This window comes from Lampris incognitus, chromosome 1 (genome assembly GCF_029633865.1).
Source record: "Lampris incognitus isolate fLamInc1 chromosome 1, fLamInc1.hap2, whole genome shotgun sequence".
Classification (NCBI taxonomy): domain Eukaryota; kingdom Metazoa; phylum Chordata; class Actinopteri; order Lampriformes; family Lampridae; genus Lampris; species Lampris incognitus.
In genome coordinates this window covers 2,144,967-2,289,145 of record NC_079211.1, presented here as the reverse complement: position 1 = coordinate 2,289,145, position 144,179 = coordinate 2,144,967, and the positions used below count along the sequence as shown (strand labels likewise).

General features: G+C 43.7%; 4 protein-coding genes across 6 annotated transcripts in view; 1 reads left to right on the top strand and 3 right to left on the bottom strand.

Annotated features, from left to right (window-relative positions):
* gpm6aa (glycoprotein M6Aa) overlaps positions 1-14,121 on the bottom strand; it is a 72,232-nt gene extending 58,111 nt beyond the window's left edge. The window contains exons 1-2 of the mRNA XM_056296700.1: positions 14,066-14,121; positions 13,113-13,360 (exon numbers count right to left, since the gene is read on the bottom strand). Coding sequence (XP_056152675.1) covers positions 13,113-13,360; positions 14,066-14,121 — 304 coding nt within the window. The remainder of the gene's footprint in view (positions 1-13,112; positions 13,361-14,065) is intronic.
* Positions 14,122-60,499: 46,378 nt separating this feature from the next.
* Positions 60,500-97,444, bottom strand: asb5a (ankyrin repeat and SOCS box containing 5a). Of its 3 annotated transcripts, XM_056290101.1 has the most exons (8): positions 97,435-97,444; positions 90,122-90,417; positions 76,848-76,927; positions 72,655-72,762; positions 67,206-67,356; positions 61,490-61,624; positions 61,102-61,293; positions 60,500-60,922 (listed from the first exon to the last, which is right to left on the bottom strand). In XM_056290101.1, exons 2-8 carry the CDS (start codon positions 90,321-90,323, stop codon positions 60,795-60,797), a joined length of 996 nt encoding a protein of 331 aa, XP_056146076.1. In that variant the 5' UTR covers positions 90,324-90,417; positions 97,435-97,444; the 3' UTR covers positions 60,500-60,794. The 3 variants fall into 3 exon arrangements, with proteins under 3 accessions (XP_056146076.1, XP_056146083.1, XP_056146089.1); XM_056290108.1 differs by lacking the exon at positions 72,655-72,762; XM_056290114.1 differs by lacking the exons at positions 90,122-90,417; positions 97,435-97,444 and adding an exon at positions 89,113-89,198.
* On the top strand, positions 95,611-114,046 carry ctso (cathepsin O). Its single transcript, XM_056296667.1, has 7 exons — positions 95,611-95,729; positions 95,926-96,113; positions 98,156-98,226; positions 106,277-106,440; positions 110,248-110,411; positions 110,885-110,946; positions 113,996-114,046. Exons 1-7 carry the CDS (start codon positions 95,611-95,613, stop codon positions 114,044-114,046), a joined length of 819 nt encoding a protein of 272 aa, XP_056152642.1.
* Positions 114,047-120,758: 6,712 nt separating this feature from the next.
* tdo2a (tryptophan 2,3-dioxygenase a) lies at positions 120,759-130,280 on the bottom strand. The gene is made up of 12 exons (XM_056290091.1): positions 130,200-130,280; positions 129,903-130,008; positions 129,650-129,740; positions 126,530-126,600; positions 125,761-125,888; positions 125,409-125,595; positions 124,214-124,321; positions 123,998-124,109; positions 123,704-123,761; positions 123,233-123,312; positions 122,737-122,827; positions 120,759-121,700 (listed from the first exon to the last, which is right to left on the bottom strand). Exons 1-12 carry the CDS (start codon positions 130,232-130,234, stop codon positions 121,547-121,549), a joined length of 1,221 nt encoding a protein of 406 aa, XP_056146066.1. The 5' UTR covers positions 130,235-130,280; the 3' UTR covers positions 120,759-121,546.
* Between the last annotated feature and the right edge of the window lie 13,899 nt (positions 130,281-144,179).

Genomic DNA, 144,179 nt, shown 5'->3' with positions numbered 1-144,179 from the left:
TTGGCCCGCGGGCCCACTTTGGGCAGCGCAGTTACAACCTGGGTTCTCCTAGTTCTGTTTTTTTTTCATCATACACGTCAGTTATGATTTCATTTTTTGCTGCATCCTGAACGTTGCACAGGTGAGCGACATACCTGGTTTAGATAACTGGGTTAAACTGGACTTGTTGGAACCTGTCTGTCAGTTGTCCCATAAGACACCGCTGTAAAGCTGAGTCCAGCGGTGGTCCCGCCCGGGTCCAGAGTCTACTGAATGAAGCTGGTGAGTAACGCGAGGTCATAACTGATATGTATGATGGGAAAAATAAGACGCCGGTTGTAAAACACCAGCGGCACGGTGGCCCAGTGGTCAGCACTTGTCTCACAACACCAAGGTCCTGGGTTCGAACCCCCGGCCGTCCCAGGCCCTTCCTGTGTGGAGTTTGCATGTTCTCCCCATGTCTGTGTGGGTTTCCTCTGGGTGCTCCAGTTTCCTCCCACCATCAAAAAGACTCACATGTTAGGGTTAATACTCCTGCCTGTGCCCCTGAGCAAGGCAGTGGGAAGAAGAGGTGGAGTTGGTCCGCGGGTGCTGCAGCTGCCCACTGCTGCTGCTGTTCAATATGATCAGATGCAGAGAACTGTATTTACCCCAGAGGGGCAGTTCAGTCCCACAAGCCACCCACACCACACTCACACACAGCTGACAGACAGGCGGCAGTCGTCAGTACCGCATGGCAGAGACAACAGACAGGTGGGATGGCAAGAGGATGGCTTCCATGCAGAGAACACATTCATTGTCACCATAAGGTGGCGCCATTAGGTGGCGTTCTTCCTCTTGCTGTAACTACCAGAGTTGTATTGTGTGAGACGTCTTCCTCACTGCTGGACAACAGACGCAGTTCACCTTTTATTCAGCTTTTCATTTACACTTCACCAGCATCTGTCTGTCCACCAGCAGCTACCGCTTCTTACTTTGGATCTATCTGTCTGTCCGTTTGTCTGTCTGTCTGGGCCTGGCTGTCCATCTGTGTCTGTCCATCTGTATCTGTCTGTCTGTCTGTCTGTCCATCTGTCCATCTGTGTGTCTGTCCGTTTGTGTGTCCGTCTGTGTGTCTGTCCATCCATGTCTGTCTGTCTGTCCATCTGTGTCTGGGTCTGTCTGTTCATCTGTCCATCTGTCCGTCGGGCTGTATCTGTCTGTCTGTCTGTCTGTGTCTGTCCATCTGTCCATCTGTGTCTGTCCGTCTGTGTCTTTCCGTCTGTGTCTTTCCGTTTGTCTGGGCCTGGCTGTCCATCTGTGTCTGTCCATCTGTATCTGTCTGTCTGTCTGTCTGTCTGTCCATCTATCTGTCCATCTGTGTGTCCATCTGTGTGTCTGTCCGCCTGGCTGTCTGTCCGTTTGTGTGTCCGTCTGTGTCTGTGTGTCTGTCCATCCATGTCTGTCTGTCTGTCCATCTGTGTCTGGGTCTGTCTGTTCATCTGTCTGTCTGTCCGTCCATCTGTCCGTCAGTCTGTATCTGTCTGTCTGTGTCTGTCTGTCTTTCTGTCTCTGTCTGTCCGTCTGTCCATCTATGTCTGTCCATCTGTGTCTTTCCGTCTGTGTCTGTCCGTCTGTCTGTCTGTATCTGTCCGTCTGTCTTTCTGTCTCTGTCTGTCCATCTGTCTGTGTTGGTCTGTCCATCTGTCTTTCCATCTCTGTCTGTCTGTCCATCTGTGTCTGTCTGTCTTTCCGTCTGTGTCTGGCCGTCTGTCCGTCTGTGTTTGTCCATCTGTGTCTTTCCGTCTGTGTCTGGCTGTCTGTCCGTCTGTGTTTGTCCATCTGTGTCTTTCCATCTGTGTCTGTCCGTCTGTGTCTGTCCGTCTGTCTGTCTGTATCTGTCCGTCTGTCTTTATGTCTCTCTCTGTCCATCTGTCTGTGTTGGTCTGTCCATCTGTCTTTCCGTCTGTGTCTGTCTGTCCATCTGTGTCTGTATTTGTCTGTCTGTCTGTCTTTCCGTCTCTGTCTGTCCGTTTGTCCGTCTGTCCATCTGTGTCTGTCTTTGTCTGTCTGTCCATTGGTCTGTGTCTGTCTGTCTAAACGCCTGTGTCTGTCCATCTGTCTGTGTGTGTTCATGTGTCTGTCTGTCTGTGTCTGTCTGTCTGCCCACCTGTGTCTGTCCATCTGTCTGTGTGTGTTCATGTGTCCATCTGTCTGTGTCTGTCTGTCTGCCCGCCTGTGTCTGTCCATCTGTCTGTGTCTGTGTAAGTGAATGAATGTTGTGTAGGATTCTAAGTTGTCCGTCCTTCGTAGCTCATCAGTTACATAAGTGACACAGAAACATTCACATCATCTGTGAAGTGAGAAGACGTCATCCTTTCTCTTCCACCACTGAGGTGATTGTTACCCCTGGCATCCTCCTCCTGCCCCGGTAGAGGCTGCCTTCACCCCTGTTCATACCCCACACACCGCCATATACCCCCACCACACACACCTCCATATACCCCCACCACACACACCTCCATATACCCCCACCACACACACCTCCATATACCCCCACCACACACACCTCCATATGCCCCCACCACACACACCTCCATATACCCCCACCACGCACACATCCATGTACCCCCACCACACACACCTCCATATACCCCCACCACACACCTCCATATACCCCCACCACACACACCTCCATATACCCCCACCACACACACATCCATGTACCCCCACCGCACACACATCCATGTACCCCCACCACACACCTCCATATACCCCCACCAAACACACCTCCATATACCCCCACCACACACACATCCATGTACCCCCACCACACACACATCCATATACCCCCACCATACACACACATCCATGTACCCCCACCACACACCTTCATGTACCCCCACCACACACACCTCCATATACCCCCACCACACACCTCCATATACCCCCACCACACACACATCCATGTACCCCCACCACACACACCTCTATATACCCCCACCACACCTCCATGTACCCCCACCACACACACCTCCATATACCCCCACCAAACACACATCCATGTACCCCCACCACACACACCTCCATATACCCCCACCAAACACACATCCATGTACCCCCACCACACACACCTCCATATACCCCCACCATACACATCTCCATATACCCCACCACACACCTCCTTGTACCCCCACCACACCTCCATGTATCCCCACCACACACACCTCCATGTTCCCCCACCAGACACACATCCATGTACCCCCACCACACACCTCCATGTACCCCCACCACACACTTCCATATACCCCCACCACACACTTCCATGTACCCCCACCACACAACTCCATGTACCCCCACCACACACCTCCATATACCCCCACCACACACCTCCATGTACCCCCATAACATACCTCCATATACCCCCACCACACACTTCCATGTACCCCCACCACCACACACTTCCGTGTACCCCCACCACCACACATCTCCATGTACCCCCACCACACACCTCCATGTACCCCCACCACACACTTCCATATACCCCTACCACACACTTCCATGTACCCCCACCACACAACTCCATGTACCCCCACCACACACCTCCATATACCCCCACCACACACCTCCATGTACCCCCATCACATACCTCCATATACCCCCACCACACACTTCCATGTACCCCCACCACCACACACTTCCGTGTACCCCCACCACCACACATCTCCATGTACCCCCACCACACACCTCCATGTACCCCCACCACACACTTCCATGTACTGAGTGTACACCTAGTAATGATACTGAGTACACACCTAGTAATGGTACTGAGTGCACACCTAGTAATGGTACTGAGTACACACCTAGTAATGGTACTGAGTGCACACCTAGTAATGGTACTGAATGCACACCTAGTAATGGTACTGAGTACACACCTAGTAATGGTACTGAGTACACACCTAGTAATGGTACTGAATGCACACCTAGTAATGGTACTGAGTACACACCTAGTAATGATACTGAGTACACACCTAGTAATGGTACTGAGTACACACCTAGTAATGGTACTGAGTACACACCTAGTAATGGTACTGAATGCACACCTAGTAATGGTACTGAGTACATACCTAGTAATGATACTGAGTACACACCTAGTAATGGTACTGAATGCACACCTAGTAATGGTACTGAGTACACACCTAGTAATGGTACTGAATGCACACCTAGTAATGGTACTGAGTACACACCTAGTAATGGTACTGAATGCACACCTAGTAATGGTACTGAGTACACACCTAGTAATGGTACTGAGTACAGACCTAGTAATGGTACTGAGTACACACCTAGTAATGGTACTGAGTGCACACCTAGTAATGGTACTGAGTACACACCTAGTAATGGTACTGAATGCACACCTAGTAATGGTACTGAGTACACACCTAGTAATGGTACTGAGTACACACCTAGTAATGGTACTGAATGCACACCTAGTAATGGTACTGAGTACACACCTAGTAATGGTACTGAGTACACACCTAGTAATGGTACTGAGTACACACCTAGTAATGGCGACCTGGAGGAACTTGCTCACGGCAGTCACAGGTTGTTTACTGGGGTCACACACCACGTCGTTCATTTCCCCAGGGACACCTCTGTCTTTCAGTCACACCCCCGTCTCTCACCTGCTCAGTTGTCCTGGTGCCATATGGAGAGAAGATTTGTCTGTGTCTCTGCACCTGTCTTTTGTCCATGTGTTCATATAGTCCCGTTTCTTTAGTCTCTCTCTCATCTCAGCCTCTCTTAGTGTCTGTCTCTCTGTCCCTCGTAGCACGTTACACCACACGTCTCCGTCTCTCTGTCCCTCATAGCACGTTATACCACACGTCTGTCTGTCTATGTCCCTCATAGCACGTTATACCCACACATGTCTGTCCGTCTCTCTGTCCCTCGTAGCACGTTATACCCACGCATGTCTGTTCGTCACTCTGTCCCTCGGAGCACGTTATACCACACGTCTGTCCATCTCCCTGTCCCTAGTAGCACGTTATACAACACATGTCTATCTGTTCCTCGTAGCACGTTATACCCATATGTCTGCCCGTCTCTGTGTCCCTCATAGCACGTTATACCCACACATGTCTGTCCGTCTCTCTGTCCCTCGTAGCATGTTATACCACACGTCTGTCTGTCTATGTCCCTCATAGCACGTTATACCCACACATGTCTGTCCATCTTTCTGTCTCTCATAGCATAGCACATTATACCACATGTCTGTCCGTCTCTCTGTCCCTCGTAGCACGTTATACCACACATGTCTGTCCGTCTCTCTGTCCCTCATAGAACGCTATACCCACACATGTCTGTCCGTCTCTCTGTCCCTCGTAGCACGTTATACCCACACATGTCTGTCCGTCTCTCTGTCCCTCGTAGCACGTTATACCACACTTGTCTGTTCGTCACTCTGTCCCTCGGAGCACATTATACCACACGTCTGTCCATCTCCCTGTCCCTAGTAACACGTTATACCACACATGTCTATCTGTCCCTCGTAGCACGTTATACCCACATGTCTGCCCATCTCTCTGTCCCTTATAGCACGTTATACCACACGTCTCTCCATCTCTCTGTCCCTCATAGCACGTTATACCCACACATGTCTGTCCGTCTTTCTGTCTCTCATAGCATAGCACATTATACCCACACATGTCTGCCCGTCTCTCTGTCCCTCGTAGCACGTTATACCACACATGTCTGTCTGTCTCTCTGTCCCTCGTAGCACGTTATACCCACACATGTCTGCCCTTCTCCCTGTCTCTAGTAGCATGTTATACCCACACATGTCTGCCCGTCTCTCTGTCCCTAGTAGCATGTTATACCACACATGTCTGTCTGTCTCTCTGTCCCTCATAGCACATTATACCACATGTCTGTCCGTCTCTCTGTCCCTCGTAGCACGTTATACCACACATGTCTGTCCGTCTCTCTGTCCCTCATAGCACGTTATACCCACACATGTCTGTCCGTCTCTCTGTCCCTCGTAGCACGTTATACCCACACATGTCTGTCTGTCTCTCTGTCCCTAGTAGCACGTTATACCACACTTGTCTGTCTGTCTCTCTGTCCCTCATAGCACATTATACCACATGTCTGTCCGTCTCTCTGTCCCTCGTAGCACGTTATACCACACATGTCTGTCCGTCTCTCTGTCCCTCATAGCACGTTATACCTACACATGTCTGTCCGTCTCTCTGTCCCTCGTAGCACGTTATACCACACTTGTCTGTTTGTCACTCTGTCCCTCGGAGCACATTATACCACACGTCTGTCCATCTCCCTGTCCCTAGTAGCACGTTATACCACACATGTCTATCTGTCCCTCGTAGCACGTTATACCCACATGTCTGCCCATCTCTCTGTCCCTCATAGCACGTTATACCACACATGTCTCTCTGTCCCTCACAGCACGTTATACCAACACATGTCTGTCCGTCTTTCTGTCTCTCATAGCATAGCACATTATACCACATGTCTGTCCGTCTCTCTGTCCCTCGTAGCACATTATACCACACATGTCTGTCTGTCTCTCTGTCCCTCGTAGCACGTTATACCCACACATGTCTGCCCTTCTCCCTGTCTCTAGTAGCATGTTATACCCACACATGTCTGCCTGTCTCTCTGTCCCTAGTAGCACGTTATACCACACATGTCTGTTCGTCACTCTGTCCCTCGGAGCACATTATACCACACGTCTGTCCATCTCCCTGTCTCTAGTAGCACGTTATACCACACATGTCTGCCCATCTCTCTGTCCCTCATAGCACGTTATACCACACATGTCTCTCCGTCTCTCTGTCCCTCATAGCACGTTATACCCACACATGTCTGTCCGTCTTTCTGTCTCTCATAGCATAGCACATTATACCACATGTCTGTCCGTCTCTCTGTCACTCGTAGCACGTTATATCACACATGTCTGTCTGTCTCTCTGTCCCTCGTAGCACGTTATACCCACACATGTCTGCCCTTCTCCCTGTCTCTAGTAGCACGTTATACCCACACATGTCTGCCCTTCTCCCTGTCTCTAGTAGCACGTTATACCCACACATGTCTGCCCTTCTCCCTGTCCCTAGTAGCATGTTATACCCACACATGTCTGCCCTTCTCCCTGTCCCTAGTAGCATGTTATACCCACACATGTCTGTCCGTCTTTCTGTCTCTCATAGCATAGCACATTATACCACATGTCTGTCCTTCTCCCTGTCCCTAGTAGCACGTTATACCCACACATGTCTGCCCTTCTCCCTGTCCCTAGTAGCACGTTATACCACACATGTCTGCCCTTCTCCCTGTCCCTAGTAGCATGTTATACCCACACATGTCTGCCCTTCTCCCTGTCCCTAGTAGCATGTTATACCCACACATGTCTGTCCGTCTTTCTGTCTCTCATAGCATAGCACATTATACCACATGTCTGCCCTTCTCCCTGTCTCTAGTAGCACGTTATACCCACACATGTCTGCCCGTCTCTCTGTCCCTAGTAGCACGTTATACCCACACATGTCTGTCTGTCTCTCTGTCCCTCGTAGCACGTTATACCCACACATGTCTGTCTGTCTCTCTGTCCCTCGTAGCACGTTATACCCACACATGTCTGTCTGTCTCTCTGTCCCTAGTAGCACGTTATACCACACATGTCTGCCCGTCTCTCTGTCTCTAGTAGCACGTTATACCCACACATGTCTGCCCGTCTCTCTGTCTCTAGTAGCACGTTATACCCACACATGTCTGCCCGTCTCTCTGTCCCTAGTAGCACGTTATACCCACACGTCTGCCCTTCTCCCTGTCTCTAGTAGCACGTTATACCACACATGTCTGTCTGTCTTTCTGTCTCTCATAGCATAGCACGTTATACCACACATGTCTGTCCTTCTCCCTGTCCCTAGTAGCACGTTATACCACACATGTCTGCCCGTCTCTCTTTCTCTAGTAGCACGTTATACCACACATGTCTGTCCGTCTTTCTGTCTCTCATAGCATAGCACGTTATACCACACATGTCTGTCCTTCTCCCTGTCCCTAGTAGCACGTTATACCACACATGTCTGCCCTTCTCCCTGTCTCTAGTAGCACGTTATACCCACACGTCTGCCCGTCTCCCTGTCTCTAGTAGCACGTTATACCACACATGTCTGTCTGTCTCTCTGTCCCTCGTAGCACGTTATACCCACACATGTCTGTCTGTCTCTCTGTCCCTAGTAGCACGTTATACCCACACATGTCTGTCTGTCTCTCTGTCTCTAGTAGCACGTTATACCCACACATGTCTGTCTGTCTCTCTGTCTCTAGTAGCACGTTATACCCACACATGTCTGTCTGTCTCTCTGTCCCTAGTAGCACGTTATACCCACACATGTCTGCCCGTCTCTCTGTCTCTAGTAGCACGTTATACCCACACATGTCTGCCCTTCTCCCTGTCTCTAGTAGCACGTTATACCCACACATGTCTGTCTGTCTCTCTGTCCCTAGTAGCACGTTATACCACACATGTCTGCCCGTCTCTCTGTCTCTAGTAGCACGTTATACCCACACATGTCTGTCTGTCTCTCTGTCCCTAGTAGCACGTTATACCACACGTCTGCCCTTCTCCCTGTCTCTAGTAGCACGTTATACCACACACGTCTGCCCTTCTCCCTGTCTCTAGTAGCACGTTATACCACACATGTCTGTCTGTCTCTCTGTCCCTCGTAGCACGTTATACCACACATGTCTGTCTGTCTTCCTGTCTCTAGTAGCACGTTATACCACACACGTCTGCCCGTCTCTCTGTCTCTAGTAGCACGTTATACCACACATGTCTGTCTGTCTCTCTGTCCCTAGTAGCACGTTATACCACACATGTCTGTCTGTCTCCCTGTCTCTAGTAGCACGTTATACCACACATGTCTGTCTGTCTCTCTGTCCCTAGTAGCACGTTATACCACACATGTCTGCCCGTCTCTCTGTCTCTAGTAGCACGTTATACCACACATGTCTGTCTGTCTCTCTGTCCCTAGTAGCACGTTATACCACACATGTCTGTCTGTCTCTCTGTCCCTCGTAGCACGTTATACCCACACATCCCCAGCTGAGGGGCAAACAGAGAGAATAGATGGCCGTGTTCAGCTCCATGGTGACTGCTGGCGCTCTGCCTCCTTCACAACAAGCCCTTCTCATCCCTCCACATCAACACTTCATGAGGAAGACGAGGATAGATCCCACGTAGAAATACACGGCAGTTTCTCACCGTGAAGCATGGCTTTATTTTGCCACCGTTTTTAAAATCTTGTAGACACTACATTCACACACAGCTCTCAGCCACACATTATTATAAACAGCCTTCTCGTTTTGCTCTGAGCAGAGGGTAATACTGCATGTATGGACTGAAGAAGCCCCCCCCCCCCCCGCGCATCAGATCTCATGAGACAAAGCCTGGATGCAGATAAACGCTGTGGGAATGTGGGTGGACAGACAGCTGAGGAATGAATGAGTGCCGAGGCTCGATCTCCTTCCCAGCCACGCAGACAGACAAGCACCAAAATCCTAATAAAGGGAACAAAGACAGACCAGCATGCACACAACCCGTTCACACCCCGCACAGCGCGCGGTGCTCTCCGGGGTGCACCCAAACTCACTGGACAAAGGAATTACCACCAACAACACAGGGAAATGGTTCCACAAGTCCAGCAAGCAGACTGCCTGGTGAGAATGCACCCCGATTCAGACTGAAACCATCTCGCTCACCTTTCTGGGTTTGCCCCTCATCCATGTCTTCTTCCATTCTGCTAATGTGGGCTTTCGGACAGGATATGTGGAAAAAAGCCTTCTGAGGTTGATGGTTTAAAGCCGTATTTCTGTTGCCGGTACCAGCTGATGGATAATCCACAAAGTGCTCCTTCCTTTATGTCCTTCTCCTCTTTCTGAGGGGGTTCTTTCTCGCCGTTCACTGCATCTCCGTCCTGCTCTCCATCTCTGCCGCTCAGAGAAGCACTGAAGCCCTCCCAACTGAGGAGGGGGGGCAGTTGTAGTGCAGGGGGGAGGGGTGGTGGTGGGGGGTAGGAGGGGTAGAGGAGGAGGAGGAGTTATCTGGGTGGGGGGGGTCTCTGATACCCCTCAGTTGTCAGACAGAATAGTGGAGTCTGTCAGTGGTGGTTCTGCTGCATTAACATCTCATTTAAACATGTCCTAATGTGATTACTCACACACATGAAGTGATAGCATCACAAAAGAGGTGTCAGCACATTCTTATCATGGAAGTGAGGAGAAAGAAAAGAAAGTTGAATATTTAATGCTAACAGTGTTACTGGTTTATATAGACAACTGCTGTACTCTTCAAAAGGAATCCCGCCCTGAAATAATAATAGAATAACACGATTAAAAAAGAAGTTCTTGAGTTGTGTATCCATCATCTTTATGAAGGAGAGGATACTGCTGGTTTATAAGGCCACACATCATCACCCCCCCCCCATTGTACTTGGCCAATTACCCCACTCTTCCGAGCTGTCCCGGTCTCTGCTCCACCCCCTCTGCTGATGCGGGGAGGGCTGCAGACTACCACATGTCTCCTCCCATACATGTGGAGTCACCAGCCGCTTCTTTTCACCTGACAGTGAGGAGTTTCACCAGGGGGACATAGCGCGTGGGAGGATCACGCTAGTCCCCCCAGTTCCCCCTCCACCCTGAACAGGTGCCCCAACCGACCAGAGAAGGCGCTAGTGCAGCGACCAGGACACATACCCACATTTGGCTTCCCACTCACAGATACGGCCAATTTTGTCTGTAGGGACGCCCGACCAAGCTGGAGGTAACACGGGGATTCGAACCGCCTTCCCCGTATTGGTAGGCAACAGAAAAGACCGCTACGCTACCCAGGCGCCCTAGATTAGATATTCCTCTACAATAAGAGGAACTGTGGGTGAAAAGTCGGGCAGTACGGTGGCACAGTGGTTAGCATTGTCGCCTCACAGCAAGAAGGTCCTGGGTTCCAACCCTGGGGTTGTCCCAACCTTGGGTCACCCCAGGTCATTTCTGTGTGGAGTTTGCATGTTCCCGTGACTGGGGTGGGTTTTCTCCGGGTTCTCCGTTTTCCCCAACATCAAAAAGACATGCATGTTAGGGTTAATACTCTTGTCTGTGTCCCTGACCGTGGCAGGGCAAGACGAACTGGAGTTGGTCCCCGGGTCCTGCACGGTGGCTGCCCACTGCTCCTAGCTACACAGCTAGCATAGGTTAAAATCAGAGGAAGACTTTCCCCACGGGGATCAATAAAGTAGTAAAAAAAAGTCATCTGTCTGGTAGCTCACATCTCATGCTACCACTGGCACATAGGCGGCACTATGCTCCCAATAAACTTTTGTGTCACGTTATATAATAATTTGTAAAAGTTGAGTAGCGTCACGTTTACAGGCGCTGCTATTTTCTTTTTAAGCCGTGTCCACCTGGTTTTGGGTAAATGTTCAACAGCAGAGTGAAAAAAGCAACCCTTTCTGACAAATTATGTTTCTAATTCCAATGGAAAACTAGTCCACGTTTGCGTTACCTAGTATTAGCAAACTGTTAGCTAGCTAATAGCGCATCCTTTCATCTGTAGTGTTGGCCAAATAGCTAGCTAGCTAGCTAGCTCTACCTATGGCTTGGCATTTCATTGCCATTATAAAATATTGTGGCAAACTGGCGTGAAAGAAGGAGGCAGAAGGCAGAGATCTCGATTTTAATGGCAGCTCCCATGTCCCATACATAACACCACCCCAGGAGAGCTCTTTTATTGTGTCCCCAAAATGGTTGCCGATTAACAGCTTTCCACCTGACGTCACTATTAAAAACATCAGTCTTAGTCACGGTCCTACAGTCAGTCAGGAAAATTGTCGTCTACCCAGTCAGTGGCGGCTGGTGCTAACAGTTTTGGGGGTTTTTTTTTGGGGGGGGCACAATTTACCTTGGCGCAGCACACCTGACAGCTGCTTTAATGTCCACACAGTCACAGAAGAAGGACAATAGGCTACATTGTCCTTCTTAATAACTCTGACTGGATATTAAAGCAGCTGTCAGGTGTGCTGTGCCAAGGTAAATTGTGCCCCCCCCCAAAAAAAATGTATTAGCACCAGCCGCCACTGATTTTAACTTGAACGTTAACAGTCCCATAAGCCCCTGCACTCCCCCAGCACAGAGACAGTCAGAGCGGCCGCCTGAATGATGATTTATGTGGAACATGTAAACAAGCAGGATATAACATACAGATAAGCCACTGCCAGTAATGTGAAGTGATCAACAAATCCACACATCAAGCTCAGTGAACACATCTCCATACACACCAGATTATTTGTTACATGTTGGAAAAGCAGTAGGAGGAAGTATACACTTATTTTCCCTACCTCTTCTCACCTTCTCTTAAGTTAATTCAGCTATTGTACATTACAAACAGGAAAATAAAACATAAAACAACCCAGATATCCATTCGGTGTCATATAAAGCAAAATGAAAACATGTAACTAGGAATGTTTGGAGATAAGTAAAACTTAGACAGTTAACACAACTCTTCATCATCCCTATATCTCTTGATAATCAGACCTTTGTACTTCTTCTTGAACTGTGTAATGTTTGTACTGTGTTTGAGTTCCATGCTCACACTGTTCCACAATTTTACCCCACAGATTGAAATGCCCATGCTCTTCAAAGCTGCACCAACACTTCATTTCTTGAAGCTTAATTTCCCTCTCAAACTATATTCCCCTTTTCTATCTGAGAGTATTTTTTGTATATTACTTAGTAGTAGATTGTTTGGTAGTATGATAGTAGATTGTGGCATCCAGCGCTTTACTTGTGCCCCCATCCATAGGGTTAGTGGTTGTTTCAGGAAGGGCATCTGACGGAAAATTTTGCCAGTCAGTATGCGGATTGACAAGACCATATCAGATCGGTCAAGGCCGCAGTTGGCAACAGCCGCCATTGGTGCTGTGCCCTCACAGGGTACCGATGGAAACAATACAATCCACTGTGGTGACCCCTGAGAAACAGGGAACAAGCCGAAATAAGAAGGAATGTTCTGCGACGGCTCAGCTTGGTGATAGCATAATCCTAGGGCATAGTCCTAATTCACACCAATGATCTTCAGTGCCTACTTTTGGGTGTATCTAGCTGCGTAAGAGTGGTTTGTGAGGCATTCATCCAGGCATGGAAGGAGGACTCCATGATGCTCCTGACCTGTGTTGAGTACACGTTGGCTCTGCCTCTGGGATCACGCTTGTTGGCCAACTTCCGCAGTGCTCCAGCACGTTTGCAGATGTCAGACAGATGGCTTGTCCACTGGAGTTTCCTGTCAATGAACAGTCCTAGAACTTCCATCTGCACATTGAGCTTGATTTTAGTGCTCCCAAAGAAGAGATCAGGACGAGATGGATTTCTCTTTCTGGACAGGATCTTTGCTTTTTAAACTTGCATGTAGGTAACCTTGCAGGCATCATCCCACTTCCTGGTGTTTTCCAGGGCTTTGTTAGGCTTGCTGCTGCCTCAGACCAATTTGATGGTGTTATGGGTTTATAGATTTACCAGCAGCGTGAAGCAGGAGGTTTCGTGTTAACTTTCACACACCTTTTGCGTTTACATGCACTTGTATGCACTAGGGATGGGAAGATTAACCTATTTGTATTGATACAAGAACACGCGCGGGCAAGATGCGAGTGCATCGGTAGAGCAGCTGTGAATCGATGCAATTTTGGAAAGAAATCGGGATGCATCGGTTGTTAAATGTTTGCATCAGTAAAATCCGATCTATTAGATTATTAGATGTTTTATTCTTTTGTTTAGAAATGTGACCGACCCAGTAATTTGATATTTTGATACTTTTATTCCTCCTAATTAGACCTATGTTACCTTAACATGCGTCGCGGATGTATACTATTGTGTGTGCCGCGGAGGCTGAGAAGATATACTCCCTGTGAACTGCAAATCGAGCGTTTGGGAACACTCGGGGTTTTATGAGAGAGACGGGAAAATTGACAAGTCTGATGCGATTTGCAAAATGTGCCGTGCTGCTGTTAAGTATACAGGCAGTACAAATGACCGTATAGCTCACCTGAAGCGACCACCTGGTGTGACCGTGGAGGCGTCTGTCAGTAGGTCTACCGGCATCCCCCGCCTCGGGTTCGGATTCATTAACGGCTACTAGCCCCAAGAGTGGTGACGGTGGGCAAAGTATTGCAAGTTTTTTCCATGCCCCACTGGCTAACAGCCCCACTCATTCAAAGACAGTAACTGACGCTATGGCCTTCTTTATTTGTAAAGAGATCCAGCCTTACCCTGCGTTGAGTCCCACTGTGTTGCGTTCCACTGTGTTGAGTCCCACTCCGTTGAGTCACACTGCATTGAATCGTAAAGCGTTGAATCACACTACGTTGAGTCACACTGCGTTGAGTCACACTGCGTTGAGGCACACTACCTTGAATCACACTGCGTTGAGTCACACTACGTTGAGTCACACTGCGTTGAATCACACTGCATTGAGGCGCACTACGTTGAATCATACTGCGTTGAGGCACACCACGTTGAGTCACACTGCGTGGAGGCACATTACGGTGAATCATACTGCGTTGAGGCACACTAAGTTGAGTCACACTGCGTTGAGGCACACTGTGTTGAGGCACACTACGTTGAGTCACACTGCGTTGAGTCACACTGCATTGAGGCACACTACGTTGAGTCACACTGGGTTGAGGCACACTACGTTGAGTCACACTGCATTGAGGCACACTACGTTGAGTCACACTGCATTGAGTCACACTGCGTTGAATCACACTATGTTGAGTCACACTTCGTTGGGTCACACTGCGTTGAGGCACACTACATTGAGTTACACTGCGTTGAGGCACACTACATTGAGTCACACTGCGTTGAATCACACTACGTTGAATCACACTGCGTTGAGTCACACTACGTTGAATCACACTACATCGAATCACACAGCGTTGAGTGACACTGCGTTGATTCACACTGTGTTGAGTCCCACTACGTTGCGTCACACTGCGTTGAATCACACTATGTTGAGTCACACTGCGTTGAATCACACTGCGTTGAATTACACTGCGTTGAATCACACTGCGTTGAATCACACTGTATCGAGTCCCTCTGCATTGAGTAACACTGCGTTGAATCACACTGCGTTGAGTCCCACTGCGTTGCGTCACACTGTGTTGAATCACACTACGTTGAGTCACACTGCATTGAATCACACTGCGTTGAATCACACTGTATCGAGTCCCTCTGCATTGAGTAACACTGCGTTGAATCACACTGCGTTGAGTCCCACTGCGTTGCGTCGCACTGCGTTGAATCACACTACGTTGAGTCACACTGCGTTGAATCACACTGCGTTGAATCACACTGCATCGAGTAACACGGCGTTGAATCGCACTGCGTTGAGTCACACTGTGTTGAATCGCACTACGTTGAGTCAGACTGTGTTGAATTACACTGCATCGAGTCCCTCTGCGTTGAGTCACACTGCATTGAGTAACACGGCGTTGAATCGCACTGCGTTTAGTCACACTGCGTTGAATCACACTGCGTTGAATCACACTGCATCGAGTAACACGGCGTTGAATCGCACTGCGTTGAGTCACACTGTGTTGAATCGCACTACGTTGAGTCAGACTGTGTTGAATTACACTGCATCGAGTCCCTCTGCGTTGAGTCACACTGCATTGAGTAACACGGCGTTGAATCGCACTGCGTTTAGTCACACTGCGTTGAATCGCACTACGTTGAATCGCGCTGTGTTGAGTCACACTGCGTTGAATCGCACTGCGTTGGAGTAACACTGCGTTGATTCACACTACGTTGAGTCGCGCTGTGTTGAGTAACACTGCGTTCAATCACTCTACGTTGAGTCACACTGCATCGTGATTCGGGTGTGAATCGTATCGTACCGCATCGGTAGTTGCTGCATACATGTCTTTAATGCATCGGAACGTTGACAGTGTATCGAGATATGTATGGTATCGGCCTCACACCAGAGAGGCTCAACCCTAGTATGCACACACCCACATGCCCACAAAGCACCCCACCCCACCCTTCATAACATGGCGGCACGTTATCTTACCAGGGTTTCATTGTTTGGAGGGAAATAATTGCTGTTGAGGAACTGGGGGAGGTAAGAGGCGGTAACCCCCCCCCCCCCACACACACACACACACACACCTCTCAATTCAATTCAATTCAGTTCAATTTTATTGTCATTAAAAACAATGTGCAGGCACATGTTAAAAATGAAATGAGGGCTGTGGCTTCACCAAACAGTGCAAGACAGACACAGACAAACACAGCAAACACAGTAGAAGATATACACACATGAAGACCAAAAGCTAAGATAAGGTAAAAAAGAGCTGGGGTACAAAATATTTAAAAATATCTACAGACATTCAGTGGGTGGCCAGGTTCAGGTGGGCAACAGCTTGTGGAAAAAAGCTGTTTTTGAGCCTGGTACTGCGGGCTCTGAGGCTCCTGTAGCACCTCCCAGAGTGCAGGGGGGAGAACAGTCCATGGTTGGGTTCGGGTGGGATCTCTGCTGACGCTCAGACCCCTTCCAAGGCAGCGTTTGTGATAAATGTCTTTTATGGCTGGGAGCTGGGTACCGGTGATATGCTGGGCCACCTTGACGACCCGCTGCAGAGCTTTCTGGTCTACTGAGGTGCAGTTGCCGTACCACACTGAGATGCAGATGGTCAGGATGCTCTCTGTGGTGCAGTGGTAGAAGTTGGTGAGAATTTTGGGGGGTAGATGGGCGCTCCTCAGCCTCCTCAGGAAATGCAGGCATTGTTGGGCCTTTTTCACCAGCGCCTGGGTGTTTAATGTCCAGGAAAGGTCCTCGCTGATGTGGACTCCAAGGAATTTAAAGCTGGAAACATGCTCCACTTCCACCCCATTGATGTGTATGGGGGAGTGGCTTCAGCTTCTAGACATCCTGAAGTCCACAATCAGCTCCTTTGTCTTCTGCACATTAAGGACAAGATTGTTGGTAGTACACCATGATGTGAGGTGCTCAATCTCGTCCCTGTAGGCTGTCTTGTCATTGTTGGTGATACGGCCAATGACTGTGGTGTCATCTGCAAACTTAACTATAACATTTGAAGGGTGAGTTGGCAGGCAGTCGTGGGTAAAGAGGGAGAAAAGGAGGAGGCTCAGAACACAGCCTTGAGGGGCACCTGTGCTGAGGGTCAGGGTGGAGGAGGAGTGGTCACCTAACCTAACAGACTGAGGTCTGTTAGGTTAGGTGGGTCCCTGTGATAGAATGGTGAAAGAAGAAATAAAACAAATACAGTCTTTATGCACGCTCAATAATGCAGGTAAGAAATTCAAAGAAAGTTGAAAAAGCCACTTTATTGTGTCATTGTGTTGTTAAAATTAATGTGTTCTCTGCATTTAATCCATCCTATTGTGTAGGAGCGGTGGGCAGCTGCAGCGCCCGGGGACCAACTCAGAATCAGAATCACATTTACTGGCCATGTAGGTTTGCAATACATGGAATGTGACTCTGGTTTTGTGGCTCTCTCAGTGTACTTAACGTTGAATAACAACACTACAACACAACAATCTTCACATACTATATATACACAAGGACTGACTGACACAGGTGAAATAAGAGGTGATAAGGTGCAGTGGTGCAGAGAATATATCAGAGATGCTGAAATACATGTTAGCAGCTTACTGACATACATGCCTGAGGTAGATGGACATGACAGAGCGTACCAGTATACATACAATGTACAGTACAGTACATACAACGTGCAGTACAGTATATACAACGTGTACAGTACAGTATATACAACATGGATGGATTTATTTGACAGTGTTAAGTGTTCATTTGAATGACAGCCCACAGAAAGAAACTCTTTTTTATATCTGGTTGTTTTGGGGTACAGTGCTCTGTAGCGCCTACCAGAGGGGAGGATTAGGAACTGGGTGTGACCAGGGTGTGATGGGTCTGCAGTGATGTTGCCTGTCCATTTCCTGAGTCTGGAGGTGTGTAAGTCCTGAATGGAGGGAAGCTTGGCACCAATGATCTTCTCTGTAGACTTAACTGTCTGTTGTAGTCTGTCCCTGTCCTGTTTGGTGGTCCATCCAAACAGGACAGGGGTGGACGTGCAGAGGACAGACTGGACTATTGCAGTGTAGAACTGAATCAACAGTTCCTGAGGCAGGCTGAACTTCCTGAGCTGGCGGAGAGAGTACATCTTCTGCTGGGCCTTCTTGATGATTGTGTCTATGTTGGATGCCCAACATAGACTCCAGAAGTCCAGTTCTTCTTTCCATTTCCTTGTCCAGGAGCACAGACAGGAGTGTTAACCCTACAGCGAAAGGAAAAGAAACGGAACAGAAAAGCGACAGATGGTCAAATGCGCTTAAAGATCTACTGTCAGTCAACACGAAGCACCACCTGTCCCAGACAAGGTGTGAAAGTGTTTTTGCTGTTCTTTCAGAGCTGGTAGTTGTTCGGACATGACTAAATGCTGTGTGGAGCTTGTCACCGTTTGTGCACATATGCTCGTGTTGCAGTGTGTTTGTGTGAATGTTCGGGTGTTCGTATGCATGTGCAGCGTGGATGGAGTCCAATAGCCAGCGCCGGCACTCACGGCCAAAAGAAGGAGCCAAAGAAGCTCACTGTAAGCTTATTAATGTCTCTGGTCGCTCTCCAGTCGGGGCTCGCTAGTTGCTATGGCAACCATTCCCTCAAAATACCGTTCAGTAGGAAGAGCGTGTAGACACGCAATAAATACAAACACAGTAACCTCAAACACTTCTTTTTATAACCCAAGTCTGTTTTCGTATCAGCCTGCGGGTGAAGTCATGCAGGAATGGTCGTTCCCGTCAGATGCTGCTGGGCGCAGAAAGGAAACATGTCAGGCCTGAGAAGTCATTCCTCTTCTTCCTTTATCCTTTCTTTGTAGATATGGCGTATCTTTGCATGCACAAAGCCCAGTTTGATGCTGGTCATGTGGGGGCGGTGAGCTTCGGTTTCGGTGCTGATGTGCCTTCGCGTCCAGTCAGACAGAAATCAGAAGCTCTGGCAGAGTAAGGAGGTCAGGTTTTGAGGAGCTTCACCGACGTTCTCCTTCCATGGCAACAAGACGGGCTGCTTCTGACTAAAGCTGCCATTAAATAGAAACGTATCACTCATCCCTATCGTACAGAAGCACTGCTGCTGGTATTACTGGCTCTGGACATGAAGGAAGAGGTTTATGTGAAGCCTTCCACTCCTTGATCTGCGTACAGTTCACTGCACACAAATCCACACAAATTATTCTTTTAAAAGAGGAGACGGCAGCTAAGTCATGGCTAATAACAGCTGAGAAGTTTGCAACAGCTTTATGTCTATTACAAAAAGGCAATGAATCAATCAAACAAGGCATCAGTCATTTTACAGCTGGTGTTTCTGCGGTCTTTTGTCGTCTCAACATCTGAACACGGTACACGTATCGATGACTAGACCTTAACAGAGTACCAGACACTTCAGGTAGTCTGATAGAAGCATGTTAAATGCGAGCTATTTTAGAGGACACACCACTTGCGGTGTGGGAAGATGGTGGCGTGAATTCACGTTCGTGGCGGCCTCACCCAGTACCCTCCGTGCAGTGTCTTTGTCCACGTCTGCGTCTCAGTTTTTGTCTTCGTTTGTTGGCTGGGAGAGCTGGCGCTGGATCGGCTGGGAGGGCTGGCGCTGGATCGGCTGGGAGAGCTGGCGCTGGATCGGCTGGGAGAGCTTGGTCTGCTGCGCTCTGGGTCCAGGGACCACGGCCTTGCCCGGCGCTGCACCTGAGGAGGAAACATGGAGGGCGGTCTGACAGGACATGGAAGCAGGGCAGGCTAAGTTAACTGTTAGCCCATGCAGACCAGCGGTTCCGGCAGTCCTCCTGGCTGGAGTTTGTTCCCTTGGACAGTGATTCTTTTTTTAATTTTGTGTGTGTTTAGTTTGGATATATGTGTTACTGTGTGTTCAAGAGCTACAAGTGTTCTTGTAGCTCTTGAATGTGTTTTTGTGTGTATGTTGTACTGCTGTGGGCTGTGTGTTGTACTGCTGTGGGCTGTGTGTTGTACTGTTATTAGCTGTGTGTTGTACTGTTGTGGGCTGTGTGGTGTGCTGTTATTAGCTGTGTGTTGTACTGTTGTGGGCTGTGCGTTGTACTGCTGTGGGCTGTGTGTTGTACTGCTGTGGGCTGTGTGTTGTACTGTTGTGGGCTGTGTGTTGTACTGTTGTGGGCTGTGTGTTGTACTGTTGTGGGCTGTGTGTTGTACTGTTGTGGGTTGTGTGTTGTACTGCTGTGGGCTGTGTGTTGTACTGCTGTGGGTTGTGTGTTGTACTGCTGTGGGCTGTGTGTTGTACTGTTGTGGGCTGTGTGTTGTACTGTTGTGGGCTGTGTGTTGTACTGCTGTGGGCTGTGTGTTGTACTGTTATTAGCTGTGTGTTGTACTGTTGTGGGCTGTGCGTTGTACTGCTGTGGGCTGTGTGTTGTACTGCTGTGGGCTGTGTGTTGTACTGTTGTGGGCTGTGTGTTGTGCTGTTGTGGGCTGTGTGTTGTACTGTTGTGGGCTGTGTGTTGTACTGTTGTGGGTTGTGTGTTGTACTGCTGTGGGCTGTGTGTTGTACTGCTGTGGGTTGTGTGTTGTACTGCTGTGGGCTGTGTGTTGTACTGTTGTGGGCTGTGTGTTGTACTGTTGTGGGCTGTGTGTTGTACTGCTGTGGGCTGTGTGTTGTACTGTTATTAGCTGTGTGTTGTACTGTTGTGGGCTGTGTGTTGTACTGCTGTGGTCTGTGTGTTGTACTGCTGTGGGCTGTGTGTTGTACTGTTGTGGGCTGTGTGTTGTGCTGTTGTTGGCTGTGTGTTGTACTGCTGTGGGCTGTGTGTTGTACTGTTATTAGCTGTGTGTTGTACTGTTGTGGGCTGTGTGGTGTGCTGTTGTGGGCTGTGTGTTGTACTGTTGTGGGCTGTGTGTTGTACTGTTGTGGGCTGTGTGTTGTACTGTTGTGGGCTGTGTGTTGTACTGCTGTGGGCTGTGTGTTGTACTGTTGTGGGCGGTGTGTTGTACTGTTATTAGCTGTGTGTTGTACTGCTGTGGTCTGTGTGTTGTACTGTTGTGGGCTGTGTGTTGTACTGTTGTGGGCTGTGTGTTGTACTGCTATGGGCTGTGTGTTGTACTGCTGTGGGTTGTGTGTTGTACTGCTGTGGGTTGTGTGTTGTACTGTTGTGGGCTGTGTGTTGTACTGTTATTAGCTGTGTGTTGTACTGTTGTGGGCTGTGTGTTGTACTGCTGTGGGCTGTGTGTTGTACTGTTGTGGGCTGTGTGTTGTACTGTTATTAGCTGTGTGTTGTACTGTTATGGGCTGTGTGTTGTACTGTTGTGGGCTGTGTGTTGTACTGTTATCGGCTGTGTGTTGTACTGTTGTGGGCTGTGTGTTGTACTGTTATGGGCTGTGTGTTGTACTGTTGTGGGCTGTGTGTTGTACTGCTGTGGGCTGTGTGTTGTACTGTTGTGGGCTGTGTGTTGTACTGCTGTGGGCTGTGTGTTGTACTGCTGTGGGCTGTGTGTTGTACTGTTATTAGCTGTGTGTTGTACTGTTATGGGCTGTGTGTTGTACTGTTGTGGGCTGTGTGTTGCACTTCTGTGGGCTTTGTGTTGTACTGCTGTGGGTTGTGTGTTGTACTGCTGTGGGTTGTGTGTTGTACTGCTGTGGGCTGTGTGTTGTACTGCTGTGGGTTGTGTGTTGTACTGCTGTGGGTTGTGTGTTGTACTGCTGTGGGCTGTGTGTTGTACTGCTGTGGGCTGTGTGTTGTACTGTTGTGGGCTGTGTGTTGTACTGCTGTGGGCTGTGTGTTGTACTGTTGTGGGCGGTGTGTTGTACTGCTGTGGGTTGTGTGTTGTACTGCTGTGGGTTGTGTGTTGTACTGCTGTGGGCTGTGTGTTGTACTGTTGTGGGCTGTGTGTTGTACTGTTGTGGGCTGTGTGTTGTACTGTTATTAGCTGTGTGTTGTACTGTTGTGGGCTGTGTGTTGTACTGTTATTAGCTGTGTGTTGTACTGCTGTGGTCTGTGTGTTGTACTGTTGTGGGCTGTGTGTTGTACTGCTGTGGGTTGTGTGTTGTACTGTTGTGGGCTGTGTGTTGTACTGTTATTAGCTGTGTGTTGTACTGTTGTGGGCTGTGTGTTGTACTGCTGTGGGCTGTGTGTTGTACTGTTGTGGGCTGTGTGTTGTACTGTTATTAGCTGTGTGTTGTACTGTTGTGGGCTGTGTGTTGTACTGCTGTGGGCTGTGTGTTGTACTGTTGTGGGCTGTGTGTTGTACTGTTATTAGCTGTGTGTTGTACTGTTATGGGCTGTGTGTTGTACTGTTGTGGGCTGTGTGTTTTACTGTTATCGGCTGTGTGTTGTACTGTTGTGGGCTGTGTGTTGTACTGTTATGGGCTGTGTGTTGTACTGTTGTGGGCTGTGTGTTGTACTGCTGTGGGCTGTGTGTTGTACTGCTGTGGGCTGTGTGTTGTACTGCTGTGGGCTGTGTGTTGTACTGTTATTAGCTGTGTGTTGTACTGTTATGGGCTGTGTGTTGTACTGTTGTGGGCTGTGTGTTGCACTTCTGTGGGCTTTGTGTTGTACTGCTGTGGGTTGTGTGTTGTACTGCTGTGGGTTGTGTGTTGTACTGCTGTGGGCTGTGTGTTGTACTGCTGTGGGTTGTGTGTTGTACTGCTGTGGGTTGTGTGTTGTACTGCTGTGGGCTGTGTGTTGTACTGCTGTGGGCTGTGTGTTGTACTGTTGTGGGCTGTGTGTTGTACTGCTGTGGGCTGTGTGTTGTACTGTTGTGGGCGGTGTGTTGTACTGTTATTAGCTGTGTGTTGTACTGCTGTGGTCTGTGTGTTGTACTGTTGTGGGCTGTGTGTTGTACTGCTATGGGCTGTGTGTTGTACTGCTGTGGGCTGTGTGTTGTACTGTTGTGGGCTGTGTGTTGTACTGTTGTGGGCTGTGTGTTGTACTGTTGTGGGCTGTGTGTTGTACTGCTATGGGCTGTGTGTTGTACTGCTGTGGGCTGTGTGTTGTACTGTTGTGGGCTGTGTGTTGTACTGTTGTGGGCTGTGTGTTGTACTGCTGTGGGTTGTGTGTTGTACTGCTGTGGGTTGTGTGTTGTACTGTTGTGGGCTGTGTGTTGTACTGTTATTAGCTGTGTTTTGTACTGTTGTGGGCTGTGTGTTGTACTGCTGTGGGCTGTGTGTTGTACTGCTGTGGGCTGTGTGTTGTACTGTTATTAGCTGTGTGTTGTACTGTTATGGGCTGTGTGTTGTACTGTTGTGGGCTGTGTGTTGCACTTCTGTGGGCTTTGTGTTGTACTGCTGTGGGTTGTGTGTTGTACTGCTGTGGGTTGTGTGTTGTACTGCTGCGGGCTGTGTGTTGTACTGCTGTGGGTTGTGTGTTGTACTGCTGTGGGTTGTGTGTTGTACTGCTGTGGGCTGTGTGTTGTACTGCTGTGGGTTGTGTGTTGTACTGCTGTGGGCTGTGTGTTGTACTGTTGTGGGCTGTGTGTTGTACTGTTGTGGGCTGTGTGTTGTACTGCTGTGGGTTGTGTGTTGGACTGCTGTGGGTTGTGTGTTGTACTGTTGTGGGCTGTGTGTTGTACTGTTATTAGCTGTGTGTTTTACTGTTATTAGCTGTGTGTTGTACTGTTATGGGCTGTGTGTTGTACTGTTGTGGGCTGTGTGTTGCACTTCTGTGGGCTTTGTGTTGTACTGTTGTGGGCTGTGTGTTGCACTTCTGTGGGCTTTGTGTTGTACTGTTGTAGGCTGTGTTTTGTACTGTTGTAGGCTGTGTGTTGTACTGTTGTAGGCTGTGTGTTGTACTGTTGTAGGCTGTGTGTTGTACTGTTGTGGGCTGTGTGTTGCACTTCTGTGGGCTTTGTGTTGTACTGTTGTAGGCTGTGTTTCGTACTGTTGTGGGCTGTGTGTTGTACTGTTGTGGGTTGTGTGTTGTACTGTTGTGGGCTGTGTGTTGTACTGTTATTAGCTGTGTGTTGTACTGTTATGGGCTGTGTGTTGTACTGATGTGGGCTGTGTGTTGTACTGTTGTGGTCTGTGTGTTGTACTGCTGTGGGCTGTGTGTTGTACTGCTGTGGGCTGTGTGTTGTACTGCTGTGGGCTGTGTGTTGTACTGTTATTAGCTGTGTGTTGTACTGTTATGGGCTGTGTGTTGTGGGCTGTTGTGTTGTGCTGTTGTGGGCTGTGTGTTGTACTGCTGTGGGTTGTATGTTGTACTGTTGTGGGCTGTGTGTTGTACTGTTATGGGCTGCGTGTTGTACTGTTGTGGGCTGTGTGTTGTACTGCTGTGGGCTGTGTGTTGTACTGTTATTAGCTGTGTGTTGTACTGTTATGGGCTGTGTGTTGTACTGATGTGGGCTGTGTGTTGTACTGTTGTGGGCTGCGTGTTGTACTGCTGTGGGCTGTGTGTTGTACTGTTGTGGGCTGTGTGTTGTACTGCTGTGGGCTGTGTGTTGTACTGATGTGGGCTGTGTGTTGTACTGTTATGGGCTGCGTGTTGTACTGTTGTGGGCTGTGTGTTGTACTGCTGTGGGCTGTGTGTTGTACTGTTGTGGGCTGTGTGTTGTACTGCTGTGGGCTGTGTTGTACTGCTGTGGGCTGTGTGTTGTACTGCTGTGGGCTGTGTGTTGTACTGCTGTGGGCTGTGTGTTGTACTGTTGTGGGCTGTGTGTTAAAAAATTTTCTTCTACACGTAAAGTCTTAAAATGTGTTCTTCTACATTTAAAGTTAAAATGTTTTCTTCTACATGTAAAGTTAAAATGTTTTCTTCCACATTTAAAGTTAAAATGTTTTCTTCTACATGTCAAGTTAAAATGTTTTCTTCTATATGTAAAGTCTTGAAATGTTTTCTTCTACATGTAAAGTCTTAAAATGTTTTCTTCTACACATAAAGTTAAAATGTTTTCTTCATGTAAAGTTAAAATGTTTTCTTCATGTAGTCTTAAAATGTTTTCTTCTACACGTAAAGTTAAAATGTTTTCTTCTACATGTAAAGTTAAAACATTTTCTTCTACATGTAAAGTTAAAATGTTTTTTTCTACATGTAAAGTTAAAATATTTTCTTCTACATGTAAAGTTAAAATGTTTTCTTCTACATGTAAAGTTAAAATGTTTTCTTTTACATGTAAAGTCTTAAAATGTTTTCTTCTACATGTAAAGTCTTAAAATATTTTCTTCTACATGTAAAGTCTTAAAATGTTTTCTTCTACATGTAAAGTCTTAAAATATTTTCTTCTACATGTAAAGTCTTAAAATGTTTTCTTCTGCATTTAAAGTTAAAATGTTTTCTTCTACATGTAAAGTTAAAATGTTTTCTTCTACATGTAAAGTCTTAAACTGTTTTCTTCTACATGTAAAGTTAAAATGTTTTCTTCTATATGTAAAGTCTTGAAATGTTTTCTTCTACATGTAAAGTCTTAAAATGTTTTCTTCTACACATAAAGTTAAAATGTTTTCTTCATGTAAAGTTAAAATGTTTTCTTCATGCAAAGTCTTAAAATGTTTTCTTCTACATTTAAAGTTAAAATGTTTTCTTCTACATGTAAAGTTAAAATGTTTTCTTCTACATTTAAAGTCTTAAACTGTTTTCTTCTGCATGTAAAGTTAAAATGTTTTCTTCTACATGTAAAGCCTTAAGATATTTTCTTCTACATTTAAAGTTAAAATGTTTTCTTCTACATGTAAAGTTAAAATGTTTTCTTCTACATGTAAACTTAAAATGTTGTCTTCTATATGTAAAGTCTTGAAATGTTTTCTTCTACATGTAAAGTTAAAATGTTTTCTTCTACATTTAAAGTTAAAATGTTTTCTTCTACATGTAAAGTTAAAATGTTTTCTTCTACATGTAAAGTCTTGAAATGTTTTCTTCTACATGTAAAGTTAAAATGTTGTCTTCTATATGTAAAATCTTAAAATATTTTCTTCTACACGTAAAGTTAAAATGTTTTCTTCTACGTTTAAAGTCTTAAAATGTTTTCTTCTACATGTAAAGTCTTAAAACGTTTTCTTCTACATGTAAAGTTAAAATGTTTTCTTCTACACGTAAAGTTAAAATGTTTTCTTCTACATGTAAAGATAAACTGTTTTCTTCTACATGTAAAGTTAAAATATTTTCTTCTACATGTAAATTTAAAATGTTTTCTTCTACGTGTAAAGTTAAAATATTTTCTTCTACATGTAAAGTTAAAATATTTTCTTCTGCATGTAAAGTCTTAAAATATTTTCTTCTACATGTAAAGTTAAAATATTTTCTTCTACATGTAAAGTTAAAATGTTTTCTTCTACATGTAAAGTTAAAATGTTTTCTTCTACATTTAAAGTTAAAATGTTTTCTACATGTCAAGTTAAAATGTTTTCTTCTATATGTAAAGTCTTGAAATGTTTTCTTCTACATGTAAAGTCTTAAAATGTTTTCTTCTACACATAAAGTTAAAATGTTTTCTTCATGTAAAGTTAAAATGTTTTCTTCATGCAAAGTCTTAAAATGTTTTCTTCTACATTTAAAGTTAAAATGTTTTCTTCTACATTTAAAGTCTTAAACTGTTTTCTTCTGCATGTAAAGTTAAAATGTTTTCTTCTACATGTAAAGCCTTAAGATATTTTCTTCCACATTTAAAGTTAAAATGTTTTCTTCTACATGTAAAGTTAAAATGTTTTCTTCTACATGTAAAGTTAAAATGTTTTCTTCTACATGTAAAGTTAAAATGTTTTCTTCTACATGTAAAATCTTAAAATATTTTCTTCTACATGTAAAGTTTTAAAATGTTTTCTTTTACATGTAAAGTCTTAAAATGTTTTCTTCTATATGTAAAGTCTTAAAATATTTTCTTCTACATGTAAAGTCTTAAAATGTTTTCTTCTACATGTAAAGTCTTAAAATATTTTCTTCCACATTTAAAGTTAAAATGTTTTCTTCTACATGTAAAGTTAAAATGTTTTCTTCTACATGTAAAGTTAAAATGTTTTCTTCTACATGTAAAGTTAAAATGTTTTCTTCTACATGTAAAATCTTAAAATATTTTCTTCTACATGTAAAGTTTTAAAATGTTTTCTTTTACATGTAAAGTCTTAAAATGTTTTCTTCTATATGTAAAGTCTTAAAATATTTTCTTCTACATGTAAAGTCTTAAAATGTTTTCTTCTACATGTAAAGTCTTAAAATATTTTCTTCTACATGTAAAGTCTTAAAATGTTTTCTTCTACATTTAAAGTTAAAATGTTTTCTTCTACATGCAAAGTCTTAAAATGTTTTCTTCTACATGTAAAGTTAAAATGTTTTCTTCTACATGTAAAGTTAAAATGTTTTCTTCTACATTTAAAGTCTTAAACTGTTTTCTTCTGCATGTACAGTTAAAATGTTTTCTTCATGTAAAGTTAAAATGTTTTCTTCTACATGTAAAGTCTTAAAATATTTTCTTCTACATGTAAAGTCTTAAAATGTTTTCTTCTACATTTAAAGTTAAAATGTTTTCTTCTACATGCAAAGTCTTAAAATGTTTTGTTCTACATTTAAAGTTAAAATGTTTTCTTCTACATGTAAAGTTAAAATGTTTTCTTCTACATGTAAAATCTTAAAATATTTTCTTCTACATGTAAAGTTTTAAAATGTTTTCTTTTACATGTAAAGTCTTAAAATGTTTTCTTCTATATGTAAAGTCTTAAAATATTTTCTTCTACATGTAAAGTCTTAAAATGTTTTCTTCTACATGTAAAGTCTTAAAATATTTTCTTCTACATGTAAAGTCTTAAAATGTTTTCTTCTACATTTAAAGTTAAAATGTTTTCTTCTACATGCAAAGTCTTAAAATGTTTTCTTCTACATGTAAAGTTAAAATGTTTTCTTCTACATGTAAAGTTAAAATGTTTTCTTCTACATTTAAAGTCTTAAACTGTTTTCTTCTGCATGTAAAGTTAAAATGTTTTCTTCTACATGTACAGTTAAAATGTTTTCTTCATGTAAAGTTAAAATGTTTTCTTCTACATGTAAAGTCTTAAAATATTTTCTTCTACATTTAAAGTTAAAATGTTTTCTTCTACATGTAAAGTTAAAATGTTTTCTTCTACATTTAAAGTCTTAAACTGTTTTCTTCTGCATGTAAAGTTAAAATGTTTTCTTCCAGATGTAAAGCCTTAAAATATTTTCTTCTACATGTAAAGTTAAAATGTTTTCTTTTACATGTAAAGTCTTAAAATGTTTTCTTCTACATGTAAAGTCTTAAACTGTTTTCTTCTACATGTAAAGTTAAAATGTTTTCTTCTATATGTAAAGTTTTGAAATGTTTTCTTCTACATGTAAAGTCTTAAAATGTTTTCTTCTACACATAAAGTTAAAATGTTTTCGTCATGTAAAGTTAAAATGTTTTCTTCATGTAAAGTCTTAAAATGTTTTCTTCTACACGTAAAGTTAAAATGTTTTCTTCTACATGTAAAGTTAAAACATTTTCTTCTACATGTAAAGTTAAAATGTTTTCTTCTACATGTAAAGTTAAAATGTTTTCTTCATGTAAAGTCTTAAAATGTTTTCTTCTACATGTAAAGTCTTAAAATATTTTCTTCTACATGTAAAGTCTTAAAATGTTTTCTTCTACATGTAAACTTAAAATGTTGTCTTCTATATGTAAAGTCTTGAAATGTTTTCTTCTACATGTAAAGTTAAAATGTTTTCTTCTACATTTAAAGTTAAAATGTTTTCTTCTACATGTAAAGTTAAAATGTTTTCTTCTACAATGTAAAGTCTTGAAATGTTTTCTTCTACATGTAAAGTTAAAATGTTGTCTTCTATATGTAAAATCTTAAAATATTTTCTTCTACACGTAAAGTTAAAATGTTTTCTTCTACGTTTAAAGTCTTAAAATGTTTTCTTCTACATGTAAAGTTAAAATGTTTTCTTCTATATGTAAAGTCTTGAAATGTTTTCTTCTACATGTAAAGTCTTAAAATGTTTTCTTCTACACAAAGTTAAAATGTTTTCTTCATGTAAAGTTAAAATGTTTTCTTCATGTAAAGTCTTAAAATGTTTTCTTCTACACGTAAAGTTAAAATGTTTTCTTCTACATATAAAGTTAAAACATTTTCTTCTTCATGTAAAGATAAAATGTTTTCTTCTACATGTAAAGTCTTAAACTGTTTTCTTCTACATGTAAAGCCTTAAGATATTTTCTTCTACATTTAAAGTTAAAATGTTTTCTTCTACATGTAAAGTTAAAATGTTTTCTTCTACATGTAAAGTTAAAATGTTTTCTTCTACATGTAAAGTTAAAATGTTTCTTCTACATGTAAAATCTTAAAATATTTTCTTCTACATGTAAAGTTTTAAAATGTTTTCTTTTACATGTAAAGTCTTAAAATGTTTTCTTCTATATGTAAAGTCTTAAAATATTTTCTTCTACATGTAAAGTCTTAAAATGTTTTCTTCTACATGTAAAGTCTTAAAATATTTTCTTCTACATGTAAAGTCTTAAAATGTTTTCTTCTACATTTAAAGTTAAAATGTTTTCTTCTACATGCAAAGTCTTAAAATGTTTTCTTCTACATGTAAAGTCTTAAAATGTTTTCTTCTACACGTAAAGTTAAAATGTTTTCTTCTACATATAAAGTTAAAACATTTTCTTCTTCATGTAAAGATAAAATGTTTTCTTCTACATGTAAAGTCTTAAACTGTTTTCTTCTACATGTAAAGCCTTAAGATATTTTCTTCTACATTTAAAGTTAAAATGTTTTCTTCTACATGTAAAGTTAAAATGTTTTCTTCTACATGTAAAGTTAAAATGTTTTCTTCTACATGTAAAGTTAAAATGTTTCTTCTACATGTAAAATCTTAAAATATTTTCTTCTACATGTAAAATCTTAAAATGTTTTCTTTTACATGTAAAGTCTTAAAATGTTTTCTTCTACATGTAAAGTCTTAAAATATTTTCTTCTACATGTAAAGTCTTAAAATGTTTTCTTCTACATGTAAAGTCTTAAAATATTTTCTTCTACATGTAAAGTCTTAAAATGTTTTCTTCTGCATTTAAAGTTAAAATGTTTTCTTCTACATGTAAAGTTAAAATGTTTTCTTCTACATGTAAAGTCTTAAACTGTTTTCTTCTACATGTAAAGTTAAAATGTTTTCTTCTATATGTAAAGTCTTGAAATGTTTTCTTCTACATGTAAAGTCTTAAAATGTTTTCTTCTACACATAAAGTTAAAATGTTTTCTTCATGTAAAGTTAAAATGTTTTCTTCATGCAAAGTCTTAAAATGTTTTCTTCTACATTTAAAGTTAAAATGTTTTCTTCTACATGTAAAGTTAAAATGTTTTCTTCTACATTTAAAGTCTTAAACTGTTTTCTTCTGCATGTAAAGTTAAAATGTTTTCTTCTACATGTAAAGCCTTAAGATATTTTCTTCTACATTTAAAGTTAAAATGTTTTCTTCTACATGTAAAGTTAAAATGTTTTCTTCTACATGTAAACTTAAAATGTTGTCTTCTATATGTAAAGTCTTGAAATGTTTTCTTCTACATGTAAAGTTAAAATGTTTTCTTCTACATTTAAAGTTAAAATGTTTTCTTCTACATGTAAAGTTAAAATGTTTTCTTCTACATGTAAAGTCTTGAAATGTTTTCTTCTACATGTAAAGTTAAAATGTTGTCTTCTATATGTAAAATCTTAAAATATTTTCTTCTACACGTAAAGTTAAAATGTTTTCTTCTACGTTTAAAGTCTTAAAATGTTTTCTTCTACATGTAAAGTCTTAAAACGTTTTCTTCTACATGTAAAGTTAAAATGTTTTCTTCTACACGTAAAGTTAAAATGTTTTCTTCTACATGTAAAGATAAACTGTTTTCTTCTACATGTAAAGTTAAAATATTTTCTTCTACATGTAAATTTAAAATGTTTTCTTCTACGTGTAAAGTTAAAATATTTTCTTCTACATGTAAAGTTAAAATATTTTCTTCTGCATGTAAAGTCTTAAAATATTTTCTTCTACATGTAAAGTTAAAATATTTTCTTCTACATGTAAAGTTAAAATGTTTTCTTCTACATGTAAAGTTAAAATGTTTTCTTCTACATTTAAAGTTAAAATGTTTTCTACATGTCAAGTTAAAATGTTTTCTTCTATATGTAAAGTCTTGAAATGTTTTCTTCTACATGTAAAGTCTTAAAATGTTTTCTTCTACACATAAAGTTAAAATGTTTTCTTCATGTAAAGTTAAAATGTTTTCTTCATGCAAAGTCTTAAAATGTTTTCTTCTACATTTAAAGTTAAAATGTTTTCTTCTACATTTAAAGTCTTAAACTGTTTTCTTCTGCATGTAAAGTTAAAATGTTTTCTTCTACATGTAAAGCCTTAAGATATTTTCTTCCACATTTAAAGTTAAAATGTTTTCTTCTACATGTAAAGTTAAAATGTTTTCTTCTACATGTAAAGTTAAAATGTTTTCTTCTACATGTAAAGTTAAAATGTTTTCTTCTACATGTAAAATCTTAAAATATTTTCTTCTACATGTAAAGTTTTAAAATGTTTTCTTTTACATGTAAAGTCTTAAAATGTTTTCTTCTATATGTAAAGTCTTAAAATATTTTCTTCTACATGTAAAGTCTTAAAATGTTTTCTTCTACATGTAAAGTCTTAAAATATTTTCTTCCACATTTAAAGTTAAAATGTTTTCTTCTACATGTAAAGTTAAAATGTTTTCTTCTACATGTAAAGTTAAAATGTTTTCTTCTACATGTAAAGTTAAAATGTTTTCTTCTACATGTAAAATCTTAAAATATTTTCTTCTACATGTAAAGTTTTAAAATGTTTTCTTTTACATGTAAAGTCTTAAAATGTTTTCTTCTATATGTAAAGTCTTAAAATATTTTCTTCTACATGTAAAGTCTTAAAATGTTTTCTTCTACATGTAAAGTCTTAAAATATTTTCTTCTACATGTAAAGTCTTAAAATGTTTTCTTCTACATTTAAAGTTAAAATGTTTTCTTCTACATGCAAAGTCTTAAAATGTTTTCTTCTACATGTAAAGTTAAAATGTTTTCTTCTACATGTAAAGTTAAAATGTTTTCTTCTACATTTAAAGTCTTAAACTGTTTTCTTCTGCATGTACAGTTAAAATGTTTTCTTCATGTAAAGTTAAAATGTTTTCTTCTACATGTAAAGTCTTAAAATATTTTCTTCTACATGTAAAGTCTTAAAATGTTTTCTTCTACATTTAAAGTTAAAATGTTTTCTTCTACATGCAAAGTCTTAAAATGTTTTGTTCTACATTTAAAGTTAAAATGTTTTCTTCTACATGTAAAGTTAAAATGTTTTCTTCTACATGTAAAATCTTAAAATATTTTCTTCTACATGTAAAGTTTTAAAATGTTTTCTTTTACATGTAAAGTCTTAAAATGTTTTCTTCTATATGTAAAGTCTTAAAATATTTTCTTCTACATGTAAAGTCTTAAAATGTTTTCTTCTACATGTAAAGTCTTAAAATATTTTCTTCTACATGTAAAGTCTTAAAATGTTTTCTTCTACATTTAAAGTTAAAATGTTTTCTTCTACATGCAAAGTCTTAAAATGTTTTCTTCTACATGTAAAGTTAAAATGTTTTCTTCTACATGTAAAGTTAAAATGTTTTCTTCTACATTTAAAGTCTTAAACTGTTTTCTTCTGCATGTAAAGTTAAAATGTTTTCTTCTACATGTACAGTTAAAATGTTTTCTTCATGTAAAGTTAAAATGTTTTCTTCTACATGTAAAGTCTTAAAATATTTTCTTCTACATTTAAAGTTAAAATGTTTTCTTCTACATGTAAAGTTAAAATGTTTTCTTCTACATTTAAAGTCTTAAACTGTTTTCTTCTGCATGTAAAGTTAAAATGTTTTCTTCCAGATGTAAAGCCTTAAAATATTTTCTTCTACATGTAAAGTTAAAATGTTTTCTTTTACATGTAAAGTCTTAAAATGTTTTCTTCTACATGTAAAGTCTTAAACTGTTTTCTTCTACATGTAAAGTTAAAATGTTTTCTTCTATATGTAAAGTTTTGAAATGTTTTCTTCTACATGTAAAGTCTTAAAATGTTTTCTTCTACACATAAAGTTAAAATGTTTTCGTCATGTAAAGTTAAAATGTTTTCTTCATGTAAAGTCTTAAAATGTTTTCTTCTACACGTAAAGTTAAAATGTTTTCTTCTACATGTAAAGTTAAAACATTTTCTTCTACATGTAAAGTTAAAATGTTTTCTTCTACATGTAAAGTTAAAATGTTTTCTTCATGTAAAGTCTTAAAATGTTTTCTTCTACATGTAAAGTCTTAAAATATTTTCTTCTACATGTAAAGTCTTAAAATGTTTTCTTCTACATGTAAACTTAAAATGTTGTCTTCTATATGTAAAGTCTTGAAATGTTTTCTTCTACATGTAAAGTTAAAATGTTTTCTTCTACATTTAAAGTTAAAATGTTTTCTTCTACATGTAAAGTTAAAATGTTTTCTTCTACAATGTAAAGTCTTGAAATGTTTTCTTCTACATGTAAAGTTAAAATGTTGTCTTCTATATGTAAAATCTTAAAATATTTTCTTCTACACGTAAAGTTAAAATGTTTTCTTCTACGTTTAAAGTCTTAAAATGTTTTCTTCTACATGTAAAGTTAAAATGTTTTCTTCTATATGTAAAGTCTTGAAATGTTTTCTTCTACATGTAAAGTCTTAAAATGTTTTCTTCTACACAAAGTTAAAATGTTTTCTTCATGTAAAGTTAAAATGTTTTCTTCATGTAAAGTCTTAAAATGTTTTCTTCTACACGTAAAGTTAAAATGTTTTCTTCTACATATAAAGTTAAAACATTTTCTTCTTCATGTAAAGATAAAATGTTTTCTTCTACATGTAAAGTCTTAAACTGTTTTCTTCTACATGTAAAGCCTTAAGATATTTTCTTCTACATTTAAAGTTAAAATGTTTTCTTCTACATGTAAAGTTAAAATGTTTTCTTCTACATGTAAAGTTAAAATGTTTTCTTCTACATGTAAAGTTAAAATGTTTCTTCTACATGTAAAATCTTAAAATATTTTCTTCTACATGTAAAGTTTTAAAATGTTTTCTTTTACATGTAAAGTCTTAAAATGTTTTCTTCTATATGTAAAGTCTTAAAATATTTTCTTCTACATGTAAAGTCTTAAAATGTTTTCTTCTACATGTAAAGTCTTAAAATATTTTCTTCTACATGTAAAGTCTTAAAATGTTTTCTTCTACATTTAAAGTTAAAATGTTTTCTTCTACATGCAAAGTCTTAAAATGTTTTCTTCTACATGTAAAGTCTTAAAATGTTTTCTTCTACACGTAAAGTTAAAATGTTTTCTTCTACATATAAAGTTAAAACATTTTCTTCTTCATGTAAAGATAAAATGTTTTCTTCTACATGTAAAGTCTTAAACTGTTTTCTTCTACATGTAAAGCCTTAAGATATTTTCTTCTACATTTAAAGTTAAAATGTTTTCTTCTACATGTAAAGTTAAAATGTTTTCTTCTACATGTAAAGTTAAAATGTTTTCTTCTACATGTAAAGTTAAAATGTTTCTTCTACATGTAAAATCTTAAAATATTTTCTTCTACATGTAAAGTTTTAAAATGTTTTCTTTTACATGTAAAGTCTTAAAATGTTTTCTTCTATATGTAAAGTCTTAAAATATTTTCTTCTACATGTAAAGTCTTAAAATGTTTTCTTCTACATGTAAAGTCTTAAAATATTTTCTTCTACATGTAAAGTCTTAAAATGTTTTCTTCTACATTTAAAGTTAAAATGTTTTCTTCTACATGCAAAGTCTTAAACTGTTTTCTTCTGCATGTAAAGTTAAAATGTTTTCTTCCAGATGTAAAGCCTTAAAATATTTTCTTCTACATGTAAAGTTAAAATGTTTTCTTTTACATGTAAAGTCTTAAAATGTTTTCTTCTACATGTAAAGTCTTAAACTGTTTTCTTCTACATGTAAAGTTAAAATGTTTTCTTCTATATGTAAAGTTTTGAAATGTTTTCTTCTACATGTAAAGTCTTAAAATGTTTTCTTCTACACATAAAGTTAAAATGTTTTCTTCATGTAAAGTTAAAATGTTTTCTTCATGTAAAGTCTTAAAATGTTTTCTTCTACACGTAAAGTTAAAATGTTTTCTTCTACATGTAAAGTTAAAACATTTTCTTCTACATGTAAAGTTAAAATGTTTTCTTCTACATGTAAAGTTAAAATGTTTTCTTCATGTAAAGTCTTAAAATGTTTTCTTCTACATGTAAAGTCTTAAAATATTTTCTTCTACATGTAAAGTCTTAAAATGTTTTCTTCTACATGTAAACTTAAAATGTTGTCTTCTATATGTAAAGTCTTGAAATGTTTTCTTCTACATGTAAAGTTAAAATGTTTTCTTCTACATTTAAAGTTAAAATGTTTTCTTCTACATGTAAAGTTAAAATGTTTTCTTCTACATGTAAAGTTAAAATGTTGTCTTCTATATGTAAAATCTTAAAATATTTTCTTCTACACGTAAAGTTAAAATGTTTTCTTCTACGTTTAAAGTCTTAAAATGTTTTCTTCTACATGTAAAGTCTTAAAACGTTTTCTTCTACATGTAAAGTTAAAATGTTTTCTTCTACATGTAAAGTTAAAATGTTTTCTTCTACATGTAAAGATAAACTGTTTTCTTCTACATGTAAAGTTAAAATATTTTCTTCTAAATGTAAATTTAAAATGTTTTCTTCTACGTGTAAAGTTAAAATATTTTCTTCTACATGTAAAGTTAAAATGTTTTCTTCTACATGTAAAGTTAAAATGTTTTCTTCTACATTTAAAGTTAAAATGTTTTCTTCTACATGTCAAGTTAAAATGTTTTCTTCTATATGTAAAGTCTTGAAATGTTTTCTTCTATATGTAAAGTCTTGAAATGTTTTCTTCTACACATAAAGTTAAAATGTTTTCTTCATGTAAAGTTAAAATGTTTTCTTCATGTAAAGTCTTAAAATGTTTTCTTCTACACGTAGTTAAAATGTTTTCTTCTACATGTAAAGTTAAAACATTTTCTTCTACATGTAAAGTTAAATGTTTTCTTCTACATGTAAAGTTAAAATATTTTCTTCTACATGTAAAGTTAAAATGTTTTCTTCTACATGTAAAGTTAAAATGTTTTCTTCTACATGTAAAACCTTAAAATATTTTCTTCTACATGTAAAATTAAAATGTTTTCTTTTACATGTAAAGTCTTAAAATCTTTTCTTCTACATGTAAAGTCTTAAAATGTTTTCTTCTACATGTAAAGTCTTAAAATGTTTTCTTCTACATATAAAGTCTTAAAATATTTTCTTCTACATGTAAAGTCTTAAAATGTTTTCTTCTACATTTAAAGTTAAAATGTTTTCTTCTACATGCAAAGTCTTAAAATGTTTTCTTCTACATTTAAAGTTAAAATTTTTTCTTCTACATGATAAGTTAAAATATTTTCTTCTACATTTAAAGTTAAAATGTTTTCTTCTACATGTAAAGATAAAATGTTTTCTTCTACATGTAAAGTCTTAAACTGTTTTCTTCTACATGTAAAGTTAAAATGTTTTCTTCTATATGTAAAGTCTTGAAATGTTTTCTTCTACATGTAAAGTCTTAAAATGTTTTCTTCTACACATAAAGTTAAAATGTTTTCTTCATGTAAAGTTAAAATGTTTTCTTCATGTAAAGTCTTAAAATGTTTTCTTCTACACGTAAAGTTAAAATGTTTTCTTCTACATATAAAGTTAAAACATTTTCTTCTACATGTAAAGTTAAAATGTTTTCTTCTACATGTAAAGTTAAAATGTTTTCTTCATGTAAAGTCTTAAAATGTTTTCTTCTACATGTAAAGTCTTAAAATATTTCCTTCTACATGTAAAGTCTTAAAATGTTTTCTTCTACATTTAAAGTTAAAATGTTTTCTTCTACATGCAAAGTCTTAAAATGTTTTCTTCTACATGTAAAGTTAAAATGTTTTCTTCTACATGTAAAGTTAAAATGTTTTCTTCTACATTTAAAGTCTTAAACTGTTTTCTTCTGCATGTAAAGTTAAAATGTTTTCTTCTACATGTAAAGCCTTAAAATATTTTCTTCTACATTTAAAGTTAAAATGTTTTCTTCTACATGTAAAGTTAAAATGTTTTCTTCTACATGTAAACTTAAAATGTTGTCTTCTATATGTAAAGTCTTGAAATGTTTTCCTCTACATGTAAAGTTAAAATGTTTTCTTCTACATTTAAAGTTAAAATGTTTTCTTCTACATGTAAAGTTAAACTGTTTTCTTCTACATGTAAAGTCTTGAAATGTTTTCTTCTACATGTAAAGTCTTAAAATGTTTTCTTCTACACATAAAGTTAAAATGTTTTCTTCATGTAAAGTTAAAATGTTTTAAAATGTTTTCTTCTACACGTAGTTAAAATGTTTTCTTCTACATGTAAAGTTAAAACATTTTCTTCTACATGTAAAGTTAAAATGTTTTCTTCTACATGTAAAGTTAAAATATTTTCTTCTACATGTAAAGTTAAAATGTTTTCTTCTACATGTAAAGTTAAAATGTTTTCTTCTACATGTAAAATCTTAAAATATTTTCTTCTACATGTAAAATTAAAATGTTTTTGTTTACATGTAAAGTCTTAAAATATTTTCTTCTACATGTAAAGTCTTAAAATGTTTTCTTCTACATGTAAAGTCTTAAAATATTTTCTTCTACATGTAAAGTTAAAATGTTTTCTTCTACATGCAAAGTCTTAAAATGTTTTCTTCTACATTTAAAGTTAAAATGTTTTCTTCTACATGTAAAGTTAAAATGTTTTCTTCTACATGTAAAGTCTTTAACTGTTTTCTTCTACATTTAAAGTTAAAATGTTTTCTTCTACATGTAAAGTTAAAATGTTTTCTTGTACATGTTAAGTCTTAAACTGTTTTCTTCTACATGTAAAGTTAAAATGTTTTCTTCTATATGTAAAGTCTTGAAATGTTTTCTTCTACATGTAAAGTCTTAAAATGTTTTCTTCTACACATAAAGTTAAAATGTTTTCTTCATGTGAAGTTAAAATGTTTTCTTCATGTAAAGTCTTAAAATGTTTTCTTCTACACGTAAAGTTAAAATGTTTTCTTCTACATGTAAAGTTAAAACGTTTTCTTCTACATGTAAAGTTAAAATGTTTTCTTCTACATGTACAGTTAAAATGTTTTCTTCATGTAAAGTTAAAATGTTTTCTTCTACATGTAAAGTCTTAAAATATTTTCTTCTACATGTAAAGTCTTAAAATGTTTTCTTCTACATTTAAAGTTAAAATGTTTTCTTCTACATGCAAAGTCTTAAAATGTTTTCTTCTACATTTAAAGTTAAAATGTTTTCTTCTACATGTAAAGTTAAAATGTTTTCTTCTACATTTAAAGTCTTAAACTGTTTTCTTCTGCATGTAAAGTTAAAATGTTTTCTTCCAGATGTAAAGCCTTAAAATATTTTCTTCTACATTTAAAGTTAAAATGTTTTCTTCTACATGTAAAGTTAAAATGTTTTCTTCTACAGTAAACTTAAAATGTTGTCTTCCATATGTAAAGTCTTGAAATGTTTTCCTCTACATGTAAAGTTAAAATGTTTTCTTCTACATTTAAAGTTAAAATGTTTCCTTCTACATGTAAAGTTAAAATGTTTTCTTCTACATGTAAAGTCTTGAAATGTTTTCTTCTACATGTAAAGTTAAAATGTTGTCTTCTATATGTAAAATCTTAAAATATTTTCTTCTACACGTAAAGTTAAAATGTTTTCTTCTACGTTTAAAGTCTTAAAATGTTTTCTTCTACATGTAAAGTCTTAAAATGTTTTCTTCTACATGTAAAGATAAACTGTTTTCTTCTACATGTAAAGTTAAAATATTTTCTTCTACATGTAAATTTAAAATGTTTTCTTCTACGTGTAAAGTTAAAATATTTTCTTCTACATGTAAAGTTAAAATATTTTCTTCTGCATGTAAAGTCTTAAAATATTTTCTTCTACATGTAAAGTTAAAATATTTTCTTCTACATGTAAAGTTAAAATGTTTTCTTCTACATGTAAAGTTAAAAAATTTTCTTCTACATGTACAGTCTTAAAGTGTTCAAACAATTCATGTACAATTCATGTACAATCCATGTACAGTTCATGTACAAATCATGTACAGTTCATTTACAGTCACCGGCGCATGTTTGGAATAAAAGTGCTGAGCTGAGATGTTGCGTAGAACATTCAGTTTAACACCTGAATCATCCAGTCTTACCAATGAATGACATGCTGTCAATCCACCGTCACCTGGTATTTCTGTCATCTAGTGGACTTCTATTGTCTGCCAACAGTAGATAGATACAGTCACCTGGTATTTCTATTATCTAGTGGACTTCTATCATCTGCCAACAGTAGATAAATAGTCACCTGGTATTTCTGTCATCTAGTGGACTTCTATTGTCCAACAACAGTAGATAGATACAGTCACCTGGTATTTCTATCATCTAGTGGACTTCTATCGTCTGCCAACAGTAGATAGATAGTCACCTGGTATTTCTGTCATCTGGTGGACTTCTATTGTCTGCCAACAGTAGATAGATACAGTCACCTGGTATTTCTATCATCTAGTGGACTTCTATTGTCCAACAACAGTAAATAGATACAGTCACCTGGCATTTCTATCATCTAATGGACTTCTATTGTCCGCCAACAGTAGATAGATACAGTCACCTGGCATTTCTATCATCTAGTGGACTTCTCTTGTCCGCCAACAGTAGATAGATACAGTCACCTGGCATTTCTATCGTCTAGTGGACTTCTATTGTCTGCCAACAGTAGATAGATACAGTCACCTGGTATTTCTATCGTCTAGTGCACTTCTATGGTCTGCCAACAGTAGATAGATACAGTCACCTAGCATTTCTATCATCTAGTGGACTTCTATTGTCAGCCAACAGTAGATAGATACAGTCACCTGGCATTTCTATCGTCTAATGAACTTCTCTTGTCCGCCAACAGTAGATAGATACAGTCACCTGGTATTTCTATTATCTAGTGGAGATAGATACAGTCACCTGGTATTTCTATCGTCTAGTGGACTTCTAAGGTCTGCCAACAGTAGATAGATACAGTCACCTGGTATTTCTATCATCTAGTGGACTTCTATTGTCCAACAACAGTAGATAGATACAGTCACCTGGTATTTCTATTATATAGTGGAGATAGATACAGTCACCTGGTATTTCTATCATCTAGTGGACTTCTATTGTCTGCCAACAGTAGATAGATACAGTCACCTGGCATTTCTATCGTCTAATGGACTTCTATTGTCCGCCAACAATAGATAGATACAGTCACTTGGCATTTCTATCATCTAGTGGACTTCTCTTGTCCGCCAACAGTAGATAGATACAGTCACCTGGCATTTCTATCGTCTACTGGACTTCTATGGTCTGCCAACAGTAGATAGATACAGTCACCTGGCATTTCTATCGTCTAGTGGACTTCTATTGTCTGCCAACAGTAGATAGATACAGTCACCTAGCATTTCTATCATCTAGTGGACTTCTATTGTCTGCCAACAGTAGATAGATACAGTCACCTGGCATTTCTATCGTCTAATGAACTTCTCTTGTCCGCCAACAGTAGATAGATACAGTCACCTGGCATTTCTATCGTCTAGTGGACTTTTATTGTCCGCCAACAGTAGATAGATACAGTCACCTGGCATTTCTATCGTCTAGTGGACTTCTATGGTCCGCCAACAGTAGATAGATACAGTCACCTGGCATTTCTATCATCTAGTGGACTTCTATTGTCCAACAACAGTAGATAGATAGTCACCTGGCATTTCTATTATCTAGTGGACTTCTATTGTCCAACAACAGTAGAAAGATACAGTCACCTGGTATTTCTATCATCTAGTGGACTTCTCTTGTCTGCCAACAGTAGATGGATACAGTCACCTGGCATTTCTATCGTCTAATGGACTTCTATTGTCCGCCAACAATAGATAGATACAGTCACTTGGCATTTCTATCATCTAGTGGACTTCTCTTGTCCGCCAACAGTAGATAGATACAGTCACCTGGTATTTCTATCGTCTAATGAACTTCTCTTGTCCGCCAACAGTAGATAGATACAGTCACCTGGTATTTCTATCGTCTAGTGGACTTCTATGGTCTGCCAACAGTAGATAGATACAGTCACCTGGCATTTCTATCGTCTAGTGGACTTCTATTGTCCGCCAACAGTAGATAGATACAGTCACCTGGCATTTCTATCGTCAAGTGGACTTCTATGGTCCGCCAACAGTAGATAGATACATTCACCTGGCATTTCTATCATCTAGTGGACTTCTATTGTCCAACAACAGTAGATAGATAGTCACCTGGCATTTCTATTATCTAGTGGACTTCTATTTTCCAACAACAGTAGATAGATACAGTCACCTGGTATTTCTATCATCTAGTGGACTTCTCTTGTCTGCCAACAGTAGATAGATACAGTCACCTGGCATTTCTATCGTCTAGTGGACTTCTATGGTCTGCCAACAGTAGATAGATACAGTCACCTGGCATTTCTATCGTCTAGTAGACTTCTATTGTCTGCCAACAGTAGATAGATACAGTCACCTGGTATTTCTATCATCTAGTGGACTTCTATTGTCTGCCAACAGTAGACAGATACAGTCACCTGGCATTTCTATCGTCTAATGGACTTCTCTTGTCCGCCAACAGTAGATAGATACAGTCACCTGGCATTTCTATCGTCTAGTGGACTTCTATGGTCCGCCAACAGTAGATAGATACATTCACCTGGCATTTCTATCGTCTAGTGGACTTCTATTGTCCGCCAACAGTAGATAGATACAGTCACCTGGCATTTCTATCGTCTAGTGGACTTCTATGGTCCGCCAACAGTAGATAGATACAGTCACCTGGCATTTCTATCATCTAGTGGACTTCTATTGTCCAACAACAGTAGATAGATAGTCACCTGGCATTTCTATTATCTAGTGGACTTCTATTGTCCACCAACAGTAGATAGATACAGTCACCTGGTATTTCTATCATCTAGTGGACTTCTCTTGTCTGCCAACAGCAGATAGATACAGTCACCTGGCATTTCTATCGTCTAGTGGACTTCTATGGTCTGCCAACAGTAGATAGATACAGTCACCTGGCATTTCTATCGTCTAGTAGACTTCTATTGTCTGCCAACAGTAGATAGATACAGTCACCTGGTATTTCTATCATCTAGTGGACTTCTATTGTCTGCCAACAGTAGATAGATACAGTCACCTGGCATTTCTATCGTCCAATGGACTTCTCTTGTCCGCCAACAGTAGATAGATACAGTCACCTGGTATTTCTATCGTCTAGTGGACTTCTATTGTCCGCCAACAGTAGATAGATACAGTCACCTGGCATTTCTATCGTCTAGTGGACTTCTATTGTCCACCAACAGTAGATAGATACAGTCACCTGGCATTTCTATCGTCTAGTGGACTTCTATTGTCCGCCAACAGTAGATAGATACAGTCACCTGGTATTTCTATCGTCTAGTGGACTTCTATGGTCTGCCAACAGTAGATAGATACAGTCACCTGGCATTTCTATCGTCTAGTGGACTTCTATTGTCCGCCAACAGTAGATAGATACAGTCACCTGGCATTTCTATCGTCTAGTGGACTTCTATGGTCCGCCAACAGTAGATAGATACAGTCACCTGGCATTTCTATCATCTAGTGGACTTCTATTGTCCAACAACAGTAGATAGATAGTCACCTGGCATTTCTATTATCTAGTGGACTTCTATTGTCCAACAACAGTAGATAGATACAGTCACCTGGTATTTCTATCATCTAGTGGACTTCTATGGTCTGCCAACAGTAGATAGATACAGTCACCTGGCATTTCTATCGTCTAGTGGACTTCTATGGTCTGCCAACAGTAGATAGATACAGTCACCTGGCATTTCTATCGTCTAGTAGACTTCTATTGTCTGCCAACAGTAGATAGATACAGTCACCTGGTATTTCTATCATCTAGTGGACTTCTATTGTCTGCCAACAGTAGATAGATACAGTCACCTGGCATTTCTATCGTCCAATGGACTTCTCTTGTCCGCCAACAGTAGATAGATACAGTCACCTGGTATTTCTATTGTCTAGTGGACTTCTATTGTCCGCCAACAGTAGATAGATACAGTCACCTGGCATTTCTATCGTCTAGTGGACTTCTATTGTCCACCAACAGTAGATAGATACAGTCACCTGGCATTTCTATCGTCTAGTGGACTTCTATTGTCCGCCAACAGTAGATAGATACAGTCACCTGGTATTTCTATCGTCTAGTGGACTTCTATGGTCTGCCAACAGTAGATAGATACAGTCACCTGGCATTTCTATCGTCTAGTGGACTTCTATTGTCCGCCAACAATAGATAGATACAGTCACCTGGCATTTCTATCGTCTAGTGGACTTCTATGGTCTGCCAACAGTAGATAGATACAGTCACCTGGCATTTCTATCGTCTAATGGACTTCTCTTGTCCGCCAACAGTAGATAGATACAGTCACCTGGCATTTCTATCGTCTAGTGGACCTCTATGGTCTGCCAACAGTAGATAGATACAGTCACCTGGCATTTCTATCGTCTAGTGGACTTCTATTGTCTGCCAAAAGTAGATAGATACAGTCACCTGGCATTTCTATCATCTAGTGGACTTCTCTTGTCCGCCAACAGTAGATAGATACAGTCACCTGGCATTTCTATCGTCTAGTGGACTTCTATTGTCTGCCAAAAGTAGATAGATACAGTCACCTGGCATTTCTATCCTCTAGTTGACTTCTATGGTCTGCCAACAGTAGATAGATACAGTCACCTGGTATTTCTATTATCTAGTGGACTTCTATTGTCCAACAACAGTAGATAGATACAGTCACCTGGTATTTCTATCATCTAGTGGACTTCTGTTGTCTGCCAACAGCAGATAGATATAGTCACCTGGTATTTCTATCATCTAGTGGACTTCTATTGTCCGCCAACAGTAGATACATACAGTCACCTGGTATTTCCATCGTCTAGTGGACTTCTATGGTCTGCCAACAATAGATAGATACAGTCACCTGGCATTTCTATCGTCTAATGGACTTCTCTTGTCCGCCAACAGTAGATCGATACAGTCACCTGGCATTTCTATCGTCTAGTGGACCTCTATGGTTTGCCAACAGTAGATAGATACAGTCACCTGGCATTTCTATCGTCTAGTGGACTTCTATTGTCTGCCAAAAGTAGATAGATACAGTCACCTGGCATTTCTATCATCTAGTGGACTTCTCTTGTCCGCCAACAGTAGATAGATACAGTCACCTGGCATTTCTATCGTCTAGTGGACTTCTATCTTCTGCCAACAGTAGATAGATACGGTCACCTGGTATTTCTATCATCTAGTGGACTTCTGTTGTCTGCCAACAGTAGATAGATACAGTCACCTGGTATTTCTATTATCTAGTGGACTTCTATTGTCCAACAACAGTAGATAGATACAGTCACCTGGTATTTCTATCATCCAGTGGACTTCTATCGTCTGCCAACAGTAGATAGATACAGTCACCTGGTATTTCTATCGTCTAGTGGACTTCTATTGTCTGCCAACAGTAGATAGATACAGTCACCTGGTATTTCTATCATCTAGTGGACTTCTATTGTCCAACAACAGTAGATAGATACAGTCACCTGGTATTTATATTATCTAGTGTAGATAGATACAGTCAGCTGGCATTTCTATCGTCCAGCGGACTTCTATGGTCTGCCAACAGTAGATAGATACAGTCACCTGGCATTTCTATCGTCTAGTGGACTTCTATTGTCTGCCAAAAGTAGATAGATACAGTCACCTGGCATTTCTATCCTCTAGTTGACTTCTATGGTCTGCCAACAGTAGATAGATACAGTCACCTGGTATTTCTATTATCTAGTGGACTTCTGTTGTCTGCCAACAGCAGATAGATATAGTCACCTGGTATTTCTATCATCTAGTGGACTTCTATTGTCCGCCAACAGTAGATACATACAGTCACCTGGTATTTCCATCGTCTAGTGGACTTCTATGGTCTGCCAACAATAGATAGATACAGTCACCTGGCATTTCTATCGTCTAATGGACCTCTATGGTCTGCCAACAGTAGATAGATACAGTCACCTGGCATTTCTATCGTCTAATGGACCTCTATGGTCTGCCAACAGTAGAGAGATACAGTCACCTGGCATTTCTATCGTCTAATGGACTTCTCTTGTCCGCCAACAGTAGATAGATACAGTCACCTGGCATTTCTATCATCTAGTGGACTTCTCTTGTCCGCCAACAGTAGATAGATACAGTCACCTGGCATTTCTATCGTCTAGTGGACTTCTATTGTCCGCCAAAAGTAGATAGATACAGTCACCTGGCATTTCTATCATCTAGTGGACTTCTCTTGTCCGCCAACAGTAGATAGATACAGTCACCTGGCATTTCTATCGTCTAGCGGACTTCTATTGTCTGCCAACAGTAGATAGATACAGTCACCTGGCTTTTCTATTGTCTAGTGGACTTCTATTGTCTGCCAACAGTAGATAGATACAGTCACCTGGCATTTCTATCGTCTAATGGACTTCTATGGTCTGCCAACAGTAGATAGATACAGTCACCTGGTATTTCTATTATCTAGTGGACTTCTATTGTCCAACAACAGTAGATAGATACAGTCACCTGGCATTTCTATCGTCTAGTGGACTTCTGTTGTCTGCCAACAGTAGATAGATACAGTCACCTGGTATTTCTATCATCTAGTGGACTTCTATTGTCCAACAACAGTAGATAGATACAGTCACCTGGTATTTCTATCATCCAGTGGACTTCTATCGTCTGCCAACAGTAGATAGATACAGTCACCTGGTATTTCTATCGTCTAGTGGACTTCTATTGTCTGCCAACAGTAGATAGATACAGTCACCTGGTATTTCTATCATCTAGTGGACTTCTATTGTCCAACAACAGTAGATAGATACAGTCACCTGGTATTTATATTATCTAGTGTAGATAGATACAGTCAGCTGGTATTTCTATCGTCTATTGGACGTCTATTGTCCGCCAACAGCAGCTGCAGTCAGAGTCGCCACCCGTTCTGTTTAACACAATTACTCCCAAATGATGAGTAAAATGTGAAGCCCTTTCTAGCTCGTGGGAGGATCACGCTATTCCACCCAGTTCCCCCTCGAACAGGCGCCCTGAATGACCAGAGGAGGCGCTAGTGCAGCGACCAGGACATGTACCCACGTCCAGCTTCCCACCCACCCGCAGACACGGCCAATTGCCGGAGGTAACACGGGGATTCGAACCGGGATCCTCGTGATGGAGCAGACCGCTATGCTGCCCGGACTCCCCCCCAGACTAGATCGTCTTTGCGCCAACTGTGGCGTCCATTTGTCTTAAGCAGCAATAGAGGCAAAAACATATCTGAGACAAAATTAAAAAAGGATAATTAAAAACAACAACAAAAGGAAAAGCAGAGAAGTTCGGTGTGGGGGGTTTTTAGTGAAATATTTATCCATGACGAGTCAAGTGTTGGGTATGTCGCCCGCCTCCCTTCCCCGCCAGAGAGCTGCGGCCCGTCTCGCGGGGAACCTTTCCACCTGTGTCATGGTGGTCGGGGTATCTTCCCTGGGCGTTGTCCAGTGCCGTGCCAGAAGGTCGGTCGGTGGAGGGAACTGGCTACGGCGGCGTGTGGTGACAAGCCTGCTAAGCCCCGGGTTTTTCTCTCGGACCTCCCCAGCTACTCCTGCCCATGATCCCACCTTCCTCTTGCCCACTTTTTAACATTCTTCAAAATTGTGCAGTGGGTGAAGTTCGGCTCAGACCAAGGGGAGAAGTTACACTTTAATTATCATAATCCGTTTTAGTGTATCTGTTGCCAAACCAAACAATTTACCACCAATTTACCACAATCAAATCCAAACAATTCCCCATCCATTCCCGTCGTTCTACTAACAGACCACATGATCTCCAAACTTGTATGCATGTCAGAGAAGCCCAACCAAGGTACTAGTAACCGGTACCAGTACCTGTTTGGCTCATGGCAGGAGGTGGTTTCTCAGCCAGCCCAGAGTGAATGGTGACTGAGTCCTACCTGACCAAGTAGTGATGTTTCCATACTGGTGATAAAATCAACAAGTTTGCGGTTCCACGGGAAAGGAAAATGAACAGAGAGGTCAGTCAGTGTGTTTACCGGAGCAGCTTGTTTACTTTTTATTTTTCCAGTCCTTCATAATTATTTGTCAGATACAGAGCAGCGAATCAGTGGATTTTAGTCTGGGAGAAAATTTATAGGAACGCCCTGATTCTCTGCCTGCAGCATCCATCCGGTCTAAAACAGCACTATACTGCCATCTGCTGGTGTGGGTGAGTCAACCTGTAATGTAATATGACTGACAAGCAGTTAAGGGTTCAGTTATATAACATGACCGTATCCAAAGGCGTTGAATCAAGTGGAACTGGACTTGGTATATAGACCAAGTCCAGTTGCACTTGATTTGGATAACCATGACCTGAATGAATGAGAACATTCACAGACAACATGACCATAACAAGCACACACATGATGTAGACAGAGGAAGGAGGGAGGCTTAAAGTTCCTGGTGATGTAAATTCTTGCAACAGCAGAGAAAAAGATAGCATGAAGAAAAAATGACGTGACATAAACTGATCCATCAGTACCAAAATCTCTTTCTTCTATACAAGTCCTACTGTAGATATGCCTGTATGTGTGACTGAAACTGTCTGATGTAACGGACACAATACTGTATGTGTGACTGAAACTGTCTGATGTAACGGACACAATACTGTATGTGTGACTGAAACTGTCGGATGTAACAGACACAATACTGTATGTGTGACTGAAACTGTCTGATGTAACAGACACAATACTGTATGTGTGACTGAAACTGTCTGATGTAACAGACACAATACTGTATGTGTGACTATGAAACTGTCTGATGTAACAGACACAATACTGTATGTGTGACTATGAAACTGTCTGATGTAACGGACACAATACTGTATGTGTGACTGAAACTGTCTGATGTAACAGACACAATACTGTATGTGTGACTGAAACTGTCTGATATAACAGACACAATACTGTATGTGTGACTGAAACTGTCTGATGTAACAGACACAATACTGTATGTGTGACTATGAAACTGTCTGATGTAACGGACACAATACTGTATGTGTGACTGAAACTGTCTGATGTAACAGACACAATACTGTATGTGTGACTATGAAACTGTCTGATATAACAGACACAATACTGTATGTGTGACTGAAACTGTCTGATGTAACAGACACAATACTGTATGTGTGACTGAAACTGTCTGATGTAACGGACACAATACTGTATGTGTGACTGAAACTGTCTGATGTAACAGACACAATACTGTATGTGTGACTATGAAACTGTCTGATGTAACGGACACAATACTGTATGGGTGACTATGAAACTGTCTGATGTAACGGACACAATACTGTATGTGTAACTGAAACTGTCTGATGTAACAGACACAATACTGTATGTGTGACTATGAAACTGTCTGATGTAACGGACACAATACTGTATGTGTGACTATGAAACTGTCTGATGTAACGGACACAATACTGTATGTGTGACTATGAAACTGTCTGATGTAACGGACAATACTGTATGTGTGACTATGAAACTGTCTGATGTAACAGACACAATACTGTATGTGTGACTGAAACTGTCTGATGTAACGGACACAATACTGTATGTGTGACTATGAAACTGTTTGATGTAACAGACACAATACTGTATGTGACTGAAACTGTCTGATGTAACGGACACAATACTGTATGTGACTGAAACTGTCTGATGTAATGGACACAATACTGTATGTGTGACTATGAAACTGTCTGATGTAACGGACACAATACTGTATGTGTGACAATGAAACTGTCTGATGTAACGGACACAATACTGTATGTGTAACTATGAAACTGTCTGATGTAACGGACACAATACTGTATGTGACTGAAACTGTCTGATGTAACGGACACAATACTGTATGTGTGACTGAAACTGTCTGATATAACGGACACAATACTGTATGTGTGACTATGAAACTGTCTGATGTAACAGACACAATACTGTATGTGTGACTATGAATCTATCTGATGTAACGGACACAATACTGTATGTGTGACTATGAAACTATCTGATGTAACAGACACAATACTGTATGTGTGACTGAAACTGTCTGATGTAACAGACACAATACTGTATGTGTGACTATGAAACTGTCTGATATAACGGACACAATACTGTATGTGTGACTGAAACTGTCTGATGTAACGGACACAATACTGTATGTGTAACTGAAACTGTCTGATGTAACAGACACAATACTCTATGTGTAACTGAAACTGTCTGATGTAACGGACACAATACTGTATGTGTGACTATGAAACTGTCTGATGTAACGGACACAATACTGTATGTGTGACTATGAAACTGTCTGATGTAACAGACACAATACTGTATGTGTGACTGAAACTGTCTGATGTAACGGACACAATACTGTATGTGTGACTGAAACTGTCTGATGTAACAGACACAATACTGTATGTGTGACTGAAACTGTCTGATGTAACGGACACAATACTGTATGTGTGACTGAAACTGTCTGATGTAACGGACACAATACTGTATGTGTGACTGAAACTGTCTGATGTAACAGACACAATACTGTATGTGTGACTATGAAACTGTCTGATGTAACGGACACAATACTGTATGTGTAACTATGAAACTGTCTGATGTAACGGACACAATACTGTATGTGTGACTGAAACTGTCTGATGTAACGGACACAATACTGTATGTGTGACTGAAACTGTCTGATGTAACGGACACAATACTGTATGTGTGACTATGAAACTGTCTGATGTAACGGACACAATACTGTATGTGTGACTATGAAACTGTCTGATTTAACAGACACAATACTGTATGTGTGACTATCAAACTGTCTGATGTAACGGACACAATACTGTATGTGTGACTATGAAACTGTCTGATGTAACAGACACAATACTGTATGTGTGACTATGAAACTGTCTGATTTAACAGACACAATACTGTATGTGTGACTATGAAACTGTCTGATGTAACAGACACAATGCTGTATGTGTGACTGAAACTGTCTGATGTAACAGACACAATACTGTATGTGTGACTATGAAACTGTCTGATGTAACGGACACAATACTGTATGTGTGACTATGAAACTGTCTGATGTAACAGACACAATACTGTATGTGTGACTATGAAACTGTCTGATGTAACGGACACAATACTGTATGTGTGACTATGAAACTGTCTGATGTAACAGACACAATACTGTATGTGTGACTATGAAACTGTCTGATGTAACAGACACAATACTGTATGTGTGACTATCAAACTGTCTGATGTAACGGACACAATACTGTATGTGTGACTATGAAACTGTCTGATGTAACAGACACAATACTGTATGTGTGACTATGAAACTGTCTGATGTAACAGACACAATACTGTATGTGTGACTGAAACTGTCTGATGTAACGGACACAATACTGTATGTGTAACTGAAACTGTCTGATGTAACGGACACAATACTGTATGTGTGACTATGAAACTGTCTGATGTAACAGACACAATACTGTATGTGTGACTGAAACTGTCTGATGTAACAGACACAATACTGTATGTGTGACTATGAAACTGTCTGATGTAACAGACACAATACTGTATGTGTGACTGAAACTGTCTGATGTAACAGACACAATACTGTATGTGTGACTGAAACTGTCTGATGTAACGGACACAATACTGTACGTGTGACTATGAAACTGTCTGATGTAACGGACACAATACTGTATGTGTAACTGAAACTGTCTGATGTAACAGACACAATACTGTATGTGTGACTATGAAACTGTCTGATGTAACGGACACAATACTGTATGTGTGACTATGAAACTGTCTGATGTAACGGACACAATACTGTATGTTTGACTATGAAACTGTCTGATGTAACGGACACAATACTGTGTGTGTGACTATGAAACTGTCTGATGTAACAGACACAATACTGTATGTGTGACTGAAACTGTCTGATGTAACGGACACAATACTCTATGTGTGACTATGAAACTGTCTGATGTAACGGACACAATACTGTATGTGTGACTATGAAACTGTCTGATGTAACAGACACAATACTGTATGTGACTGAAACTGTCTGATGTAACGGACACAATACTGTATGTGTGACTGAAACTGTCTGATGTAACAGACACAATACTGTATGTGTGACTATGAAACTGTCTGATGTAACGGACGAAATACTGTATGTGTAACTATGAAACTGTCTGATGTAACGGATACAATACTGTATGTGACTGAAACTGTCTGATGTAACGGACACAATACTGTATGTGTAACTATGAAACTGTCTGATGTAACGGACACAATACTGTATGTGTGACTATGAAACTGTCTGATGTAACAGACACAATACTGTATGTGTGACTGAAAGTGTCTGATGTAACGGACACAATACTGTATGTGTGACTATGAAACTGTCTGATGTAACGGACACAATACTGTATGTGTGACTATGAAACTGTCTGATGTAACGGACACAATACTGTATGTGTGACTATGAAACTGTCTGATGTAACAGACACAATACTGTATGTGTGACTATGAAACTGTCTGATGTAACAGACACAATACTGTATGTGTGACTGAAAGTGTCTGATGTAACGGACACAATACTGTATGTGTGACTATGAAACTGTCTGATGTAACGGACACAATACTGTATGTGTGACTATGAAACTGTCTGATGTAACGGACACAATACTGTATGTGTGACTATGAAACTGTCTGATGTAACAGACACAATACTGTATGTGTGACTGAAACTGTCTGATGTAACAGACACAATACTGTATGTGTGACTATGAAACTGTCTGATGTAACAGACACAATACTGTATGTGTGACTGAAACTGTCTGATGTAACAGACACAATACTGTATGTGTGACTGAAACTGTCTGATGTAACGGACACAATACTGTATGTGTGACTGAAACTGTCTGATGTAACGGACACAATACTGTATGTGTGACTATGAAACTGTCTGATGTAACGGACACAATACTGTATGTGTGACTATGAAACTGTCTGATGTAACGGACACAATACTGTATGTGTAACTGAAACTGTCTGATGTAACAGACACAATACTGTATGTGTGACTATGAAACTGTCTGATGTAACGGACACAATACTGTATGTGTGACTATGACACTGTCTGATGTAACGGACACAATACTGTATGTGTGACTATGAAACTGTCTGATGTAACGGACACAATACTGTATGTTTGACTATGAAACTGTCTGATGTAACGGACACAATACTGTATGTGTGACTGAAACTGTCTGATGTAACGGACACAATACTGTATGTGTGACTATGAAACTGTCTGATGTAACGGACACAATACTGTATGTGTGACTGAAACTGTCTGATGTAACGGACACAATACTGTATGTGTGACTGAAACTGTCTGATGTAACAGACACAATACTGTATGTGTGACTGAAACTGTCTGATGTAACGGACACAATACTGTATGTGTGACTATGAAACTGTCTGATGTAACGGACACAATACTGTATGTGTGACTATGAAACTGTCTGATGTAACGGACACAATACTGTATGTGTGACTGAAACTGTCTGATGTAACAGACACAATACTGTATGTGACTGAAACTGTCTGATGTAACGGACACAATACTGTATGTGTGACTGAAACTGTCTGATGTAACAGACACAATACTGTATGTGTGACTATGAAACTGTCTGATGTAACGGACACAATACTGTATGTGTGACTATGAAACTGTCTGATGTAACAGACACAATACTGTATGTGTGACTGAAACTGTCTGATGTAACGGACACAATACTGTATGTGTGACTATGAAACTGTCTGATGTAACGGACACAATACTGTGTGTGTGACTATGAAACTGTCTGATGTAACAGACACAATACTGTATGTGTGACTGAAACTGTCTGATGTAACGGACACAATACTGTATGTGTGACTATGAAACTGTCTGATGTAACAGACACAATACTGTATGTGTGACTGAAACTGTCTGATGTAACGGTCACAATACTGTATGTGTGACTGAAACTGTCTGATGTAACAGACACAATACTGTATGTGTGACTATGAAACGGTCTGATGTAACGGACACAATACTGTATGTGTGACTATGAAACTGTCTGATGTAACGGACACAATACTGTGTGTGTGACTATGAAACTGTCTGATGTAACAGACACAATACTGTATGTGTGACTGAAACTGTGTGATGTAACGGACACAATACTGTATGTGTGACTATGAAACTGTCTGATGTAACAGACACAATACTGTATGTGTGACTGAAACTGTCTGATGTAACGGTCACAATACTGTATGTGTGACTGAAACTGTCTGATGTAACAGACACAATACTGTATGTGTGACTATGAAACGGTCTGATATAACGGACACAATACTGTATGTGTGACTATGAAACTGTCTGATGTAACGGACACAATACTGTATGTGTGACTGAAACTGTCTGATGTAACAGACACAATACTGTATGTGTGACTATGAAACTGTCTGATGTAACAGACACAATACTGTATGTGTGACTATGAAACTGTCTGATGTAACAGACACAATACTGTATGTGTGACTATGAAACTGTCTAATGTAACAGACACAATACTGTATGTGTGACTATGAAACTGTCTGATGTAACGGACACAATACTGTATGTGACTGAAACTGTCTGATGTAACAGACACAATACTGTATGTGTGACTGAAACTGTCTGATGTAACGGACACAATACTGTATGTGTGACTGAAACTGTCTGATGTAACAGACACAATACTGTATGTGTGACTGAAACTGTCTGATGTAACAGACACAATACTGTATGTGTGACTGAAACTGTCTGATGTAACGGACACAATACTGTATGTGTGACTATGAAACTGTCTGATGTAACGGACACAATACTGTATGTGTGACTATGAAACTGTCTGATGTAACGGACACAATACTGTATGTGTGACTGAAACTGTCTGATGTAACAGACACAATACTGTATGTGACTGAAACTGTCTGATGTAACAGACACAATACTGTATGTGTGACTATGAAACTGTCTGATGTAACGGACACAATACTGTATGTGTGACTATGAAACTGTCTGATGTAACGGACACAATACTGTATGTGTGACTATGAAACTGTCTGATGTAACGGACACAATACTGTATGTGTGACTGAAACTGTCTGATGTAACAGACACAATACTGTATGTGACTGAAACTGTCTGATGTAACGGACACAATACTGTATGTGTGACTGAAACTGTCTGATGTAACAGACACAATACTGTATGTGTGACTATGAAACTGTCTGATGTAACGGACACAATACTGTATGTGTGACTATGAAACTGTCTGATGTAACAGACACAATACTGTATGTGTGACTGAAACTGTCTGATGTAACGGACACAATACTGTATATGTGACTATGAAACTGTCTGATGTAACGGACACAATACTGTATGTGTGACTATGAAACTGTCTGATGTAACAGACACAATACTGTATGTGTGACTGAAACTGTCTGATTTAACAGACACAATACTGTATGTGTGACTATGAAACTGTCTGATGTAACGGACACAATACTGTATGTGTGACTATGAAACTGTCTGATGTAACGGACACAATACTGTATGTGTGACTATGAAACTGTCTGATGTAACAGACACAATACTGTATGTGTGACTGAAACTGTCTGATTTAACAGACACAATACTGTATGTGTGACTATGAAACTGTCTGATGTAACGGACACAATACTGTATGTGTGACTATGAAACTGTCTGATGTAACGGACACAATACTGTATGTGTAACTGAAACTGTCTGATGTAACGGACACAATACTGTATGTGTGACTATGAAACTGTCTGATGTAACAGACACAATACTGTATATGTGACTATGAAACTGTCTGATGTAACGGACACAATACTGTATGTGTGACTATGAAACTGTCTGATGTAACAGACACAATACTGTATGTGTGACTGAAACTGTCTGATGTAACGGTCACAATACTGTATGTGTGACTGAAACTGTCTGATGTAACAGACACAATACTGTATGTGTGACTATGAAACTGTCTGATATAACGGACACAATGCTGTATGTGTGACTATGAAACTGTCTGATGTAACGGACACAATACTGTATGTGTGACTATGAAACTGTTTGATGTAACAGACACAATACTGTATGTGTGACTGAAACTGTCTGATGTAACAGACACAATACTGTATGTGTGACTGAAACTGTCTGATGTAACAGACACAATACTGTATGTGTGACTGAAACTGTCTGATGTAACGGACACAATACTGTATGTGTGACTGAAACTGTCTGATGTAACAGACACAATACTGTATGTGACTGAAACTGTCTGATGTAACGGACACAATACTGTATGTGTGACTATGAAACTGTCTGATGTAACAGACACAATACTGTATGTGTGACTATGAAACTGTCTGATGTAACGGACACAATACTGTATGTGTGACTGAAACTGTCTGATGTAACAGACACAATACTGTATGTGTGACTATGAAACTGTCTGATGTAACAGACACAATACTGTATGTGTGACTATGAAACTGTCTGATGTAACAGACACAATACTGTATGTGTGACCATGAAACTGTCTGATGTAACAGACACAATACTGTATGTGTGACTATGAAACTGTCTGATGTAACGGACACAATACTGTATGTGTGACTATGAAACTGTCTGATGTAACGGACACAATACTGTATGCGTGACTATGAAACTGTCTGATGTAACGGACACAATACTGTATGTGTGACTGAAACTGTCTGATGTAACGGACACAATACTGTATGTGTGACTATGAAACTGTCTGATGTAACGGACACAATACTGTATGTGTGACTATGAAACTGTCTGATGTAACGGACACGATACTGTATGTGTAACTGAAACTGTCTGATGTAACGGACACAATACTGTATGTGTGACTATGAAACTGTCTGATGTAACGGACACAATACTGTATGTGTGACTGAAACTGTCTGATGTAACAGACACAATACTGTATGTGTGACGATGAAACTGTCTGATGTAACAGACACAATACTGTATGTGACTGAAACTGTCTGATGTAACGGACACAATACTGTATGTGTGACTATGAAACTGTCTGATGTAACGGACACAATACTGTATGTGTGACTGAAACTGTCTGATGTAACAGACACAATACTGTATGTGACTGAAACTGTCTGATGTAACGGACACAATACTGTATGTGTGACTATGAAACTGTCTGATGTAACAGACACAATATAGTATGTGTGACTATGAAACTGTCTGATGTAACAGACACAATACTGTATGTGTGACTGAAACTGTCTGATGTAACAGACACAATACTGTATGTGTGACTGAAACTGTCTGATGTAACAGACACAATACTGTATGTGTGACTGAAACTGTCTGATGTAACGGACACAATACTGTATGTGTAACTGAAACTGTCTGATGTAACAGACACAAAACTGTATGTGTGACTATGAAACTGTCTGATGTAACGGACACAATACTGTATGTGTGACTATGAAACTGTCTGATGTAACGGACACAATACTGTATGTGTGACTATGAAACTGTCTGATGTAACGGACACAATACTGTATGTGTAACTATGAAACTGTCTGATGTAACGGACACAATACTGTATGTGTGACTATGAAACTGTCTGATGTAACAGACACAATACTGTATGTGTAACTGAAACTGTCTGATGTAACAGACACAATACTGTATGTGTGACTATGAAACTGTCTGATGTAATGGACACAATACTGTGTGTGTGACTATGAAACTGTCTGATGTAACGGACACAATACTGTATGTGTGACTATGAAACTGTCTGATGTAACGGACACAATACTGTATGTGTGACTATGAAACTGTCTGATGTAACAGACACAATACTGTGTGTGTGACTATGAAACTGTCTGATGTAACGGACACAATACTGTATGTGTGACTATGAAACTGTCTGATGTAACGGACACAATACTGTATGTGTGACTATGAAACTGTCTGATGTAACAGACACAAAACTGTATGTGTGACTATGAAACTGTCTGATGTAACGGACACAATACTGTATGTGTAACTATGAAACTGTCTGATGTAACGGACACAATACTGTATGTGTGACTATGAAACTGTCTGATGTAACGGACACAATACTGTATGTGTAACTATGAAACTGTCTGATGTAACGGACACAATACTGTATGTGTGACTATGACACTGTCTGATGTAACGGACACAATACTGTATGTGTAACTATGAAACTGTCTGATGTAACGGACACAATACTGTATGTGTGACTGAAACTGTCTGATGTAACGGACACAATACTGTATGTGTAACTATGAAACTGTCTGATGTAACGGACACAATACTGTATGTGTAACTATGAAACTGTCTGATGTAACGGACACAATACTGTATGTGTGACTATGACACTGTCTGATGTAACGGACACAATACTGTATGTGTGACTATGAAACTGTCTGATGTAACAGACACAATACTGTATGTGTAACTATGAAACTGTCTGATGTAACGGACACAATACTGTATGTGTGACTATGACACTGTCTGATGTAACGGACACAATACTGTATGTGTAACTATGAAACTGTCTGATGTAACGGACACAATACTGTGTCATTGTCTTTCAAAGGCATGGAGGAGTAGAAACACACATGATGCAGTATCAGATTCACTTTTACTAGTAAAGCAGCGACCTTCTGGCTGTCTGTCACACCACCATCACACCACCATCTCTTTAAGGGAAGTCGGGGTTTCATGAGCGTCTGATGAGGACGACGACGCTAAAGAAACAGATAAGTAGAGGCAGTATTCACCGAATTACAACACAAGGTGAATCAGTTCATCTGGACACAACGTTTATTGACAGAAACGTTTCGTCATCATCTAAGTGACCTCTTCAGTGTCACCTGACTGCAGGTGTCCCAACCCTTATAAACAATACAGTGTGTTTATAAACAACACACTGCGTTTATAAACAATACAGTGTGTTTATAAACAACACACTGCGTTTATAAACAACACAGTGTGTTTATAAACAATACGGTTGGGAAGTCCAGGCAGTGTAGCGGTCTATTCTGTAGCCTACCAACACGAGGATCCCGGTTCGAATGCATTGTTTATAAACACGATGCATTGTTTATAAACGCACTGTATTGTTTATAAAACACACTATTGTTTATAAACACGTATTGTTTATAAACACTGCATTGTTTATAAACTCACTGTATTGTTTATAAACGCACTGTATTGTTTATAAACACACTGTATTGTTTATAAACACGCTGTATTGTTTATAAACACGCTGTATTGTTTATAAACACGTATTGTTTATAAACACGCTGTATTGTTTATAAGGGTGGGACACCTGCAGTCAGCTGAGACTGAAGAGGTCACTTCGATGATGACGAAACGTATCTGTAAATAAACGTTGTGTCCAGATGAACTGATTCAACCTTCTGTGATGAGTCCAGGATATGACCCTTGGTGTGGGTTGTAATGTTGACCTATTGCCTTAGATCAAAGCAATCTAACATTCCTTTAAGATCTTGAGTGAACATATTTTCAGTGTTATCAGAATGAACATTATAATCCCCCATTAGGATTATATTCAGAGACATTGCAGTAAGGTGTTTCACACTGTGGGGAGTTCAGTGATCAAATATTTGATGCCTTAGGAGGTCAGTACAGAGCAGCAACAGTGATGGGTGTCGGTCCATAGAGCTTCACAGCCAGCAGCTCAAAGGAAGATTGATCCGGTAGAGGTGTTGGTTTTGTACCATCTCGATAGAGCAGCACAAGGCCGCCTCCTCTGCCCGAAGGCCGAGGTTTCCATATGTAAACATCCTGGTGGAGTTGCTGAATTCATCTGTGGAAAGTCGTTGTGTGACTGCCAGGTTTCTGTGAGACATAAACAGTCGTTTGTGCTCTGTGATGACGTCATTGACCAGAGGGGCTTTGCTGGGGGTAGATTGGATATTGTGGAGGGCAACGTTATGACAGGTCGTGTGCGTATAAACAGCTGATTTAGGTAGCATACTGGTCTACATGCCGGTCATGTTGTAATATGTGGTGTGCATGAGAGGCCTGGTGCCTAATAATAGTCTGTGTAACCTACAAAAAGACTCACTGGCCAATCCCGCAGCATATTGCCACCCGCTGCGGGATTCGATCGGGGTTGTACCGCACCATGAGGCAACATCGCTAACCGCTCGACTAAATGGGGCCAAACTCCTGGAGATCGGCCAGTGAGTTTTTGTAGGTTACATCTGTATGGGTGGAACGCCAAGTGAGAGTGTTAATGACAGGTGAGGCCAGTGGGGGGAGCTAGTTGACAAAACAGTACTGTGGGGTGTCACTGTAGGCAGAAATGGAGGCTCTGGGAGCGAAGAGTGGGATGTAAACAAGTCAGTCATGTTGAGAATATTGTACAGCGTGCTGCAGGTTGGCCGCTAGCGTCCGACTACCCAGCCTGTTGGGGTGGGCTCCGTCAGTTCTGAAGAGGCAGAAACGATCCCAAAACAGATTAGAATTGTCAGTAAAAGCCCTTCTGTGAGCTCTCAGGCGGAGATGAGCCATGTGTGCAGGCTGAGGATTCGGGTAAAATGCCCTGCTCCACGGGCCATTGATATGATATCCATCCATCCATTATCCAAGCCACTTATCCTGCTCTCAGGGTCGCGGGATGCTGGAGCCTATCCCAGCAGTCATCGGGCGGAAGGCGGGGAGACACCCTGGACAGGCCGCCAGGCCATCAAACAGGGCTGTCACACACATTCACACATTCATACCTAGGAACAATTTAGTACGGCCAGTTCACCTGACCTACATGCCTCTGGACTGTGGGAGGGAACCGGAGCCCCCAGAAGAAACCCACGCAGACGGGGAGAACATGCAAACTCCACACAGAGGATGACCCGGGATCACCCCGAAGGTCGGACTACTCCGGGGCTCAAACCCAGGACGTTCTTGCTGTGAGGCGATCACGCTAACCACCACACCACCGGGCCACAGTCATGGATATGGAATGATAAAAAAAAGTTTTTTCATCACTTTAAATTCGCATGTATTTATATTTATTTATTGTTATTTCATCCTTCTTCATTTCAACAAGCGTCTTCATCATCCATTCTTATGTGCTATTATACTTATATTTGATATCACACTTTATTACACTATCCCACCCCCATCCGTCACAAGTGAGCTGCTCCTCTACAGCTTGTTTAATTCTTTGCTTTAAAACAAAGGACGGGTCGATGGGCTGAGATGGGTTTGTGTTGCATTCGTACAGACAGACAGACATGAAGACAGACAGTACAGGTAGACATGTAGACAGACAGGCAGCTGGTTTGCAGGTGTGGTCATCTGTACTGCAGGTAGTTTGTGAGTACGTTGGGCAGCGGCAGGTGGGACAGCAGATGAAGTCTTCCTGGACCAACACAGGTTCGGATGGCCTGACGACACAACTGGCTCAGCACCCGAGGAGTCGCTGCGACCAGCAAGAGAAGAGGTGTTAAGATACATGCTCTGACTAAATGTGTCCACAGGCTTCGGCAGCACAGAGCAGAGGTCACATTTCTCATCAGGAAGAAACATTTCACTGTGGTACACATCATATGTTGTCACTTTAGTCATTTTTCCAGATGTGTCATGTGTCCAGACTTTCACCTTCATACAGAAGAAGAAAGCCCGCTGTCAGGCTGCCGGGTGGAGCCACGTCCACCGGTCTGTGGAAGTCCAGGTCTCTGGCGTTAACGTCAGCGCCAAAGTCCAGCAGGAGCTTGACCACCGCCGTGCAGTCTCTCTGAGCCGCCGCATGTAGTGGAGAGTCCAGAGACCTCCCTTTCTGCACATCTGCCCCTGCATGGAGGACGTAGGTGGGCTCTAGCTCACTGTAACATGGACACCAGGAAGTACTGTGTGCTGGTACACAACCATGAGTCGTGTGTGTGTGTGTGTGTGTGTGTGTGTGTGTGTGTGTGTGTGTGTGTGTGTGTGTGTGTGTGTGTGTGTGTGTGTGTGTGTGTGTGTGTGTGTGTGTGTGTTGAGAGCTTACCTTCTCTGAGGAGTTTTCTAGCACATTCCAGCTCTTGGCAGATGCAGGCGGTGTACAGCGCTGTTCCCAGATGAGGAATATCCAGATCCACATCTGCTCCCCAAGTCACCAGAGCAGCTACACAACCACTGTGACCTGGAAGAGGGAAGAACACAGTTAACACACACACACATACACGTTGTATACATGTTGTACATGACATATTTCCATCATATTTCCACAGTTTCGATATTTTCTTGTTTATTTACCTCTGTGTCTTTGTTTAAATCACAAACACGACAGTCAAGTTATTTTGAATTGTTTTGAAGTTGGCAAACATTTACATTACAGTCATTTAGCCGACCCTTTTATCCAAAGCGACTTACAATAAGTGCATCATTTAATGTAGGAGATCAGGAGAACTACTAGTCATCAGAGGTCATAAGTGCATCTTCTCTCTAAACAAGCATCTAAGAGCAAAACCAGTGCTAAAGTAAAAGCACAAGAAAGAGATTTAAAAAAAATTATGAGTGAATACAATAAGTGCTAAGAACAAGTAACAGGGTAGTAGTTCTTGAAGAGGTGGGCAGCGACTCCACTGTCCTGACATCAGTGGGGAGTTCATTCCACCACTGTGGGGCCAGGACAAAACAGAGCCGGGGCCGGGTCGATCGGCAGCAGGGGCCTCCGAGCAACGGGGCAACCAGGCGTCCCGAGGCAGCAGAGCGAAGTGGTCGGGTGGGGGTGTAGGGCTTGACCATGGCCTGGAGATAGGAAGGAGCTGTTCCTTTCACTGCCCTGTAGGCTAGCACCAGAGTCCTAAACTGGATGCGAGCAGCTACTGGGAGCCAGTGTAGGGACATGAGAAGGAGAGTTGTGTGGGAGAACTTAGGGCAGTTGAACACCAGACGAGCCGCAGATTTCTGAACAAGCTCCAGAGGTCTCATGGCCGACACCGGGGCACCAGCAAGGAGGGAGTTGCTCTAGTCCAGCCAGGGACCAGAGCCTGGATGAGCCCCTGTGCCATCTCGTCGGTGAGGAATGGGCAAATCCGCCTCATGTTATAGAGAAATCTGCAGGAGCGAGCAACCGATGCAACGTTTGCAGCAAACGACAGTTGGTCGTCCAGGATCACACCCAGATTCCTCACAGTCCGAGTTGGCATCACCACGGTGTTGTCAACGGTAATGGCCAGGTCTCAATGCGGGCAACCTTTCCCCGGGAGGAACATCAGCTCTGTCTTGTCCAGATTGACCTTCAGGTGGTGTGTCGCCATCCACTCCGAGATGTCAGTCAAGCACGCAGCAATGCATGTTTCTACTTGTGTGTCAGAGGGAGGAAAGGACAAGATCAGCTGGGTGTCATCGGCATAACAATGGTAAGAGAAGACATGCGAGCGAAGGGATGTCGTGTACAGGGAGAACAGGAGAGGACCCAGAACCGAACCCTGTGGAACGCCTGTAGTCAGTCTGCGAGGCTCCGACAGAGATCCCCTCCGTGTCACCTGGTAGGAGCGACCTGTCAGGTAGGACGCAAACATTGAGAGTGCAGAGCCTGCGACACCCAGCCCCTCGAGTGTAGAGAGGAGGATCTGGTGGGTCACTGTGTTGAACACAGCTGATAGGTCCAGGAGTATCAGGACAGAGGAGAGAGAGTTTGCTCTCGCAGCGTACAGCGATCCTGTCACTGTAAGGAGGGCCATCTCTGTCGAGTGACCCACCTTGAACCCAGACTGGTTGGGGTCCAGGAGGTTGTTCTGGTGGAGGTAAAGAAAGTTGGTTAAAGACAGCGCGTTCGAGAGTTTTGCATAGAAAGGGTAGAAGGGAAACCCGACTGCAGTTTTTGATGTCAGGGGGGGTAAGCGATGGTTTCTTGAGAAGGGGGGTGATTCTAGCAGTCTTGAAGGCAGATGGGAAGCACCCTGCCTGGAGGGAGGTGTTGATGAGGTGGGTTATAAAGGGAAGGAGTTCAGGTGTTATAGACTGACGAAGAGGGGAGGGGACTGGGTCAAGGGAGCATGTGGTGGGGCGACTCGATGTGATGAGGTTGAGGACCTCGTCGGGGGAGAGGGGAGTGAGATGGGATAGGGTGGGATGTGGAGAGGTGAGGGAGGGTGCAGAGGTGAGCTAGTGCAAGGGGCGCTAACCAGGTGGTGAGAAAATGAGGATTTGATGTCGTTTACCTTCTTGTCAAAGAAGTTAGTGAAGTCATCAGGGAGGAGGTGGAGGTGGGGGTTGAAGAAGTGTAGAGAAGTTTTCAAAGAGTCTCTTAGGATTAGAGGCAGAGGACAGGATTTTAGAGCAATAGAAGGTAGCTTTGATAGCAGAAAGGGAGGAGAAGAAAGTGGAAAGAAGAGATTGGAAGTTGAGAAGGTCCTCTGGGAGTTTGCCTTTTTCTCCATTTGTGCTCTGCCAATCTCAGGCTCTGTCTGTCAGTACGTACTGAGTCGGACAGCCAAGGGGCAGGTGGAGTTGGGCATGCAGGACTGGAGGTGAGGGGAAAGAGATTGTCCAGAGAGGAGGAGAGGGTAGAGAGAAGAAGATCAGTAGCAGTGTCAGGGGGTAGGAGAGAGAAAGATTCAGGTGTAGGGAGGATAGAGGTAGCAGAGGAAGAAAGACCATTGGCAGGGAGAGACTGGAAGTGTCTACAGGTGGAAACCATGTGGGTAGGGGGAGGCTGAGGGGGCAGAAGAGAGGGAGAGAGAGTAGGACATGAAATAGTGATCAGAAAGCTGGAGGGGAGTAACAGAGAGATTGGAAATAGGACAGTGTCTAGTAAAGATAAGGTCCAGCTGGTTGCCGGCCTTGTGGGTAGGAGGAGAGGGTGATAGGTGAAGGTCAAAGGAGGAGAGGAGAAGAGAAGAGGATCTAGCTTGTTAGTGTGGATGTTGAAATCACCGTGAAGGATTAGTGCAGAGTCATAATCAGGGAAGTGCAAGACAAGTGTGTGAAGCTCCTCCAGAAACTCACCAAGGGGGCCTGGTGGGCGGTACACAACCACGATGGTGAGTTTGACAGGATAAGAGACAGTAACAGCATGAAATTCAAAAGAGGGCGGAGAAAACTGTGGAATGGAAACAAGAGAGTATTTCCATTTTGGGGAGATTAGCAGGCCAGTGCCACCACCTTGCCTCCCAGCTCTAGGAGTGTGAGAAAAAGAGTACACATTTGACAGAGCTGCGGGCGTGGTAGTGTTTTCTGGCGTGATCCAGCTCTCAGTTAGAGTAACAAAGTTGAGGGAGAGCAAGGATGCGTAGCCTGAGATAAACTCAGCTTTCGGCACCACAGACTGGCAATTCCAGACCCCTCCCGTCACCACTTGCTCCCGTGAGTAGAGAGAGTGGGATAGATGAGATTGGTAGGGTCACAGCGCCTACACAGTAAAAAAAACTGAGTGTTAATTTAACTCCGAGAGTGTATAAATGGATCCTTTTGGGTCCATTTGTACACTCTCAAAATTAACACTCAAGATTTTACTGTGTAGGAGTGACCCAACATCTATGCCAGCCCGGGAAGAGGAAACGACAGGAATGTGAAGGAAACACATAGTCTATACTAGGTACGCAAGATACAGATGACTGACCGGATCTAAAAAGAGCGGTCCTTGCTTTACTCGGTTTTTGCTTGACAAAGTCTTGGCATGAAAAAAGTCGCGCTTGCTTTTGTTCACTCTAGCCTTCGTTCAACCTCGACCTGTTTGCCTTATGCTAATGCTTCCAAGTAGCAGCAGTGATTTAAAGAACACTGATTGCTAATTGTCTGCCAGGAGTGCAGGCCACACCCTGGCCACTTAATACCGTATTGGCCAAAGAGGTACAATGAAAATAGGCCTATTGCCCAGAAACTGGTCACTTATGTAAAACTCTATCAAACCTCACACAAAACTATTAAAACTGCAAACAGCAAGTTACCAAGGAATATATTAATAAGCTAAAAGGATAACTAAGTCAAAACAGCTGGGCAACAAGAAGTATTTAAGGACACACTAGGTGAAAAACAGCTACAGCTAGAATAAGTAAATAAGACAAGTAAGTAAATAGAATAAGACAGCTACAGCTAGAATAAGATCCCACTAGAAACCAGAAACAGACCTATAGAAAAAGCACTAATACTCAAGCAGCTGAAATAAGACTAATAGCAACTTGCTAAACAAGAAAGATGATACTTTATTCTAGATGAACCAGCAAATCAGAATCACTCATCATCTCATCTCATCTCATCTCATCTTCAACTGCTTCTCCGGGGTCGGGTCGCGGTGCCAGCAAGCTAAGTAGGGCACTCCAGACATTCCTCTCCCCAGCAACACGATCCAGCTCCTCCTGGGGAATCCCAAGGCGTTCCCAGGCCAGATTGGACATGTAGTCCCTCCAGCGAGTTCTGGGTCTACCCCGGGGTGTCCTCCCAGTTGGCCGTGGCTGGTAAACCTCCAAAGGAAGGCGCCCAGGAGGCATCCTAATCAGATGCCCGAACCATCTCAACTGGCTACTTTCGATGCGAAGGAGCAGCGGCTCTACTCCAAGCTCCCTCCAGATGTCCGAGCTCCTCACCCTATCTCTAAGGCTGATCCTAGACACCCTACGGAGGAAACTCATTTCAGCCACTTGTATCCGCGATCTCACCTTTTTGGTCACTACCCAAAGCTCATGACCATAGGTGAGGATTGGAAAGAGGACTGACTGGTAAATTGAGAGCTTTGCCTTCCGGCTCAGCTCCCTCTTCACCACAACGGTCCGGTACAACGTCCGCATTACTGCTGATGCTGCACCAATCCACCTGTCAATCTCCCCATCTTACCCTCACTCGTGAACAAGACCCCGAGATACTTGCACTTCTTCACTCCTTCACAGGCAACAACTCGTCCCCAACCACCACCATTTTCTGGTTAAGAACCATGACCTCAGACTTGGAGGTGCTGACTCTCATCCCAGCCATTTCACACTCAGCTGCAAACCGCCCCAGTGCGCGTCGGAGGGTGCGTTCTGATGAAGCCAGCAAAACCACATCATCTGCGAAGAGCAGAGATGCAATTCTGAGGTTCCCAAAACGGACACACGCCTCACCTTGGCTGCGCCTTGAGATCCTGTCCATGAATATCACAAACAGAATTGGCGACCAGGGACAACCTTGGTGGAATCCGACACCCACTGAAAACGTGTTTGACATTGTGCCAAGAATGCGGACACAGCTCACTTTGGTTATACAAAGACCGGCTGGCTTGTAGCAACTGCCCCGGTACCCCATACTCCCGCAGTACCCCCCACAGAGTGCCCCGGTGTACACGGTCATAAGCCTTCTCCAAGTCCACAAAACACATGTAGACTGGCTGGTCAAAGTCCCATGACCCCCTCAGAACTTCTGCAAGGGTAAAGAGTTGGTCCGTTTTTCCACGGCCAGGACGGAATCCGCATTGTTCCTCCTGGATCTGAGGTTCAACAATTGGTTGCAGCCTCCTTTCGAGCACCCTAGAGTAGACTTTCCCAGGGAGGCTGAGCAATGTGATGCCCCGATAATTGGAGCACACCCTCTGAATATGGGAACCACCACCCCAGTCTGCCGCTCCACAGGTACTGTCCCCGACCTCCACGCAACACTGAAGAGTCACTCAGAATCACTCCAGATGTTAAAATGCACACCGCACACTTTATGTCCCAATATGCCCTCTGTACACATGGTTGATATATTTTCTCATCAGTACATAGTATTTTTTCATGAACGTGATGGTAAAGGTGTTTCAGTACCTTTGCTGGCAGCTTCATGTATGGGAGAGGGATGGTAAATTGGCGCCTGTGGCTTTGCTCCATTTTCCAAGAGGACCTCCGTGCATGGCACACTGCCGACTGTGCACGCGTTAAACAGCGGGGTGACACCATCGATAGTACAGGCATTTACCTACACACACACACACACACACACACACACACACACACACATGCATTTATTCATTTTTACATTTGATTTCCACTTGTCGGTCCTTGTTAAACCCGCTCGTTAGACTGAACACATTCATGTTTTTTTAATAAGTGCAGTTTTTACATATCCACATGTGTCAGACAGCCGTCTGTCAGGTTTCACTACAGCCTGAATGTGTTTACTGCACACAGTAGCCTGCAGCAGCTACACACAACACGTCTGAATACATTCACAGCTGCCACATAGTAACCAGTCACACTTATCAGTATTACATCGTGTGTTCCATGATGAATAATGACTATGATTGCAGAACAGAAGTGTCCGTGTCTGGTCATGCAGTGTCTGGTATGATGTGGTCTTCATCCTGCAACTCTTCCACTATTCCCAAACTGTCAATCATTTTCCCTCCACATCAGTTTCAGCTGTTCTTTCTCTGTTTAAATAACCTGATCTACATTCCCTTTAGCCGGAGGTGCCTTTCTACTGATAATGTGGTCTCTCAACTGATAATGTGGTCTCTCTACTGATAATGTGGTCTCTCAACTGATAATGTGGTCTCTCTACTGCTAATGTGGTCTCTCTACTGATAACGTGGTCTCTCTACTGCTAATGTGGTCTCTCTACTGATAACGTGGTCTTTCGACTGATAATAATGTGGTCTCTCTACTGATAATGTGGTCTCTCTACTGCTAATGTGGTCTCTCTACTGATAACGTGGTCTTTCGACTGATAATAATGTGGTCTCTCTACTGATAATGTGGTCTCTCTACTGCTAATGTGGTCTCTCTACTGATAATGTGGTCTTTCTGCTGATAATGTGGTCTTTTTACTTCTAATGTGGTCTCTCTACTGCTAATGTGGTCTCTCTACTGATAACGTTGTCTCTCTACTGATAATGTGGTCTCTCTACTGATAACGTGGTCTTTCGACTAATAATAATGTGGTCTCTACCGATAATGTGGTCTCTCTACTGATAATGTGGTCTTTCTGCTGATAATGTGGTCTCTCTACTGATAACGTGGTCTCTCTACTGATAATGTGGTCTCTCTACTGATAACGTGGTCTTTCGACTAATAATAATGTGGTCTCTACCGATAATGTGGTCTCTCTACTGATAATGTGGTCTTTCTGCTGATAATGTGGTCTTTTTACTTCTAATGTGGTCTCTCTACTGCTAATGTGGTCTCTCTACTGATAACGTTGTCTCTCTACTGATAATGTTGTCTCTCTACTGATAACGTGGTCTTTCGACTAATAATAATGTGGTCTCTACCGATAATGTGGCTTCTCTACTGATAATGTGGTCTTTCTACTGATAATGTGGTCTCTCTACTGATAATAATGTGGTCTTTCTACTGATACTGTGGTCTCTACTGAATAATGTGGTCTCTACTAATAATAATGTGGACTCTACTGATAATGTGGTCTTTCTGCTGATAATATGGTCTTTCTACTGATACTATGGTCTCTACTGAATAATGTGGTCTCTACTAATAATAATGTGGACTCTACTGATAATGTGGTCTTTCTGCTGATAATATGGTCTTTCTACTTATAACGTGGTCTTTCTACTTATAACGTGGTCTTTGAGTTATTGAACATGAGGTCATTTTGATTTGTCTGGATTTTATTATGCCTAAGAATCTTACTGTTTATGATTACAGAGTCATGGCTGGAACAAATGACTTTATTTGTCTAAGTGCAGCTGTGAAGAGACAGCCTCACAGCTGGGGTTGCGGAGGACAGTCAATCAACAATGATGGATGTCACCATCCTCAACCCAGTGTACTGACACCCAGACCTGCCAGTGGTACGTACACCGACACCTCAGATCTAGCAAAATATCTGATGTGATGAGAGATGCTCGGCTCAGGTGTGCTGAAATTTGATGATCAACCAGAGAACTACTGGGCTTGGAAAGCTTCATTCCAAAGTGCAGTTCAAGATCTGAGTCTGTTGCCTCCAGAGGAGCTAGACTTGCTTTCCAGATAGCTTGGGCCACAGTCAGCTGCAGCGCTGCATACATAAACCAGCCCAGTGCAGGTTTTAAAATGGTGTGGCAGAAGCTGCAGGATAGCTTTGGTGCAGCAGGAGAGGCAGCACAGAGGAAACTGAAGCTGTTTTCAGTGGCAGTTTTGTTTTTTCTGATTGGTTTTGTTTTTTTTAGTATTTTTCACCTTATCCAAAGGAGTTGAATCAAGTGCAACTGGACTTGGTATATATCCGTGAAGACGTGTCGCCTCTCATCCAAGAGGCTTCCTCAGTTCTGCCTTTCTGACCAGACCAAGCTAGTCTGACTGGCTGCTGATGAGACTCAGTATTTATCCTCTAGGAGTCGTTGTCGGAGCTATTGATGTCCATGGCTCTTTGTGTCCCGATGTTTACCAACGCCCGTCGCTATCAGAGGTATTGATATGCGTGGCTCTTTTGTGTTCCGATGTTAAGCACCGACAGTCGTTGGGGGTGTTAGTTTCGACTTCGTTAGTGCTCCATTCAGTGGTCATGAGTCGTTGGAGCCGTTAGTTATTTTTCACCTTATTTGACACTGACAGTAGAGGCAGGGAGAGAGAGGGGATGGCATGCAGCAAAGGGCCTGCCATGATTTGAAGCCAGGCCGCTGCGGTTAGGACTCAGCCGGATGTGGTATGCGCTCTGCCAGGTGAGCCACTAGGGGGCGCCCTCAGGGGCAGTTTTAAATGTTACCAGCTTTTAATTCATTTCCCAATTTATTTGGATTATGCAGTTTCATGTATTTATGAATACGTGTACAGTTGGCCTGTACAGTTAATAAGTGTAACTTATTTAATAACTGAAGTTAATAACTGTTTGTCAGTGAATTTAATATGATAGGAAGCTAATACTGGGAAACCTTAACATTCGTGTCATCTGCTTAGTGGCTGATTTTTTTAAATACTGTAAAATCCTTTAAGCTTGTGAACTCAGTAGGCACAGGAACCTGATTCAGTTCTGCCTTTTGTTCATAAATGATGTGCACTGTAGAGCTCACATCACACCACCAAGACTGGGCCAAGTCTGAAAACCAGAGGTGTTTAAACCAGCAACGCTTTCATTCACACGCCCAAGGCTCCTGCTGCAGGTCAGACCTCATCTGCCCGGTATTACATGAGCTTCAGTTACAAGACGACGTTTAAATATCCCTGCACACGTGTTTTAAAGTTTTAAAATACTTTGAGATGAATAATATATTGTTTAACATGGTATTCCCATATAAAAAGTAAAAAAAAAACTCTGAAAAGGGGCTGGAAGCACATTACTCTTCAGGATCTATGAATATGCAAATATCACAGGCCTCAGGCCCCGCCCACCACCACTGCTCGCTCTGGGTTGACCGGTGAAAGAGGGGTGCACATCAAGATGGCTAGCGTTAGAGCAAGCATCAGAGAGATTCAGCCACACATGTGTGAGCCTCAGTCAGACCCAGACTCAGTCAGACCCAGACTCAGTCAGACCCAGACTCAGTCAGACCCAGGCCCTGACCCTGTTGTGCACCAAAACCAGTGACTAGCAGACGTATCAGAACAGTAAGTGTAGGTAGCATCTCTTACGTGTGTATGTTGTTTGTTAGCTTGCAACAGGCAGTGGGTGTGAAACAATAATATCTGCTACAATGTTACGGCGTGTTCACATTGTTATTACATAATTATATACCAGAGGTCTGATCAAAGTTTGTAGAAAGATATATTCCGACTGGCTGAGGTTCTTAGATTACATGTAATTTAAGTTAACTTGATAGTTTATCTTGATAGCCAACCAAGTTTGCCTTGGAACTGGCTCATTGGCAATTTTATATGTATATATATATGTGTGTGTGTGTGTGTGTGTGTGTGTTTGTATGTATATGTATATATGTGTGTGTGTATGTATATGTATATATATATATATATATATATAGCGTTTTTTTCCGAAACCGTCAATGTGTTGAGTGCTCGACTAACGAGGAGCGGAACATATCAACACAGATACAGGAAAAAAGGTGTTAATGCATAGCAGTACAGGCCTGTCTGGTGCGTCTGCCACTCATCAGCTGCTAATGTTTTTTTCACAAAGAATCCTACAGTTACGTTGTCCAGCGTCACACCCCAAATGTCGGTTGGACAGCGACCAATCAGATGGGGAAACATTCAAACTATAACAACCAATGGGGTAGGTACTTATGATGCCCAGCAACCAATGGAGGGGTAGAAAACATCACAACCAATGGGACTGGGGTTTGTTTTGAAAAGCATTTAGGGGCCAGGGTGCTGTTGAAATGGCCTACATTAGAAATATAACAAGGTAATTTATGTGAATTATATATTGGGGTGGTGTTGGGGCACAGTTGGAAGGACAGGCAGTTAAAATATATTAAAACAAATTTAAGTAAACTAATAAATGTCACATGTGTATCATCTAATGGGGGGGGGGGAATAATAAAGATATTTTACTTGTAGTTACAAAGGAGATATTTTTCGGTGTCTACAGCCGGTGGCCAATTCAATCCTTACTCTTTGTAAGGATTAACACCACCCCAATATATAATTCACATAAATTACCTTGTTATATTTCTAATGTAGGCCATTTCAACAGTGCCCTGGCCCCTAAATGCTTTTCAAAACAAACCCCAGTCCCATTGGCTGTAATGTTTTCTACCCCTCCATTGGTTGCTGGGCATCATAAGTACCTACCCCATTGGTTGTTATAGTTTGAATGTTTCCCCATCTGATTGGTCGCTGTCCCACCGACATTTGGGGTGTGACGCTGGAAAACGTAACTGTAGGATTCTTTGTGAAAAAAACATTAGCAGCTGATGAGTGGCAGACGCACCAGACAGGCCTGTACTGCTATGCATTAACACCTTTTTTCCTGCATCTGTATTGATGTTCTGCTCCTCGTTAGTTGAGTACTCACAACACCATTGACGGTTTCAGAAAAAAAAAACCCTGCTATAGCGGGGGGGGGGGGGTTCTGAAACCGTCAATGGTGTTGATAGAAGTGCTCAACTAATGAGGAGCGGAACATCAATACAGATGCAGGAAAAAAACGTTTTAATACAAAAACTTATCATCAGAACTTGTTTTTCCTGCATCTGTGTTAATATATATATATATATACATACACACACACACACACACACACACACACACACACACACATATATATATATATATATATAAATTCAGTGAGTCAAGTAAATTCTTTATGAGACAGTACAAGCCTGTTTCATGCCATAAGCAGTCATATGTGTGTTGATGTTAAGTTAGCAGATGAGTGACGTACGTTTGCGCCTGCATCGATGAGCACTCTGGCGCAGGCGATGTGGTCGCCCAGCGTGGCCTCATGCAGCGGCGTCACGTGATCGATAGTTAAAACATTCACGTTGTGACCCTGGACACAAAGAGAGACACTCAGACTGACACAAAGAAACATCGTTTGGTCTTCATGAGTGTGGCTGACGTTACAGAAGCATGTCATCAGCATATATTACTATCAGTCAGTCAGACTCGTATATCAAGGTGAAGTGGTGATTAGTGTTTGTTTTGGGAATAAACGCAACACAAAGTTTCAGTCTGTGGTATTCAGAGAAACAGACATGTCAGTCTGTCAGCAGGTAGACACAGGCAGACACAGGTAGACACAGGTAGATACAGGCAGACACAGGTAGATACAGGCAGACACAGGCGGACACAGAGGGACACAGGTAGATACAGGCAGACACAGGTAGACACAGGTAGATACAGGCAGACACAGGTAGATACAGGCAGACACAGGCGGACACAGGTAGATACAGGCAGACACAGGCAGACACAGGTAGATACAGGCAGACACAGGTAGATACAGGCAGACACAGGTAGATACAGGCAGACACAGGTAGACACAGGCAGACACAGGTAGATACAGGTAGATACAGGCAGACACAGGTAGATACAGGCAGACACAGGTAGATACAGGCAGACACAGGCGGACACAGACGGACACAGGCAGACACAGGTAGATACAGGCAGACACAGGTAGATACAGGCAGACACAGGTAGATGCAGGCAGACACAGGTAGATACAGGCAGACACAGGTAGATGCAGGCAAACAGGTAGACACAGACAGATACAGGCAGACACAGGTAGATACAGGAAAACACAGTCAGATACAGGCGGACACAGGTAGATACAGGCAGACAAACAGGTAGACACAGACAGATACAGGCAGACACAGGTAGATACAGGAAAACACAGTCAGATACAGGCGGACACAGGTAGATACAGGCAGACAAACAGGTAGACACAGACAGATACAGGCAGACACAGGTGGATACAGGCAGACACAGTTAGATGCAGGCAGACACAGGTAGACGCAGGCAGATACAGGCAGACATAGGTAGATACAGGCAAACACAGTCAGATACAGGCGTACACAGGCAGACACAGGTAGATACAGGCAAACACAGGTAGACACAGGCAAACAAAGGTAGACGCAGGTAGATACAGGCAAACACAGATAGTCAGGCAGATACAGGTGGAAACAGGCAGACAGGTAGATACAGACAAACACAGGTAGACACAGGCAGATACAGGCAGACTCAGACAGATACATGCAGACACAGTTAGACACAGGCAGATACAGGCGGACACAGGTAGATACAGGCAAACACAGGCAGCTACAGGCGGACACAGGTAGATACAGGCAGACATGTAGACATAGGCAGAGACAGGTAGACACAGGTGGACACAGGCAGACACAGGTAGATACAGGGGGACACAGGCAGACACGGGCAAACACAGGTAGATACAGGCAGATGCAGGAAGACGCAGGAAGACACAGGTGGTCACAAGCAGACACAAGTAGATACAGGGGGACACAGGCAGACACAAGCAGACACAAGTAGATACAGGCAAACACAAGCGGACACAGGCAGACTCAGACAGATACAGGCGGACACAGGCAGACACAGGCGGACTCTGGCAGACAGGTAGACACAGGTAGTCACAGGTGGACACAGGTAGACACAGGCAGATACAGGTGGACACAGGTCAACACAGGCAGACACAGGCGGATACAGGCAGACACAGGCAAACACAGGTAGATACAGGCGGACACAGGCAGACACAGGTAGATACAGGCAGATGCAGGAAGACACAGGTGGACACAAGCAGACACAAGTAGATACAGGCAAACACAAGCGGACACAGGCAGACTCAGACAGATACAGGCGGACACAGGCAGACACAGGCGGACTCTGGCAGACAGGTAGACACAGGTAATATGGAGCTTCATTATCTAGTATGAGTCTTGTTCATTGAGCTGCTGTGGCTGTATTGGTATATTATCAGCAGAAGAGGCAATGTACCATAGTTTGTTCCTGATTTTCTCCCCCCCTCCCCTTTTTCTCCCCAACTGTACCCAGCCAATTACCCCACTCTGCCGAGCCATCCCGGTCGCTGTTCCACCCCCTCTGCCGATCCGGGGACGGCTGCAGACTACCACATGCCTCCTCCGATACATTTGGAGTTGCCAGCCACTTCCTTTCACCTGACAGTGATGAGTTTCACCAGGGGGGACGTAGCACGTTGGAGGATCATGCTATTCCCCCCAGTTCTCCCTCCCCCCCAACAGGCACCCTGACTAACCAGAGGGGGCGGTAGTGCAGCGACCAGGACACATACCCACATCCGGCTTCCCACCTACAGACACGGCCAATTGTGTCTGTAGGGATGCCCGACCAAGCCGGGGGTAACACAGGGATTTGAAGTGGTGATCCCCGTGTTGGTAGGCAACGGAATAGATTGCTACGCTACCCGGAGACCCCTGTTCCTGATTTTCTACACCAGTGGTTCTATATAGTTTGTTGTGGGCATGCAGATCTTCATTCAGGTTTACCTAACTCCACATGATCTCATTAGATTGTCCTCCAGCTGAAAATATCCTGAAAAGTAAAACTAGCTGGTTTCTTTGAAGCTAAAGCTTGAAGTCAGATGGGATTGACCACTAAGTAAAAAATCACTGATCCACACAGGTTTATCTCCAGTCCCGAAGACTCAGCATGAGAGTCAAGTAAATGAATCCGGATCTCAGCTTTGAAATACTTTACCCTCTGCTCCAGACCGGATCATGTGTAATTGTGGATTTTGTATCTCCAGGTTTTCATTCCAACCAAACTACTAAACTGGTTTTATCAGCTGTTTCTCTCTGCTGTCTAAAACCTCATTCACACGTGCTTACTAATCCGTACATCATTTGGGTTCATGAGTGAACGCCAGTCGGAGTCGCCATTCCATAAAGGTCATGTCGGCAAATTGCCGATATGACCGAGTAACATGTACAGAAACATCACCAGGCGATTAGCCCGAGAAACAGAAGAGTTTACAAATGCTAATTAGTCTGGCTCTCTCGGTTCATTTTCAATTTCCAAGGGGCATTATCAATGGGCACAAACCACAAGGCCTCTGAATGCAATCGGATAGACCGAAACCAATCAGAGCAACGGAACATGTGACGTAGTGTGTAAACTTTAACCAAATCCTGTTTGGAGTACGGCAAACAAATGTTTGTAGAGAAAATGTACTGTCAGTTCATTCAATACTGTCACGGTACCGTATTCAACAGACCGTTCCACATCAGCGGCAGCCAACACTCCTCTGTATGTCAGCGTTCATTTTTTTCCCACCTGCATTCCGGAAAGACCCGCCCCTAATCGGCCTTTGATTGGCTAATCCTATCCCCAACCTTTACCCCACCCTGACCCCACCCTAACCCTAACCTTAACTTTAACTTTAACCAACCTGACCAACGGAGTTAATGAGTACTAGCCAGAGGCAGAGGTCCCAGAATGCGGGTGGCTGTATGTCATCGTACCGTGTTAGATAAACGGTTGTGATTCTCCCGAGCCTGCCAGTCGACTAGAAATGTGTGTGAACGGGAGGGTGGCCAGATGTGTATGCCAGACCAAATGTGAAACATGAGCTCCCAGATGTGTCTGGTTCCTAAGCTACCAGACGATGCTAGTTTGAACAAGTGCTGTCAGATTGATAGCTATCTGAGTTAGAGATGGTGTAGTTTACTATATGAAAGACACCCAGCATGAGACAGAAGACATGTTGTGTGAATAAACTCTAACTGTAAGTCTTCCAGATAGAAACTATGTCTGAAAAGGGAAAACCAGCAGCAGTACTGGACAAATCGTTGTGACAATATTCCAGAATGTTTGAAAGCAGCTTAAATTTGATGTGGAGATCGGTTGGAAAGAAAACCTGCTTACAAAATGTCCCTCCAGAGCCCATAACATGACCAGCCCCTACTGGTCCAGAGGGAGAGTAGCATTTTATTCTGAAACTGGAGATGACATGGACCAGATTAAATGAGAGACATGCGATGGTGGACGTCTACAGGAAGAGCCATCATAAAGTACTCCTCCCATCCCAGCTGATTTCCATGGAGTTTATAGATGAATGGAGGGACATAAACAGGAGCTGGGGTTTACCTGTGAAATGAGGCTCCTGAGGGCCAACAGACGACCTTGAGCTGCAGCATCATGGAGGGGTGAGCGGTCTGCCCAGGAGCCTGCAAAGGATGTAAGTAAGGACATACTATATGTACATTTAGAAAGTACAATTCAACACTGAAACGGATGCTTCATTATTTTTATTAAACCTTGATGTAAACAGGTGAGTCCCATTGAGATTATAAGATCTCAATGAGGGAGTTCTGGCCAAGATGGCAGCAATACAGTGTTTAAATAACTACAAGCAAACATTAAAAACACTTAAAACAAAACATACAGTAGCAACTCAGAGAATCATATGCCTAAAAAGACAGACAAGACGAAGAGGATCGAGCTAAGGAAGCAATTACAAATTCCAATTGAATTTGGCTCCAAACCCTTCTTTACATTTTAAATGTCCTAATCGGGATCAGCTCATCTAGCTGCAGATCCGCCTGCAAGTGGTTCCAGGCTGTGGGGCAGAGAACATCAAGGCCCTCAGTACGAACCTTGGGGACGGACAGTAAGAGTGTGTCATCTGAGCACAAACAGTAATTACTAGTGTTGTGTGAGCTATATCCACAAAGGTAAGAGGGGAGCAGACCAAGGAAGGACTTGTAAATAAATATGTACCAGTGAGTGAGTCTGCACAAGGCCACTGAACTCTGGCATATAAGGTGCAGTGGTGAGCGAGAGCTCTGCAGCCTGTGACAAAACGAAGGGCATTGTGGCGCACGGTATCCAGCCAGTGCAAGCACTGGGCAGAGGCGTGCATGTGCAACAGATCACCAAGCAAGGGAAGCAACATAGCCAAGCAAGGGAAGCAACATAGTCAAGCAAGGGAAGCAACATAGCCTCAACCATTTTTTCCAGGCAACATGGGAAAAGCAGGATCTGTTTCTAAAATAAAAACCAAGCTTGAACTTCAGTTTCTTTTCTAAGTTTTCGGTGTGAAGTCTAAAAGTTAAACAATTGTTAATTAAAATACCTAGATACTTGTAGTGTGGCACCAACTCAATCTGACTGCTCTGCAAGTTTACCATGTTAGGAAGAGAAGCTAATGTCTTCCTAGCATAGAAAACAACATCAGTTTAGTTTTAGTAGCATTAAACACAAGTTTCAGATCAAGCAACCATGAGTCTACAATACCAAAGACAGACTGTAAATCAAGTTCACTTTATTATCATATACACATAAAAAATACCACATATCTTCAATTGCAATGAAATGCAAATGCATAAGGACATAGTAAATGGTAACAAAAACAATAAGAAATCAGAAATCCCACAAAATAATAAATGAATGAAAGTTATGTAAGACGCCTACTGTTCATTACTCTGACCACCTGGGGGTAAAAACTGCCTTTGAAGCAGCTGGTCTAAGCTCTGATGCTCTGTAAGGGCCCAGACACACCAAACCAACTAGTGGTGACAAAGGCCGACTGTTGCATTACCTCATGTCACCTGCCGTCTGGGCCAAAAAGTAGCACTTGAACACACCGCAAAGACTATAGCCGACAGCCAACTAGCATGTACATTCTGCACTGATTTGCTAAGCTGAACAGCCAATCAGAGTGATCTCTCTCCGATGGGCTCTGCCGATTCAACATGCTGAATTGGCTGAAAAGCTACCAACAAGGGTCCCTCTAGTGCTAACGGTGCGGGACACCACAAAAACTAGGGTCACAGACGATCACCAACAGCCCGACATTGGTCGTTGACCTGTTGTGTCAGAGCCCTAAGCTTTGTCCTGAGGGAAGGAGAGAGACCTGACCATGTGCTGGGTGGACGGTGTCCTCCATCATACTCAGGGCCTTCCCTCTGATATGTATGCATCGGCATGGACTATCGGCATTGTAGAATCTCTGTCGAGAATTTACTTTTTCTGTCTAGTTTTTGGCCACAATTCTATGCTACACTTTTAGATCCTGGTTGTTTTACCTATATATTTTAACAAGGTAAAAAAAATTTAGTCAACGGACCGTTGGATCTTAAGTTATTAGTAGTTTTAAGTTAGCTATCAGCTGAACATAGCTTACTGGACCACCTCGACTGCTGCCAGTTTAACTAGGTTTATTTTTAGCCTGGTGGCTTGGCTAGCTGGTTGCTTTTATTGAGTATTTTAAGCTTTTTGCACTTATATGCCAATTTTTCTTGCTAATTGCCTGACAACAAACATGGTCGTGTGTGTGGATCGCTGTCCTACCTTTGTACAATTGAAGACTGACATTACCCAACTGAAGGCTGAACTCAGGGAGAAGGACAAGTTAATCCTTGACCTATCATCTGAGGCCACAGCGCAGTCTAAACACCCCTCTCTCCTGGGCAATCAGAGGGGTGTCAGCCCATCCTACCCCCCAGACCATACAGCGTTGACCCAGGACAATGATACCACTATTCTGTGGTCTGGAGGTGAAGCGATCCACTCTACAGGCCTCTCTACCCTGAGGGAGGACTGGTGGCTCAGTCTTGGAGCAAAACCTAAGACCCAAGTTTGCTCAACACCATCCATCCCAGAGCCTTGGGTCCAGATTAAGAACAGTAAACACCGCCAGGGTAAACACTGCCTCCAGCCACTCTCACATGAGGCTTTCCAACTTGGAAATAAACTTGAAGTTTTGTAAAATCTGACCTCCCCAACTCCCCCAGTACATCCTGATCCGGCTGGCTGTCCTCCCTCGGCTGCTCCCCCTGACCTTCCAGCAAATGGATTTGACATTCTGGACAACAAAGACTTCCCTCCACTGACCAGTGCATCGCATCCAGGAGCAGAATGCTCACCACCGGCCACTGCTCAGCACCGGCTACTGCTCCCCACCCCAGATCCCAAAAAGAAACCTCATCCATTCGACGTAGGTTGTTGAAGGAGGCAGTATCCAAACACTCTACCAGCTCTAAACGGGCCACTCGTGGCATCCCCCCTGGTACTGTGTCCCCTGAGACTGGCTGGGAGCCCCCATCCACCAGTGTATGATGGTTGGGTGCGCTCTTCGACTGCATCCATTCCACAGCCACCTTCTGTTCTGATGTGGTTGATTCTACCATCAGGGATGTCAGGCCCAACAGGGCTGCAACACACTGCTTTGCAGGTGCCAAGGTAAATAATAATAATAATAAACTTTATTTTTATAGCACCTTTCATACATAAAATGCAGCTCAAAGTGCTTTATATTAAAAACAGGGGAAACAAAAAAACTCAACAACAATACAGATAAAATAAGTTAAAAGTAATAAAACACAGACCTAGGCAAAAAAACATAAAACAAGGCAAGAAATAAAACCACAGTACAAGATAAAAAATAAGAATAAAAAGAAATATAAAGTGGAATTAATTAAAAGCAAGAGCATAAAAATGGGTAAATGACATTCTGGTAGAACTTCCTAGTCTGCTATCCTAATATACCTCCATTGAGAAAGTTGTATTCACGTTGGCACAAATGAAATTCCACGGCAGCAGTCGGAGTTTATAAAATCGGATTTCATGCGTCTTTTTAACCTTCTAAAACTTGTTTTTATCTCTGGCCCTCTTCCCCACTTTCGGCCGTGCCGTTAGTCGTTTGAGCAGACTTTTGCAGCCTCACACCTGGCTTCAGTTGCAGTGCTCTCGTTTCCAGTTTGGTTTTATTGACAATTTTAATCTGCTCTGGGGGCGCTCTTCTATTTTTAAACGCGATGGACTCCATCCAAATCCAGCAGGCTCATGAATGCTGGCTGCAGATGTGTTTTATTCCATTGTCTCCAACTCTTGTGTGGGCAACATTTGGCACCTGTACACAGGTGCGGACAGTTCTGTCACTAATTGACGTCCACAGGAGCAGAGTGCTTTCAATTTTGGTTCCACGGTAAACCATACCTATACAAGTCCTTTGATGAGTCCAATCCATCATACTAATGACTGTCCCTGTCCCTGTAACATACAGGGATCTAAACAATTTATTACTAGTTTGGACTTCAATTATCAGTCCCCCACAAAGCCATGCACCTCGGACAATAAAAATGGCTTTATTAAATATCAGGTCGCAAACTAATAAGTCAACGTTGTACTGGACCGTTGTGGTGAAGAGGGAGCTGAGCCAGAAGGCAAAGCTCTCCATTTACCAGTCAATCTTCGTTCCAACCCTCACCTATGGTCATGAGCTTTGGGTAGTGACTGAAAGGGTGAGACCGCGGATACAAGCGGCTGAAATGAGTTTCCTCCGTAGGGTGTCTGGGCTCAGCCTTAGAGATAGGGTGAGGAGCTCGGACATCCGGAGGGAGCTCGGAGTAGAGCCGCTGCTCCTTCACGTCGAAAGGAGCCAGTTGAGGTGGTTCGGGCATCTGATTAGGATGCCCCCTGGGCGCCTTCCTTTGGAGGTTTTCCAGGCACGGCCAATTGGGAGGAGACCGTGGGGTAGACCCAGAACTCACTGGAGGGACTACATGTCCAATCTGGCCTGGGAACAGGAGGAGCTGGAGGGTGTTGCTGGGGAGTGGGACGGCTGGAGTGCCCTACTTAGCTTGCTGCCACCGCGACCCGACCCCGGAGAAGCGGCTGAAGATGAATGAATGAATGAATGAATGAATGAATGAATGAATAACTAATAAGTCTTATTACTTATTAGTTTTATTAGCTGATAATTATCAGTTAATAATTATTAATTAGTTGATAATTAGTTAATTGGTTAATAATTAGACAGTCAATTAATAATTAATCATTATTAGTTAATACTTAACTATTACTTAATAATTAGTTATTAGTCTTATTAGTTAATAATTAGTTAATAAGATCTTATTCTAGCTGTAGCCGTCTTATTCTATTTACTTACTTGTCTTATTTACTTATTCTAGCTGTAGCTGTTTTTCACCTAGTGTGTCCTTAAATACTTCTTGTTGCCTAGCTGTTTTGACTTAGTTATCCTTTTAGCTTATAAATATATTCCTTGGTAACTTGCTGTTTGCAGTTTTAATAGTTTTGTGTGAGGTTTGATAGAGTTTTACATAAGTGTCCAGTTTCTGGGCAATAAGCCTATTTTCAGTGTACCTCTTTGGCCAATTGGGTGTTAAGTGGCCAGGGTGTGGCCTGCACTCATGACAGACAATTAGCAATAAGTGTTCTTTAAATCACTGCTGCTACTTGGAAGCACCAGCTTCCAAGTGTCAGGCAAACAAGCCTAGGTTGAAGGAAGGCTAGAGTGAACAAAGGCAAGCGCAACTTTTTAAAGCCAAGACCTCGACAAGCACGGACTGCTCTTTTTAGGTTCGGTCAGTCATCTGTATTTTGTGTACCTAGTATAGACTATGTGTTTCCTTCACATTCCTGTCCTTTCCTCTTCGCGGGGCTGGCATAGACGTTGGGTCACTCCTAGGCGCTGTGACCCTACCAATCTCATCTATCCCACTCTCTCCACTCACGGTGAGCAAGTGGTGATGGTAGGGCTCTGGAATTGCCAGTCTGCGGTGCCTAAAGCTGAGTTTATCTCAGGCTACACATCCTTGCTCTCCCTCATTTTTCTTGCTCTAACTGAGACTTGGATCATGCCCCCTTGGTGAGTTTCTGGAGGAGCTTGACACACTTGTCTCGCACTTCCCTGTTGATGACTCTGCACTTATCCTTCTCGGTGACTTCAACATCCACACTAACAAGCTAGATCCTCTTCTCTCTTTCCTGTCCTCCTTTGACCTTCACCTCTGACCCTCTCCTCCTACCTACAAGTCTGGCAACCAGCTGGACCTTATCTTTACTAGACACTGTCCTATTTTCAGTCTCTCTGTTACTCCCCTCCAGCTCTCTGACCACTATTTCATGTCCTACTCTCTCTCTCCCTCTCTTCAGCCCCTTCCCCTACCCACATGGTTTCCACCCGTAGACACCTCCCCTCTCTCTCCGCCACTGATCTTTCTTCCTCTGTTACCTCTATCCCCCCTACTGATCTTCTTCTCTCTCCTACCCCCTGACACTGCTACTGATCTTCTTCTCTCTACCCTCTCCTCTTCTCTGGACAATCTCTGTCCCCTCACCTCCAGGCCTGCACGCCCAACTCCACCTGCCCCTTGGCTGACTGACTCAGTACGTACCGACAGACGGAGCCTGAGAGTGGCAGAGCGCAAATGGAGAAAAGGTAAACTCCCAGAGGACCTTCTCAACTTCCAATCTCTTCTTTCCACTTTCTCCTCCTCCCTTTCTGCTGCTATGGCTGCCTTCTATCGCTCTAAAATCCTATCCTCTGCCTCTAATCCTAAGAAACTCTTTGAAACCTTCTCTACACTTCTTCAATCCCCACCTCCTCCTCCTACTTCCTCCCTTCTCCCTGATGACTTCGCTAACTTCTTTGACAAGAAGGTAAACGACATCAGATCCTCCTTTTCTCACCACCCGGTTAGTGCTGCTTGCACTATCCCACCCTCTGCACCCTCCTCCACCCTGCACCTCGCTCCCCTCTCCCCCAATGAGGTTCTAAACCTCATCACATCCAGTTGCCCCACCACATGCTCCCTTGACCCGGCCCCCTCCCCTCTTCTTCAGTCTATAGCACCTGAACTCCTTCCCTATCTAAACCACCCCATCAACACCTCCCTCCAGGCAGGATGCTTTCCATCTGCCTTCAAGACTACTAGAATCACCCCCCTTCTCAAGAAACCATCACTTAACCCCTCTGACGTCAAAAACTACAGACCAGTTTCCCTTCTACCCTTTCTATCCAAAACTTTCGAATGTGCTGTCTTTAACCAACTTTCTTTGTACCTCCACCAGAACAACCTCCTGGACCCCAACCAGTCTGGGTTCAGGGTGGGTCATTCGACAGAGACGGCCCTCCTTGCAGTGACAGAATCACTGCACTCTGCGAGAGCAAACTCTCTCTCCTCTGTCCTGATACTCCTGGACCTGTCAGCTGTGTTCGACACAGTGACCCACCAGATCCTCCTCTCTACCCTCGAGGGGCTGGGTGTCACAGGCTCTGCACTCTCAATGTTTGCAACCTACCTGACGGGTCGCTCTACCAGGTGACATGGAGGGGATCTGTGTTGGAGCCTCGCAGACAGACTACAGGCGTTCTACAGGGTTCGGTTCTGGGTCCTATCCTTTTCTCCTTGTACACGACATCCCTGGGTTCTGTTATTCGCTCGCATGACTTCTCTTACCATGTTATGCTGATGACACCCAGCTGATCTTGTCCTTTCCTCCCTCTGACACACAAGTAGAGACACGCATTTCTGCGTGCTTGACTGACATCTTGGAGTGGATGGCGACACACCACCTGAAGCTCAATCTGGACAAGACAGAGCTGATTTTCCTCCCCGGGAAAGGTTGCCTGCACCGAGACCTGGCCATCACCATTGACAACACCGTGGTGACGCCAAATTGGACTGTGAGGAATCTGGGTGTGATCCTGGACGACCAACTGTCGTTTGCTGCAAACGTTGCATCAGTTGCTCGCTCCTGCAGATTTCTCCTCTATAACATCAGGAGGATTCGTCCATTCCTCACTGACGAGATGGCACAGGTGGTCACCCAGGCTCTGGTCATCTCCCGGCTGGACTATGGCAACTCGCTCCTTGCTGGCGCCCCAGCGTCGGCAATCAGACCTCTGGAGCTTGTTCAGAAAGCTGCATCTCGTCTGGTGTTCAACTGCCCTAAGTTCTCCCACACAACTCCCCTTCTCATGTCCCTACACTGGCTCCCAGTAGCTGCTCGCATCCAGTTTAAGACTCTGGTGCTAGCCTACAGGGCAGTGAAAGGAACAGCTCCTTCCTATCTCCAGGCCATGGTCAAGCCCTACACCACCGCCCGACCACTTCGCTCTGCTGCCTCAGGATGCCTGGTTGCCCCGTCGCTCAGACGCCCTTGCTTCCGATCGACCCAGTCTTTTCTGTCCTGGCCCCACAGTGGGGGAATGAACTCTCCACTGATGTCAGGACAGCGGAGTCGCTGCCCATCTTCGGCGCAGGTTGAAAAGTCACCTCTTTAAGAATTACTACCCTGTTACTTGTTCTTAGCACTTATTGTATTCACTCATTTAAGAAAAAAAATCTCTTTCTTGCACTTTTACTTTAGCACTGGCTTTGCTCTTAAATGCTTGTTTAGATGTAATTATGACCTCTGATGACTAGTAGTTCTCCTGATTTCCTACGTTATATGATGCACTTATTGTAAGTCGCTTTGGATAAAGGCATCGGCTAAATGACTGTAATGTAATGTAAAGTCATTTTTAGTTTATGATCTTATAAGTACCCATAATCTGGACTTCACCCTACTGACCGAGACCTGGCTGGATAGAAATGGAGCAGTCGCGCTCATTAAGACTGCACCTCCTGGCTTCAAATTCATCCATACCGCCAGATTTGATAAGAGAGGTGCTGGAATATTCGCTGTCTTCTCTGATTCCTATACGTAGCTGCAAGGAGATCCCCCTCGGGGAACTCACATCTTTTGAATACCTTGCTTTTACCATACATTGTATTGCTACGATTTTAATAATTACTGTCTATCGGCCACCAAAATCTAAACATGGCTTTCTTGATGAATTTTCGGAGCTACTGTCTGTGGTTTCCACTGATTATATTGTTTCATCATCTCAGGGGATTTTAATGTTCATGCTGACAATCAAATAGACCCCGACGCTATAAACGTAGTTAGCTTACTGGAGGTATTTGCTCTCACTCACCATATTTCTGGACCCACCCACAATAAGGGGCACACTGTGGACTTAGTCATATCAAAAGTACTTAATATTACTTGTCATAGATGTTGCTATTTCAAATCACTGTTGTATATGTTTTGATGTGTCATATGCAAATGTCACTATGCTGTTATGATATTTGGCAGCACAGTCATGTGTGAACAGACTGTAGAGTAAGGGATTAAGGCAACAGTCCTGTGGTGCTCCTGAGTTGAGAGCTATGGTAGATGAGTAGCCTGTACCTGCGTGGAGAACTATGGTAGATGAGTAGCCTGTGCCTGTGTGGAGAACTATGGTAGATGAGTAGCCTGTACCTGTGTGGAGAACTATGGTAGATGCATAGCCTGTGCCTGTGTGGAGAACTATGGTAGATGAGTAGCCTGTGCCTGTGTGGAGAACTATGGTAGATGAGTAGCCTGTGCCTGTGTGGAGAACTATGGTAGATGAGTAGCCTGTACCTGTGTGGAGAACTATGGTAGACAAGTAGCCTGTACTTGTGTGGAGAACTATGGTAGATGAGTAGCCTGTACCTGTGTGGAGAACTATGGTAGATGAGTAGCCTGTACCTGTGTGGAGAACTATGGTAGATGCATAGCCTGTACCTGTGTGGAGAACTATGGTAGATGCATAGCCTGTGCCTGTGTGGAGAACTATGGTAGATGAGTAGCCTGTACCTGTGTGGAGAACTATAGTAGATGAGTAGCCTGTACCTGTGTGGAGAACTATGGTAGATGAGTAGCCTGTACCTGTGTGGAGAACTATAGTAGATGAGTAGCCTGTGCCTGTGTGGAGAACTATGGTAGATGAGTAGCCTGTACCTGTGTGGAGAACTATGGTAGATGCATAGCCTGTACCTGTGTGGAGAACTATGGTAGATGAGAAGCCTGTACCTGTGTGGAGAACTATAGTAGATGAGTAGCCTGTGCCTGTGTGGAGAACTATGGTAGATGAGTAGCCTGTACCTGTGTGGAGAACTATGGTAGATGCATAGCCTGTACCTGTGTGGAGAACTATGGTAGATGAGAAGCCTGTACCTGTGTGGAGAACTATAGTAGATGAGTAGCCTGTACCTGTGTGGAGAACTATGGTAGATGAGTAGCCTGTACCTGTGTGGAGAACTATGGTAGACAAGTAGCCTGTACTTGTGTGGAGAACTATGGTAGATGAGTAGCCTGTACCTGTGTGGAGAACTATGGTAGACAAGTAGCCTGTACTTGTGTGGAGAACTATGGTAGATGAGTAGCCTGTACCTGTGTGGAGAACTATGGTAGACGAGTAGCCTGTACTTGTGTGGAGAACTATGGTAGATGAGTAGCCTGTACCTGCGCGGAGAACTATGGTAGACGAGTAGCCTGTACCTGTGTGGAGAACTATAGTAGATGAGTAGCCTTTACCTGCGTGGAGAACTATGGTAGATGAGTAGCCTGTACCTGAGTGGAGAACTATGGTAGATGAGTAGCCTGTACCTGTGTGGAGAACTATGGTAGATGAGTAGCCTGTGCCTGTGTGGAGAACTATGGTAGATGCATAGCCTGTACCTGTGTGGAGAACTATGGTAGACAAGTAGCCTGTACCTGTGTGGAGAACTATGGTAGATGAGTAGCCTGTTCCTGTGTGGAGAAATATGGTAGATGCATAGCCTGTAATTGTGTGGAGAACTATGGTAGACGAGTAGCCTGTACCTGTGTGGAGAACTATAGTAGATGAGTAGCCTGTACCTGTGTGGAGAACTATGGTAGATGAGTAGCCTGTACCTGTGTGGAGAACTATGGTAGACAAGTAGCCTGTACTTGTGTGGAGAACTATGGTAGATGAGTAGCCTGTACCTGTGTGGAGAACTATGGTAGACAAGTAGCCTGTACTTGTGTGGAGAACTATGGTAGATGAGTAGCCTGTACCTGTGTGGAGAACTATGGTAGACGAGTAGCCTGTACTTGTGTGGAGAACTATGGTAGATGAGTAGCCTGTACCTGCGCGGAGAACTATGGTAGACGAGTAGCCTGTACCTGTGTGGAGAACTATAGTAGATGAGTAGCCTTTACCTGCGTGGAGAACTATGGTAGATGAGTAGCCTGTACCTGAGTGGAGAACTATGGTAGATGAGTAGCCTGTACCTGTGTGGAGAACTATGGTAGATGAGTAGCCTGTGCCTGTGTGGAGAACTATGGTAGATGCATAGCCTGTACCTGTGTGGAGAACTATGGTAGACAAGTAGCCTGTACCTGTGTGGAGAACTATGGTAGATGAGTAGCCTGTTCCTGTGTGGAGAAATATGGTAGATGCATAGCCTGTAATTGTGTGGAGAACTATGGTAGACGAGTAGCCTGTACCTGTGTGGAGAACTATGGTAGATGAGTAGCCTGTTCCTGTGTGGAGAACTATGGTAGACAAGTAACCTGTACCTGTGTGGAGAACTATGGTAGATGAGTAGCCTGTTCCTGTGTGGAGAACTATGGTAGATGAGAAGCCTGTACCTGTGTGGAGAACTATGGTAGACAAGTAGCCTGTTCCTGTGTGGAGAAATATGGTAGATGAGAAGCCTGTTCCTGTGTGGAGAACTATGGTAGATGAATAGTTGGTACCTGTGTGGAGAACTATGGTAGATGCATAGCCTGTACCTGTGTGGAGAACTATGGTAGATGAGTAGCCTGTTCCTGTGTGGAGAACTATGGTAGATGAGTAGCCTGTACCTGTGTGGAGAACTATGGTAGACAAGTAGCCTGTTCCTGTGTGGAGAAATATGGTAGATGAGAAGCCTGTTCCTGTGTGGAGAACTATGGTAGATGAATAGTTGGTACCTGCTCTCGCTGTCTGAGGTCTGCCTGTCAGAAAGTCAAATGACCACCTACAGATAGAATTACAAAGACCCAGGACTCTAAGGTTTAACACCAATTTAGATGGTACACTGGTATTAAATGTAGAGCTATAGTCAATAAACAACATTCTGACATAGGTGTTTTTCCTTTAACACAGTATGCAGAGCCAATGACACAGCATCCTCCACACATCAGTATATACCGAACATCATACGTATACTGGTACGCTCTGTCATGTACATCTACCTCAGGCATGTATGTAAGTAAGTAACCTGCTAACATCTATTTCAGTATCTCTGATATATTGTCTGTACCACTGCACCTTATCACCTCTTATTTCACCTGTATAAGTCAGTCCTTGTGTATATATGTGAAGATTGTTGTGTTGTGGTATTGTTACTCTATGTTAAGTTCACTGAGAGAGCCACGAAACAGGAACAGGAGTCACATTCCATGTATGTGCAAACCTACATGGCCAATAAACAGGATTCTGATTTGGTCCCCGGGTGCCGCAGCTGCTTTACAGTCTACTTGTCATTCACTTGTCAATCTACATGTAATATTAAATATTCACATGTGACTAGGCAAGTACACCTGAGTCCTGTGTTTGCAGTTATATCTGCAAATAAGTTTGATGGTTTTCTTGTGGCTGGCTGGAGTTTACCACATGGGACAACTCGCCCTAAGACACCTCTGTTACCCTGATGCAGTAAACTCCACCCATCTGGACTAGGTTCACTTTAAAACAAAGTTGTATCTGACAAAATATCATCCCATTTAACATAAATCAGACCTGAGTTGATGTCCAGAATAACAGCAGATACATTCCACACGTAATCACCATCTCCCTCCATCTAACCAACATCACATATACAGTGGTCTGACGGTTAGACTCCAATCATGGCATCAATGCAGCCCAGCTCATCTGAGTTAATCACAGTAACCTCCATGAACTGCAGAACGTCACACAGATATTTGGGAACAACACGGCTGCATTCAGGACATGTTCTATAACAGGTGATGTTTTCCAGTCTGTCCTGCACCCAGCAGCCCCAGCTGGAGCTAGAACACTCCTGATGACGGTCACGGGTCTCAAACCGCCCGCCGTGCTGAATGTGACGACTTGTTTTGGTTCGAGGTGATGTGTGTGTGTGTGTGTGTGTGTGTGTGTGTGTGTGTGTGTGTGTGTGTGTGTGTGTGTGTGTGTGTGTGTGTGTGTGTGTGTGTGTGTGTGTGTGTTGGACATAGCTGAGTATGGAAACTAGGGCAGGGTGGGGGAGGGGTGGCATGACTCTGTTCTATAAATACACATGAGGGGAGAAAAGCAGTCAGAGGACTGTCTTGGTTTAATGTTGCCATACACCTTCTGGATTCATATGCTGATACCAAACCCATAAGACATAAATAATAGTACCAGTAAAATCTGAGCATCTTAATGACATAAACTCATTAGATAACAACTCAGTTGTTCACTCACGGTAAACACATAGAGGGTGTGGGGAGGCAGTCAATCTAATTTCACTAGACAAATGAATGCATCTTGTATCAATATGTTCCATGTAGGAATCTCTGTACTTATGAACAGACCAACATGAGCAGCAACACTCTCTGGATTCGGTGACTACAAACATAGAATCTACCAGAGTACACACACTGTGTTTCTGTGCCATATGATGACATGCACACACAAGGCAAGTCATGCAGTAACTCACCCAGGTACCTCAGGGAGCCTGCTGTCAGTACGATCAGAGTTCTAGAGTCATATCAGAGTACTATCGGGGGAGTAGTACTGCAGTACTCACTGTGTTGTCCGTAGTCGTAGAACTCGGCGGATATCCGGGCCGCCTCCTTCCGATTTCCTCGGATGATGTAGAAATAAGCAAGCAGGTTCAGAGAGATTTTAATGAAGAGTTTAAAACAGAAGAGAGCCAGGATGCTCAGATAGACGTTGGACAGCTGAGCCGTGAAAGGCTTGCTGGACAATTCCTCTGCTGGCTCTTTCATTTCTCTCTCGCTTATTCTGGGGACACGATCACGCCACTGCAGCCGACTTCCACTTTACCCAGCGTCTGACTGACTGGCTGACCAACTGACTGAACTGAATGACTGGCTGGCTAACTGACTGACTGACTGACTGACTGTCTTTCTGACTAAGTGACTGTCTGTCTGTCTTACCATTGGCGGCGCCAGTGGATATTTATTGGGGGTGCTCAGTTGGAGCTTGACTATTAACCGGGGGTGCTACGGAACCGTGGATATACCAGTATACACACACATGACCAAACGCAACCACACGTGTTAACAGTGGCTGACACACACACCGAGCAATACAAAAGTACCACAGAATCACACTCAAGCTCAAAACAGCTGGCACACACACACACGCACGCACGCACGCACGCACGCACACACACACACACACACACACACACACAGAGTGGGTCAGCGACAGAGAGCTCATTCACCGCTGTTGGTCTAAAAACAGCGTATCAGACATCGATCCAGATCAAAACCAAAATTGTACAAATACGATATGAAACAACGATATAACACAACGCGACTGCTATTTCTCTCCAGCACCCCTAAACCGTAACAAACCAGTAGACACCTAGCATAACATACAGCTCCAGGTATATAACAAACCAGTAGACACCTAGCATAACATAAATCTCCAGGTATATAACAAACCAGTAGACACCTAGCATAACATACATCTCCAGGTATATAACAAACCAGTAGACACCTAGCATAACATACATCTCCAGGTATATAACAAACCATTAGACACCTAGCATAACATACAGCTCCAGGTATATAACAAACCAGTAGACACCTAGCATAACATACATCTCCAGGTATATAACAAACTGTTGGAGACCTAGCATAACATACATCTCCAGGTATATAACAAACCATTAGACACCTAGCATAACATACATCTCCAGGTATATAACAAACCAGTAGACACCTAGCATCACATACATCTCCAGGTATATAACAAACCAGTAGACACCTAGCATAACATACATCTCCAGGTATATAACAAACCAGTAGACACCTAGCATCACATACATCTCCAGGTATATAACAAACCAGTAGACACCAAACATAACATACATCTCCAGGTATATAACAAACTGTTAGACACCTAGCATAACATACATCTCCAGATATATAACAAACCAGTAGACACCTAGCATAACATACATCTCCAGGTATATAACAAACTGTTAGACACCTAGCATAACATACATCTCCAGGTATATAACAAACCAGTAGACACCTAGCATAACATACATCTCCAGGTATATAACAAACTGTTAGACACCTAGCATAACATACATCTCCAGGTATATAACAAACCATTAGACACCTAGCATAACATACATCTCCAGGTATATAACAAACCAGTAGACACCTAGCATAACATACATCTCCAGGTATATAACAAACTGTTAGACACCTAGCATAACTTACATCTCCAGATATATAACAAACTGTTAGACACCTAGCATAACATACATCTCCAGATATATAACAAACCATTAGACACCTAGCATAACATACATCTCCAGGTATATAACAAACCAGTAGACACCTAGCATAACATACATCTCCAGGTATATAACAAACTGTTAGACACCTAGCATAACATACATCTCCAGGTATATAACAAACTGTTAGACACCTAGCATAACATACATCTCCAGGTATATAACAAACCATTAGACACCTAGCATAACATACATCTCCAGGTATATAACAAACCAGTAGACACCTAGCATAACATACATCTCCAGGTATATAACAAACTGTTAGACACCTAGCATAACTTACATCTCCAGATATATAACAAACTGTTAGACACCTAGCATAACATACATCTCCAGGTATATAACAAACCATTAGACACCTAGCATAACATACATCTCCAGATATATAACAAACTGTTAGACACCTAGCATAACATACATCTCCAGATATATAACAAACCATTAGACACCTAGCATAACATACATCTCCAGGTATATAACAAACCAGTAGACACCTAGCATAACATACATCTCCAGGTATATAACAAACTGTTAGACACCTAGCATAACATACATCTCCAGATATATAACAAACTGTTAGACACCTAGCATAACATACATCTCCAGGTATATAACAAACTGTTAGACACCTAGCATAACATACATCTCCAGGTATATGACGGTGCTGCCGACTCCCTAGCAAGCAATGAGTGCACAGCTCATAGAATAAAGAATAACTTCCATCCATCCATTATCCAAACCGATAATCCTGCTCTCAGGGTCGTGGGGATGCTGGATGCTGGATGCTGGGCGGTAGGCGGGGGGACACCCTGGACAGGCCGCCAGGCCATCACAGATAAAGAATAACTTACAGAATATAAATAAAGAATAATGGTGGAGCATGAGAATAATTATTATATGCCAATACTTGGCTCAGTAATACAGCACCAACAGTCACTCACCACTAGACGTCTTCACAGAAGAACAAGGCGTCTGTTACTTTGATTATTGGCAAAGGCATCTATGATTTCATCAGTGTCCAAATATTTTGTGCTCGTGGTGTTTATGGCCAAAAATGCCAGGTTATTGTTCCGGGTGTCCCCACTGCTGTTCCTCAGGCACATGTTTAAACGCCGGGGGCAAGAGAAACTCCGCTCGCAGCTTGCTGATGACACGGGAAGTGTTAGTGGTATACAAATCAGTTTATACCAGTCCATAAAGGCATGCTTGTTCTGGCTCACACGTGACAGGGACTCCATGGTGCTGTTAATGGTGTGTCCTTGATCTTCTTTTCTTTGCAGCAGCCGGCAGAGCTGGTGTAACTCTGCAGCCAAGTTCTCTTCATCGATTCTATAATCCCGGGACATTGGCGCTATAGACTGCTTGTTAAGAAAAGATGTGTGTTTAGGGCTCAGGGCTGTCACACCCATCAGCACACCATTTGCTTCCTGTTGAAAAGCGTCTCTTCATTCCCTTAAGAGTCTGCCAATAACAGGATAGAACCAGAGCTTTCGCATGTCATCCATGGTGTCATGCCTTCTCTCTGTTGGCGCAGATCAGCGCTGCACTGCCTGATACCTGCAGGGAGATCGGCGCTGCACTGCCTGGTACCTCCAGGGAGATCGGCGCTGCACTGCCTGATACCTCCAGGGAGATCGGCGCTGCACTGCCTGGTACCTCCAGGGAGATCGGCGCTGCACTGCCTGGTACCTCCAGGGAGATCGGCGCTGCACTGCCTGGTACCTCTAGGGAGATCGGCGCTGCACTGCCTGGTACCTCCAGGGAGATCGGCGCTGCACTGCCTGGTACCTCCAGGGAGATCGGCGCTGCACTGCCTGATACCTCCAGGGAGATCGGCGCTGCACTGCCTGGTACCTCCAGGGAGATCGGCGCTGCACTGCCTGGTACCTGCAGGGAGATCGGCGCTGCACTGCCTGATACCTGAGTATGTTTGATACTGTTCAGTAGGGAGTCTCAGACCTGTCACCCCTAAAGAATAAAAATGACGAGTCTTTTTTGTGTGCGCGCACATGCAGTTTTTTTTGTTTGCGTGCGTGCCGAAAGTACACGCTGAAAAAAAGACATCACACAGTACATTGTGAAAAAACCCTTATTTATTGAACGCTGAAATCAAAACACAAAGCCGCCAGTCATTGAGAGTCATGACTGTTCACCATGTCTTCAGTTTGAAGTCCAAAATAAAGGGAAAAGTTTTACCGATGCCTAAAGTCACTCAAGCATTTTTTCAGTATAAATGTATTTCTAGATCTCCCCTTATCCCACCCGATTAGCCCAACGGCATATGGCCGGACCTCCTGTGGAACACCTCCCCTGGCTCCCGTTTCCACAGGAAGGACATGGGCGTAACACCAGCTTCCTTCACGCTCCTGTCGGCTGCTCTCGCTAGTTTACAAGCTGAAGCCGCCTCGCATGGATTGCGTCACCTTCAGGCCGCGAAGGAGGCGTAGGGACGCATAACTATGGCTCTGTTAGCGACGAGCGTTGGTAAACATCTGATCACAAAGAGCCACGCATATCTGTGGCTCTGTTAGCGACCCCTGGAGGATAAATACTGAGTCTCATCAGCAGCCAGTCAGACTAGCTTGGTCTGGTCAGAAAGGCAGAACTGAGGAAGCCTCTTGGATGAGAGGCGACACGTCTTGACGGATATGTAAGGTAGTAATGTAAATCCGCCACAGGGTGGCACTGTTACGCTGTGTTCCCCTGGGAATGCCGCAAAAGGCGATGTTTGTCCCTCTTGCAACACCGTACCCCTAGTTCTTGTCCCGGGCAAAAGGCTACGTTGATCACATGGTTTTTTTGTTTCTTCTGCCGGAAGGTGAGCAGTGTTACTGGCGGTCTGCATTATCATAAAAATATTGATTTATATCGCACATATTGTCTAACTGTTTATTCTGTGGTGTTAATAGACAAATTGGCTTATAACCTAGTTAAAGTTTGATGTCGAACATTGTATTTGGCAAGAGAAATGTGACAAAAAGTGTTGGCTAGCCTGTTGAGCATTAGCATGGCATATAACGCAGGACGCAGTATTATTTGAGCAGATTATCCATGGTTTTATGTTTAATTTTATGGGCAATAAGTGCCTTATTTAATTTATAATGGATGACATTTGCTTTGGTTTTGCCGTAAGGTAGCATTTTGATGTGAGATGTGTTTATTTGCACATTTGCACTTTTTATTTTAATGTTATTGAGAAAGAAAAATGTTTTTTTGTTTCTTCTGCCGGAAGCTGTGAGTATGAGGAGGCCAGCGGCCAGCTGATAGATGAGAGGTGAAGTGTAAGCGAGTGCCAATAAAGTGTCCAGGTCTCAGCCACGATCCCAAGCCTCCGCCTCCTTCCTTTTCCACGCAAACATCATACCACAACAAACACAACGCAGAGTCCCAGGGCGTGGAGGGAGACGACGGCCCAACGCAAAGTGCGGGTTACACATATATACCAAGTCCAGCTGCACTTGATTCACCTCCTTTGGATGAGACGTAGGGAGAATGCTGTCGGTTGCTTGGCTGCAGGCGCCCGGATGGGCCAGAGGGGTCGCCGAAGAACGGCGACACCACCGATCTACACCACCGATCTACACCCTTGTGCGGTGGCCTAATGAATACGTGGCCGCTCTGGTCGTGACCGGTTACGGCGAGTCTGGGATACGAACCTCCCAGCCACGTGACGAGCGGCCTGCAAGACCGGCGGCTTATTCCGCTCGGCCGCTACTTTAAAGGCAGCTCTTGCGCCCATGTTGGACCATCAAGTCGCAGTCGGGTATTTTGGTCTGCGCATGCGGAGTGACTACGCAGAATGCGGAGAGGTTGGCGGATGTGGCGTCTGCAGCCAATCCGTCAGCCGGGGTAGAATGTAAGAATCCCTGGCGCATCGCCTCTGCTCAAATAGCACGACAGCCGTCTGCTGCTCCTCACTCCCGTCTTCACTCTCATCTACCATGAGCGCCAAACACTGCGTCTTCCGTCAGTACTCATTTCTGTTCTCAACTCATCTGCCGCCACAGGAACAAATACATCTCGTTTTGAATGTCGGGGTGTGTGCACCTGAGGCTGGACGGGTTGTTGGCCATCTTCTTGGCGACTGCGCTGTCAGACATGCTGATCACATGCAGCAGTGCAGTGGAGCGCCCCCTGCTGAATGACCGCGCACCCTCAGCCTCGGCGTGCTGTGTAGCGCAAACCCCACCACGGCGTCGTGTACTGCCGGCTCTCCTTGACCCGTACCAGTGTAACCCAGGTATTGTTTTGGTTTTGGGACCCGGTTATTAGGAATCAGGGACACTTTGTTCGTCATTTCATGTAATGAAACGAAACGCCGTTTCCCCACAGCAGTACAACATACAGACAAAAGCACTACAAGAACACACACATATTCAAACTAACACGTATACATATATCCAAAACAAGAGAAAATCTCTGCCCAAGGGAACAACCGCCAGCCAGGACGACTGTCGGAACCGCCGGCCGGTCTGCATGGGCTAGCAGCTGGCCTAGCCTGCACAGAATACCTATTTTGGTTTCATAAAGTTTATTATTTGGTACAGTTGTACTATATTTAAATATGATTCAAATATGTTGAAATGTTCAATGTTATTTCAAATACGTATATATGATTACATAGTGTAACGTGCATGGATAAGTAGACGCGTTGGCCCTTGGCTGACGAGTCTGACCCTTTGGCCGAGCGGTCAGCGACGTCTCCCGCGGCGCGGGCCATATGGGTTCGCGGCAGTTCCTGTGGTGACCCCCGAATTCGCTACAATGTGTTTTATTTTACTTCGCTGTTGTACGTGAGGCCAACCGGGAGTAGGGGGGAGGAGTAGGGGGGAGGGGTGAAGGGAGGGACAGGCGGTTGGAGAGGCCAGAAGAAGGAGAGGCTAAGGACAGGAGGAGGAGACGGTAGATTTAGGGCTTGTGTAGAGGAGGTAGTTGGAAAACGTAGCAAACGTCAGTTTCGTTTATGGTTTACGCGTTTAACCGCACGTTATTCGAAGGCGTAAGCTGTAAGAGCGGTGCTGGTGGACGGAAAGTGGACGTCGGTTCGATGCTGCTGCGCCATCCTCCAGTTCACCGTGCCTGTCGTTAGCCAGCTAGCTAGCTAAGCTAGCTTGTGTGGCAGCCTTGTTGGCTAGTTCGGTGAACATACGCGGCTACTAAAAGAAGCTGTAAGTGTGAGCTAGATAGCTAAGGTAGCAGATCTAGTAGCCTTGTTGGCCAGTTCAGCTACTAAAAGAAGACTCGTACGGGACCAGACCAGACACACCAGGTAGCGGTCAAAACATGTCTTGGGGGCGCTACGGCCTTTCCACCCCGCAGCGCCGCCTCTGGGTCATACTGACTGACTGACTGTCTTACTGGCTGTGACTGACTTACTGTCTGTCTTACTGGCTCTGACTGACTGTTGTCTTACTGGCTGTGACTGACTGTCTTACTGGCTGTGACTGACTGACTGACTGTCTTACTGGCTCTGACTGGCTGTCTTGCTGGCTGTGACTGACTGTCTTACTGTCTGTCTTACTGGCTCTGACTGACTGATTGTCTTACTGGCTCTGACTGACTGACTGTCTGTCTTACTGGCTGTGACTGACTGACTGTCTGTCTTACTGGCTGTGACTGACTGACTGTCTTACTGTCTGTCTTACTGGCTCTGACTGACTGTCTTACTGGCTGTGACTGACTGTCTGTCTTACTGGCTCTGACTGACTGGCTGTGACTGACTGACTGACTGACTGGCTGTGACTGACTGTCTATGTTACTGGCTGTGACTGACTGTCTTACTGTCGGTCTTACTGGCTCTGACTGACTGTCTGTCTTACTGGCTGTGACTGACTGTCTTGAAAAACCAACAGTGCAACTGTTTCTGTGCCTGTGAGAATGTGTGAAATGCAGGTTGTGATTTTTTTTTGTAGCAGCAATTAATACACGAAAGTAAATTATCAAGTGAAATTTCATGAATCGTGCTGGATTAAGTTATTGACATAATGAATCTAAAGATAATTTTGAAAACCTTGCATAACGTAATTTCTTAGCAACGTGTGTGAAACCATGTAAAACAGCGACAGTAAAACTAAATGAATACTGCTATTCTGTCCTCGGCACATGAGCTCTGTGCAGAGCCTAGACAGATGGCCAACACCAACGAGGGACAAAGCTTTCCACTGGACTAGTTTAATCACTCGTTGCAATTTTGTAAAACTGAAACACACAAAGCACAATGTGAACACATTAACACAAGAATATTAAACAATTGTGACCTCAATTAACATGTTTCTTTTACAGGTACCCTCACCAGGGTCAAGGTTCACAAGGGTAAGTACAATCCAAGCTTCAACATAACAAACCTTTCCTATGTAACAGTAAACTCTAGCTCTGTTACTAGAGGACTTCCTTCCAGTTTCAAATAATGCTGGGGAAGTAAACTACAGCGCACACCAAACAGAACAGTGAATGTGATGCACAGCTGTCAGCAAGTGACGTCAGGCTACCTGCACGAGGCTAGGCTAACGGTACATAGCTCACACACACACACACACACACACACACACAACAACTGACCTAACGTTAAACACTCATAGAACCCCATGACTTAACTGTTCCCATAAGACAGATCCATTTGTAACTTCAACACGAGCTAGCGCCATACGTACTGATGGGTAGGTCTGCTCTACGGACACACAAACCACTGCAGAGCACGTCCATCAGCGTTAGTTTGCTGTTTTACTGACAGGAGATGACGCCCTTATGACAACATGGGCTGGCACCGCATCACTTCCTTGCAGGAGCAGTAACCCTTCCGCCAGTAGGTGGCACTATAGTTCCAAAATACTAATAACAGAAATGACAGGAGTCAGCCAACTACTACAGCACGCGTTGCAGATGTTTTACTGCTAGAGGCTCTACCATAAATGGACATTTTATCTAGTTTTTAGCCACAGTGTGACGCTACTTCTAAATTTTAACAATTTTTAACAACCCCTTTTTTATTTTATATCCCCCCCCCCCCCGCTTTTTCTCCCGATTATAGACAAGTCTACGTGGCCCTTCCGGTCCATTTCCACATTCAGGCCACCCTATGCTTTTCTTTGCCGGTGTAACGGGTATCCACCTAGTTACTAGTTAGCTGTCAGAAGTTGTTGCTGGCCCCGTGTTTTTGTTTCCGTATTACCGGAATGCAAGTGAAATGGGAACATCCGTCGACTTCTCTGTCAAGGGAAGGTGTGTGACTATCCCACACCCGTCCGTAGACACTACACACCTGGGAGGATGATATGACAAAATGGCCCAGCATCACGCACAGCAAGATTTGTTCTTACTTCGTGAAGTCACTGGCGATAGACGGTAACGCGATGGAAAATCTAAAAAGCTCAGAAGGCTACCGATATCTCCACAGCAACAACGCTTGTTGTGTGCATACATACAAACATGACAGCTTTGTCATCTGACCCCTTTGAGGCGCAGGTTCACCGGAGCTTGCTTCAGTGATATCTGAAAGGGGGAGGAGAGAAAACAAGGCACTAAATATCAACGTATTCAGGGCTGGGATGTTAGGACTACTTGAACGACCTCTGATTGTAGGCCTACTGTACAAATGTCTTGTTATGCTCTCACTGCACACACATCACAATGGCACACATATTGTACATCAAACTCACATCATCACACAAACACACACACACAACCACGCACACAAACATCATCACACTAACACACATACACACTAACACATTGCACTCCCGTTTGTATTGTATACTTTGTATTGTTGTGGGTATATTGTGTATATTGTGGGCACTGTCCTGTGTATTCCTTGCCCCCTGTCTAACATTGTGTATCCAGCAGTGTTATGCACCAACTCACCACAGCATATTCCTAGTAGCCTACGTGTAAAAACCTGACGTTACCTGGCAATAAACTTGACTCTGATTCTCTAGGGTTTCTGGCTGTGGTATCTTGAACTAGATATACATGTTATACCACCAGGCCGCTAGAGGGCGCTCCTACCTTACCATTAGTTAGATGATACAGTCTAACTGCAGAGTGCTAGACCAGTTCAGACTAGCCAGACAGTGATGCGCATGTCATAATGTTCCATGCTGCAAGACGTTCATTAAAAGAAAGTAAACATTGATAAATGTGTGCTCGGTTCATCAGCCGAGATATAAGACTGGCAATAGCTAGCCAGTCTGGCAATAGCTAGCCAGTCTGGCTAACGGTAGCCGCCTGCAACTCTACTAACACACGTTAGCGTTATTGTCTAGGTAGCCAGCTTTCAACCAGGCAGTGTCACAAAGCAAAACCCACAAAAGTAACACGACAAAAATAACAGGTGTTTATCAGCTACATTGTAGCTAATACCATAGCCAGCCAGCCAGCCAGCCAGCCAGCCAGCCAGCCAGCCAGCTAAACTTACTGACCCTGCGAGTCAAGCTCAGTCTGTCCGCCGGCGGGTCGCTCAAGGTTGCGTCTCTTCCTCTGGGGAGGGCGCTCGTGTCCCACCACAGTCCAGGGGAAGGCTTTTCTTTGGTTGGCTTTTTGGCAATGAAGTGATGGGAACAAACAAAGACGTTTTTCTGTGGTTTCTTCAAATTCAAAGCCTTCAACCACATCCGTGGTTCGAAATCTGCTGTCGGCTTTCTGTGGAAGGCACCAATGGACTGCAGGGACATGGCCGGTTTGTGGCAGGCCGATGGGCAGCACCGTCTCTGTCCCGCCACTCATCCAGGCATTTCCGCCTGTTAGTACAGCCACGCACCGCACAATGTGTCCCTGCACCATTTCTTGATTTTCTAATGTCTATTTTTAAGGTTTAATGTTGTTGAAGCTATCGCAGATCTAGGCTTGCATGTTTACATCCGGGTACGGATGTTTAGACCGGAAGAACAATGCACCCACCCCGGAAATGTTTTTAAGAAATCACGGGAAAACTCGTCTATACTTGGCCAATTACCCCACTCTTCCGAGCCATCCCGGTCTCTGCTCCACCCCCTCTGCTGATCCGGGGAGGGCTGCAGACCACCACATGCCTCCTCCCATACATGTGGAGTCACCAGCCGCTTCTTTTCACCTGACAGTGAGGAGTTTCACCAGGGGGCGTAGCACGTGGTAGGATCACGCTATTCCCCCCCGAACAGGCGCCCCGACCGACCAGAGGAGGCGCTAGTGCAGCGACCAGGACATATAACCCACATCCGGCTTCCCACAGCAGACACGGCCAATTTTGTCTGTAGAGATGCCCGACCAAGCCGGAGGTAACACGGGGATTCGAACCGGCGATCCTTGTGTTGGTAGGCAATGGAATAGACCGGACGCCCAATTTTTAACAACGTTTAATTGGTTCTCTGGTTTGCCTGTACTGTTTTCTGGATTGTATTGGGTCATGGATTATTGCATGGATTTGATCACACTGGAGTCTCCGACTCTTTAGTGCTTGTGCTGTTTATGGCGAGAACTATATCGACTCAGCCCCTGCTATGGCCAAAATGGGCGGTTTTATTTTTATTTATTTATACATCCTCGCTGAGCTCCCCCCCCCCCCCCGCTGATATTTGGAAATGCAGCCATGTTCCCATTTTCAGTCTTCAGTTTTGAGGAAAAATGCCTTCCCGCTCTTCTGCCCTCACTGAATGCACCACCAGCTGTACCACGCTCAAAAAATACAGAGCTGGAAAAAAGAAGCTCCCTGCTCTCCCAAATACAAGAGGATGAAAACTTACTGACACCGTTTGCTGCTTCCCAGGCTAATGTCCTGGAACTGGTCCCTGGTTCTGGACCAGAACCAGGGGACCTGAAACGCATCGCCACACGGCGTTCGTGTAGTGTATAGTACCATATGCTAGCCATAGCTGGAGGAACCCGGATGTAAAAAGAAACCCGTGTGGTTGTTCTTTCTGTGACACGAGCGACACGAGTAAAGTTGACTGGAGTGGAAGTTGAGGCGTCCTGGCATTTGTTCTAGCATACTAAAAGACATAACTTGGAGAAAAACACTGAAAGATACAGCAAAGCGCGGCACACGTGCAACCACCGCCGTTACGTTTACAGGGAAATCTCGCGGAGAAGTCAGTTTCCACGTGACGTCACATTCGTATTCGAACGCCCACCTGGCGGGCAAAACGTTCTTCCGCCGCCCGCCGGCTACTTTTGTAGCAAGTCTTTACCTAAACGTTTGAAAATGCCGGGCAGTTGCTGTGCAGTCAGTTGCAGTAAGTGACAAGGAGACAAGCCTGGGCTGGGCTTTTACAGAACCCTGTGTGAAAAAGAAAATCTGGAGAGGAGAAGACTGTGGATATGTGCTATTAGACGTGCCTCCGTCCCTGAGGAGGGCAAAGAATGGAAACCGGCCCAGTACACACGCCTTGCAGCGAGCATTTCATCAAGGGTGAGCTCAGGTAACGTTCAGTATTTTAATTCTTGCCCTTTTTTTAGTCGTTAGCCTATCTTTATGTAATTGTTGACATGGTTTACTAGTCAGTAGCTAGCTAGCTAACGTTAATTAGCACTCAGCTTTGCTTTGACGATGAAGAATTTCTTGTCCTTCACTTCCCAACTGGCAGCATTATTATTGACCCATGCGAACGAAAATACATATATACTGTATTGTCTGTACTTCTGTTGCGGCAGTGCAAGGCGAGGGATTCTCCAGAAAGATATATGTAAACATCGCCAAATTGGAGCTCTGGCGGGGACTTGGCTGTTTTTAGAGACTGAAGTACTGCGGTGGGTGCTGTGTATGGATCGCAAGTGCCCAAAACCTGTAGTTTGTAATATATCTTTGTTTTTCTTCTTACGTAAGGTGATCCAGATAGTCGTTGCTTGGAACAGCTGGAAATTTGACGGGTCTGTGCTGCTGCTCTACGGAGTTACCACTGCTGGCCGCCATGCTGGAACCTTGTTTCGCCCGCCAGGGCTCCGCGTCCTTCGCGTGACTGAAAACTATGAATTGGAGAAGGTGGCTACAGCGCGGTGACCTCTACTGCGCTGCTTGCAGAGCGGCAGAGAAGTCTGGAACAGTGCAGTGCGCCACATTCCTGCATGTCGCAGGAGAAGCCATTAAAGTCAGTAACACATCTGCTGTCCCACAGGGAGAGAGGAACAAGACACCTGGGTTAGAATGGAAGTTCCAAGAGTATTGCGAGCCAAGGAAGAACTTGCCTTACATTCCGCGTATGTTTTTCACCCGTGCTCAATGTCCATCCGAAACAATAGACTCCTACTTCACGGACCCGAAAAAATAAAGCGGGAGACTGAATTTGGCGACCTACGTGATTCGCTGATACGTGACAGGATTGTCTGTGGGATACGAGCCAATCAGTTTAGAGCCAGACTGCTGAGAGAAGCTGAGCTAACGCTTGTAAGAGCAGTCGATGTGTGCCATGCCAGTGAACTACCGTCTAGCCAGGTGAAATCATTACATGATGAAGTTGAAGTGCATAAATTAGCACAGCAAAAGCAAACAAAAAGAGCTGCTTCATGAAAGAAAACCCAATGCCCAGAGAGAGAAAAGAGGTTGACTGTGGCAGATGTGGCTATAAGCATGGATGAAGAAAATGCCCAGCTTTTGGACAAACATGCAAAAAATGTGAAAAGAATAATTTTGCGAAAATGTGCAGAGCAAACAAGTCAACCTAAACAAAGAAACGTGCATGTAGTGGAGCAGTCGGGACGGTGATGACATGTTCATCGGAAGGATAGAGACGAAAAGCATCAAAGCCATTGAAGCTGCACAAAGTGACCGATACGGATGGACTGAAGATCTTAAAATAACCTGAAAAATGCTTTTCCACAGAAAAAGCGTGTGAATGCTGAGCTGCTGAAAGAAATCGCGAAAGCATTGCTGAAAATGAATAAATAGGAAAAGTCAGAAAGTCACTAGCCTACCTGAAATACCTGGAAACTGAAACGTGAAATGGCTGAATATTTTAAAAGTTTTAAAGGTATAAAAAACTGAAAAATATGCCATAATGTGCTAAATACATAAATAGTTTGATTGTTGAATGGTTTCTGTAGTTTAAAGTATGAAAAAGTGGAAGTGGTGCCACTAATAAGGAACTGCAAAGCAATAGTGTGAATGCTGGGCATTCACACTAATCAGGCTGGCAGTTGAGTTTCAAATTGATATGTGACGTCACAATAGGACTGGACATTCTAACAGGCAAGTGTATGGCAGAATTGCTAAACTTTAGAGCTGAATTGTTAAAAAACTAAAATATTTTAAAAATCTGAATAGGATTCTGAAAGAGCTGAATGTCCTGAACTGTTTAAGCTTTAAATGGGGTTCTAGCTCAAAAAATGAAGGAGGAGATACAGTTCAAAGGTGATGAGGGTTTCAACCTTTCCCCATAGACTTCCATTGTTTTGAAAAAGTAGAAAAAGCTTAATATGTCTAAAAGCATAAAAGATTTCAAAAAACCGAAATGTGAGCCTCAATGGGCTTAAAGAGATGAACATTTTGATACCTGAATGGTTTCAGTCGCTAAAAGTATGAAGGAGTAAAAGAGGTGGAAAGGTTGCAAAAGTCCCCTATTGACTCCCATTCAAAAAATGGCTGAAAAAAGTTGACTATTTCAAAAGGTTCAAAAGGTATGAAAAATCTGAAAGGGGAGCACTGATGTCCTTAATGAGTGGAACATTTTGATAGTTGAATGGTTTCAGTCGCTAAAAGTATGAAGGAGCTTCAAAGTGTCAAAAAATGGGTGGAAGAAAAATAAATAAATAAAGAACTGCAAAGCAATTAACTAAAAGGAAGGTCACGTTCCGAATTGACCCTGGAGCTGACTGTGATGGTTTGTCTGCCAAAACTTTTCAAACATTAGACCTCAGAGGCTAGCTCTGTCAATCCAGTTGAAAACTCGTTGCATATTCAGGCCACAAGATGGCGCCATTAGGCAAAAGCTCGCTGATGTGTCAATACAAAGGTAAAAAACACAAAATTGGCTTTGAAATAATAGAAGAGGATCCATCCATCCATCCATCCATCCATCCATCCATCCATCCATCCATTATCTTAACCGCTTACCCTGCTCTCAGGGTCGCGGCGATGCTGGAGCCTATCCCAGCAGTCATTGGGTGGCAGGCGGGGAGACACCCTGGACAGGCTGCCAGGCCATCACAAAGGGCCATCACAGGGCCCACACACACACACACACCCCTAGGGACAATGTAGTACGGCCAGTTCACCTGACCTACATGTGTTTGGACTGTGGGAGGAAACCAGAGCCCCCAGAGGAAACCCACGCAGACACGTGCAAGATCCACACGGGGGATGACCCAGGACGACGACCCCCAAGGTTGGACTACCCCGGAGCTCGAACCCAGGATGTTCTCGCTGTGAGGCGACCCCACTAACCGCTGCAGCAAGCACCGTGCTGCGTGTTGATAAACTGGTATTTTTATAGTAGCTAGTTATCAGGGGAGAATGGGAAAGTGCCTGGCAGCAGATTGAGTCATGAATCATTTACTTTGTTTTAATGAGTACAGCTCGGCACCTTCTGCTGACATCTACTAGTCATATTATGAACTCTATTAGCCATGCTATGATATTTACTAGTCATATATAATATTTATCCATATTGTCATAATTGTAAACAATGTATGATATTAGTTAGTCATATCATGATATTTGCTTGTCATATTATGTATACTGGTCATATTAACGAGTCACAGGGTTTTAAATAACCCACATTTTTGTGGTCATAACTGCTGCTGAAACCTTTTGGCTACCACTGTCTTCAACACTGGACACTGAAAAGGGACAAACTGTTGGAACCTAACCATATTCTGTTTTCACGAAGAGATTACCGATGCAAATATTACATTGAAAAAACATCTTTAGTTTAGCCAACACTAAATACCTCTATTTCACAAAGAAAGGTCTTGGAACAAAATACTCCCTTATTAAACATCAAACACATTAAAAGGAATCCAAATGAGATGGATTAAATTAAAAAGCTAAGTAAGTGGTGGTGGGGGGGGGGAGAAAACAAATCTAATAAAGAGCCTGAAAACGAAGTTATTACACTAACACAGTAATGGAAATTGTTTGGGTGGTTTTGTCAATAGATGGAGCAGATATTAGTTAGCGTCAGTTCACCTTTACTGCTAGTTTAGATCCCACAGTAGATTCACAACTTCAGTGAAATCCACTCTGAACGTCTCTTCTGTTGCCTGAGATCAGTTCGACTGTTGGAGTCTTACTGAATTCAGGCAAAATTCCTGCATTCTTTACATACAGTACAAAGCAAAGCCTCTCTGTACCTTCTTCTGGACCAGGTCTGTTGAACTCCAGTTAGATGATGTGGCTAGGCTTTTCAGTAGGACCATAACGACTGAATCAGAAATAAAATTAAAACCTGATAGGACTCTGTTCGGTTCATCACGACTTCCCAGTTGTGTGTTTTAACACAGTGTGGGACTTACCGGGCGTTCAGTGTGGTCGGGGCCATGCAGACTGTCCGGGCCATCGTAGGCCGGCTGTTGGAACCGCTCAGCGTTCAACAGGTTCTGGACTGCTCCTACCAGAACCAGTGCGGTAATGGAGGCTCCACTATCCGTGCCTTGAGCTGGTTGAAGCAGGTCTGAATTTAACCCTATTTTTATTTATTTAACAGTTTCATGTCAGGCATTCGGTTGCTGCTTTTTTCTAGAGTGAATGGTGTATGTACGTATAAGCATCACATCATCCAACCTTCTCTAGCGCTTATTTTTTTAATTCATCAGCCCCTTAAAGTACACCTTCCACATCCTCCACACTCTCTCCTCACTTGTCAGCAGATTTCCATCTTTTTTTATTTTGAATTTATCCCCCCTTTTTCTCCCCAATTGTATCTGGCCAATTACCCCACTCTTCCAAGCCGTCCCGGTCGCTGCTCCACCCCCTCTGCTGATCCGGGGAGGGCTGCAGACTACCAAATGCCTCCTCCCATACATGTGGAGTCACCAGCTGCTTCTTTTCACCTGACAGTGAGGAGTTTCACCAGGGGGACGTAGCGCGTGGGAGGATCACGCTCTTCCCCCCCCCCCCCCAACAGGCACCCTGACCAACCAGTGGAGGGACTAGTGCAGCGACCAGGACACATACCCACATCCGGCTTCCCACCCACAGACATGGCCAGTTGTGTCTGTAAGGATGCCTGACCAAGCCGGAGGTAACATGGGGATTTGAACCGGCGATCCCCATGTTGGTAGGCAACGGAATAGACAGCTACACTATCCGGATGTCAGCACATTTCCACCTCGATCCTTCATCACCCTAACCTGCTGCACATTCTTCCAAGCTCGACCCCGCTGTCTAGCCAATCGGTACAAATCCTTTTGTCCTTCCTTAGTGTCTAACCTGTCATACAACTCACCATACACCTTTTCCTTTGCCTTCACCACCTCTCTCTTTGCTTTACGCCACATCTCCTTGTACTCCTGTCTACTTTCTTCATCACTCTGACTATCCCACTTCTTCACCAACCTCTTCCTCTGTATACTTTCCTGTACTTCCTCATTCCACCACCAAGTCTCCTTGTCTTCCTTCCTCTGTCCTGATGACACACCAAGTACCTTCCTAGCTGTCTCCCTCACTATTTCTGCAGTGGTTTTCCAGCCATCTGACAACTCTTCACTACCACCCAGTGCCTGTCTTAACTCCTGCCTGAACTCCACACAACAGTCTTCCTTCTTCAACTTCCACCATTTGATCTTCGGCTGTGTCTTCACTCTCTTCCTCTTCTTGGTCTCCAAAGTCCTCCTACAGACCACCATCCGATGCTGCCTAGCTACGTTCTCCCCTGTCACCACCTTGCAGTCTCCAATCCCTTTCTGTTCGCGCCTCCTGCATAAGATATAGTCCACCTGTGTGCACTTTCCTCCACTCTTGTACGTCGCCCTGTGTTCCTCCTCCTCCTTGAATTATGTATTCACCACAGCCATTTCCATCCTTTTCACAAAATCCACCCCCATCTGTCCTTCCACATTTCTCTTCTTGACTCCATACCTACCCATCACCTCCTCATCACCTCTGTTCCCTTCACCAACATGCCCATTGAAGTGCGCTCCAATCACCACTCTCTCCTCCTTGGGTACTCTCTCCACCATGTCCAACTCACTCCAGAATTCTTCTTTCTTTTCCATCTCACACCCAACACACTGATAACCTTCATCATCACACTTTCGATTTCCAGCTTCATACTCATCGCTTTTGCAGACACTCTCTTCACCTCCAGCATGCTCTTGACATACTCTTCCTTCAGAATTACCCCTACCCCATTTCTCCTCCCATACACACCATGGTAGAAGAGTTTGAACCCACCTCCGATACTCCTGGCCTTACTCCCCTTCCACCTGGTCTCTTGCACACACAGTATACCTACCTTTCTTCTTTCCATCATGTCAGCCAGCTCTCTCCCTTTACCAGTCATAGTGCCAACATTCAAAGTTCTGACTCTCACCTCCACATGCCTATCCTTCCTCCTCTCCTGCTGCCTCTGGACATGCCTTCCCCCTCTCCTTCTCCCAACAGTAGCATAGTTTCCACCGGCATCTTGCTGGCCAACAATACCGGTGGTGGTCGTTGGTAACCCTGGCCTCGACCAATCTCGTATGGAAATCTGATTTATGATCTGCATATTTGATTTGGCAAAGGTTTTATGCCGGATGCCCTTCCTGACACAACCCCCCCTCATTTCTCCGGGCTTGGGACCGGCACTAGGCTTGTGCATCCTCAGTGGCTGGGCGTTTCTTTTGAATTGGACTATTTGTCAAAATGATGTTGTTATATGTTATATCGCGAGCCGTCTTGTCCGCTTGAACTTGTAAGGTTAACGTTGCATTGTTTTGTGTTGTATCGTGTGTTGTATTGTTACCATGTGGACAGACAGTCGGTCAGTTGACACTGGATAAGCTGCTTAAGCGTTGAGTTTAAATCAATAAAAATCTGTCTGATCTTCTGAACAGCAGTGGGTGAGTCATGTGTATGAGGGGCATAGGGCTGGTTTGATTATTAGAGGAGGGTTTTCTCTCGTCGGCAGCCTTTGGACTGTTTGTTGATGTGTCACCGCCTGCTCATTCAGTCTGTTTTGTGTTTTTTGGTGAAGAACTTGATCCCCTTATGTAGAAATAATGGACCCTTTTACATATCTAAAAGAGAGAATTCTTTCTTTGACTGACCTTTAAACTGATGTTAAAGGCCCCAGCTATGATTTATTTGACCATATCAAGTGGAGGTATATTTCCATACATAACTAAAAAGTTTAAGTTATAGATGTAAAAGAATCATTTTGTGTCTTTCTCAACCAATGGTAATTGAAAACATGGGTCTGTTTATTATCGATGTGAAAAAAAGCTTTTACAGCAGCAGAACACATTAGAAACTCAGATTTAGTGGTTTTTAGTGGTAGTCCTTGTATTTACAGATCTGTCAATCAGTTTGGGAGTGACAGAGGCTTCCAGTCCTGTGGTTTGTATGTTGATAGTGGGGCGACCCTTTGGTTTACATTTGAATTAAGGATTGGAGCTTTAAAGTTATTCATATCTATCTATATGTATCATTGAATTTAGATACTGTACAATAATATTACAATAAATTCAACAAATACAATGGAAAGCTCCACTCTGAATTCCAGGAGGATAACATCTTTAAGCTTTCCTGTTTTGTTTTGGTTTTTTTTCTTTGGGGGGGGGGGGTTGTCTGGTGGTATATTATTGATCTCAGAAAGGGAAATTCACTTTCCATCTTCCCTCCACTGAAGGCTCAGGTCAGAGGTCAGGGTTGGGGATGGGAGGGGAGGGAAGTGTAAATCGATCGGGGGCACTCTTAACGTTTGCTGGTTGTTGTTTGGGCGACATGGTGGCCCAGTGGTTAAGCACTGTTGCCTCACAGCAAGAAGGTCCTGGGTTCAAACCCCCGGCCGTCCCAGATCCTTTCTGTGTGGAGTTTGCATGTTCTCCCGGTGTCTGTGTGGGTTTCCTCCGGGTGCTCCGGTTTCCTCCCACCATCAAAAAGACATGCATGTATGCTCTATATCCCCCTGGCGAAACGCCTCACTTTCAGGTGAAAATAAGCAGCTGGTGACTCCACATGTATCGGAGGAGGCATGTGGAAGTCCGCATCCCTCCCCGAATCGGCATAGGGGGTGGAGCAGTGACAGTAATGGCTCAGAAGAGTGGGGTAATTGGCTGGATACAATTGGCAAGAAAAGGGGGGGGGGCATGCATGGTAGAGGTAATACTGTGCCCCTGAGCAAGGCAATGAGAAGAAGAACTGGAGTTGGTGCCTGGGCGCTGCAGCTGCCCACTGCTCCTATACAATAGGATGGGTTACATGCAGAGAACACATTCATTGTAACTTGTACAATGATGAAATAAAGTGGCTTTCTTTCTTTCTTTTCCAGTGGTCATGAGGAAACCATGATGGGTCAGCTGGTCCTCTGTTTGCCGCTGGTGGACACAGTAGATGCCGTCAGCTGGCAGGGTTACATGGGAGGAATCATCCAGCACCACTGCTCCAATCGACAAGCCAACCATGCCACGCTGCTGATGAAATGCAACACCACAGGTACCTCTTCCTGCTGCAATAAAGTCCATAGTCATTACCATTCAAAGCACTGAAAGTTATGAAAATATTCTTTATTTGGTCCCTTGCACTAAATTCAGCAGTATTAATAATCTCCCGCATCACATGGCAGCAGACTCATTTATGCTGGATGAGCCGGATCTGGTTAACTATGAAATGTGTTGCATGGAGCAGACGTTGAGAATAACACTGAGAAATAATGATCATTAGGTTCATTACATAACTTCAATCAGCGTGGAAATCTGCAGTGAGTTCACATGATTTAGTACATTTCAACATTATTTGCTTTGTGTAAATGGCTTCTGTGGATACTGTGCAAATATTTTAAGAGTTATGTAATGCTCTGATGTGTGTGCTATTGCAGTACACACACACACACACACACACACACATTCCTTCATGTACACTAGGTGTTTGTGTGTGATTGACTTTGAGATGTGTGTGTTGTGTCTTAGGGGAGCTTCCATACTGGATAGTTCAGAACTCTTGGGGGACATCCCGGGGGGACCAAGGTTTTGTGAAAATTGTAGCATTCGCTGCTGTTAAAGAACACACTGACATAACTTACAGCTGTGTGTCGCCTTTATTTTTGGCTGTTGTTTGCCACAGCCATGCTGTACAGATCGTCATTATTATTTGTAGAATTCACAGGTTGTCTGTTCCTGCACATAGTTCCGTCCTACTACTAACATTTGACTCTGCAAAAGTGCACCACCCTCCAAATCTGCAAAACATCTCCCCAAACGGTATACCTCTAATACTTATACCCCATGGTGAATCTGAACACGCTACACTACCCCCCCCCCCCCTTATTAAAGTCCTTGACCCTGAAGACAAAGACTCTAAACCTCAGCGGAATTCTCCGCTGCCTCCTCGGTCACCCCATAGGTGTTGTGTCCCCTGGTTGGTCCTCGCTTGAATCTGGTTGGGGTTACCCTGCCCCCCAAGGAGGTGAGCTGGGCACTGGGGAAGCATATTGAGTCCCACTTATAGGGTCATTAGGGCTGGCTGCTACACCCCCCCCCTTTAGATGTCGCAGCTGGAAACAAGGGTGTATCCCCTCCCCTCTGATCTCCTGAGGCACTGCAGAGCCCCTGTATGGTGCCAGCCGGTCACGGTGCAGCGCCACTTTGCAGCCTTGCAGAGACAACTGTACGCAATAGACAACCTCTCCTAGCCGCTCCAAGACTAAGTAAGGCCACACCTAGTGGCTGTCCAGTTTAGGGCACCTGCCCTTCTTTCGGGTCTGGTGTAGAACCCAAACTAGCTCCCTTGGCACGGAGGTCATAATTCCTTTTCTGCTGTACCCCTAAAATCTGTATTTGCCTCCAGGCATATATGCATGTGTGGCGTCCAAGCGATCATGAAGCTGCCTGGCGTAATTCGGACCTGCAGGGGCAGAGGGTAAATCTGAGCCCCGTTTGAAGGCCAGCACCACAGGGGTCCTAATTTTCCTGCCCAACATGGGGAGGGCCAGTGTGCATGAATTTGAGTCCTGGACCGCAAAGCAGCATGCCATGAGGACAAGGGGTAAGTGCATATATATCCCAGTCGAGCTGATGGGTGGATGTTAGGATGGATAACTGTTAAGCAAGGATGCGGTTAAACCGCTCCACTAATCCGTCGCTCTGGGGGTGGAGGGGTGTTGTGTGAGTCTTAGTGATTCCCAGCCACTCACACATTGAGAAAACCCTGGATTCAAAATTTCTCCCCTGGTCCCTATGGATGGACTCCGGGACCTCCAGCCTGCTAAACATTCCCTCAACCAGGGCATTAACTATGGTCTCAGCCTCCTGGTCTGACAGTGGATAAGCCTCCAGCCATTTAGTGAAGTAGTCCACAGCAGTGAGCATGAAGTGGTTCCCTCATGCTGTGCATTGGAATGGGCCCAGAATGTCAACATTAACCCGCTTCATAAGCTCCCTCACTGGAAACTGCTGTAGCTCAGCCCTCGACTGGCCCTGTCACCCTTTGCGAGCTGTGCAGAGGTCGCAGTGCTAGCAAAAGTCCTCAACGTCCCTCCTCAGTTGTCCCCAGTAGCAGGCTTGACGCAGCAGACAGAGAGTCTTCGTCACCCCAATGTGACCCAAGGATGCAAAGCCAAGCGTGGCTTTGAGAACCGCCTCCTGCATCCCCCAGGGCACCACCACTTGCCACTTCTTCCCCCCGGTTGCTGGCTCCACCCAGGCTCGTTGGAGGATCCCATCTAGCAGCTGCAGTCTTGAACTTGGCCCACAGCCCTTTTACCCATGGAGAGAGAGCTGCCACCTCCTTCCATGGCGGTCGCTGCTGGGCACCCACCCACAGCATCACAGGCTGCAGGTAACGGTCCTGTCTCTGCTCTGTGGACCAGTAACATCCACCACCTGCTGCTGCCAGCTAACAGTGCCTCACTCACCTCATTCTCCCCCCCTGACTGAGGAGGAAGTCTCCAAGCTTCTCTCGTCCCACTACCTGTCCACTGGACCCGATACCATCCAACCTCCTACAGACCATTTCCCCCGCACTTAACCCTGCAGTCACACACATTATCAACTCATTGCTTACAATGGGTGTGTTCCCCATTGCATTTAAGCAAGCTCGGGTCTACCCCGCTGCTCAAAAACCTACACTCAACCCAGCCCAGGTTGAAACCTTTAGACCGTTTTCCCTCCTACCCTTTTTTATCAAAAATACTTGAGCGCATAGTCTTTAGCCAAGTCTCTGAATTCCGAATCTGTCTGCCTTTAAGCAGGGTCATTCTACTGAGACTGCACTCCTGTCACTAGTAGAATCACTGTGTTTGGCTAAAGCTGCTGGTCAGTCTTCAGCTTTATTGCTGCTAGATCTGTCAGCTGCCTTTGACACAGTTAACTACCAAATTCTCCTCTCCACACTCTACTATTCTCCTATGTGGTGCCAATACCCTCACTACCTATGTGGTGCCCCAGGAAGGTCAGCTCCCTGCTCAGTAGCCTGCAGTTGTTGGGGTGTAGCTTCAGCCCCACCCCCTGATCCTCTCCAGCACTCTGCACAGTTCTGCTACAACTGAATCAAACGGGCTACCATGAGTCAGAATGTCATCAAAAAAAAAAACAAAAAAAAAACAGGCATTCAGTATGCGGAACCCCAGCTAACACCCTGTCCATTAAGCAATCGAATGTGGCAGGTGGATTGCACAACCCAAAACAAAGGACTCTAAACTCCCATAGTCCCTTCCCTGTGCAGAATGCGATTTTGGGCCGTGCTTCAGGAGATAGCGGGACTTGCCAGTAGCCACTCCTTAAGTCCAAGGAAGAGAAGCAGGAGGAGCCAGCCATCAGGTCCAGGCATTCATCCACACGTGGAAGGGGGTAGGAGTCCTTCTTGGTGACCTGCCCACTGCTCCTAAATACACAGCTAGGATGGGTTAAATGCAGAGAGTGAATTTCATTGTATGTATGTACAAATGACAAATAAAGTGTATTCTATTCTAATTCTGTACTAGCCAATTCTAACAAGGCATGAGTCCAGTCAGCAGCTAGTGTTAGCTCTCCGGTTCACAGAATGTCCATACAGTCCAATATTAAGTTTACTTCTGACACCAGTTATACAGCAAATTGGGGAATAGTTGCAATCACAGCATTGTAAGATGGTGACATACATACTCTTAGGTCCCTCCCCGCCTCAGTTCAGGGACGGTCATTCCCTCTTCACATAGATCATTTCGGTGAGCATTGTCTGAAACTTGTACATGACAGTGAGGAAACGGTGCGTAAGATGGCAGACTACAGGAGCCACCTGAGATTCAGCCTCGGGTGCAGACAGAGTGGGATTACACCTAAGAGCCTTCAAATGAAATCTTCCGTCAAGGGCCAAAGAGCTAACAAGGTGCTCCAGAAAGCACAGAGCCAGCTGTTGAACGAATGGGTGAGACAAAGTTAATTTTACCATCGACGCTTCGAAAGCCAAAAAGGAGCAGATCCAACAGAGACTCGCATCACGTCTAGATGAGACCCCTTTCCAACTTATGGCTGAGTTCATGGAGAAGGCTCCTGTAGGTCAACATGGAAAGTTGAAAACCAGGCAGCAAAACAAATTTGACCCACTTGCTGCAAGCCAGGGACATCGGCAGACAATGGACAGCGCCCTCAACAGCAGACAAAGACACGGACGCCAGACGCATGCTGACAATGTGGACAAGTGGGTGAAGAATCTGTCCGACAGACAACTCACCCAGGCGGAGAAAGACATCTTGCTAAGGGGCTGAGTTTTGCTGTCACGCTGAGGCAAATCCCGCTAGTGGAACTGATCACAGACACGGAATCAGCGATCCGAAAAAACAACATTGCAGACCTGGAAGTGGAACAACTTCAGACGTAAATTTTGGCGTGGGGGGGCGCTGGTGAGCAGTAACATGTGAGGACGTCTTTAGATTGAGCTCCTGATCAGGGCGAACTTTTCATTAATATTTCAACTTTCCAGATCAAACACAGATAAATTAGGTTTAACACACACGACACTTAACCGCCAGCACACCGGACTCACAACCCCATACTTGCATATCGATCATCTAGAAGACGCGATGGGCAAAAACAAATCCAGCAGTGACCAGGCCGCTTAAGCCTCGGGCTCTGTGAAAGCCCCGGGCGGGGAGTCTACAGACCTATCTGGGGTGATGGCTGCCATCGCCAGCAGGGAGAGCAAGATCTTGGCACGGATCGATTCATTCACGGAGGATCTGAATGCAAAAATAGACGCTATAAAGGCCGGCATGGCGAAACAAGAGACCCGTCTGAAAGACGTGGAGGACGGCTTGAACACATACTCAGACAAGACCACGAATATGGAGGAGGACACCGGCCAGCTAACACCTGAAGCCGCTATGCTACGCCAGAAGGTAGACGGTATGGAGGGGCGACAACGCCGGTGTAATGCAGGTATTGTCGGGATAAAGGAGGGACTGGAGACCAGCGGAGGAGGCCAGCAGCCTACTATTACCATCGCTACACTACTGCAGGAGTTACTGGGCCTCAGCTTCACCCCGACCCTAGACCCGGCTCACCGCGACCTGCGGCACTCGACCAACAAAGGAGAACCCCCCAGGATCATCGTGGTGAAGTTTCACTATTTCTCAGAGAGGGAGGAGGTTTTCCGCAAAGCTGCCCGTTCAGCTCCGTTGAGCCTGCACGGCAAGAGAGGGAGCATCTTCCCGGATTACACCGCGGCGGTGGCGAAGAAGAGAGCGGCCTTCTCCGAAGCTAAGCGGCTCCTCCGGGGCTGCCAGGGCGTCAAGTTTGGGATCCTGTTCCCGGCGGTGCTTCGTATCACGTCATCGTCCGGCCAAGAAAAGCGGTTCGAAGAGCCATCTAAGGCGATGGGTTATATCAGGGAGACTCTAAAGCCTCAGGACCATGTACAGTAAGATGTTGATGAATTCCAATATATTTGTGGCTAACTGGTATTGGTGGCTAACTGATATTAGCTGCTAAGTGCCAACAGCTAGCGGAAGTAACTAGCTAAGACACCAAGACAACAGGGTAACGTTATGGTTTAACTTTATCTATTTACTTTAACTTTTGTAATTTGAGACTCACAGATAATGTTACATTTTTCATTTAATAAGAATGTCTCATACCTGCTGCCCAGTTAAAAAAGCTATTTTTCTGTTTTATTATTATCGTGTGTGTGCATGTATATGTGTGTATGGATGCTAATTATTATGAGACCCGTAACAGTGCTTTGGTGACGACTGCTAGGGCGACACCCAGGTCAGTGTCACTTACCTACAAAGGAACTGTATTATAACTGCTGTTATATGGGTGTAGATATATTTTCCTTCCTTTTCTTTTTTTTATTTTAATTTTTAGATTTTTTTTAATATGGGTGTTGATATATAGTTCTTAGGTATATAAATACTTTTTGGATTTAATATAATCTTAACAAGACCACTGTTCGCCCTGGTTGGGGCTTGTTAGAGGGTTTCTATATGGTTATTTGCCAGGTTATACTAGAAATGGGGGATGCGATCTCTAGGGAATTAGTAGATCAGCATGGGTTCCCAAGGCTCTGTTTTTGTTTTGTAGCTAGTAGGCAGGGACTTTTTCTTTTCTTTTCTCTTTTCATTTTTAGAAAAAATGTTTGACACTCAGAATACAGGTTATCTTCGTTTTTTGAGCTGGAATATAAAGGGAATTCACAATCCAGTAAAGCGTAGTAGGGTTTTTGTACATTTAAAATCTTTGAGAGCTGATGTCATGTTCTTACAGGAAACCCATCTTCGGTCAAGTGAACACACAAAACTAAAAAAAGCTTGGATAGGACAAATGTTCTGTTCCAGGAATGAGAACAGAACGCGGGGCACGGCCATCTTGATCAGGAAGGGTATCCCATTCGTTCCACTACTGACTATTTCTGACCCCAGGGGAAGGTATGTGATAGTGACGGGTAACCTGTATGGTACACATGTGGCACTAGCAAATGTATATGGACCAAACTGGGATGACCCACTTTTTTTCTCTAGTTTCATAACAGCCCTCCCAGACTTAAATAATTACCGATTAATATTGGGGGGAGATTTTAATTGTGTATTACATCCATATTTGGACAGATCAAACCCAAGACCTAATAGTAAAGTTTCGAAGGCAGGTGCTGTTATCCATTCATTTATGGAATCCTACTCTCTTTTTGATCCCTGGAGAAGAAACAACCCAACTACTAAACAATACTCCTTTTTTTCCCCAGTGCACCATTCTTACTCAAGGATTGATTTTTTTCTCCTGGATAGTAGGGTCCTTCCTATAGTTAGGGGGAGCCAATATAATAGTATTGTTATTTCGGATCATAGTCCTGTACATCTAGATATAGGTTTCATAGACTGCCCTAAACCCCACCGCACGTGGCGATTTGATCCTCTATTACTGTCCAGGGACTCCTTTAAAAATGTTCTCTCCCAGCAGATAGATCTCTTTATGGAATTCAACCATACTCCAGATATGCCACTAACTATTGTTAGGGAGGCTCTCAAAGCCTACCTTAGAAGCCAAATAATCTCATACACAGCACATGAGAGAAAGAAACATAAACGTCTAACAGAACTGTCCCATAGTATAGCGGAAGTGGACCGTTCATATGCCGATTCCCCAACACCTGAACTTTATAAGAAAAAATTATGCAGTGTAAAACAAAGAGAGGTGGCAAAGGCAAAGGAAAAGGCGTATGGTGAGTTGTATGACATGTTAGACACTAAGGAAGGAGAAAAGGACTTGTACCGATTGGCTAGACAGAGAGACCAAGCTTCAAAGGATGTGCAGCAAGTTAGGGTGATCAAGGATAGAGATGGAAATGTGCTGACAAGTGAGGAGAGTGTGCTGAGAAGGTGGAAGGAGTACTTTGAGGGGCTGATGAATGAAGAAAATGAGAGAGAGAGAAGGTTGGATGATGTAGGGATAGTGAATCAGGAAGTTCAGTGGATTAGCAAGGAGGAAGTGAGGGCAGCTATGAAGAGGATGAAGAGTGGAAAGGCAGTTGGTCCTGATGACATACCTGTGGAGGTATGGAGGTGTTTAGGAGAGATGGCAGTGGAGTTTTTAACTAGATTGTTTAACACAATCCTGGAAAGTGAGAGGATGCCTGAGGAGTGGAGAAGAAGCATACTGGTACCGATTTTCAAGAACAAGGGCGATGTGCAGAACTGTAACAACTACAGAGGTATAAAGTTGATCAGCCACAGCATGAAGATATGGGAAAGAGTAATAGAAGCTAGGTTAAGAGGAGAGGTGGTGATCAGCAGCAGCAGTATGGTTTCATGCCATGAAAGAGCACCACAGATGTGATGTTTGCTTTGAGAATGTTGATGGAGAAGTATAGAGGAGGCCAGAAGGAGGTACATTGTGTCTTTGTAGATTTAGAGAAAGCATACGACAGGGTGCCGAGAGAGGAGGTGTGGTATTGTATGAGGAAGTCGGGAGTTGCAGAGAAGTATGTAGGAGTGGTGCAGGATATGTATGAGGGAGGTGTAACAGTTGTGAGGTGTGCGGTTGGAATGACAGATGGGTTCAAGGTGGAGGTGGGATTACATCAAGGATCGGCTCTGAGCCCTTTCTTGTTTGCAATGGTGATGGACAGGTTGACGGATGAGATCAGGCAGGAGTCTCCATGGACGATGATGTTCGCGGATGACATTGTGATCTGTAGTGAGAGTAGGGTGCAGGTGGAGGAGAGCCTGGAGAGGTGGAGGTATGCACTGGAGAGAAGAGGAATGAAAGTCAGTAGGAGCAAGACGGAATACCTATGCGTGAATGAGAGGGAGGACAGTGGAATGGTGAGGATGCAAGGAGTGGAGGTGATGAAGGCATATGAGTTTAAATACTTGGGGTCAACTGTCCAAAGTAACGGGGAGTGCAGGAGAGAGGTGAAGAAGAGAGGGCAGGCAGGGTGGAGTGGGTGGAGAAGAGTGTCAGGAGTGATGTGTGACAGAAGGGTACCAGCACGAGTTAAAGGGAAGGTTTACAAGATGGTAGTGAGACCAGCTATGTTGTATGGTTTGGAGACAGTGGCACTGATGAAAAGACAGGAGGAGGAGCTGGAGGTGGCAGAGATGAAGATGATAAGATTTTCATTGGGAGTGATGAAGAAGGACAGGATTAGGAAGGAGTATATTAGAGGGACAGCTCAGGTTGGACGGTTTGGAGACAAAGCAAGAGAGGCAAGATGGAGATGGTGTGGACATGTGTGGAGGAGAGATGCTGGGTATATTGGGAGAAGGATGCTGAATATGGAGCTGCCAGGAAAGAGGAGAAGAGGAAGGCCAAAGAGGAGGTTTATGGATGTGGTGAGGGAGGACATGCAGGTGGCTGGTGTGACAGAGGAAGATGCAGAGGACAGGAAGAGATGGAAACGGATGATCCTCTGTGGCGCCCCCTAACGGGAGCAGCCGAAAGTAGTAGTAGTAGTTTGTTGAGCACTCTTACCAACCCCGTTGATGGTTTCTGGAAAAAAAAAACGCTATTTTCCAAACACCGCGTCTCAGTTGCTATCCAACCCTAAAACATGCTGCACCAGAATCTGGTCCCCCCCCCCCCCCCCCCCCAGGATCAGGTGCCCTGGCACAATCAGCGGTGTAGTGTACGCTGTTAAGTGCCAGGAGGATTGCTGTGACGTACGTGTGTGTGTGTGTGTGTGTGTTGCCAAAAGCTGAACCACATTTTGAATAATGTTCTTTATTGACGCGTCATCTTTTATGAACAGTAAAATAAAATAAATTGGTTTTTAAGGTAATAAATGTTACAGCAGAGACCACTCAACAGCATTTGACTCTCTCACACACACACACACACACACACACACACACACACACACACACACACACACACACACACACACACACATAATTCCAAGAAAACGAATAGTCACCGTACAAAAAAAACCCAACAAAACAAAACAAAACAAATGGAAACACAGTATAAGACACGTACACAGTGAACGTACATTTCATACATTTATCTATACAGAGATTATGAGTCATTGTGTATATATTAAAATTACTGTAACACCACATAGTTTACTGTACAAACAGTGGTGCGTGTTATGTTACCACGGTATCCACACTATGTACATGTCTCACGGGCTCACTTCTGATTGGTGCACCTTGTCTCGTTCTAGGTGTTAGCGTAGGGACACTCGTTTACACTCAGGGCTGTAATACTACTTGATTCTCTTATAAAATACTATAATACAGGGTTTTATAATCTGTTAGGGCTTGTCTCAATAGTCTCAGGCTGCTCCCTGCGTTTGAAACCTATTGAAGCCCCACCCGACGTGAAGAAAAGAGTCAAGTGATGGAAAATAAGTGATGCTCCGTCTTTTCTCAGGTCCGTCCCAACTCGTTACCGAGGAGACACGGCAGGTTTCGTCAGTCGGCATGTCGACCTACGTCACATGAAGACCACGTGGCCAGCATACCGAGAGGCCGTGTGGTTTTCCACCAACATGGCCGACATACTGCTTCTTCGTCATGGGAAGGTAAAGATCAGTTCACACTGCCACGTTACAACGTTCTGTCGCCTCCGAGGCCGTCTGTGGTCTGTTGTTGTCTCTTTCCACACGCCACGCCACGCCACGCCACGCCACCAGCCTTGTTGTCTCTTTCAACACAGCACGCCACGCCACGCGACCAGCCTTGTTGTCTGTTTCAACACAGCACGCCACGCCACGCCACGCCACCAGCCTTGTTGTCTCTTTCAACACAGCACGCCACGCCACGCCACGCCACGCCACCAGCCTTGTTGTCTGTTTCAACACATTACGCCACGCCACGCCACCAGCCTTGTTGTCTGTTTCAACACATTACGCCACGCCACGCCACCAGCCTTGTTGTCTGTTTCAACACGCCACGCCACGCGACACAGGCGTCGCCCACTGATAAAGGGCCACAAAGTGCTAACAACAACATAGTTTTGTATAAGGCCTTTCAAGGAACCCAAGTATGCTTCGCACTAGATAAGAACCAAAAAAAAGGCCGTCTGGGTAGCGTAGCGGTCTATTCCGTTGCCTACCAACACGGGGATCGCTGGTTCAAATCCCCGTGTTACCTCTGGCTTGGTCGGGCGTCCCTACAGACACAATTGGCCGTGTCTGCAGGTGGGAAGCCGGATGTGGGTATGTGTCCTGGTCGCTGCACTAGCGCCTCCTCTGGTTGGTCAGGGCACCTTTTGGGGGGGAGGGGGAACTGGGGGGAATAGCGTGATCCTCCCCCTGGTGAAACTCCTCCCTGTCAGGTGAAAAGAAGCAGCTGGTGACTCCACATGTATGGGAGGAGGCATGTGGTAGTCTGCAGCCCTCCCCGGATCAGCAGAGGGGTGGAACAGAGACCGGGACGGCTCGGGAGAGTGGGGTGATTGGTCAAGTACAATGGGGGAGAGAAAGAGGGGAGAAAAGCCACAACAAAAGAAGTTGTCTTTTTAACACTGCTGCTGACGAGCTGAACTGATCTTTGAACAAGCGGCAGTACGTCCGCCATGTTTGTGAAGACTTTTGGGTCACACAACCATCATCTGAAAGCCTCCAGGTGTGCCGAGGACACGTCGGCATGTTTTTTTTGTTTTGGTCATCGTCAGGTGAGGAGAAGAGGAGCAGCCCTCATGTGGTTGAGACGCGGCCTAGTCCGAGTCTTCACTGCTGCAGTAGGAGCTATCGCAGCACTCGGCCGTGTACAGAAACGTGTGCACGTTGGGGTTCAGCTTGGGCACCCAGTGGCGAGGAACCAGGAAGGTGGCGAGGTTGAACAGATCCACAAACACCTTGTAGCGGTCACTGGGGGGAGGGATGAGAGTAGACGAGAGGAGGAAATTAAGAAATTAAAAATAGCATTGAAACAAGGTTCTCAAGAAGACCAACAAATCCAGATGAACACAATAAAACCAGATTTGAAGAGGTAAAACAAATAAAGTGGATGTGGCTGTCTTACGTTAAAGTGTTTTTTGTTTTTTTATTATTTTTTCTCCTCTTTTTCTCCCCAATTGTACTTGGCCAAATACCCCACTCTCCTGAGCCGTCCCGGTCTCTGCTCCACCCCCTCTGCTGATCCGGGGAGGGCTGCAGACTACCACATGCCTCCTCCCATACATGTGGAGTCACCAGCTCCTTCTTTTCACCTGACAGTGAGGAGTTTCACCAGGGGGACGTAGCACGTGGGAGGCTCATGCTATTCCCCCCAGTTCCCCCTCCCCCTGAACAGGCACCCCAACCAACCAGAGGAGGCGCTAGTGCAGCGACCAGGACAGATACCCACATTCGGCTTCCTAGCCGTAGACACAGCCAACTGTGTCTGTAGGGACGCCTGACCAAGCCGGAGGCAACACGAGGATTGGAACGGCGATCCCCGTGTTGGTAGGCAACGGACTAGACCGCTACGCCACCCGGCTGCCCATTAAAAGGGTTTTAACCAAACATACATGCACTGTTGGTGGAAAAGACACGTGATCTATTGTAATGTCATTGAACGGAAGCAAATATTTGCACTTTTAGAACGGGAACAGATGACTCGGCCAGCTTTTATAAACATGACCTCACCGTGACAGATTAAATCCATTACATATTGTTCACTCCAATATCAAGCCATCAATTTAAGGTGGACTTTGTTCGTGGGTGCATAATATAAGACTTCCTGTAGCAGATTGATAACCACGTTGGTACCACAGGTTCAGTCAGACAGCAGGCCTCTTATCCAAATGAGCAGTGAGGTGTGTGAGACAGGTGTCTTTAGCCGGGATGAATAGTAAGTAGGATGTGTCATTGGTGTGTTCAGGCAGATAACGTGGACTAACTGAACGTAGGCAACATGGACTACCTGACAGTCGATCTGAGGTAGTGGTATCCAGAAGATCCTCCTGTGCCAGCTTTGCTGCCAATCATTCGATGCACCATGCACACGTGATTGTCTGAAATACCAGAATGTAATCAGTATCCGACAGTCCACTTCAAATCCTTTTTCTATGCGTCGCCTGCTCGATCCGGCATGACCAGTCTTTAATCATTTATGTTTCTGTTTGACTTACAGCGTCGTTTGTTGCTTTAAAGATCTAAAGATCTGAACACGTTATGGAGCAACAAAAGAAGAAAAATAAACTGTGGGAATGGACTCCCAGATCCATCAGAGGTCTTAATGAAGATGAAAGGGTTCTTCATTTAACTTCAGATAACCCTCGTTAGCTCAGCTGGGCCCCGGGGCCAAACCTCGAGGATGGCTCTTGAGAAGAAAATGTGCTGCTTTATTTTGATTTTTTTTTTGTCTTTCTCTGTGAATCTGTGGAGGTTTGTGTTGTGAAGACGGATCATTAACTCACATCTCCACTTGGTCATGAGCGTGTCGATGTCCATGAGAGACGTCAGCAGCTGGAAAGGAACCTGGAACCTGGGCTCCTCCCTGCAGGATGGAGAGGAGGTTCCAGAATGACGACACTTTGAGTGACATATGAGGTAGCGTATCAGAGACAGACAGGCCTGCGGTGGCAGCCAATAGATTAAAGAGGCGGGCCCAGTGCCCAGTCAGGAGGGAGATTGAGTGATTGATTTATTGATTGATTGATTGATTGATTAAGGCTCTCCGCCCCCTTTTCAAACCACCACCCAGAAGCCTTTGAGCAAGGCCCATTAACACTAACCTGTCTACAGGGCATGCTCAGTGGTAAATCCCACTTGGGCAATAATGTGTGCACTTCAGTAATGTGGTTGCAGAAAATAAAATGTATGCATGCTCAGCAAAACTTTTTCTGGCCAAAAGTCTGTTCAAAACGTGTACAAAGAAGCGTGTCTACCTGTAGAAGTAGATCATCAGAGCTCCTTGGAGCGCCTTGTAAGACAGCCGTCTCTCACCTGGTCAGACACAACATAACACATTCTAGATGACACCAAAGAAGTTCCTTCTTTCCAGAAGTCATAAACTAAAAGTGAACTTTTAACAAAGTTCTAAAAAAACAAATCAATACTTGGCGGGAAGGATGGCCTTGAATGAAGACTTAGAGGAGCGATGCTGGAATCCAGACATTCGAGGAGGTGTTCAAAATTAAAATCAGAGTACAATAGTTTGTTGAGCAGCAGGAAGCACCCACCTTTACTGAGGAGATGGTTGTGACGTTTCTCATCAAACAGAGACGTGAAGAGCTCCTTCTGCTTGACCAGTTCAGCCATCAGCTCCTCTCTATCCTCACAATCTGCCATTTTCTTTAAAAGTCAACAGCGGCGTGTTAAATACTGCAGCTGTCAATCATCTCTGTGAAGGTCACACACACACTTCCTCTGAAACCTAGATGTCTTTTTTTTTTTACCTCAATTTTCTCCTTCTCTTCCTTCAGCCCTTCAAAAATGTTGATTTCCAGACGCTCCCAGAAGTTGAAACTCTCCTCCTCCAAGCCGGGCGTTCTCTCCAGCCACTCCTGAGAAGAACAGACCGGGTATTTTTACATGAAAAATGACATGAAGTTATTACAGGACATTGACATCAGTAATGAAAGTCAGGAGGAGCAAGACAGAATACCTATGTGTGAGTGAGAGGGAGGACAGTGGAATGGTGAGGATGCAAGGAGTAGAGGTGACGAAGGCGTATGAGTTTAAATACTTGGGGTCAACTGTCCAAAGTAACGGGGAGTGCAGGAGAGAGGTGAAGAAGAGAGTGCAGGCAGGGTGGAGTGGGTGGAGAAGAGTGTCAGGAGTGATGTGTGACAGAAGGGTACCAGCAAGAGTTAAAGGGAAGGTTTACAAGATGGTGGTGAGACCAGCTATGTTGTATGGTTTGGAGACAGTGGCACTGATGAAAAGACAGGAGGTGGAGCTGGAGGTGGAGGTGGCAGAGATGAAGATGATAAGATTTTCATTGGGAGTGATGAAGAAGGACAGGATTAGGAAGGAGTATATTAGAGGGACAGCTCAGGTTGGACGGTTTGGAGACAAAGCAAGAGAGACAAGATGGAGATGGTGTGGACATGTGTGGAGGAGAGATGCTGGGTATACTGGGAGAAGGATGCTGAATATGGAGCTGCCAGGGAAGAGGAGAAGAGGAAGGCCAAAGAGGAGGTTTATGGATGTGGTGAGGGAGGACATGCAGGTGGCTGGTGTGACAGAGGAAGATGCAGAGGACAGGAAGAGATGGAAACGGATGATCCGCTGTGGCGCCCCCTAACGGGAGCAGCCGAAAGCAGCAGCAGTAGTCGACATTGACATGTGCAAGCAGGTGCAGCTCAGAATACAAGTGGCAGCACAACAAGTGCTCATCTGTCCCCAGCTTTGCCTGCAGTGCTCAGAACAGTGAAATAAGTCGCCAAGTGTCTTGTCATCTTGTGACGTTTCATCCATCAATACTAATAAACAGATGGTTGCAAGACATGACAGCCATGAAATCAAGTCTGCTCTTTGTTCTCCCCCTGGTCAAGCCAGACTTCTCTGTTTTTGTGTGTTTTATCTTAAAGCTGGACTAGAAACCTTAACCTGAAAGACCGTGCCAGCGGTGGGAGTCTTCTGACGTACCTCGACTAGTTTTAGGAGCGTGGGCTCCTTTTCTGTGGCCAGCAGAAGCTCGCTGTCATGGCCTTTGAAGTTGTCCCTGTAGTGGCGTCTGTTGTACGGGACCCTCAGGTTGTCTGGGACCCCTATTTTATTCTCCAGCAGCCGAAACTGAAGGCTCTGAAAACCTGAGGCAGGGGCCAGATACTCCCTGCACACACACACACGTCAACACAACCATTGACTAACAGTGACATACACATATGTGAATACACAAACCAGAAGCTGTCCAGTGGAATAAAACAGAGTCTTGATTATAAAAGTTGCTTGAGCTGAGGCAAGGCGAGGGGGGACTCTGACCATCTGTCAAGCTCACCTGAAGTCAAAGAAGTCGAGGGCCGTCATGGTCTCCAGAACAGCAAACTGGTCCACCAGCAGTCTGAAGATCATGACGATGCGATGGATTCGCGTGTTCACTTTGAGCATGTTGCGTTCATCACGGACCTGCGGAAGTTCACAAACGCCCTCATGATGACTTCATACACGGTCACAGGAGTGTAAGAAACGTCTGAAATGTGTTTGTGGTGGTCTCCTCACAGTTTGTTCTGTTAGCAAACCCCCAAGTGACTTGATGGATTTATTTAGGAACAAATCTCCTGCAGATCCTGCTCTCACTTCAGCTAGTCTCTAAAATCATTACATTGCTCTGTAGGTAGCAGAATATGAGCCTCAGTTTTGCTCCATCTCCATCCAACATCTCCATTTGCAACAACTTTGACCTTTGACCCACCCTCAAGGTCAACCTGACAGTTGTCAGAATACGTCTTTGTGTTTTTCATATTGAAACAGAACCAGCTGACAATATGAGCCTCTTCCTCTGGGGAAGATCTAACTCAATTCAGTATCAATATCGTCCGTTTTCTGAGAACCACACAACATTTTGATCAACAGTCATAAATCCTCATCACTTTTCAACTTCTGAATTAAATGTCAAACCTCTGGTCCCTCACAACCCCTGGTCCCTCACAACCTCTGGTCCCTCACATGAGAAGATCCTTTCCTGTTGTAGATATATAGAAGAATCTTCTCTGTCTATGTGTGAAAATGGAAACAGACGAGTATTTGTCGGCAGAAGCAGAACTCACATGTCCGCTGATGAAGATCTCTCTCACCGAGTCGAGCTCCCACAGAATCTGCTTGAACCACAGCTCATAAGCTGAAACACACCACAGGACAAACCACAAGTCACGACTCACCTGTTACAACATCACACCAGCGTCATACCCCTGCACTGCCAGCATGTCACTTCCCTGTAAAGGATCAAGTCTTTCCAGTTTATTCTTTCTAAAACCAGTAAACAATAACGTGAGATCATTTAACTCTTCCAATTCATTCTTTGGTTATTTATTTATTATTTTCCCCCTTTTTCTCCCCAGTTGTACTTGGCCAATTACCCCACTCTCCCGAGCCGTCCCGGTCTCTGCTCCACCCCCTCTGCTGATTCAGGGAGGGCTGCAGACTACCACATGCCTCCTCCCATACATGTGGAGTCACCAGCCACTTCTTTTCACCTGACAGTGAGGAGTTTCACCAGGGGGACGTAGCACGTGGGAGGATCACACTATTCCCCCCAGTTCCCCCCTGAACAGGTGCCCCGACCGACCAGAGGAGGCGCTAGTGCAGCGACCAGGACACATACCCACATCCCAGACACGCCAATTAATAATAATACATTTTATTTGTGGGCGCCTTTCAGAGCGCTCAGGGACACCTTACAGAACACAGTAGAAAACCAGCAGCCCTGTGTCAGACAGCATGAAGTCAAAACAAAGCAGGTAGACCATGAAAAGTTACAGATGCAACAGATAAGTATAAAAGTTACAATACAACAGATAAGTATAAAATTAAAATAATATGATAGTATTAATAATAATAATATTGTAATAAATTGTGTCTGTAGGGATGCCAGACCAAGCCAGAGGTAACACGGGGATTCGAACCGGCAATCCCCATGTTGGTAGGCAACGGAATAGACCGCTACATTACCCGGACGCCCCATATCGTTATTATTATTATTATTATTTTCATTACTCTTATTTTTGTCATTATTATTATTGTTGTTCTTGTAGAGAGAGAGAGAGAGAGAGAGAGAGAGAGAGAGAGAGAGAAAGATAGTATGATATCCGCTGTGGCGACCCGTAACGGGTGCAGCTGAAAGTAGTAGTAGATTGTTATTATTGTTATTATTATTATTATTATTTTCATTACTCTTCTTTTTGTTATTATTATTATTGTTGTTCTTGTAGAGAGAGAGAGAGAGAGAGAGAGAGAGAGAGAGAGAGAAAGATAGTATGATATCCGCTGTGGCGACCCGTAACGGGTGCAGCTGAAAGTAGTAGTAGATTGTTGTTATTATTATTATTATTATTTTCATTACTCTTATTTTTGTTATTATTATTATTGTTGTTCTTGTAGAGAGAGAGAGAGAGAGAAAGATAGTATGATATCTGCTGTGGCGACCCGTAACGGGTGCAGCTGAAAGTAGTAGTAGATTGTTATTATTGTTATTATTATTATTATTATTTTCATTACTCTTATTTTTGTTATTATTATTATTGTTGTTCTTGTAGAGAGAGAGAGAGAGAGAGAGAAAGATAGTATGATATCTGCTGTGGCGACCCGTAACGGGTGCAGCTGAAAGTAGTAGTAGATTGTTATTATTATTATTATTATCATTACTCTTATTTTTGTTATTATTATTATTGTTGTTCTTGTAGAGAGAGAGAGAGAGAGAGAGAGAGAGAGAGAGAGAGAGAGAGAGAGAGAGAGAGAAAGATAGTATGATATCTGCTGTGGCGACCCGTAATGGGTGCAGCTGAAAGTAGTAGTAGATTGTTATTATTGTTATTATTATTATTATTATTTTAATTACTCTTATTTTTGTTATTATTATTATTGTTGTTCTTGTAGAGAGAGAGAGAGAGAGAGAGAGAGAGAAAGATAGTATGATATCCGCTGTGGCGACCCGTAACGGGTGCAGCTGAAAGTAGTAGTAGATTGTTGTTATTATTATTATTATTATTTTCATTACTCTTATTTTTGTTATTATTATTATTGTTGTTCTTGTAGAGAGAGAGAGAGAGAAAGATAGTATGATATCTGCTGTGGCGACCCGTAACGGGTGCAGCTGAAAGTAGTAGTAGATTGTTATTATTATTATTATTATTATTAACATTACTCTTATTTTTGTTATTATTATTATTGTTGTTCTTGTAGAGAGAGAGAGAGAGAGAGAGAGAGAGAGAGAGAGAGAGAGAGAGAGAGAAAGATAGTATGATATCCGCTGTGGCGACCCGTAACGGGTGCAGCTGAAAGTAGTAGTAGATTGTTATTATTATTATTATTATTATTATTATTAACATTACTCTTATTTTTGTTATTATTATTATTGTTGTTCTTGTAGAGAGAGAGAGAGAGAGAGAGAGAGAGAGAGAGAAAGATAGTATGATATCCGCTGTGGCGACCCGTAATGGGTGCAGCTGAAAGTAGTAGTAGATTATTATTATTATTATTATCATTATTATTATTAACATTACTCTTATTTTTGTTATTATTATTATTGTTGTTCTTGTAGAGAGAGAGAGAGAGAGAGAAAGATAGTATGATATCTGCTGTGGCGACCCGTAACGGGTGCAGCTGAAAGTAGTAGTAGATTGTTGTTATTATTATTATTATTATTTTCATTACTCTTATTTTTGTTATTATTATTATTGTTGTTCTTGTAGAGAGAGAGAGAGAGAGAGAGAGAGAGAGAGAGAGAGAGAGAAAGATAGTATGATATCTGCTGTGGCGACCCGTAACGGGTGCAGCTGAAAGTAGTAGTAGATTGTTATTATTATTATTATTATCATTACTCTTATTTTTGTTATTATTATTATTGTTGTTCTTGTAGAGAGAAAGAGAGAGAGAGAGAGAGAGAGATAGTATGATATCTGCTGTGGCGACCCGTAATGGGTGCAGCTGAAAGTAGTAGTAGATTATTATTATTATTATTATCATTATTATTATTACAATAACAGAGTTCACAGCTTTATTTGTCTTTATTCTGTCACAGCAGCCAGTTTCAGCAGCTGACATCACCTCAACCTTCTTTTCTCTCCATTTAACACAGAAAACCACCATTTTACTGCTGAGTACAACCTCAACACGTCTTCAATCCAAACCAAAGCTGGATGAGGACAAACGTCTTCTAGCATTGTTTTTACCTTGATGGGTGACGATGAAGAGATGCTCATCATGGATCTTGTTACCCTTCAGTTCGCTCTGCAGCACCTGGGCTGTCACGACCTTGTCCAGCTGAACGGTTCGGCCACACGACAAACAAGACAGATGGGAAAAAGACAACATGAGGCTGTGTGAGTCCCTATCAGATGAACAAGGGTAGCGGTTAAGGCTGTTTGTATGGCATAGTATGGTGTGCATGTCTTGGTGTGGTGTGTATCAGCTGCTGTTGGCCACCTGCAGGTAGTCTCCATAGATGATTCCTCCTCTGCTGGCTTTGTTGACGCCGTCCTGCGAGACGTCGTCTTGCTCGTCCTGCTGGGGAGGCTTGTTTCTGAATAACCTGCAGCGCGGAGAGACAAGGCCCGGGGTTTATTTTAACATTTTCCCACCAGCACACAGCTTGGATTATTTTAAGCACTTGAACTAGTTTCATTTTTATGAGACTAGCAAATTAAGTTTAACAACTCTAAAAAAAGGTGAAGTGCAGCATCTCTTGAAATGGGAAGTTCCCGGCGAATATCGTAAACGTACAAATGCCTCTTCTCAAAGTATGGACATCCACTCATGACTTTTCAAATGAGTTGCAGCGAAGACGTGATTTTTTTCCTCGAGTCACTTTTACTAAACATGTGTAAAACCCAGTCGAGACATTTAAAGGCTCAGCACGTCCAATCACACACTGGGAGACCTTTGACATCCGGCCCGCCTCCGTTTGCTCCGTCCAAACAGACGCTGTTGACATTGAATCGTAACGTACCCACTGTACCCTGGCCTGGCCTGGCCCGTCACGGGACCCTCCACAAGTACTGGGAAAAAACAACAAAAAACACCCGAAACAGCAACAAACACAGCAACTCTTACATGGAAACTGAGGCGAATATCAGCCGTGTGAAGACCCGTCCGGCTCGGTTCCGACCCGTCCGGCTCGGTTCCGACGCTGCCGTGCTGTGGAGTGACGTGGGGTTCTTCCTGCTGACTTGTCTGGATAACATTTCTCATCTGAAGTGTTGGCTCTTTACTTACTTTACCGGTTGTTTCCTTTCCACACGTCAGTGCAGTTTAGTTTTAGTGGCAGTGTTTTCACTTTGCTTCACATCTTCTCAGTGTGGCCTCTTTTTAAACCGCATCTTACAGAAGAATGTCCCTGATACAAATATGACTTTCATTGTGGCCATTACTGCCAAAAATGTATAAGAATATTTTTTTAGAAAAGTGGGATATCATTTTGACAGCTTCATTACTCAACACAGGATAGGCTAAACTTGATAAACAAAACATTTCTAAACAAGATTAACAAAAAAAACTTGTTTTTTTTCTTCTCGTGCTTATGCAACGCCGCCTCGCCGGGCGGTGCATCCCTGGCAGGCTCTTCACCGGGGTTTATGAGAGTCACTCTGTAAATATTTGTCCCCTGGTTAATGTGTATTTACCACCACGACCATCGGTGTTTCAGAGCATTGTGTGTGCTTGTGTGTTATTTTGTGTTTTCTCAGAACATGACATGTTAGCCTTGACTCCGCTGTGATCCTGTGGTCTCTGGACTGGCGTTGGAACCAGCAGTCCCGGGCCGTTGTGTCAGGGTAAACGATGAATATTCAAGGCTTATTGATTGTGTTTCTTCCTTTTGATTGGATGTGAATGTCTGGACTCGGTACAAAACTTTTATTTGGTGTCAATTTCGGACCGCTGGATGAAGAACTCGGGAGGTCATTGAAATCCTTGAGCATAGACTGGGGCCAACAGGAGGCCAAAACCTTCCCTAATTTCAACTCGTCTGATTCATGTCCAGTGGGACTTTATGGTAAACTGTCACATTAAGCATTAGTTTACTGACTTCATGGCAGCCCGGGTGGAGTTTGTTTGAAAATAATGATTAGTTTAGCTGTCATAGAGCTAGCAGCAGAGTCGCCGTCCGTCCCAAACAAAAGCCAGTTTCATCAAACAAGCAGATCCACAACCGACATCACTCTGAACCTCTGCTAGATGATTAGCTCCCTCGTTTCCACCCGCTGTCTTTGTAGACTTCTCAAGCCGAGTCCCAGAAGCCTCAGCAGATGTCCTCAGAAGATCAGAGGGATGGTAACAAATTCTGTTTCTGAATTGGGACGTGGTACAAGACTCCAACCGAGACTGACACTTTGTTCTTGATCCTGTTTAGCCATGATGAATCAAGGCAAGTCTGAGACAGACCCAACAAAGGACCTAATTGAGACCTAGCGGATTGATCATCTTTGGCCCTTTGATGAGCAATCATGGACGGCTCACCCTTCTCAGTTAGCTTTTAACTGAGCTGATGGGACACATGCGTCCTTCTTTAACCTGCTAACATCTATCTCAGCATCTCTGATATAATCTATGCACCAGTGTACCTTATCACCTCTTATTTCACCTGTATAAGGATGATAAGATTTTCATTGGGAGTGATGAAGAAGGACAGGATTAGGAACGAGTATATTAGAGGGACCGCACAGGTTGGACGGTTTGGAGACAAAGCAAGAGAGACAAGATGGAGATGGTCTGGACATGTGTGGAGGAGAGATGCTGGGTATACTGGGAGAAGGATGCTGAATATGGAGCTGCCAGGGAAGAGGAGAAGAGGAAGGCCAAAGAGGAGGTTTATGGATGTGGTGAGGGAGGACATGCAGGTGGCTGGTGTGACACAGGAAGATGCAGAGGACAGAAAGAGATGGAAACGGATGATGAGTAGTAGCAGATTTCACTTGTATCAGTCAGTCCTTGTGTATATATCTGAAGATTGTTGTGTTGTAGTGTTGTTATTCTATGTTAAATACACTGCGAGAGCCACAAAACCAGAGTCGCATTCCTACACAAACCTACATGGCCAGCAAACATGATTCTGAGCCTGATTGCACATGAGGTCCACGGCCTGAGTCAGTCACTCAAGACAAAAGGGGAATGTAACCTGTCTTTCATCACATCTTCAAACCGCCATAAAATCCATAATCCACAACCTTCAGCTCACCTGCAGTTGGCTGAGCTGGCCATTTATGGGACGTCCTTTCACCTGGCCATCCATAAAGCCATTTAGTGACACCACGTAGCGAAAACTAAACTAAAATACTGAATGGAAACAGAACCATAAAAGGGAGAAAATGTGCCTGCGGGAGAGGCCACAAGTATCTCAGAAAGACAGAACTTCATACTGGTCCACCTGTGGAGGAGCTTCAGTGGCTTCATCAGTGTGTGAATGGGTGACTGTGAGGCATACATTGTAAAAAAAAAAGCGCTTTGAGTGGTCAGTAGACTAGAAAAGCGCTATATAAAATGCAGTCCATTTACCATTTAATGTACTCCATTTTCATTGTCTTGTCATTTCTGAGGCCCCTTTTTTAAAAAAACTCAACCATGTTAGCAGTTCCTTCAGGCGCTCGTTCTGCCACGACACAATCTCCAACACAATAATCAAAAAACTGAAAGTAAATACATGTTTCTAGTCAACTTTATACCCATTTATGATGCAGTTTTGCTACTTTATGGGTGTTTAAAGGTCATTCAGGGTGTTGGGACCCCCAGAACCCCAATAATTCCCAGCCTGCATTGTGTTTCACAGTATTTCTGTGATTGTCAACCAAGAAATCTCGTCATTCGTTTCATTTCCATATTGTGGTTTGGTTTAAAATCAAATAAGAATCAAGTTGATTTAGTTCTTCACAGTCAGCTTAAAATCAAACTGAAGTTTTCCACATGTAGACTTTCATTGATTGAGAGTCAAAATATAGACTGATTTCCGTTTTTTGAACATTTCTTGCCACTTTAAATCTTTTTATTCCTTTTGTACAAAACAGACCAGTTCATTCCTTTCTAAACAGAAAAGAGGAAAACATTCAAGTTGTGCACGTGTTCAATATTTATTTTCTATCATTATTCTTTTGAATCTAGCTTGGATGTACCAATGATCCTGAGAGCTATGCCATCCGGAGCTTGGCTCCTGGTAGGGTCACCCAAGGCAGATAGGTCAAGGGGGAGGTTCCAGACGAAGCACGATCCAACAAAGACCTCAATGGCAGAACTGGTGGAAGATGTCTCCAGGTCACAATGGCAGTGAAGACGGATGAAGGCTGCAACAGAGGGTGGTCCCCAATCGTCCTGGTTCTCCATGCCATTGGACTCTGACCATCCCCTGCCAAGGACCGTGTGGTGGCTGCAGGCGCATCAGCCACGCCACGTAAAAAACTGTCATGCGCAGGCATCCTCCCATTATGAGGCTCCAGGATGAGCCTCTACACCCACCTGAGAACCCAGAGAGACCCAGAGGGAGAACACATCATACTCGACCCCGAGTAACCACCGATGATGATGATGATGATGGCGGCAGTGACGAGCGGTGAGGTCAGTGGCTGGGTAGGCAGTGGGCATTCACAAATCCAGATTACATCCTTTTGTGCTCGCTAATGTTTTATAACAATCTGATCCTTCGTCATTCTTCCAACTGCCACAGGATTCTACAATACTGTGCCCCCTGGCTGAACTACCGTCCAAATGAAAACCTGAACAAAAATATTTTCAAAGTATATATGAAGTACTTTTTTTCTTGTCTTATATGGTTTTTGATAGCTGTGAAATGACTAATAACACCACTGGGGGATGTTAGGGATTAGCGTGTTAGGGTCTGTGCCCCTGAGCAAGGCGATGGGAAAAGAACTGGAGTTGGTCCCCCAGCGCAGCATGAAGGCGGCAGCTCACTGCTCCTGGCTACACAGATCACAGCTAGGATGGGTTAATTTGTAGTAAATGAATTTCCCCAAGGGGGTTAACCCTTACATACCGTACGAGTCTCATTTGACCCGTTTTGACATTTGACAGCAGGAAAAATACCCTAAAATCCTTCTTTAGGCCTGAAATTTGATGACTTTTCCTAAAGTGACCCAAAGTACCCAAAAGTGAAAAAATGTAAAAATGTTATACTTTTGTACAGGTGCTACAAATTTTTGCACACTGAGTCCGATCAGGGTCAAATTTGACCCGCACCTATTCAGGTGGATTTTAGCTCCACCAGTGTGTGTCAAATCAAGCAAAATGGTGGTTTTAGGGAATCTTGAAACTGTGAAACTCTACCAGCCATGTCTGTGTGTGCTTTCTATGGGACAGATGTTACAGAGTTCAAGGGGGGCCTTGAACTCTGACACCTGTCTGTGACACCTGTCTGTGTCCCTCCACATTTGCCCAAGTTGCCGTAGAGACAGACACCTGCTAGTCTTTGAAGGTGCATGGGGGGATCACGAAAGAGCGTAATGGTAAAACAGCATAGCAGTGATCATAGAGGGGGCACACAAGGAACAGAAGTCATCCAGAGGTCAGAGGGTGCCTTGACACAGACACAAGATCTGCACCTGTCAGCAAAAGCACCTTCGGCGTACCAAAATAACCTACACAGTAGCACATTTGACACACTTTGGGTTGTCGGGGTGGTTGTTGTGGAGGGTTCATAATATTATGAAGGTACCTGAGATGCCATTTCAGTGATTGTGACTATGGCAGCAAGACTCACTGCACAAGAGGCCCTTGATCAGTTCTTCCAAAACGAGGAAGCTGACAGCGACTTGGAGGAAGCTGACAGCGACTTGGAGGAAGCTGACAGCGACTTGGAGGAGGATGTGTCAGAGCAGGAAGATAATGTGGAGGAAAACTCTGATCACAGCCCCTCGGATGAAGAAGACTCTTGATGGAGAGGAGCAGGCAGCAAGGGAGACATTCATGTCCAAAAACAATTCTATCTCTTGGTCTTCAATTCCACACCGAACTGCAGGCAGGATGGCAGCGGAAAATGTCATTAGAATGACGCCAGGACCCACAAGACTGGCCACCTTCCATGCATCTGACATTTTGTCAACCTTCCAACTCTTCATCCCTCCAGCAATAGAAAAAATTGTCATTGAAATGACAAACATTGAGGGGACTAAAAGGCCTGGTGAAGAATGGAAGACCATGGATGTGACTGGCCTGCATGCTTACATGGGACTTCTACTACTGGCTGGTGTGTACAGGTCACGAGGTGAGGCTGCTTCTAATCTGTGGAATGCTGAGACGGGAAGACCAATGTTTCGAGCTACCGTGACCCTGGAAATGTTCCGTACCATGTCGGCAGTGCTCAGATTTGACAATCGTGACACAAGAACTACACGGTGTGCCACTGACACATTGGCAGCAATCAGGGATGTCTGGGACAAGTGGTGGAACGGCTGCCTCTCATGTACAATCCTGGTCCTGAGGTCATAGTGGACGAAAGACTGGTTCAATTTCCATTTTCAATAAAACATATTTAAGTCACTATGGCTGTTATGTTTTCATGTCTTATGTAAAACAAGACATGATATTGTGTAATAGATGTTTGGCTCCAAAAACGAATTTAGCAAAACCTAAATAATACACTCTCCCTGCTGTCTGGAACATATTTTAAAGATTAATCCTGCATGTATTCATGTCAGATAGGCTATTTAATCATTCTAAATAGATCTGTGGTTCAAAATTTGGTACAGACACTCAATATGAGGGAATTCTTGGGGTTCGTCAAAACTGACCCGCACCTTACCCAAAAGGTTTCAGATGTGTCCAGTTTGTAAGGGTTAAAAAGGACAAGAACATAAAAATATCATTAAAAATAAGTTACAACACAGCATACTTGCAACTAGAGTGAGATTTTGATATGTTATGAATTATCATAGGGTAGGCAGATCGCACGTCATTAGAATGGCAATAAAAACATCTTCATCTTCTTTTCCTCCAATCCACTCTGTGCATAACTGCAGTCCACTGACTTCCGGTTTCTACTGCAGCGGTCGACCCAGTTTCCTGTTTGTTGGTGTGTACTGTTGACAATGGCACATTTTATCCGATGCCTGCAAGATTTACCATGGATAAATGTCAACGACATGCAAACAACTGTCCACACACCTTCACCTGCACCTCCCAGCGAACGGGTGAAGGTGTCAAGTTGTACGTAGCACGTTACGTCCACAAGTCTGGGGACGAGGACGTAACTTGATACGCCGATATGTTGTATGGCCGCTGCAGTGGAAAGCAGACGTCAGTAGACTACAGCTATGTAGAGCCTTAAAGTGAAACAGAATCCTGTAGGGGGCGCTGCAGACTGACATTACAGCCAACTCTTGTCCCCTTTGTAAAGTTATTATGGTTCTCTGACAGTAGATCCTCCTTCAGGGAAGAGGCAGGACCTCCACCATGAACACGTTGCTCCTGCTGCGCTGGCCTGTCTTGCTGCTGGTGGTGGTGGTGTTGGTGTTTTTCTTTTCTCTCTGTTTTTGGTGGTGGTGGTGTGTTGTATGTTTTTGGTGGTGGTGGTGTGTTGTATGTTTTTGGTGGAGGTGGTGTGTTGTATGTTTTTGGTGGTGGTGGTTGTGTTTTGTATGTTTTTGGAGGGTATGTATGGTGAAAACCATTAAAGTCTGGTTTTATAGTCTGCTGTCCGACACACTGGCTAAACACTTTCTGAAATGAGCCCCGAGCGCCACTAGAGGGCGTTAGAACGTCTTTGAAGAATGCTTCATATTAGGGATAACTCACTTGCTAGTTGGAGCTAGAGCTCCTTTTAGCGGAGATATGGAAACATGGGTACATTATCATATATATATGTGTGTGTCTGTGTCTGTGTGTATATATATGTGTGTGTGTGTATATATATATATATATATATATGTCTGTCTCTGTGTGTGTGTGTATATATATATATATAGTGTTGCGGGACAGCTCCCTGACAGACAGACAGTCTGACTAAAGTAACGCGAGACCCTGTTAGCCAATGAGAAGAGACTTAGGAATGCGTGCGTGCTGCCTATTGTTATCCATTGCACAGCACAGCGTGAGTTAGTTGATATAGTGGTTTACAGACTGTCACACAGTGTTAGCTTAGCATAACGTGTTAGCGATCAGACGTAACATTCCTGACTCCTACACCTCGACTGAGCTGACGCTAGACAGTGACTAACCAGCGACGACCATAATAGAACCAGTAAGAGTGATTACCAGCCCCCAGAGAGAGATCAGAGTGTGCAGCCAGTGACAGTGCGAGTGTCTGCAGAGTGAGACCATCCCAGCCAGGCTAGCCAGCGTCCGTCATCGTCTGCAGACTGCAGGAGCAGTGCAAGGTGGGTTGCTAAACCCGTAGCCTAGCCCGGCTAATTAACGCCAGAGACTGTGTTGTCGCACCATAATTCCCAGCCTCCAACTACTTAATATAAGAACATCTAAACCCAGTCCCGCGACAAGTAAATGCAGCGAATTCGGGGGACAACGCAACCACAGGAACTGCCGCGGCCGGGAAGCGAACCTGTATCGCCCGCACCGGAGGAGACGTCGCTAACCGCTCGACTAAAGGGTCAGACCCGCCAGCCAGCGGCCAACGTGTCTACTTATCCATGCACGTTACACTACCCCCCTCCTTCGGGAAGCGCGTCCCCGCGCTTAAGCATATCAGCTCCTTCACGCCTCAGGGCGCATACGCTTCCGATGGCCTTACGGTCGCTCCATCCCACTTCTGACACCAATGCAGCGAATTCGGGGGGACAACGCAACCACAGGAACTGCCGCGGCCGGGAAGCGAACCTGTATCGCCCGCACCGGAGGAGACATAGCTAACCGCTCGACTAAAGGGTCAGACCCGCCAGCTAGCGGCCAACGTGTCTACTTATCCATGCACGTTACAATATATATATATATATATATATATATATATATATATATATATATATATATATATATATATATATATGTGTGTGTGTGTGTGTGTATATAGATATATATATATGTGTGTGTGTCTGTGTGTATATATATATGTGTGTGTGTGTATATGTAACCCGCACTTTGCGTTGGGCCGTCGTCTCCCGACACGCCCTGGGACTCTGCGTTGTGTTTGTTGTGGTATGATGTTTGCGTGGAAAAGGAAGGAGGCGGAGGCTTGGGATCGTGGCTGAGACCTGGACACTTTATTGGCACTCGCTTACACTTCACCTCTCATCAATCAGCTGGCCGCTGGCCTCATCATACTCACAGCTTCCGGCAGAAGAATAAAAAAAAAACATGTGATCAACGTAGCCTTTTGCCCGGGACAAGAACTAGGGGTACGGTGTTGCAAAAGGGACAAACATCGCCATTTGCGGCATTCCCAGGGGAACATACAGCGTAACAGTGCCACCCTGTGGCGGATTTGCATTACTACCTTACATCTACCCCTTCTTTAATTGATGGCGTCCCAGCCATCAGACCAAACAAAACAAAACAAATAAAACTTATGAGCATAAACATTAAAACAGATCACACTGAAAGTGACGTATTAATACCATGAGTTGCATATGAAATGTAGATGTGTAAATGCAATCAAAGTAAATAAACCATTAATAAAACTTGTTTGTTTTGGTTTTTTTCCCGTGGATTATACGTGCCTTGCTACTCTCTCTGCTATGGCCCTCTGCAACAATGTCCAGCCCCTCTCTATCTTCTGCTGTTCCTCTTTTGATCTCACCACCTGTGACTCGTAAGACAGTTTCTTTGGGGGACGTCGAGTTCTCTGTGGGTTCCTCCTCAGGCTGGGGCCATCAAGTGCGTTGGTGTCGCTGACATTTATGTCCTCTTCCCCCCCTTGACTCACTTTTTCGGCTTCCTCCCCCATTACCTCCATGCCATCCACCTCCCAGTCCCCCATGTCAGACTCAACTCCTGCACTTGTTGCTGCACCAGCCCGCTCCACCGGAAGAAACATACACTGTGTAAGAAGGTTGCGGTGAACCACTCTCTCTTTTTCACCATCCTCTGTTCGGACCACATACACAGGTATACTGGGTTGTTTCTTCACCACAATGTATGGGCGTGACTCCCATCTGTCTCCCAGTTTCTGCCGTCCCTCCACATGACATATTTTGACCAAGACTCTGTCCCCTGGGCTGAAACCTTGACTCTTTGCCTTTTGATCATAGTACCTTTTCTGCTGCTCTTTTGCATGTCGTGAGGCCTGGTTAGCCTGAGTATAAGCTTCCGACAGACAGTCATGCAGGGTCTGGACATATTTACTATACTCACATGGCTCTTTGGTGGTAGAAAGCCCCAAAATCAGGTCGACTGGGAGTCGTGGATGTCTACCAAACATTAGGTAATACGGTGTGTACCCAGTAGAGTCATGTTTGGTGCAGTTATACGCATGTGTCATTGCATCCACATACTCATGCCAGCGGGGTTTCAGGTGAGGCTCTAGTGTCCCCAGCATGTCCATGAGAGTCCGGTTGAACCTTTCGGTGGTGCCGTTACCCTGGGGGTGATAGGGGGTTGTGTGTGTCTTAGTGACACCAGTACACTTACACAGCTCTTTCACCACAGCACTTTCAAAATTACGCCCCTGGTCTGCATGTAGTTTTGCTGGGAATCCAAACCGACAGAAAAAGTTCTTCCACAGTACCTTCGCCACTGTACAGGCTTTTTGGTCTTTAGTGGGATAGGCCTGGGCGTACCGGGAGAAGTGGTCAGTGACAATAAGCACATTTTCTATGCCTCCCTTTGATTTCTCCAGAGTCAGAAAGTCTACACACACAAGTTCCATAGGAGCGCTGCTGTGAATACTGACCAGGGGAGCCCTGAGGCCTGCAGTCGGAGTCTTTCTGAGGCAGCACCTTTCACACTGCTCACACCAAGCCTTGATTTCCTGGAACATCTTAGGCCAGTAAAATCTCTCCCTTATCATCTGCAGCGTTCTCTCAAACCCTAAATGCCCTGAGTCATCATGAAGTGCAGTCTTGACGGATGTGTGAAATCTCTCTGGTAGTACCAGCTGCTCTACTACTCCCCTTTGACAGTCTTGGACCTGACGATACATTATTACATCCCTTACTAATAACCTCCGCCACTCTTTTAAGAGAAGGCAAACCTGCCTGCCACCACCAATCCTCTCGCTGCGGCTCGGTTTTTGGTTCACACTTTTAAAGTGCAAAACGGGACCGATTACAGCATCCTCTTTTTGCCCTGCACGAATCTCCTGTTTTGTCAATGCAGGTAGAGAGTCCATCCCCACATCTTGATAGGATTCACCGAGCGTGTGTGACAGAGGTTCTTGATGCTCAGGTCCCTCTGAAGCGGAGCTTTCCAGTTGTTGGGGAGATTGTTCCTCTACACACCTTTGTACTTTGGCTGATACAAGCTGAGGGCAGGTTTGCAGGACTTGGGTGACCTCCTGGTTAGACAGCCGGGAGAGGGCATCAGCGTTCGCATTATTCTGTCCCCTTCGATACTGCACATCAAAATCCAATGCTGACAGCCGAGACACCCACCGCTGACCTGTAGCATCCAATTTTGCAGACGACATGACATACTTGAGGGGGTTATTGTCTGTCTGGACTGAGAACTTGCGCCCATATAGATGGTCATAGAACTTGTCGGTCACTGCCCATTTCAGAGCGAGGAACTCTAGTTTGTGTGCAGGATACCTCGTCTCTGCTGGGCTCAAGCCTCTGCTGCCATAAGCTATGACTCTCTCGACTCCGTCCTGAACTTGGGCTAATACAGCACCAAGCCCCTCCCCCGAGGCGTCAGTCTGGAGCAGAAAGGGTAGGCTGTAGTCTGGATAGCCTAACACTGGAGCAGTTGTCAATCTTTCTCTCAGTGACTGAAAAGCCTCCTCACACTCATCAGTCCAGACAAAGGGCGGGTCAGGCACTCCCCTCTTCTTCCCCCCTCTCCGTTTCTTTCTAGGGTCACCAGCGGTAAGGCGGTACAGGGGCGCGGCCAAGGTAGAGTAACTGCACACAAACCGCCTGTAATATCCGGTGAATCCCAGGAACTGAAGCACCTCTTTACGATTCGCGGGCCTCGCCCAGTCCTTGACTCTGCTGATCTTCTCTGGGTCTGTCCTGATGCCCTCCGCAGACACCAGGTGACCCAAGTAGTGCACCTCCTTTCTCACAAGCTGACATTTGGAAGGCTTCAACTTCAGGCCATGCTCCTTCAGTCGATCGAACACCAGCTGCAGCCTCTCCAGATGCTCATCAAAGGTTTTAGAGAATATGATCAGATCATCAAGGTAGATCAGGAGATGGGTGAAGTTCAGATCGCCAAAACAGCAGGTCATGAGTCTCTGGAAGGTGGACGGAGCATTTTGAAGGCCGAAAGGCATTCTGTTGGCTTCAAACAGCCCCATAGGAGTACTGAATGCTGTTTTGTGTTTGTCCTGCTCCGCCACCTCTACCTGCCAGTATCCAGATGTGAGATCAAGTGTTGAGAAATACTTTGCTTGACCCAGAGCCTCCAGGGCCTCTCCTATTCTATTTCTGTCAGCAACTTCCTCACATCCTGCCACTGTGAAGGGGGAATCTTGCGGTACGGGAGTCGAAAGGGCTTTGAGTCGACCGGGGGGATTTCGTGCTGCACTGTTTTTGTGTGGCCGTAGTCCATTGAGTGCTGTGAGAACACCCCCATATTCCTCTCCACAAGCTCTTTTAGGAGGGCGCGCTGGCGCTCATTCTCCACTGCTGCCTCACTTATGTCCACCCCACCACTGCTCACAACTTGGTGCAGACACCGGTATGTCTCTTTGTTCTCCTCATTTTGATGACAACCCTGATCCGTGGCTGAAAAATCCACAACACTGTCCACCAGGAAGGCGCTGGCCAGCTGTGTGTGTGGTTTGATTGTGACAGTTTGTTGGGACAGGTTCATCACTCTGACAGGAGCACAGCCTTTCTTCACATCTGCAAGAACTTTGGCGACCATAAGGTCCTGAGGAAGCCGAATGGAGGCGTGGCCTTCAATTAGCGCTGTGTATGTCTTTCTTTGTGGGCCAGTTTTGATTTTGCACATTAAGTCCATCTCTTTCCCTCCCGGGATGCGTATTTTACGGCCAGTGTACACAGCAGGGCCCACCATGTCGTCTGCTCCTGTATATTCAGTGTCGCCAGTTTCCAGTAAAGCTGTGTACCACTCTGGATGGCTTTCCTTCACCCGCTGAAGATATTGCTCCCCATAGGTTGCTTGGAGGTGCCTCCTGGCGGCACGGACGACATTAGTTCCCACAAGCAGTGGGACGGAGGAGCGATACTCGGAGTCAGGGACAACAAAAGCCGGCACTCTCTGGAACTCTTTCCCCAGCACTTTCAACTTAATACGCAGGACACCAGAGTAAGGCACATCCTGACCTGCTGCACCTGCTATGGGTATTTTAGAGGGCCGTAGTTTCTGTCCATGGAGGTCAGGGTGGTTGCACCAGTATCCGTGAGTAATACTGGTTACCTGAGAGCCGGAATCGATAAGAGCCCTGCACTTTAATCCATTGACTTCCACCTCACCCTCATTCCTGGGACCCACAATAGGAATGTCCTCTACTCCATCATCAGTATCGCTCACCTGCAGTGGGGGGTCTTGCTGCTTGCCCATGGTTGCCCCAGTTACCACAGGCTCTAGGCGTTTAAATGCTGCGTTGAGTGGGGCGTGGTGCTCTCTGCGGAGGTCGCAGGCTGGGGTCGGTGAGTCCAGGGCAGACTGGGATCTGGGAGCACCGCTCGACATACTCGGGCTATATGCCCTTGCTTCCCACACCGGTAGCAAACAACACTGGAGCCCTGAGTAACTGTTCTGGGAGATGGTTGGGGCCTTAGTGGGGGTGCAGGGGCTGGTGCAGGGGTAGGTGCAGCAATTCTCAACTCACGGTGAGCCAACTTGGTCACCTGTTCTTCTTGGCTAAGAGCTAATTTCTTGGCCATATCTTTAAGCTCTGTCCACTCTGAAGTGTGTTTTGACCTCTCTGACCTCATATTGGTATCACATTCTGATGTGACCTGCACCTGGGTGAGCGCTTTCTTTGTCTTGTGTTGTGACTGGAACTTCTGAGTCTCTTTTGCAAGGTTTCTAAGCTCTGCTTGCAGCTCCCGGAAACTCAAAAGCCTGGGCTTCATTGGTGCGATCCTTGCATACACCATCTCATCCATAAGCCCTCTTAGAAACTGTCGAGTGAGTTTACTATCACGATCAGGAAATTGCCGGCCCCCTCTCTGACTTTCCTCTACCGCTCTCAGTGTTGCCTCCAGAGCAATAGCATAAGAGCAGGCAGACTCTCCGGACCTCTGGCTGCGCTCATAGAAGTCGGCTAGTGGATCAAGTGAGCCTTGTGTGTCGCTGTATTCAGCCCTGAGCTCCTCATACGCCTTCTCTGGAGTCTGGTCGTGGGGGGGTAGGTTCAGGACTAGCTTCCTGGCCTCACCGCTCAGGTGTCGCACAACAGTCGAAAAGCGGAGGTGTGTGGGGAGCTCGATTGCCTCCAGAAGGTACTGCATATCACGAACCCAGTCTTCTACAAGTATCTTGCTGTCTGGATTGCCAGTGAAGATTTGGACATTTTTTACCTGATGAGTTTGCATGAACCCACCATATGCAGCTGGTGGAAGGGTTGTGTTGGCTGCGGCTCTGACGGCAGCATTCATTGGGGGCTCATACGGACGTGGGTGCATCTGCGGGGTGGTGGATGGGTGTTGTGGGAGTGTGTTGTGGTACATGACAGCTCGA

Excerpts from the sequence above, each read along its gene's own strand:
- asb5a (XM_056290101.1), bottom strand. The coding sequence starts at position 90,323 with ATGAAAGAGCCAGCAGAGGAATTGTCCAGCAAGCCTTTCACGGCTCAG. Across the intron at positions 61,625-67,205 it reads ACATGAAGCTGCCAGCAAAG|GTCACAGTGGTTGTGTAGCT; the intron begins GTACTGAAACAC and ends TCCCTCTTCCAG. Across the intron at positions 60,923-61,101 it reads CTTTCTTCTTCTGTATGAAG|CGACTCCTCGGGTGCTGAGC; the intron begins GTGAAAGTCTGG and ends TGCTGGTCGCAG.
- ctso (XM_056296667.1), top strand. The coding sequence starts at position 95,611 with ATGTTGGACCATCAAGTCGCAGTCGGGTATTTTGGTCTGCGCATGCGG. Across the intron at positions 98,227-106,276 it reads ACATAACAAACCTTTCCTAT|TGTGGGACTTACCGGGCGTT; the intron begins GTAACAGTAAAC and ends GTTTTAACACAG. Across the intron at positions 110,947-113,995 it reads CCCGGGGGGACCAAGGTTTT|TTATACAGCAAATTGGGGAA; the intron begins GTGAAAATTGTA and ends TTCTGACACCAG.
- tdo2a (XM_056290091.1), bottom strand. The coding sequence starts at position 130,234 with ATGAGTGGATGTCCATACTTTGAGAAGAGGCATTT. Across the intron at positions 125,596-125,760 it reads CTCGACTTCTTTGACTTCAG|GGAGTATCTGGCCCCTGCCT; the intron begins GTGAGCTTGACA and ends GTGTGTGTGCAG. Across the intron at positions 122,828-123,232 it reads GCTCATGACCAAGTGGAGAT|ACAATCACGTGTGCATGGTG; the intron begins GTGAGTTAATGA and ends CTGGTATTTCAG.